The 102,135-nt window shown below is 47.3% G+C and overlaps 3 protein-coding genes and 1 long non-coding RNA gene across 11 annotated transcripts; 2 read left to right on the top strand and 2 right to left on the bottom strand.

Moving 5' to 3' along the window:
- Positions 1 to 6,374: 6,374 nt before the first annotated feature.
- LOC140417984 (uncharacterized) lies at positions 6,375 to 81,288 on the bottom strand. Its single transcript, XM_072501415.1, has 6 exons — positions 80,990 to 81,288; positions 78,679 to 79,881; positions 40,548 to 40,697; positions 32,387 to 32,497; positions 26,294 to 27,601; positions 6,375 to 7,273 (listed from the first exon to the last, which is right to left on the bottom strand). Exons 2-6 carry the CDS (start codon positions 79,516 to 79,518, stop codon positions 6,992 to 6,994), a joined length of 2,691 nt encoding a protein of 896 aa, XP_072357516.1. The 5' UTR covers positions 79,519 to 79,881; positions 80,990 to 81,288; the 3' UTR covers positions 6,375 to 6,991.
- Positions 15,173 to 17,918, top strand: LOC140422157 (uncharacterized). Its single transcript, XR_011947290.1, has 3 exons — positions 15,173 to 15,225; positions 15,562 to 15,787; positions 17,505 to 17,918. It is a non-coding gene; the product is annotated as an uncharacterized lncRNA (long non-coding RNA).
- Positions 51,180 to 86,664, top strand: LOC140422137 (uncharacterized). 6 transcript variants are annotated; one of them, XR_011947273.1, is made up of 3 exons: positions 51,180 to 52,159; positions 54,513 to 59,841; positions 60,071 to 60,439. XR_011947273.1 is itself a non-coding variant. In XM_072507136.1 (3 exons), the coding sequence occupies exons 1-3, from the start codon at positions 53,733 to 53,735 to the stop codon at positions 60,111 to 60,113; spliced, it is 420 nt and encodes a 139-aa protein (XP_072363237.1). In that variant the 5' UTR covers positions 52,909 to 53,732; the 3' UTR covers positions 60,114 to 60,439. The 6 variants fall into 6 exon arrangements, 1 of the variants encoding a protein (XP_072363237.1); XM_072507136.1 differs by lacking the exon at positions 51,180 to 52,159 and adding an exon at positions 52,909 to 53,986 and having other exon boundaries at positions 54,513 to 54,635; XR_011947275.1 differs by lacking the exon at positions 51,180 to 52,159 and adding an exon at positions 83,560 to 86,664 and having other exon boundaries at positions 52,922 to 59,841; positions 60,071 to 60,315.
- On the bottom strand, positions 63,447 to 74,495 carry LOC140422127 (uncharacterized). 3 transcript variants are annotated; one of them, XM_072507124.1, is made up of 3 exons: positions 74,438 to 74,495; positions 69,120 to 69,279; positions 63,447 to 66,804 (listed from the first exon to the last, which is right to left on the bottom strand). In XM_072507124.1, exon 3 carries the CDS (start codon positions 66,452 to 66,454, stop codon positions 65,354 to 65,356), a length of 1,101 nt encoding a protein of 366 aa, XP_072363225.1. In that variant the 5' UTR covers positions 66,455 to 66,804; positions 69,120 to 69,279; positions 74,438 to 74,495; the 3' UTR covers positions 63,447 to 65,353. The 3 variants fall into 3 exon arrangements, with proteins under 3 accessions (XP_072363225.1, XP_072363222.1, XP_072363223.1); XM_072507121.1 differs by lacking the exon at positions 74,438 to 74,495 and adding an exon at positions 74,132 to 74,408; XM_072507122.1 differs by lacking the exons at positions 69,120 to 69,279; positions 74,438 to 74,495 and adding an exon at positions 74,132 to 74,408.
- Positions 86,665 to 102,135: the final 15,471 nt, after the last annotated feature.

Raw genomic sequence — 102,135 nt, 5'->3', positions numbered from 1 at the left:
GACTGAAGGCGGATGTGGTTATGCTTCAGGAGACGCACCTGAAATTGGCGGATCAGGCCAGATTAAGGAAAGGATGGGTGGGACAGGTATTCCACTCAGGCTTAGATGCGAAAAATAGAGGGGTGGCAATACTGGTGGGGAAACGGGTATCGTTTGAGGCTAAGACCATAGTGGTGGATAGTGGGGGCAGGTGCGTGATGGTGAGTGCAGATTGCAAGGTGAGGCGGTGGTGCTGGTGAACGTATATGCCATGAACTGGGATGACGCGGGTTTTATGAAGCGTATGTTGGGACGTATCCCGGACCTGGAGATGGGAAACTTGTTAATGGGGGGGGGACTTCAACACGGTGCTGGACCCAGGGCTGGACCGGTCCAGATCCAGGACCGGAAGAAGGCCGGCAGCGGCCAAGGTGCTTAAGGGATTTATGGAGCAGATGGGAGGAACAGATCCGTGGAGATTTGCCAGACCAATGGGTAAAGAGTTTTCCTTCTTCTCCCACGTCCATAAAGTATACTCCCGGATAGACTTTTTTGTCCTGGGAAGGGCGCTGATCCCGAAAGTGGCAGCAACGGAATACTCGGCTATAGCCATTTCAGATCACGCCCCACATTGGGTGGATCTGGATCTAGGAGAGGAGAAGGAGCAGCGCCCACTTTGGAGACTAGACATGGGACTACTGGCAGATGAGGGGGTATGTGGAAGGGTGAGGGGATGTATTGAAAGATACCTAGAGGTCAATGATGATGGAGCGGTCCAGGTGGGAGTAGTATGGGAGGCGATGAAGGCGGTGGTTAGGGGGGAGCTGATTTCCATAAGAGCCCACAAGGGGAAACAAGAGGGTAAAGAAAGGGAGAGACTGATTGGGGAGATTCTGAGGGTGGATAGGCAATATGCGGAGGCCCCGGATGAAGGGCTATACAGGGAAAGACGGAGACTACAGACGGAGTTTGACCTGCTGACCACGGGTAAGGCGGAGACGCAGTGGAGGAAGGCACAGGGGATACAATACGAATATGGGGAAAAGGCGAGCCGATTGTTGGCCCAACAACTTAGGAAGAGGGGGGCGGCAAGAGAGATCGGAGGAGTTAGAGACGGGGCGGGAAGGATGGAGCAGAGAGCGGGGAGGGTGAACAAGGTGTTTAAGTCATTTTATGAGAGGCTGTACAAGTCCCAACCCCCAGAGGGGAAAGAGGGAATGATACACCTTTTGGACCAGCTGGAGTTCCCGAGGGTGGAGGAGCAGGAGGTAGCAGGTCTGGGGGCGCAGATTGAGGTGGAGGAGGTGATTAAAGGAATTGGGAACATGCAAGCAGGAAAGGCCCCGGGACCAGATGGGTTCCCGGTGAAATTTTACAGGAAATATGTGGACCTACTGGCCCCACTTCTGACGAGGACCTTCAATGAGGCTAAGGAAAGGGGGACACTACCCCCGACAATGTCGGAGGCGACGATATCGTTGATCCTGAAACGAGACAAAGACCCGCTGCAGTGCGGATCATACAGGCCCATCTCTCTCCTAAGTGTAGACGACAAGTTGCTGGCCAAAGTGATGGCGACAAGGATAGAGGACTGTGTCCCAGGGGTGGTACATGACGACCAGACAGGGTTTGTTAAAGGGAGGCAATTGAATGCCAATATACGAAGGTTGCTGGGGGTGATGATGCCCCCACCGGAGGGGGAGGCGGAGATAGTGGTGGCGATGGATGCAGAGAAGGCATTTGATAGAGTGGAGTGGGACTACTTATGGGAGGTGCTGAAGAGATTTGGGTTTGGAGAGGGGTTCATCAGATGGGTTCAGCTCCTGTACGGGGCCCCGGTGGCAAGCGTGGTTACAAATAGGCAACGGTCGGACTATTTCCGATTACATAGGGGCACAAGACAGGGGTGCCCCCTGTCCCCATTACTGTTCGCATTGGCAATCGAGCCATTGGCCATAGCGCTGAGGGACTCTAAGAAGTGGAGGGGGGTGCTCAGAGGAGGAGAGGAACATCGGGTGTCATTATATGCAGACGATTTGCTGCTATATGTGGCGGACCCAGTAGAGGGGATGCCAGAGGTAATGCAGATACTCAGGGAGTTTGGAGAGTTCTCGGGATATAAATTAAATATGGGAAAGAGCGAACTTTTTGTGATGCACCCCGGGGAACAGGGCAGGGGGATAGACGATCTGCCGCTGAGGAGAGTAGCAAGGGATTTTCGATACCTAGGGATTCAGGTGGCCAGGAACTGGGGAACCTTGCATAAACTTAACTTGACGCGACTGGTAGAGCAGATGGAGGAGGACTTTAAGAGGTGGGATATGGTGCCCCTGTCATTGGCGGGCAGGGTACAGGCGGTTAAAATGGTGGTCCTCCCGAGGTTTCTTTTTAAGTTTCAGTGCCTCCCCATCCTGATTACAAAGGCCTTTTTCAAAAAAGTAGACAGGAGCATTATGAGCTTTGTGTGGGCTGGAAAGACCCCGAGGGTAAAGAAGGGGTTCCTGCAGCGCAGTAGGGACAGAGGGGGACTAGCACTGCCGAGTCTGAGTGACTACTATTGGGCCGCCAATGTGTCTGTGATTTGTAAGTGGATGAGGGAAGAAGAAGGGGCGGCGTGGAAAAGGCTGGAGATGGCGTCCTGTAAGGGAACAAGTCTAAAAGCGCTGGCGACGGCACCGTTACCGTTCTCCCCGAAAAGATACACCACAAACCCAGTGGTGGTGGCGACTTTGAAGATCTGGGGGCAGTGGAGACGACATAGGGGAGTGACAGGTGCCTCGGTGTGGTCCCCGATAAGGAACAACCACAGGTTCGTCCCGGGGAGGATAGATGGGGGATTTCAATCTTGGCAGCGAGCAGGAATTAGGAAGCTGAAGGACTTGTTTGTGGACGGGACATTTGCGAGTTTGGGAGCATTGGTAGAAAAATACAAGTTGCCACCAGGGAATGCTTTCTGATATATGCAAGTGAGGGCATTTACGAGGCAACAGGTGAGGGAATTTCCACAGCTCCCGACGCAAGGGATCCAGGATAGAGTGATTTCGGGGGCATGGGTTGGTGAAGGTAAAGTGTCCGATTATATACAGGGAGATGAGAGACGAGGGGGAGACGATGGTAGAGGAGCTGAAGGGTAAATGGGAGGAGGAGCTGGGGGAAGAGATTGAGGAGGGGCTGTGGGCAGATGCCCTAAGTAGGGTAAATTCCTCGTCCTCGTGTGCCAGGCTTAGCCTGATCCAATTCAAGGTTCTACACAGAGCGCATATGAGGGGAGCAAGACTGAGCAGGTTTTTTGGAGTGGAGGATAGGTGCGGGAGGTGCTCGGGAAGCTCGGCGAACCACACCCACATGTTCTGGTCATGTCCGGCACTGCATGAGTTCTGGGTGGGTGTGGCAAGAGTGATCTCAAAGGTGGTGGGGGTCCGGGTCAAACCAGGCTGGGGGTTAGCTATATTTGGGGTTGCAGAAGAGCCGGGAGTGCAGGAGGCGAGAGAGGCCGACGTTTTGGTCTTTGCATCCCTAGTAGCCCGACAAAGGATTCTACTTATGTGGAAAGAAGCAAAGCCCCCGGGCGTGGAGGCCTGGATAAACAACATGGCAGGGTTCATAAAACTGGAGCGAATAAAATATGCACTAAGAGGATCGGCTCAGGGGTTCACCAGGCGGTGGCAACCGTTCCTTGACTATCTCGCGGAGCGATAACGGAAAACAGGAAAGACAGCAGCAGCAACCCAGGGGGGAGGGTTTATTCTGTGTTTTGTTTTTTGTTCTTTTTCTTTTTATGCTAGTTGTTTATATTTACTTCTTCTGTATTATTATTTTTTTCTTCATTTGTTGTTAGTTTAATATATTATTTAAATAACGGTCAATGTACATTTTGTTACTAAGTTGTAAAAATGGAAAAAATTTTGATCGAAAAACTTTATTAAAATATATATTTTTTAAAATAACACAAATGGATATGGAGATAGTGTGGGGAAAAAGACATTGAATCATAGAATCATAGAATTTACAATGCAGAAGGAGGCCATTCAGCCCATTGAGTCTGAACCGGCCCTTGGAAAGAGCACCCCCACCCTATCAGAGTAACCCCACCCAACCTTTTTGGACACTGAGGGCAATTTAGCATGGCCAATCCACCTAACCTGCACATCTTTGGACTGTGGGAGGAAACCGGAGGAAACCCACTCGGACTCGGGGAGAAAGTGCAAACTCCGCACAGACAGTGACCCAAGCCGGGAATCGAACCTGGTACCCTGGAACTGTGAAGCAACTGTGCTAACCACTGTGCTACCGTGAAGTGGATGATCAGCCATGATCGTATTGAATGGCAGCGCAGGCTCGATGGGCTGAATGGCCAACTCCTGCTCTGATGGTATAAAGATAGGTAGGAAAGTAAATTATGAAGAGGACATAAGGAGACTACAAAGGATAGAGGTAGGTTACGTGAGTGGGAAAAGATCTGCCAAATGGAGAATAATGTGAGAAAATGAGAAATTGTCCATGTTGCCAGAAGAATAAAAAAGTTTCTGATCTGAGTAGTAAGTGATTGTAGAGCTCTGAGACTCGGAGGGATCTGGGTGTCCAAGAGCATGAATCACAAAGGGAATTGAATACAAAAGTAGGGAGGTGGTGCTTCAGTTATACAGGACATTGGTGAGACCACATCTGGAGCACTGTGTACAGTATTGCTCTCATTTAAGGAATGATGTCAATGTGTTGGAAGTAGTTCAGAGAAGATTTACTGACTCATACCTGGAATTGGAGGCTGGTCTTATGAGGAATGATTGGACAGGCTGGGCTTGTGTCCGATGGAATTTAGGTGACTTGATTGAAACGTATCAGATCCTGAGGGGCCTTGACAGGGTGGATGTGGAAAGGATGTTTCCTCTTGTGTGAAAATCTAGAAATTGGAGTAACTTTAAAAGTAACAACTTGTCCATTTAAGGCAGAGGAGAACTTTATTCTCGCAGAGGGTTGGGAGTCTTTGGAACTCTCTTCCTCAAAAGGCAGTGGAAGCAGAGTCTTTGAATATTTTCAAGACACAATTGGATAGATTCTTGATAAGCAAGGGGGTGAAAGGTTATCGTGGGGTCGGCGGGAATGTGGATTTGAGGTTACAATCAGATCAGCCGGGAACTTATTGAATGGCGGAGCAGGCTCGAGGGGCCGAGTGGCCTACTCCTGCTCCTAATTCGTATGTTATCACATCCTTTATAATAGATTTTAGCATTTTCCCTCCTTCTGATGTCAGGCTAATGGGTCTGTGGTTCCCTGTTTTCTCTCTCCCTCATTAAATAGTGGGGTTATGTTTACCACCTTCCAATCTGCAGGAACCATTCCAGAATCTATAGAATTGTGAAAGATGATCACCAATGTATCCACTATCTCGACAGCCGCCTCTTTCAACACTCTGGGATGTAGAGCATCAGCTTTTGGGGATTTATTAACATTATCGGAGCTTTTCCAGTCGTTTTTATGTTTCTCGCCAGTTTGCTCTCATATTCTATTTTCTCTTTGAGTTTCTTGATCCTCCTTTGCTGAATTCTAGAACAAGTTCCCAATCCTCTGGGTTCCAGTTATTTTGGCAACTATATGAGTGATAAGATCTCGTATTTTATCTTCAAAAATGACCCCAAGATCTGGTTGATTGGAGGTGTCCAAAAATACAACTTTATTGCTAATTATCCCCCTTGATTCTCTTCTATAAAAATAAATCAAATTCAGATCAAGGAATACATCAAAACATAATAAAGATAGTTGAACAAAAACATAAGAAAATATTAGGAAATCAATAGATGGTTCAGAATTTCTTAAAGCATGAATACAGAACAAACTTTAATCATGAAACTTTATTCTTAAATAAATTCTTGTCAATGGTCTAACCCCGATTGGTTTCAAATTCTCAGCTGAGGCTTCCTGATTTATTTAAAAAACTCTCTGTCACATGGAACATGATTTGTCATCCAGGCAATGGTCATTACTTAAGATTCATTAATGTCTATCAAATTAATTAAATATCTACATGCTCCCGCCACGTGTACCAATCCTCTGAAGATAAGGTGTTCTGCAATAACCTTGCTTGTTGCTAAGCCTTTGCTACATTTTGTAAATGTTTCTGTTGCTCAGGCTGCGATACTTTTTCATTACTAGATGTATTTGAAGAACAATGTTTTATTCATTACGAGGGCTTTTATGCAACTTTTCTAGAAACCGTGTTAGATTCTGATACATATTAAGTTCCTGTGCAGCAATTCTCATATTTTTATCTGAAACAATGACTTTGCATTGTGAATATTCCATTTTCTGTCTGTATGTATACTGAATTTAAGAATTATACTGCATCGATTCTTCAAGATACCAATAAATCAGTGAAGCAATAAATCTGTAATCGATCAATGAGCCTCTTCCTTTGACCTAATGGAATCTTTAATTTTTCTTGTTAGCCACGGTTGCGTCACTATTCCTGTTGGATTTTTGTTTCTTAAAGGAATCTATATTTTATGTAAATATGTGATAATTCCTTAAATGCGATTGCCTATGTATCATTACACATTTTATTGTAAGTTCCCAATCAACTTGCCTCTCATAGCTTGACCGTTTCCTTCTGAGACAGAACCATGTAACCACAATGTAACCACCATAGCCTATCTTCATCTAAACCTGCATGCTTTGGGGTTCCAAATAGAAACAGGAACTATCTGTCATCTACCTTCCAAACACCCTTTCACTCTGTGATCCTTGTGAAATTTGAAGCCAAATATTTGCCACAAGGCTCAAGAGCATCAGCCCACTGGAGGCAAAGTCGTGAGACCGGCCAGTCCAGCAGAACGAAACCCTCCGACCCTCCCCATTGACCAACTGACAGAATGAACACAATGCTGTTCTGGGTGTAATTGAGAATAGCAACAATAACAGCAGAATCCAACCCCTGTAATCACTTGTGACCTTGTTGGTGTCTCAGCAGGTACAAGGGAACACAGAATCCCTTCCCACATTGAGTGCAGGTGAATGCTCACTCCCCGGGGTGAACTGGCTGATGTCTCCGCAGGGTGGATAAATGTCTGAATCCCTTCCCACACTGAGAGCAGGTGAACGGCTTCTCCTCCGTGTGAACTCGCCGGTGGGACGTCAGGCTGGCTGATTGATTGAATCTCTTCCCACACTGAGAGCAGCTGAATGGCCTCCCCCAGTGTGAATGCGCCGATGAGCTTCCAGTGCAGATGGGGCTTTGAATCCCTTCCCACAGTCCCGGCATTTCCACTGTTTCTCCATGTTTTGGGTCTCCTTGTGTCTCTCCAGGTTAGACAATTGAAGCCTTACTCATACAGAGACCACGTGTACAGTCCCTCCCCACTGTGAAGCTCTGTAACTGGTTGAAGCTCTTTCCACAGTCAGTGCTCTGGAACACTCTCACTCGGGTGTGTGTGCCCAAAGAATCAAGTGACTCTGTCAGATCAAGATGTGATGTTTGGGATTTCTGACCGTAATTCCTCCTTTTCTAATATCCTGGAAAAACAATTTACAAAATACATCTCTGTCAGTACAGGAGAGAAACTCCGAACAGACAGTTCTAGTTTCTCTGGAACATTCTTATATCTCATTCCCCAAAAGCTGTAAATCTCCGTCCCACACACTCTCCCTCCACTCACTGTATCTAATATTCACCCTCCCAATTCTCCTGAAGGTGCTGATTCAGGCTGATTGACAGATCCCTGCTCACTGCTTCCTGTCCTGGACACAGAGATCAGAACAAATAGGAGCTGCAGTCGGCCATTTAGCCCATTTACCTTGCTCAACCCTTTATTTATCGAATGAGGAATAGTTGAGGACTCTGGGTCTGTACTCATTGGAGTTTGGAAGGATCAGGGGGGATCTTATTGAAACGTACAGGATACTGCGAGGCCTGGATAGAGTGGACATGGAGAGGATGTTTCCACTTGGAGGAAAAACTAGAACCAGAGGACACAATCTCAGACTAAAGGGACGATCCTTTAAAACAAATGTGGGGAGGAATTTCTTCAGCCAGAGGTGGTGAATCTGTGGAACTCTTTGCCGCATTTGAGTTTTCCTCATTTGGGAAGGCCCACGTGCCTCGGACACCAACGACATGGCCGGTTGGGACAAGCCCCGCCATCAAGGTAGCGAATTTAATTGGACATTATCAATCAAAGCCAAATCACTGAGTGTCTTTAAGACAGAGATAGATAGGTTCTTGATTAATAAGGGGATCAGGGGTTATGGGGAGAAGGCAGGAGAATGGGGATGAGAAAATATCAGCCATGATTGAATGGCAGAGCAGACTTGATGGGCCGAGTGGCCTAATTCGGCTCCTCTGTCTTATTAGTGTCACAAGTAGGCTGACATTAACGCTGCAATGAAGTTACTGTGAAAATTAGGGCTGAACCTATCCAACCTTGGCTCCCTTATACAATTGAAATCCACACCACCCCCTCCCATAATCAGCTGGTGAGAATCCAAATCCTCGATTTGACCATCTTGAAGGCAGTGCTGGATAGATTCTTGATAAGCAAGGGAGTGAAAGGTTATCGGGGGGTCGGTAGGAATGAGGAGTTGAGGTTACAATCAGATCAGCTGTGAACTTATTGAGGGGAGCCTGCTCCACAGTTTGGTACTGGGATGCAGAATGTATTTAACCCATCACCCGACTCATTCCACTTCCCTTTCTCTTTCCTCTTTTTCCGAGGTCATGTTTGGCTGATCCCACATGCTATTTACACTTATGAACCTTTTGGTGTTTGCTGCTACACAAAATCGGGCTGCCCTAAAATTCTGCGCCTTCAGTGAACGTCTGAGCGCCCGGGACAAAACTGAGTAGAACCGACCCCTGTAAAATTCGGCCGGTTAAGAAAGCTTCAACCACTGTATTACGTTTAAAAAAATTTTTTAAAATAAATTTAGAGTACCCCATTTTATTTTTCCAATTAAGGGGCAATTTAGCGTGGCCAATCCACCTAACCTGAACATCTTTGGGTTGTGGGGGTGAAACCAAAGCAGGCACAGAATGTGCAAACTCCACACGGACAGTGACCCAGGGCCGGGATTCGAATCCGGGTCCTCAGCGCCGTAGTCCCAGTGCTAACCACTTGGCCACGTTACGCCCCATCACTGTATTAAGTTGATCTTTTCTCTACATCTTGCGACAACGTAACATTATATTCTGCAGTCTCTCCTTCCTTCCCTATTTACGGTATGCATTGTTTATACTGCATGCAAGAAACAATACTTTTCACTGTATCTTAATACATGTGACAATAATAAATCCAATCCAATCAAAAAAACTACATTTACATCATCATCAAAACATATACACAAGGGCAGGCAAAGAATTATACAGTCAATAGAAAAGACGATCTAGCCTGTGTCTATTCTGCACTGGTTGCCTGCTCACTTAAGGGATTTGTTTCTTCGGACCCTTTGATGTCCTCTCCTGGTCTTCAGAAGATGTCTATCCCCTGGAAGGTGTTATAGTCTCTTTTGCAGACAGAAGATTAGGAGCAGCAAGGGGTTCTTCAGCAATCTCGGTTTCTGCGGATTGACCAGAAGTCGCAGTCACATGATCGGGTAGTATGGATGGCGGTTCATCCTGAGGTAGTTCTAGCTCACACGGTACTGGCACATTGATGGGTGTCACTAACAACTGATCTGTGTCGTCTCCACACTCGCTCATCTTCAGTTTGCACAGTGTAGGAGACAGGGCCAGTTTCAGACAACACAGTTACAGGGACCCTCTTCTCGCTGGTGGAGCAGCTGCAGACCAAAACCTGCTCTCCTTGTCCAAAAAAGCATCTTTTGGGATTCCTTTCTCTTCTTCAGGTTTGTGACTGCTGATTGTGTTCCACTATCTCAGATGTCTCCAGGGGAAATGTTGATCAGATGTCATTCTCAGCTTCCTCTTCAGTCGTAGTAAAGCTGGGGAACTGAGTGGTCGTGTGTGTTGCGAGACGTTGCCAAGAAACTGTTTAGTCGGCAATTTAATGAAACTTGGTCCTTGAAGGTTTTCAGTGCATCTTCATGGACTGGACAAACCTTTCGGCTGAACCATTTGTGGATGGGTGGTAAGGTGCTGATTTTAAGCGTTGGATACCACTCATCATTAGATAGTTCTCAAACTCCTGAGCTGTGAATTGTGGACCATTATCACTCACAATTTGTTCTAGTGTCCCAAATCTGGCGGGAAAATCACATCGAGATTTTCGATGGTTTGTTCCGCAGTTGATTTCATTAGGACCACCTCAGGCCATTTGGAGTGTGTATCTATGACAACCATCAACATGTGCCCCTCGTATGGCCCTGCAAAGTCAATGTGTAACACCATGGTTGAAGTCTCCCTGCTGCTAATGAAGGAAAACCTTTTGTGGCCCAAAATAGTTAAGGGCCTGTGGGCCGTTAGCAATGTGAAGTGACGACCACAGAGATATTGGTGAAATCTTCTCGCACTAAAATAAATAATACTCAGTGCCTCCTTCTCCAACTGGACGTAATCTGATTCAGCACTTGTTAAGGTATGTGACAGAAGCTATTGGTCTTTCTTCCCCTGAAGGTGGTATGTGTGACACCACCATCCCAACACCGTACGGCGAGACATCATTGGTAAGTTGTGGTGGTAACTTTGGGTTGAAATGGACCAACGCTCCTGAATACTTCAGTGTTTCTTTAACTGACTGATGTGCTTTTTCACACTCTGCTGTCCATTGCTATGCCTGTTTTATGCACAACAAATTAGGTCATGGTTTAAGCAGGGTTTTGAATCAAATTTCTCATATTGGTTAATTAACCTGAGGAATGATCTTAACTGTGTTACATTCATTGATCATGGATCCTCCATGATAGCCTCCACATTCTTAGCTGCCTTCTCTTAGAATGGTGAGCAAATGTGGAGATTCAGCCTCAACATTCATTTGCAGGTAAGCCTGCGATAGGTAAATTTTACTGAGTTTCTGTCCTCCTGCTAGGCCGATGAACAAAACCTCAATCAACAGTAGCAGGTATTGATCCGCACATAAAAAAACGGATTGATGGTTGTTTTAAAATCTCTGTAAATGCGTATAGTCCTGTCCTGCTTCATTACAGGCACAATAGAGGCTGCACAGCCACGAGCGGTGATGAGTTGACTAGTAGTTAATTAATACACTAATCTTCAATTAATACATTTGGTTAATATAAGATCCGATGGTTCAAAAAAACAATTTGTGGAAAATAATAGTTTTTTTTCTTACTAATCTTGAATGGATTCAGCAATGAGCCTTATTCTTGACACAGAATTTGACAGAATATGATGTCATGCAGTTTATTAAAATTAGGAAATATTCTCTTCGTTTAAATAATATCTGGTGTCTCTGCTGTTTCTCAGAACATTTAGGTATTATTTTTAAAAATACATACATCTATGTTAGCTTCCTTGACCTTGTTCTTTATGACAGCGAATACGTTATTTAAGTGATTGATTACCGAAGCCTACATACAGTTTGCTAAATTACAACGGTGATTACACTTCATTGGCTGTGAAACATTTTAGGACGTCATGTGCAAAATTTTAAGTTGTCCAGGAATTAGATATATTACACTCAATTCCTTCATCAAGATGATTAATAAAATTTCACTCTTCAATTTCTGTGATACCCATATAATTGTCACCATTTTGAAAACTCTTGTGAAAATCCAAACACTGTGTCCTGAATGATTTGCTTAAAAACACAGCGAGTTGTTGTGATTTGGAATGTGCGCCTGAAAACAACGCAAGAAGCAGTTTCAACTGTTGTCTTTCAAAAGGGAACTGGACAGATTCTTGAACGGACAGGAAAATTGCAGGGTGATGGTTTTAATTGGATAGCTCAGCCAAAGCATGAGCCGGTTGGGCGGAATGGCCTCCTGTGCACTCCTGAGCTTCGTGTGCATTTAAACCGAGTAGTAATGAGCTGGAACCCATTTCCTATGAGGCCGGGAGAAGCCTGGATGACAGGATGGTTATAAATGGAACTTGGATCAGTACTTTAGGGAAATATACCTGCAGAGATATAGGGATAGAACGTGGAAATAGAACTGACTGGTTTACTCTACGCAGAGCCAGCATGGCCTGGTTCCGAGTGGCTCCATTCTCTACCCTCATAAACCTACATACTAAAGAGAGAAATTTCATCACCTCCAGTCTCTCCAATTGAAAGCAGAAGCGCATCTGAATCCAACCATTGTCATCACTTGTGAACTCGTGGTGTGTCAGCAGGTGGCGTGAGTGAGTCAATCCCTTCCCACACTCCGTGCAGGTGAACAGGCTCTCCCCGGTGTGAACTCGCCGATGTCTCAGAATGCCGGACGACATTTTAAATCTCTTTGCGCAGTGAGAGCAGCTAAATGGTTTGTTCTCGGTGTGAATACGCTGGTGGACCCTCAGAACTGCAGCATTTTTGAAGCCCTTCCCACATTCCGAGCATTTAAAGGGTCTTTCATTAGTGTGAGTGACCTGGTGTACAAGCAGGCTGGATGACTGAGTGAATCACTGCTTACACATGGAGCAGGTGAATGGCCCCTCCCCAGTGTGAACTCGCTGGTGTCCGCAGGGCCGATACATCACTGAATCTCTTCCCACACTCAGAGCAGACGGATGGCCTCCCCAGTGTGTACCCGCTGATGTGTAACTAAGTTGGAAGAATTCCTAAATCTCTGCCCACAACTTGAGCAGGTGAATGGCCTCTCACCGGTGTGAACTCGCTTGTGTATCTGTAGATAAGTTGACCGATTGAATTCTTTTCCACACTCAATGCAGGTGAAGAGCCTCTCCCCAGTATGAACTCGTCAGTGTGTCTGTAAGTTGGATGAATGACTGATCCCTTCCCACATTGAGGACAGGTGAACGGCCTTTCCCCAGTGTGACTGCGGCAAAGAATTTCCAACTTAGATGGGGCTGTGAATCCCTTCCCACATAGAGAGCAGGTGAACGGCCTCTCTCCGGTGTGAATGCGACGATGCGTTTCCAGCACAGATGGAGATCTGAAACCCTTCCCAGCCACCACATTTGCACACTTTCTTCATGATGTGGATGCATTTGTGACTCTGCAGGTTGGACAATCAGTTCAAATGTCATCCACACACAGAACACGTGTACGGTCTTTCCCCGCTGTGAAGAATGTGATAAATTTCTTCTGCTTTTTAATTAGTTAAAGCTCTTTCCACAGTCAGTGAACTGGAACACTCACTCGAGTGTGTGTGTCTTGGTGCTTTTCCAGTCACACTGATGATTAAAATCTTTTGAAGCAGACAGAACAGAAAACATTTCTCCTTCCCGCCTTCAAAGGCTGATGATATGCCGGTCGCAAGGAAACGAGTGAATCTTATCAGATCGAGACATGACATTTGAGATTTCTGTCTGTAATTCTTCCTCTTCTAATATCCTGGAAAAACAATGTACAAAAGTTATCACTTTCAGTACAGGATCGAGATTCAGACAGATATATGTCTATATTACTGGACTAAAAACTATAGAATCTACTGCGCAGAAGGAGGCCATTTGGCCCATCGAGTCTGCACCGGTCCTTACATAGAGCACCCTACTCAAGCCCACGTCTCTACCCTGTCCCCGTAACTGTCACCCAGTAACCCCCACTTAATCTTTTTAGACACTAAGGGCAATTTAGCATGGCCAATCCACCTAACCGACACGGCAGCATGGTACCACAGTTGTCAGCACAATTGCTTCACCACTCCAGAGTCCCAGGTTCGATTCCTGGCTTGGGTCACTGTCTGTGCAGAGTTTGCATGTTCTCCCCGTGTCTGCGTGGGTTTCCTCCGGGTGCTCCGGTTTCCTCACGCAGTCCAAAGATGTGCAGGTTAGGTGGATTGGCCATGATAAATTGCCCTTAGTGTCCAAAAAGAGTTGATGCGATTACTGGGTTACGGGGATAGGGTGGAGGAGTGGGCTTAGGTAGGGTCCCCTTTCCAAGGGCTGATGCAGACTCGATGGGCTGAATGGCCTCCTTCTGGACTGTAAATTCTATGATTCTGCATCTTTGGACTGTGGGAGGAAACCGGAGCACCCAGAGGAAACCCACGCAGGAACGGGGAGACTGTATGGACTCCGCACAGACAGCAACCCAAGCTGGGAATCGAACCTGGTACCCTGGAGCTGTGAAGTAACTATGCTAACCACTATGCTACCAGACTGCCTCTAAAAAATGTGTTCTGCCTCTAAAAATGTGCAGTAAGAAGTCTGACAACACCAGGTTAAAGTCCAACAGGTTTGTTTCAATGTCACTAGCTTTCGGAGCGCTGCTCCTTCCTCAGGTGAATGAAGAGGTATGTTCCAGAAACATATATATATAGACAGATTCAAAGGTGCCAGACAATGCTTGGAATACGAGCATTAGCAGGTGATTAAATCTTTACAGATCCAGAGATGGGGTAACCCCAGGTTAAAGAGGTGTGAATTGTCTCAAGCCACGACAGTTGGTAGGATTTCGCAGGCCAGATGGTGGGGGATGAATGTAATGCGACATGAATCCCAGGTCCCAGACTTCTTACTGTGCTCATCCCAGTCCAACGCCAGCATCTCCACATCTAAAAATGTGGTTAACATACAGACTCGATTCCCTTTCGTCCCCTTCAATTGCTGCAAATCACCAATTGAAGGTCAGAATAAGAAAATGAATGGAAAGGAGAGAAAATAAAGTCTTTTACTCACAGATGTTGGAGACAGAAGGAGGTTTCAGTCTGTGTGAAGGTCAATCTTTGTTCAAACAAAACCGCGCTCTGATTGGCTGGAGGACCAGAGTCCTTCCGGTTCTCCAATATTTTCCATTGGTTGCCGGCAGCCTGAAAACAATGGGCAACGATGTCACGTGGCGCTGGAAGAACTTTTGACTTTGGAACGCGGACAATTTGGCCAATGGGATTAGCACTATCCTGCACATGCGCAGCTGCCCCTCATGCAGTCCCGGGCTGTCCGCCCGTGCGGCGGATAGAGCGGTTTACCCATCGTGCGGCATTGTGGGAGGCCCGTCCGCCATTGCTCACCCGGAGCCCAGTCTCCTGGGATTGGAATGAATAGCGTCACTCTGACACAACGTACATATGGGTGGTCACTGGATTTGATTGTGACGCCCCCCTTAGTAAAACAGTTTCTTAACTTCAGGTGTAAAGATTTAGATACCTAGATGACATATTGGGAAGGGCAATGGGTGAATGTGAAACTGAACCCGAGAGTCACCACCTTTAGGGGAGGAGAATTGGGGAAAAGTAAGATAACATAGTGGGATGAATTAGTGTCACAATCAATAGCGAGTGTGTGGGTGACAGAGATTTATTGGTTAAGAGGGAGAAGGTTTCTGCTCTTGTTGCTGCTGTTCAGGACCAAACCTTATTCATTTGAAAGGTTGGGGCTCGTTTTTGCTGATGTTAGAGACCACTGTAACTGGGCTGTAGTTTAATGCTCTGGATTTAAGTCCAATGAACCAGATTTGCGTTGAACTCCCTGTATCATGTTCTTGATGTGGGATAGTTGGAACTTTGATTTGCTGGGTTAACAGTGTATCTTTAAGAACTGCTGTTTGTGATCTCTCCTTATTCATTCAGGGACTCCCAGGTCGGACAATCCCGCTGCCAGCAGGGGCGGCGCATATACAACTGGTGCAGCGGGACAGAGAATCCCACCCATGGTTTTCCTTTTAAGGTTTCAGAGGCAAATGATCAAAATATTATCAAGAAAAAGGCAACTTATTCATCTCATCTACAAGTCCCTGAATCTCACTGGAATATAGGTGGACACCAGATTGTTACATTCCAGTTAACTACATCCAAGGTGAGTTATTCCAATTCCTTTCTGTCCAGGACAATCAAACATTCCCATCTGATCCCAGGTATTAACATATTCTGTTTGTTTATTCTTTATTATCGATGTCAGGCAGGGGTTGTTCACCTTGGAGCAAAGGAGGTTGTGGGGAGATTTGATAGAGGGGGACAAGGTTATGATAGAGTTAGGTAAGGTGGATAAAGAAAAGCTATTCCCATTAGCTGATGGGACAAGGATGAGGGGGACACAGATTTCAGGTTTTGGGTAAGTGTTTCAGGGGGATGTGAGGGAGAATATTTTTAAAAAATTTTTTTTAAAAATAATTTTTATTAAAGGTTTTCATAAAATATCCAGAACAAAATGAGAAAGAAAAAAGAACCCAACAGGGTTAAGTACAAAACACAATCTAAAAAAAGCAACCCCCCAAACCCCTCCCCCCCCCCGTACCTGAATAATAAATTAACATTAACACCCCGACTTAAGACAACAGGTGTATACAATCCCTCAGACCCTTCCAGTGTAAATAACATAAACAAAAATAAAGTAACCCCCCCCCCCCCCCACCCCCCGAGCTGCTGCTGCCATTGACCAATGTCTAGCGTTCTGCCAGAAAGTCTAAGAACGGTCGCCACCGCCTAAAGAACCCTTGTACCGACCCTCAAGGCGAATTTCAACCTCTCCAATTTAATGAACCCTGCCATATCGCTGATCCAGGATTCCACGCTTGGGGGCCTCGTATCTTTCCACTGAAGGAGAATCCTTCGGCGGGCTACCAGGGACGCAAAGGCCAGAATTCCGGCCTCTTTCGCCTCCTGCACTCCCGGCTCCTCTGCCACCCCAAATATTGCGAGCCCCCAGCCCGGTTTGACCTGGGTCCTACCACCCTCGACACCGTCCTCGCTACGCCCTTCTAAAATTCCTCCAGCGCTGGGCATGCCCAGAACATATGGGTGTGATTTGCTGGGCTCCCTGAGCCCCTAACACACCTGTCCTCACCCCCAAAGAACCTGCTCATCCTTGTCCCGGTCATGTGTACCCTGTGCAGCACCTTAAACTGTATGAGGCTGAGCCTCGCGCATGAAGAGGAAGAGTTCACCCTCCCTAGGGCATCTGCCCACGTCCCCTCTTCGATCTCCTCTCCCAACTCCTCCTCCCACTTACCTTTCAACTCCACCACCGAGGCCTCCTCCTCCTCCTGCATCACCTGGTAAGTTTCCAAGATCTTCCCCACTCCCACCCACTCCCCCCGAGAGCACCCTGTGTGAGGGAGAATATTTTTACACAGCGAGTGGTAATGACCTGGAACTCTCTGCCCAAGGGGGTGGAGGAATTGGAGATAATGACCAATTTCAAAATGAAATTGATGGGCACTGGAAGGAAATAAACTTGCAGGGGAACGGGGACATCGAGGGGGAATGGGACTGACTGGATTGTTCTACAGTCAGCATGGACACCAGTTACTGAATAGACCTTGTTGAAGGTAACTTTGTGACATTGAACCTGAATCTGTGCAGCTGTTGATCAAAACAAACAACTTTTTCATCAAATATTTCTGACTCTTGACCAATGGGAAAAGTGTTACCAGCTTCCCCACAACAAATTGAAGCAATCAGCTTGAAGCCTCTTCTAACGATGAACTAAAACTTGTATCAAACAGGGTGTCCGGGAATAGCTGGTAATCTGACCCCTTCCTGACCTTAATACCAGTTTTTTTTAATTCTTAAAGCTACAGTACAGTATTCGACACTTAAAGAGACATGCCACTGAAGACATTTCATCACCGAGCTTACGTACAGTACAATTTATTAATTACATAAACGTGTTAATGAGGTGATGTCTAACTGATCCTGATGGCTGACTCCAGCTATTCTCCATGGAATCACCGCTCTTTTTAGTTACTACAATGTACTGACATCACCAAACCTAAACACGTAGAGCTTCCATACTCATCGATCCCCAAACAGGCTGAATGTGCCCCGGTGCCCAAAGTGGGGAGTCACAGGAACAGGGTACAGAGGAGCCAAAGAGAACCCAGTTGGGTCCAGAACATTGTGAACATCCTTTTACTCTGGTTGTCTTTGATCCTCAAGCCATTTTCTGCTTTTTTTAAACCATGTTCGGTTTCATTAATAAACTTGTATCAGGAAAAATATTTGATTTTTCTGGACTTTTCATGATTAGATTGATGCACTTTAAGGAAAGTGGGTGAGAGGGGTTGACAGGCTCTTCAACAGAAAGTGAGTCCCTCGAAGATAATTGGCAAAGTAGCCTGAGGGGGAGATGAGATTTTATTTTATTTTTTGACACAGCGAGTTGTTCTGATCTGCCTGAAAGCAGATTCAATTGTATCTTTCCAAAGAGTAAATACTTGAAAAGGAAGAATTTGCAGGGCTGTGGGGAAAGGGCAGAGCAGTTGGATGAATCAGAGAATCCTTTTAAAGAGATAGCAGGGGCACGATGGGCTGAATGGTCTCCTCCTGCAGCCTGTGAATCTGAGCCTGCTGCTTTTGTGCAGGTTAAAAGGGACAGATTTCATTGCAGCCTCTTTCCTGTATATGTATTTAAAGGGACAAGTTTCTCTTCAGCTCTGAGTGACTGATATAACAATTGGTTGGAGACCCATTTCCCAGTCAGTCCTCCAGCACCTTCCTGTCTCTCTATTAGTGCGATGCCCATGGCAGTTTCCCAATTGGTGCGCAGGCCCCGTTATTCTCAGCTAAATCGGGCAGGAGATACAGAAGTCTGAGAACACGCACGGACAGACTCTAAAACAGCTTCTTTCCCGCTGTTGCCAGATTCCTAAATGACCCTCTGACTGACCTCATTAACACTATACCCTGTATGCTTCATCCGATGCCAGTGCTTATGTAGTTACATTGTATACCTTGTGTTGCCCTATTATGTTTTTTGTTTCTTCCCGTTTCTTCCCATGTACTTAATGATCTGTTGAGCTGCTCGCAGAAAAATACGTTTCATTGTACCTCAGTACACGTGACAATAAACAAATCCAATCCAATCCAATTCAGCCCACAGCTCCGTCTCCTGCCTGTCATTGACATGGGCAATAGACACAGAGAAGTGCCCGAGGCTCAAATGGGAAGTTAAAACTTGTGTCTCCAAATCAACACTTCAACATTTGTCATGCTATTTATACTGGGGGGTTTATTATTAGATTTAGGCACTGGAGGCAAAGGGTGGGGGATTTAAAAGGTAACTTTCCCTTTCTAACTTTGTATTGTTTATCGTGTGAGCCGTGACTCAGTAAGCAGCTCTCTCACCTGTCAGAAGGTTGTGGGATCAAATCCCAGTCAGGGACCTGTGGACAAAAACCAGTTCCAACATTCCTCGTCCCAGCACCGAGGGAGTGCTGCACTGTCAGAACAGCCTTCTTTCAAATAAGATGTTAAACTGAGGCCCCGTCTGCCCCTCTCAGGTGGGTGTAAAGGTTCCTACAGCCACTATTTTGAAGAAGAGCAGGGGAGTTATCGCTGGTGTCCCGGTCAATATTTATCCTCAATCAAAATCACTAAAAACAGATCATCTGCTCATTATCACATTGCTGTGTGTGGGATCTTGCTGTGTGTAATTTGGCTGCTGTGTTTCCTACATTACAACAGTGACTACACTTCAAAAGTACTTCATTGGCTGTAAAGCACTTTGGGACATCCTGTGGTTGTGAAAGGTGCTATACAAATTAGTTTTAAATTGAAGGTTTATGTTACCTGATGTTATCTGGAACTCAATTGATTTCAGCCACTCCCAACTTACCATTTAATAAATTCACTTTGGTTCAGACCAGACTTTAACCAATTCAGACAAAGGCAGAATTCTCTGGATAGCAAATTTAAAAATAAGTTTATTAAATCAAAAAGGTTTACTGAATAACTTTAAGACATTGACTTTTACAACTTCAAGTGGGTGATCGGTCTGTAGAAGTGTAACCCTCTCTGGCTCCTTCTTTGACAGTAATTCTTGTGGAATTCAGCCTCGGGAGTCTGGCTCCTTCTTTGACAGTAATTTCCTTGGAACTCGGCCTCGTGAGTCTTCAGTACTTGGCCAGCAAGGAAGACCTTCAGAACCTCTACTTTTATCCCAAAAGTGACCAATACCTCACATCAGAGTTGGGTCTGTTGTAATATGATCATTGGTCAATTTGGACAATAGATTTATTTAATTGGATCCCCAATTGCTGACACCACCTCTCATTATCTTAGACAGGAATACAATAGAACTGTTTCAGACTATCCCTTTATCTGATTCTATACAATCCCGTATTCAGACAGATTCAAATGTTGAGGCTAATCAGAGCTTGAAGGTCTCTCTTGTCAGTACATTTATCCTCATTGCACTTTCTTTATACACAGCAATTAACCTTTGACATTTTTACAGCAAATGAGAATCAGGGCACGATCTAATGGCCACGATGCGCAAGGCACGATTCCAAGTGCGCCAGTTAGATCGCAGGAGAGTCTGAAATTGGGCACCAAGCGCCAATCGGTTCCCGATCTAACCGGCCTATTCCCATTGGCCGGACTAAGGATGATCTCCATCCCATTAACGGGAAGGACCCCCTATCTCAAGGCCTCCCTTGATTTAAGCGACTCCCCAGTTGGTCACATGGACGCCGATTAGTATTGGCCCTCACAGACAAGGACCAGGCGTCACGGTACCCGAGGGGTTCCCAGGCCATTGGAGGCCCCCCCCGAGTGGTCAGGGATAGGGCAGGGTGGTTCCCCGGTCCAGCCCCTGGAACGTGTGCACCTTGGCACTGCCAGACTGGCACTGCAAACCTGGGTATTTCACACTCTGCCCATTCATGAAGATCACTCATAAAGACTGAGTCTTGATTTTGTGCAACAACCATATCTTTCTTTCCATTTCAAATCCCCTGTGAAAATCCAAACACAGCATATCATGAAAGTATTAGATTTAAAACAGAACGAGTTGTTGGGATTCACTGCCTGACAAAGGTGCAGGAAGTAAATTCAACTATAACTTTAACAAGGGAACTGGACAGATTCTGTAGAAAAAGAAACTTGCCGGGCGATGGGATTAATTAGATAGTTCATTCAAAGAGCTAGCATGGGAACGGTGGACAGAATGGCCTCTTTCTGGGCTCTCTGAGATTCATTTGCATTTGAAGGAAGTGGGAAATACCTGGTAGCCACTTCCTGAGATGCGGGTAGAAGCAGAGATGTTGGACTGTTTCCAAAGGGAAATTGGAAGGGCCTTTGAGGGAAATAAACTGACAGGAATATGGGGATAGAACGGGGCATCTACAGAGATCGACAAGTTGTAATTCTTTGAATTCTCTACCCCAGAGGGCTGTGGGAGCTCAGTCATTGAGTGTGTTTAAAGCAGAGACTGACAGATTTCTAAATCCCAATAACACAAAGGGATATGGGGATAGTGTGGGGGAAAAGGCATTGCAGTGGATGATCAGCCATGATCGTATTGAATGGTGGAGCAGGCTCGACGGGCTGAATGGCAAACTCCTGCTCAGATGTTCCAATGATAAGCAGGAAAGTAAATTGTGATGAGGACATAAGGAGGTTAAAAAGGTATATTTTAAATGAGTGGAATAAGATCTGCCAAATGGAGAACGTGGGAAAATGTGTAATTGTGCATGTTGGCCTGAAGAATAAAAAAGCTTATGATCTAAATGGTGAGAGATTGCAGAGCTCTGAGATTCAGAGGGATCTGGGTGTCCAAGAGCATGAATCACAAAAGGTGAGTATACAGGTACAGCAAGTAATTAGGAAAACTAATAGAATGTTATTGTTTATTGTGAGGGGAATTGAATACAAAAGTAGGGAGGTTATGCTTCAGTTATACAGGACATTGGTGAGACCACATCTGGAGCACTGTGTACAGTATTGCTCTCATTTAAGGAATGATGTCAATGTGTTGGAAGCAGTTCAGAGAAGGTTTACTGGACTCATATCTGGAATTGGAGGCTGATCTTATGAGGAATGATTGGACACGCTCGGCTTGTGTCCGACGAAGTTTAGGTGACTTGATTGAAGTGTATAAGATCCTGAGGGGCCTTGACAGGGTGGATGTGGAAAGGATGTTTCCTCTCGTGGGAGGATCTAGAAATTGGAGTCATTTTAAAAGTAACAACTTGCCCATTTAAGGCAGAGGGTTTGGAGTCTTTGGAACTCTCTTTCTCAAAGAGCAAGTGGAAGCAGACTTTGAATATTTTGAAGGCAGGCTGGATAGATTCTTGAAAAGCAAGGGGGTGAAAGGTTATCGGGTGGGTAGGCGGGAATAAGACCATACTAAGACCAGACGGAATAGAAACAGGAGTAGGCCATTTGGCCTTTCCAGCCTGGTCCATCTTTCCATTGGATCACAGCTGATCTGACATTTCACACGTTCACTTTCCTGCCCTTTCCCTGTAATTCTCGGTTACCTCCATGATCAAGAATCTATCTCAGCCTTAAATATACACAAGGACTCTGTTCCCTCAACTCTCACTGTTCCAAAGACTCAGAAGAAGTTCCTCCTCATCTCAGTCTTAAATTGACATCTCTTTATTCTGAGACGATGCCCTCTGGTCCTGGATTCTCCCATGAGGGGAAACATCCTCTCAGCATTTACCTGGTGAAGCTCCTTCAGAATCCTGCATGTTTCAATGAGATCACCTCTCATTGTTCTAAATTTCAATGAGTAGAGTCCCAACCTGTTTACCTTTTGCTCCTCAGACACCTCCATACCTGGGATCATCCTCGTGAACCTTCTCTAAACCTCCTCCAATGAAATAATATATTTTGTGACATAAGGGGACCAAAACTGCTCTCAGTTCTCCAGACGTGGTCTCACCAGCACCTTGTACAGCTGCAGCAAGACTTCCCGACTCTTATACTCCAACCCCCTTGGAATCTGGGCCAACATTCCATTAGCCTTCCTGATTACCTGCTGCACCTGTCTGTGAGCTTTCTGTGTTTCGTGCACAAGTTCCCCCCAAGTCCCTTTGTGTTGCAGCTTTCTGCAGTTTTTCTCCATTTAAATAATACTGTTCTTTTGTTCTCCCTTCCAAAATGAACTTCACATTTTCCCACATTATGCTCCATGTGGCAACTTTTTGTCCACTTGCTTAACCTCTCAATCTCTTTGCAAACTGTTTGTACCCCCTCGCAACTTGCCTTTCCATCTATTTTTGTGTTGTCTGCAAATTTGGGCACAGTACGTTCACTTCCTTCCTCCAAGTCATTAATATAAATTGTACACAGTTGTGATCCCAGGACTGATCCCTGTGGAACCCCACTGGTTACAGGTCACCAACCTGAAAAAGAATCCCTTATCCCCACTCGCTGTTTCCTGCTCATTAGCCAATTCTCTATCCATGCCAACACCATGGGTTCTTATTTCATGACTTAACGTTTTGTGAGGTACCTTGTGAAAGGTGTTCTGGACGTTTAAATACAACACATCTACTGGTCCCCCTCTATCCACTCTGGTTGAAACTTCCTCGAAACACTCTGATAAATTAGTCAGACACGGTTTCCCTTTCACAAAGTCATGCTGACTCTGCTTGATTAGATAATGATTTTCTCAATGTGCTCCTATTACTTCCTAATAATTGATTCCAACATTTTTTTCAACAATAAATGTTAGTCTAATTGTCCTATAGTGTCTCATTTTTTTCCTCCCTCCCATTCTGAATCGGAGGGTTGTCACATTGGCAGTTTTCCAATCCTCTGGTACTTCTCCAGAATCCAAGGATTTTTGGAAAATTACAATCAATGCATCCACTATCTCTGTAGACATTTCTTTTAGGATCCTAGGATGCAGCCATCCAGGGGACTTATCTTATTCCCATCGGTTTGTCCAAAATGACTTCTCCAGTGATGGTGTTTAATTGTTCCCTCCGTATTCTTTAGTATTAATGGGATATTCGATTTATCTTACATCATAAAGACTGACGCAAAATATCTGTTTAACTCCTCTGCCATTTCTTTGTTCTCCATAACTGACACAGTGGCATGGAGGCACAGTGGTTAGCACTGTTGTTTCACAGCTCCAGGGACCCGGGTTCAATTCTCGGTTTGGGTCACTGTCTGTGAGGAGTCTGCACGTTCTCCCCGTGTCTGTGTGAGTTTCCTCCGGGTGCTTCGGTTTCCTCCCACAAGTCCCAAAAGACGTGCTTGTTAGGTGAATCAGACATTCTGAATTCTCCCTTTGTGTACCCGAACAGGTGCCAGAGTGTGGCGACTAGGGGCTTTTCACAGTAACTTCATTACAGTGTTAATGTAAGCCTACTTGTGAAAATAATAAAGATGATTATAATAAAGAATATAATTACGCTCTCCCAAGATTTCTTTTCTAAGGAGCCTCTTTGGAGTTAAGGTTTCAATCAGATCAGCCGGGAACTTATTGAATGGTGGAGCAGGCTCGAGGGGCTGAGTGGCCTACTCCTGCTCCTAATTCGTATGTTATCACATCCTTTATAATAGATTGTAGCATTTTCCCTCCTACTGATGTCAGGCTAATGGGTCTGTGGTTCCCTGTTTTCTCTCACCCTCCTTTAATATTGGGGTTACATTTACCACCTTCCAATCTGCAGGAACCATTCCAGAATCTATAGAATTTTGAAAGTTGATCATCAATGTATCCACTATCACTACGGCCACCTCTTTCAACACTCTGGGATGTAGAGCAGCAGCTTTTGGGGATTTATTAACTTTCAATCACCTTAATTTCTCCAGTGCTGCTTTTTCACTAATACTAATCTCTTGCAGTTCCTCGTGCTCACTAGTCTCTTGGTTCTCTCGTGTTTTTAGGACAATTTCTGTATCTTCCTCAGTGAATACAGACACACATTGTTTAGTTTCTCTGCCATTTCCTTATTCCCCATTATAAACTCTCCTGTCTCTGCCTGGAATGGACCCACATTGGTCTTTGCTAATCTTTTCCTTTTCACATTCCTATAGGAGCTTTTCCAGTTCTCCCCAGTTTGTTCTCATATTCTATTTTTTCTTTAGCAGTTTCTTGGTCCTTTGCTGAAGTTCCCAATCCTCAGGCTCACTACTATTTGGGCCACTTTATGAGTCTCCTCCATTGATCTAATGGAATCTTTAACTTTTCTTGTCAGCCACGATGTCTTCACTTTTGAGGTTTAATTTTTGCTTCTTAAAGGAATCTATATTTTATGTAAATAAAATGCGAGTGGTTGCCTGTCTATTGTCTATCGTCATACAAAGAACAAAGGACAGTACAGCACAGGAACAGGCCCTTCGGCCCACCAAGCCTGCTCGGATCATGATGTCTGACTAAACTAAAACCTTCTGTGCTTCCAGTGTCTGTATCCGTCTATTCCCATCCTATTCATGTATTCGTCAAGTTGCCTTTTAAACGTCACTATCGTACATGCTTCCACCACCTCCTCCCGCAGCGAGTTCAAGGCATTCAACACCCTCTGTGTAAAAAAAAACCTCCCTTGCACATCTCCTCTAAACTTTGCCCCTGGCACCTGAAACCTATGGCACCTGGTAATTGACTTTTCCAACCTGGCAAAAAGCTTCTGACGATCCACTCTGTCCATGCTACTCGTAATTTTGTAAACTTTTATCAGGTTGTCCCTCAACCTCCGTCGCTTGAGAGAAAACAATCCAAATTTACCCAACCTCTCCTCATAGCTAATACCCTCCAGGCCAGGAAACATCCTGGTAAACCTCCTCTGTACGCTCTCCAAAGCCTCCACATCCTTTTGGTAATGTGGTGACCAGAATTATAGGCAATATTCCACGTGTGGCCTAACTAAGGTTCTGTACAGCTGCAGCATGACTTGCCAATTTTTATACTCAATGCCCCGACCAATGAAGACAAGCATGCCGTCTGCCGCCTTAGCTCCTTATCCACCTGCGTTGCCACTTTCAGTGATACGCTGATTGTAATTTCCCAATCTACCACAGACAACTTGCCCCTCATACCATGACAGTTTCCTTCAGTGTGAAACACCCAGATAAATTAGACAGAAGAACCCTGTAACCACCATAGCCCATCTTCATGGCAACATGGCTGCTTTGGGAACTAAATATCTTTCAACATGCAAACACCTTTTCATTCTGTGCTCCTCATCAAACTTGGAACCAGGTAATCGCAACGAGGCTCAAAAATGGTCAGCCCACCGGAGGCAGAGGTGTTAGACCGGCCAGTCCAGCAGAAAGAAACCCTCCAATCATCACCATTCACCAGATGTCAGAATGAACAAAATGCAGTCCTGGATGTCAGTGAGAGCAGAAACAATCACAACGGAGCCAACATCTGTAATTTATTGTGAACTTGTTGGAGTCACAACAGGTGTGATGAATCACCAAACCCCTCCCCACATTGAGCGCAGATGAATGGTCTCTCCCCAGAATTAACTCGGTAGTGTCTCCGCAGTTGGCACCGATCATTGAATGTCTCCCCTGCTCAGAGCAGGTGAATGGCCTCTTCCAGGTGTGAACTCGCTCGTGTTCCCGCAGGGTGTATGGATAATCTGAATCCCTTCTCTCACTAAGAGCAGGTTAACGCCTTCTCCCCTGTGTGAACTCGCTGGTGTCTCCGCAGGGTGGATAACCAAGTGAATCTCTTCTCACACTGAGAGCAGATGAACGGTCTCTCCTCAGTGTGAACTCGCTCATGTGCCAGCAGGTTCGATGAAGTAGTGAATCCCTTCTCACATTGAGAGCAGGTGAACGGCCTCTCCCCAGTGTGAACTCGCTTATGTATCCACAGGTTGGATAACTGAGCGAATCTCTTCTCACACTGAGAGCAGATGAACGGTCTCTCCCCAGTGTGAACTCGCTGGTGTGCCAGCAGGCTGGATAAGTGAGTGAATCCCTTCTCACATTGAGAGCAGGTGAACGGCCTCTCCTCAGTGTGAACTTGCTGATGTCTCCGCAGGCTGGATAACTGAGTGAATCTCTTCCCACACTGAGAGCAGGTGAACGGCCTCTCCCCAGTGTGAACTCGCTGGTGTATCTGCAGGTACGACAAAGTAGTGAATCCCTTCTCACACTGAGAGCAGGTGAATGGCTTCTCCCCAGTGTGAACTCGCTGGTGTATCTGCAGTTCTGATGAAGTAGTGAATCCCTTCTCACACTGAGGGCAGGTGAATGGCCTCTCCTCAGTGTGAACTCGCTCATGTGCCAGCAGGCTCGATGAAGTAGTGAATCCCTTCTCACACTGAGAGCAGGTGAACGGCCTCTCCCCAGTGTGAACTCGCTGGTGTGTCAGAAGTCTCGATGAAGTAGTGAATCCCTTTTCACACTGAGAGCAGATGAACGGCCTCTCCCCTGTGTGAACTCGCTGGTGTCTCTGCAGGTCAGATAACCTAGCGAATCTCTTCTCACACTGAGAGCAGGTGAACGGCCTCTCCCCAGTGTGAACTCGCTGGTGTGTCCGCAGGTTCGATGATGTAGTGAATCCCTTCTCACACTGAGAGCAAGTGAACGGCCTCTCCCCACTGTGAATTCGCTGATGTATCCGCAGGCTCAATGATGTAGTGAATCTCTTCTCACACTGAGAGCAGGTGAACGGCCTCTCCCCCGTGTGAATTCGCTGGTGTGACTTCAGGCTGGATAACCGAGTGAATCCCTTTTCACACTGAGAGCAGGTGAACGGCCTCTCCCCAGTGTGAGCTCGCTGGTGTGACTGCAGGGCGGATAACTGAATGAATCCCTTCTCACACTGAGAGCAGGTGAACGGCCTCTCCCCAGTGTGACTGCGCCGATGAGCTTCCAGTGCAGATGGAACCCTGAATCCCTTCCCACAGTCCCCACATTTCCATCGTTTCTCCAGGGTGGGGGTGTCCTCGTGTCTCTCCAGGTTTGTCGATCAGTTGAAGCTTCGTCCACACACAGAACACGTGTACGGTCTCTCCCCGCTGTGAATGGTGTGATGCTTTTTCAGGCTGTGTAACTGGTTAAAGCTCTTTCCACAGTCACTGATCTGGAACACTCTCACTCGGGTGTGTGTCTCTCGGGGCTTTTCCAGTCACACTGATGTTTTGAAGCGGACAGAAAAGACAAACATTTCTCCTTCTAGATTCAAAGTCCGGTGATGTTCAGTTCCAAGGAATTGAGAGACTCAGTCAGATTGAGATGTGATGTTTGAGATTTCTGTCTGTAATTCCTCCTCTTCTAATATCCTGTAAAAACAATTTACAAAAGTTACTTTTCTCCTCATTTTGGAGAAGGTATCCTGAGGGTAACGACAGTCTGGCCGTGGGGTTAATCCTCCGGGTCCTCAGTCTTATTGAGGAATGTCCCCTTGGATCTATTGTGGTGGTGATTCTTTTGTATTTTTGTTATTACGGGAGGGTTTATGTGTTGTTGACTTTATCCTACTCTGGTACAGACGGGGCTTTTATCTGTGAAAGGAGCTGTTTGGGGAGACTTTGGTGCCTCTGGTGTAAAGTGAGTTGGAGGAGGGGGTAATGGCGCACGCCCGATTGTGGTGTGAAAATCTGTTCCTGTTCTCTCTGTCGCCTAACTAATGGCGGCAGTTAATCTGCAAATTTTCTCAGGGAATGTACGGGGCATCCATCACCCTATCAGAAGGAAAAAAGATTGTCTCCTTTCTTAAGGAGAAAGTCGACATAGCTTTATTACAGGAAACCCATCTGGATTATGAGGAACACTTTAAATTGAGGCGGGATTGGTTGGGGCAGTTTTTTTCACCTCTTTTTCATCGAGTAGCAGGGTTGTGGCAATGCTTATTATACACTATCCAAGCAGTCAGGCTAACTCTGCCGATTACAATGTGCATGTCAATTTCCTTTGTGCCGGTCCCCCCATCTCCTGTCCCTCCCCTCCGCCCCCTTCACTCGTCGTTGCTGGGTCCTTTCCTGGGCCCTTCACTGTACAATGGGAGTTCTGTTATTTACAAGTGGACGGTGCCCTCCCTTTCCCCCCATTGATGGGCCTCCCCCCTTCCGCCCCACGCACTCCCTGTCCTGTTTTAAACCTTCCCTTGGGGGTTCCTCTTCTTGTGTTTTTGTTCTGTGCTCTCTGGTCTCTGTGTCAGTTGGTTTCTGGCCTCTCCCTCCTTTTCCCAGTAGCAACCCCCCCTCCCCACATCCCTTTCCTGCCTGCTCCCTGTGATCCCGTTGGCTCCCGTACGCCCACCTCCCTCCCCAGTGTTTCATTGGCCGCTGGCTTCAAACAGGTCCTGGAACAAGTTGGTGAATGGTCTCCACACTTTGTGGGAACCATCCTCTGACCCTCAGACGGTGAGCTTGATCTTCTCCAGGTGGAGAAATTCCGATAAGTCTGCCAGCCAGTCTGCAGCCTTTAAATAGGCTGTGCAGAATTCGACAAGTCTGGGGCATACCCAGAACATGTGGGCATGGTTTGCTGGGCCCCGCTGGCACCATTCACATTTGTCCTCCATCTCCGGGAAGAACCTGCTCATTCAGGTTCGTGTCAGGTGTGCTCTGTGCACAACATTCAGCTGCATGAAGCTTAGCCTTGCGTAGGAGAAGGTGGAATTGGTCCCGTTCAGTGCTTCGCTCCAGAGTCCCCACCCTATTTCCCTCCCTCGCTCTTCCTCCCATTTTTCCTGGGTTTGGTCAAGTAAGGAGCGTATCCTTATTAAGAGTTGTCCGTACAGGTCCCTACAGTTTCCATTCCCCAGACTGTCTGCGTCCAGTAACCCCTCTTGCATTGTGCTTCTCAGGGTTCCTGGGTGTGCTGGTGTCTCCTTGTGGAGAAAGTTTTTGACCTGGAGCTCATCCCTGTTTGGTAGGTCCCGTCTCTCCGTCAGCTCCTCTAAGGTCGCTAGTCTATTTCCCGTGTAAAAGTCCCTGACCATCAGGTTCCCCCGTCCTGCCTCCATCTCTTGAAGGTGGTGTCGAGAATGGCTGGTGCAAATCTGGTTGCCGCAGATGGGGGCCATGATGGACACATCGGTCAGACTGAAATGCTGCCACATCTGGTTCCAGGTTCTCAGGGTAGCTACCACCACTGGACCGGTGCTGGCGGGGATGGGAGTGTTGCCGTGACGAGGGCCCGGAGGGTCATTCCTGTACATGAGGTCTCGTCCATCCTCACCCATTCCATGTTTGGATCCTTTACCCATCTCCTCACTCTTTCGGCCGTGGCTGCCCAGTGATAGTATTGCAAGTTCGGGAGGTGGAGGCCTCCCATGTTTCTTCTCCATTGTAGTACTGTTTTAGGGATTCCTGGATTGCCCTCCACAAAGAGGCCATAATCACCTTATCTATTGAATGGAAAAAGGCCTTGGGGATGTAGATCGGTAAGGATCGAAACAGGAAGAGGAACCTGGGCAGTACGTTCATCTTGATCGTCTGCATCCTCCCCGCCAGGGAAAGCAGGAATCTATCCCATCTCTGTGGGTCGTTTTTGACTTCCTCCGCCAGACTGGTCAGCTTCCACTTGTGGATCCGTGTCCACTCGTGGGAAACCTGGATCTCCAGGTCGCGGAATTTGTTTTGGGCTATTTTAACTGGGAGGCCCTCCACTCTGCCCCTCCCCCTCTCTGCCTCACCGGGAAATCTTTGTTTTTGCCCAGGTTGAGTTTGTAGCCCAAGAAGATTCCGAATTCTCTCCGGGAGAAGGGAGGGAGGGGGGTCCTTGGAGGTGTGCAGTCCCCGGTAGAAGGCCTCGAATGCTTGGTTGACCTTTTTTGGTTGGGCTACGGGACGGCTATGGTTGGGCAGCACGGTAGCACAATGGTCAACAATTCTGCTTCACAGCGCCAGGGTCCCAGGTTCGATTCCCGGTTTGGGTCACTGTCTGTGTGGAGTCTGCACGTTCTCCCCTTGTCTGCAAGGGTTTCCTCCGGGAGCTCCGGTTTCCTCACACAAGTCCCGAAAGCCATACTGTTAGGTGAATTGGATATTCTGAATTCTCCCTCAGTGTACCCGAACAGGCGCCGGAGTGTGGCGACTAGGGGATTTTCACAATAACTTAATTGCAGTGTTAATGTAAGCCTACATGTGACAATAATAAAGATTATTATTATACCAGTCTGCCTCTGTTATCCTTTACCTGGGCTATTTCCCTCGTGGCTGCCTTCTTTCTCAGCTGGTGAACCAGCAGGCGGCTAGCCCTCTCCGTGCTCATAAAAGGTCCCCCGTGTCTGGCGGAGTTGGTCACTGCCTTCCTGGTGGATAGCAGGTGAAAATTCTTTTGCAGCTTCTTCCTCTCCAGCAGAAGCTCTATGGTCAGGGCCTCGGAGTATCGTCTGTCAACCTCCAGAATGGAGTCGATCAGTTGCTGCCTAACCGCTCTCTCTTCCCTGTCTCTCCAAGCCTTTTGGTGATTATTTCTCCCCTAATCACAGCCTTCAGTGCCTCCCAGAACGTGGAAGGTGAGATTTCCCCGTTCTGGTTGTTAGTGATGTACTTGCCGATGGCCGGTGAAGTTTTCTGGCAGAAGACCTTGTCGGCCAAGAGCGTCGTGTCCAACCTCCATGTGGGGCATTGGGTTTGTCCCGTCTCCAACCTCACATCCATGTAATGTGGAGCGTGGTCTGAGATTACAATCATGGATTATTCCACTCTGACTATTTCTGGAGGCACCGATTTCCCCACAACAAAGAAGCCGATGTGAGTGTAGACCTTGTGTACTGGTGAGAAGAACGGGAATTCCTTCTCATCCTGGTGTAAGAATCACCAGGGATCCACTGCCCCCGTCTGCTCCATGAACCGCCAGGGATCCACTGCCCCCATCTGCTCCATGAACTGCCAGGGATCCACTGCCCCGTCTGCTCCATGAACGTTCCCAGTTCCCTCGCCGTGCCTGTCATTTTCCGTGTTCTGGGATTGATCTGTCAGTCAATGGATACTGTAAACAGTTGTGAAGTTCCCCCTCTCATGATCAGACCGCATCCCCCCTTGTCTATCTCCCGCCCACCCCACCAGATCTCCCCCCCCTTCTATCTTCCCCCCACCCCACCCCACCCCACCGTATCCCGCTCCTCTATCTGCCCCCCCCTCCCAGATGATCTCTTCCCAGTGGGAGATGTGCCGCGGTCCCGCTCTCTCCCATACTTCCTGGTATTAGCTTTCCCGCTGGTGTGTGGCCCCCCCACCCAGGATCGATCGGACTCCCTCCTACTCTCGCTCTGCTTGTGTCCCTGCTGTCTCCTCCTCACCTCTCCTGCGCTCTGCTGCCCTCGCCCCCTCCCTCCTATGAGCTGGCTCCCCTGTTCATTGTGAGGTGACGCAGTCGGAGCGACCTGTGAGCCCTGTCGATCTCTGGCGGTTTGGGGAAGCTGTCCCTCCCAATCAGGTTGCCCAGCATTTGGGCCACGTAGTCGATTGGGTCCCTGCCCTCGATCCCCTCTGGCAGGCCCACTATCCGACTGTTCTGCCTCCTTGACCGATTCTACTGGTCCACAACCTTTTCCAGCTCTCGAACTGTGCCCCCCTGCGCTTCCAATTTCCTCCACATGCCATTGAGCACCTTCTGCATGGCGGCTAGCACCTCCGCCAGCTTGACCGCCACCCTTATCTCAGCCTTAATGTCACCCTTCATTGCGTTTAGTTCCTTGGTCCGGAGCATCCTCCATCCATCGCCTGGTCGGGGGGAGGGGGTGCTTGTTTTCTGGGTCGCCGGTCTCCCTCTCTCGGGAAGACTGGAGACCACTCACCTCGTGGGGACTCCGACCCGCTTGCTCGCCGCTTCTGTCCCTGGTTCGCATCTGCTGTTCCTTAATCCACCTGCTGACCTGTTCTGAACATCGTCGCTCTTCCTTCCACAGCTGTATATAAGATTTCCCAATGTTATTATGGCGGCACATGATTTAAGTGCAAAAGTATTGCATTTTCTAATCCGATTTAAACCTTGATAAAATCTGGGCTTGAATAAAAGACGCCTTTTTGTATTTCTTTCAGTTCCTGTGTGAATACTGTACTCTCCGCAGATTGACGGGCAGCAGTTTACATGTATTCAACAAGGTTGAAGTTTCTTTATAAAAATCAACTCTGAATCTCCAGAAATGATTTACACAGAGGGTAGTGGGTGTCTGGAACTCGCTGCCGGAGGAGGTGGTGGAAGCAGGGACGATAGTGACGTTTAAGGGGCATCTTGACAAATAGATGAATAGGATGGGAATAGAGGGATACGGACCTCGGAAGTGTCAACAATTTTAGATGGGCAGAATGGTCGGCGCAGGCTTGGAGGGCCGAAGGGCCTGTTCCTGTGCTGTACTTTTCTTTGTTCTTTGTCGCAGTTTCTGTGACCCTGCAGCCTTTCGAGCTGTTGCTTCCTAGCATTTTGTTGTCCGCACTATTGCTGAGGGTGAGGGGATGGGTGAGTCTGATTTTGCAGCTAAATTCGGCCGACAGTGCCTATTATTCTGTTGTATGGAAGAGAGCCACCTGATGTGCGACTACTCAGCACATCCCCGTCACAAGTTCCCTCTCTTTTGAATGTTGACTTGAAACTGTGATCTTATGTTTTGGCGATAAGGCTTGCCACCTTATCTGCCCACACAAACGATTAAACCAACCTATCCACCCCCATAAAGAACAATTTCAGCAAAAAGACCATTAGGCATGGAGATAAAAATAAAAACCACAGCAAAATGTTCATCTTAACCAGCTGTACCCGATTATGGATAGATTTAGTGACTTCTCTGGTGAGAAGGTGAATTTTACTGAGTCAGAGGTCATGCTGGTGGGGGGAGGGTGGTGTTGAAGTGTAAGCCCCCTCCTCTTGCTAAGTTTCCAATCAGGTGCTCCCCTCTTGGGATTTAAATGTCTGGGAATGTCAATGACCCCTCTTTCAGACAGCTATATGGGGCCACCTTTCCACAGCTGATGGTGACTATTAGGTGGGACCTTGCCCGGTGGTCGGCTCTTCCGATTTCATGGCGAGGGAGGATCGCCTTAATTAAAATGAATGTGCTGCTCAGACTGTTGTACCCTCTGCAAATGCTGCTGATACTGCTGTCAACCAGAGTCATTAAGGAAATTAATGGAATGATTAGAACATTTATCTACAACAAAAAGAAACCTCACCTCAAGTTTGTTAAGGAGCTAAGGGAGGTTGTGTCTCCCGAATATCAGGCTTTATCAATTGGCCTCTCATCTTAGGTTCACACGGAATTTGGTTAGGATAGGCTCAACATCCATCAGGCTTGATATGGAAGCAGGCCAATCAGTTCTCCCTCGATCCAAAACTGGCATAGACTGATTACGGAATGTATCCCATTGCAATTTTTAATGTCTACTTCATTCTAAGTCTGATGCATGTTAAATTATGAGACCCCTATCTCAAATACATGTGCTCCAATCTGGCTGACTTGCTCCTCCAGGACTTTCCATCAGTGAATTCAATTCAACTGAGCCCAGAGTAAGGCACAGTGGTTAGCACTGCTGCCGCACAGAGCCAGGGTCACAGGTTCGATTCCTTGAGTGGCTGTCTGTGTGGAGATGCGCGTTCTCCCCGTGTGTGCGTGGTTTCCTCCCACAGTCCAAAAATGTGCAGGTTAAGTGGATTGGTCATGCTAAATTGCCTCTTAGTGTCCAAAGGTGTTAGGTTAGGTGGGTTGACGATAATCAATACACCGGATTATGGGGATAGGGTGGGGAGTCTGCCTCTGTGAGTGATTTTTCTGAGGGTCAGTGCAGACTTATGATTTCTAGCCGGACAAATAAATGTGTCAAGCTCTGGGAGCAAAGAATGTCAATCTCTTTCAGAGAGACGTGGGCCTAGCTTTCCAGGGTCTGCACCCTCCCTGGATTCACTTCCTTTCCCTTCAGTTGCTGCAAGTGACCAATTGAAGGTCAGCATGAGAAAAGAAATGGAAAGGGGGAGAAAGGAAAGTGTTTTACTCACAGATGTTGGAGACAGGCGGAGATTTCATCGAACTTCCGCTTTGTAACGTCACGAGAACCCTGTGAATCAGCCAATAAGAATCACTGTGACGTTTTGGGGTCTCAGTGCGCAGGCCCGGCACGCGGACACGGGAGCCCCACCCCCACCAGTTTTCCCCTGTACCTCCTCGAGACAAAGGTTTCCAAGAAACCGGCTGACGGCTCCAGCCAGAACGAGAAGCAGCTCGGTGAGCTCAACCTGGCCCGGGCCTGCGCATGTCCCAAGGAAGAGGGGAAGTTGCACAGGTGCAGGGGAGAGCCCGCCTCCTGACCTTCCTTCTGAGGTTTAGACCATTGGAAAGAGTTGTGGAACCGGAAGGACTCTCGTCTTCCAGCCAATCAGCGCGCGGGCTTTGTGTGAATGATTGAGCTTCACACAGACTGAAACCTCCTCCTGTCTCCTGCAAACTCCTTTTACAGGATGTTTAAAGAGGAGGATTTACAGACAGAAATCTCAAACCAGACATCATGTCAGCATCTGCCAAAGACATTCAGATTCACAGAGCCTGAATGTCATTGGTCTTTGAGTCTCGAGGGAGAAATGTTTGTTTTGACTACTTCAAAAGATTTTAATCATCAGTGTGACTGAAAGAGCACTGAGACACACACCGAAGTGAGAGTGTTCCAGTTAACTGACTGTGGAAATAACTTAACAGCCTGAAAAAAACATCACACCATTCATAGCAGGGAGAGACCATACGTGTTCTGTGTGTGTGAGTCAAGCCGTCAACTGATTGCCAGACCTGGCGAGTCACGTAAACACCTGCCGAATGGAGAAACCATGGAAATGTGGGGACTGTGGGAAGGGATACAAAGCCCCATCCGAGCTGGAAAGTCATCGACGCAGCCACACTGGGGAGAGGCCATTCACCTGCCCAGAGTGTGGGAAGGGATTTGCTCGGTTACTTAACCTTGTTACACCAGCGAACTCACACCCGGGAGAGGCCATTCACCTGCTTTGAGTGTGGGAAAGGATTCACTAAGTCATCCAACCTGAAGTTACACCAGAGAGTTCGCACTGGAGAGAGGCCATACACCTGCTCTCAGTGTGCGAAGGGATTCATTGAGTCATCCACTCCACAGAACCATCAGCAAATTCACACCAGGGAAAAGCCGTTCTCCTGCTCTGAGTGTGGGAAGGGATTCACTCCGCCATTCCACCTACAGACACATCAGCGAATTCACAATGTGGAGCGGCCTTTTACTTGCTCTGCGTGTGGGAAGGGATTAGCTCAGTTATCCAACCTGCTGTCACACCAGTGGGTTCACAGTGGGGAGAGTCCTTTCACATGTTCCATGTGTGGGAAAGGATTCATTGATTCATCCACTCTGCAGAGACACCAGAGAGTTTACACCGGGGAGAGGCCGTTCACCTGCTCTGAGTTTGGGAAGGGATTCGCTCAGTCTTACCACCTGCAGGCTCACCAGCGAATTCACACCGGGGAGCGGCCTTTTACCTGCCCCGCGTGTGGGAAGGGATTCACTCAGTCATCCCATCTGCAGACACACCAGTGAGTTCACAGTGGAGCGAGGCCGTTCACCTGTTCTGTGTGTGGGATGGGATTTATTTGTTCATCTGAGCTGCTGAGACACCGGGGCAGTCACACTGATTAGAGACATTTTCGATGCTCTGACTGTGGTGTTAATTGTATCTGTTGGGTTTCAGTATCCACAGTATTGATTGGATGGTTACTTGAGCAAATATAAAGAGCCATTCTTCTTGCCCGGTGGGCACTGCGGGGGTTGGGCTGCATCATTGACTCACAAGATAACATTTTAGTTTCAAGTTTTATAACTTTACTTTGGTAATTTGATTTTTGTTTCACTGCCCAGTCAATGTTATTGTTTGTTTTAAAGGCGCAGAAAGAGACGCTGACTGACATCAGGTGGTGTCAGGTGGTGTATAAATGGAACATTTCACTCTGAACAAATCCACACCAAATAGAGATTGAGTCCACCCTAAGGCTGGATTATTAATGGAGGTTCGAGGTGAAGAAAAATATGCCACCACTTATAAAGGGGGAAATCAGGAATCAAAACCTCCATTCTGTTTACTGACCAGTAGAGAGAGGAGAAATCAGGGCTGTTTAAATTAATTCCCCTCCTTTCTGTAACAAGAAACACTGACTGACATGGAGTGGAGTGGGGTCAGGAGGTATCTACCTGTAATGTTTCACTCTGTGAATAAATGCATACCAAGTACAGATTGGCTCCAGTTTCTTCCTTCACCATAAAGCTCTCAGGATTATAACATGGGAACACAGAACGCTTGCCGGATGGTGAAGGTTGAAAAATAGTAGTTCAGACAGAATCCCACAATCGGAGAGCATGGGTCGGAGAGCATGGGCCGGAGAGTGGAGCTGAGTCCACAAAGATCAGCCATGATCTCATTGAATGGCGGAGCAGGCTCGGGGGGCCAGGTGGCCTACTCCTGTTCCTAGTTCTTATGTTCTAATCCCAGTGGTTTTTGTGAGAAATAACTGAAGCAAGTGGAAATTGTCAGGGTCTGATTGCTCGCCGATGTTCTCGGAATCTGAGCCATACGACCAGTGGAAGAATGAAGTGGAGATGTGGACATTGGTTACGTCCCCACCAAGGAGGAAACAAGGTCTGGCCTCGGCATTCTCACTTCCTAATAAAAGGCAAATCAGAAGCAAAGTATTCTGGGAGCTGGGCTCCCGTCAGTTGGATCCTGATTAAAGTTTGGATTTTCCATTAGGGTTTCATTGATGAGGTTTACAAGAAAGATGATCTATTGGATGTCTATGATCATGACTGATTATCAAGTTCAATACCCTGAGCCTTCCCTCCATATCCACTGATCCCTTTAGCCCCAAGAGCTGTATCTAATTCCTTTTTGAAATTACACAACGTTTGGGCCTCAACTATTTTCTGTGATCGTGAATTGCAAAGATTCACCACTCTCTGGGTGAAGAAATTACCCCTCACCTCAGTCCTAAAAGGTCTTATCCTCCCCTTATCCTCCAATTATGACCCATAGTTCTGGACTCGCCCACCATCGGGAACGTTCTTTCTGAATCTACCCTGTCTAATCCTGTTAGAATTTTGTAAGTTTCGATGAGATCCCCTCTCACTCTTCTAAACTCCAATGAATAGAATTGGCCTGGTAAACCTTCCCCTCCAGAGCAATAACATCCTTCCTCAGATAAGGAAACCAAAACTGCACACAATACTCCAGGTGTGGCCTCACCAGTGCCCTATACAATTGCAGTAAACCATTTCTATTCCTATACTCAAATCCTGTTGCTATGACGGCCAACGTACATTTGCCTTCTTTACTGCCTGCTTGCTGTACCTGCGCGCTTACTTTCAATAACTGATGTATGAGGTCACCAAGGTCTTGCTGAGCATTCACCTCTTTCAATTAACATCCATTCAAATAATAATCTGCCCTTCCCATTTTTGCTACTAAAGCAGATAATCTCACATTTATCTACATTATACTGCACATATCATGCACATGCCCACTTACTCAGTCTGTCCAAATCCCACTGAAGCATCTCTGCATCTTCCTCACAGCTCACCCTCCCATCCAACTTTGTACCATCTTCAAATTTGGAGATAATACATTTAGTTCCCTCGTCCAAATCATTAATATATAATGTGGACAGTTGGGGTCCTTGCACACATCCCTGCGGTACCCCATTGTCACTGCCTGCCAATCGGAAAAAGACCCATTTATTCCAACTTTTTGCTTCCTGTTTTCTATCCATCTCAAAACACTACCCGTAATCCCCTGTGCTTTAACTTTACACAGTAATCTGCCATGTGACACCTTGTCAAAGGCCTTCTGAAAGGTCAGCATGATGTGATCCAGTGATGAGTGTGTTGACACAGACTCATTCAACTGTGCTGTGTTAGACGGTGGCTGCACCTCAACAGTATGTGGATCAGATTGTTGGAAATGTTAACCAGATTCACCTCATGGTGAAGATCGACACAAGGTTCAGGAGTATAAAATTCTTCTTGTTTCAGTTTTGTGATATCAACACATTGAAGTCATTAAAAAGAGTGGGGGTTCCATGCAGCATAGCTGGAGTCAGTCACTTTATCGGGACTGTAGTCTCTGGTGAGATATCCTTTATGTGGGGTAAACCTTCCAAAAAAATGCACAAATACAACTGGATAGGGAGCAAAACAAAGCAATTGGTTTACAATTCAGTGGATGTGTAGTTCACTCAATCAGGACATTATTGTATCCCCTGAACAATACCTGATGTTTCTAATCAGAGTGTTTGAGAAGGATTAATGGCATCGGGTGATACGAATCAGAGAGAAACAGCATTAAATACACATTGGTCATTCCTCCATTGTCCAATGAAATTCACTCATCTTCCAGCTCTCTGCTGAGTTCCACGTCCAGTTTAAGATGAAAAATGTCACTTTTCACCTGGTTTCTGAGAGTTTGCTACTTCCAGTCAATCCAGTCAAAGGTCCGAGTGCAACTGAACATTCCTCGTTGTTCTGCACAGGTGAATCTCAGTCTTCAAAACAGACTCTGCTGATTTCAGATTTGAACTTTATTGTCCCTTTTCTCTCAGAGGGTTGTGCAACTTTGGTCCTCTCTGCCTCAGAAGGTAGAGGCAGGTTCATTAAATATTTTTTAGGAGGTAGCTAGATATTTATTAGGCATGAGAATCAAAGGTCATTGGGTAGTACCAGGTCAGCCATGATCTCAATGAAAAGTGGAACAGGCTCGAGGGGCTGAATGGCCTATTTCTGCTCCTATCTCACACGTCCTCATCTTTCAACTCGACAAAAAACATCTTCGTTAATTCCATAGTTAACTTGTCTCTCCCTCTCTTCGTTACCTGTTGTCGTACAGTCATATAGACAGACTGGGATTGTTTCTGCTGGAGTTTAGGAGAGTGAGGGGTTGATCTGATTGAAGTAAATAAGATCCTGAACGGTATTGACAAAGTGGACGTGGAAAGGATGTTTCCTCTTGTGTGTCTGTCCTGAAATAGGGGGCATTGTTTTAAAATTAGGGGGTCACCCTTTTAGGACTTGGCCAAGAATTTTTGTCCCTCAGAGGGATGTGTGACTTTGGAACGCTCTGCCGCTGAAGACGGGTCACTGAATATTTTTAACAAGAGGTAGTTAGATTCTTGTTAGGTAAGAGAATCAAATGTTACAGGGGAAATGTGGAGCTTGAAGTACAATCGGATCAGTCATAATTTTATCAAATGGCGGAGCAGGCTTGAGGGGCCGAATGGCCGGCTGCTGTTCCTAATTCATAGTCTCAGATTAAAGTTCATTTTCCAGCCTTAAACATTTAAAATTGGCTTTTAAAAAAAAAAATTTAGAGTACCCAATTCATTTTTTCCAATTAAGGGGCAATTTAGCGTGGCCAATCCACCTAACCTGCACATCTTTGGGTTGTGGGATTAAAACCCACACAGACATGGGGAGAATGTGCAAACTCCACACGGACAGTGACCCAGAGCTGGGATCGAACCTGGGACCTCGGCGCCACAGTCCCAGTGCTAACCACTTAGCCACATGCCGCCCTTAAATTCTCTTTTTGAGATAAGTTCAAAATGGCTGCGTTTTGAACCAAGAACTGGTTCTTTATTTGGCCAAGATCTTCCTTGGGCCACTTTAAGAACATCATCCAGATGCTGTTTCTGCTCAAGCAGAAAGGTTTGATATTCTCGTTTGGTCTGAGCTTTAAACAATTCTCAATCTGTCAGTTTCTCCTGATCCCATTTAGATTGGATTCCATTGAATTATTTCTGAGCAACATCAACAGCCTCTTCGTTTTGGATCTTGCATTTTCTTTCTGATACTTTGAATCTTCCACACATTTCACCAATCAGTTTACACCAATCGTTCTGAGGTTGTGACTGGTCTTTTGATCTCAGTCCAGTGGATTGGATTTTTTTCAGCTGTATCCTGTATCTCACTAACAGGACCATTTAGTTCAGTGTTAATGGTCATTAACCCTTTCTGCTCATTCTGAGATCTGGATGGTAGGATGCTATTAAAATGAATGTCTTGTTTTTTTGCACAAGTAAAATCAAACAGCCAAGTACTTTGTAAACCATGTCTGGGCAGCAACTAAGAGAGCAGAAGGAACAGGAAAGATTAGGGAACAGGCTGTTCTTTGACTATTAAATGTCTCAATTGCAGAGCGCTGTGAGCCAGGAAGCAGGCTGGTCACAGATGAGGTGTTGAAGAAACAAGTAAGAGAGAGAGTGAGGGGAAGCCGTCCCCAGGGAAACAGCTCAGCTACAGATGAAGTGCTGAAGACAAAAGGCCAGTTTGTGCAAAAGATCATTTTCTTTGCTAAACCGATGACCATTCCCAAGTCCTGGTCACTTAGGCCGTACCGTGTGGTAGTTACTGGCTAGATTTGACCAATGGATTTATGGTTGTTGTTTGGTAAAAGGAGGGGTCTCGGTAGAGTTGAGGATTATGTGGGAAATAGATGCCTTTGTGTTCCCCGTCTTTGAGAGACTAAGTGCTTACTGTTAATGTGCCGAAGTATAAGATTGTTCTTTGTAATGTTTCATTATCTTTCATCTACTTTACTGAAGACTTTTATTGTTGTTTAATGAAAGAGGGTTGAGTTCTCACTGTTTCCACAGACCTTTCTCACTAGTATCCAAAAAGACAAGCCACCACACAAACCAGTGTTTCAGGTGAAATGAAAATGAAATGAAAATCACTTATTGTCACAAGGAGGCTTCAATGAAGTTACTGTGAAAATCCCCTAGCCGCCACTTGTTCGGGGAGGCTGGTACTGGAATTGAACCTTGCTGCTGGCCTGCTTGGTCTGCTTTAAAAGCCAGTGATTTAGCCCAGTGTGCTAAACCAGCCCCTAGTTGGAACACTCTCCCACTTCCACGGGGTTTCGGATCAGCTTTCAGTCCTTTCTGTGCCGGTGTTTGATTTGGAAATTCTGAAAAACCTTCCGCCGCCTCTTTAGTGTCCGTTACTAGAATTGTTCCATCGATATAGTTTCTTCCATCAATTTGTTCCTTAACTGGATCACAGGTAACTGAGGGATTTCACGAGAAACATCTTTACCCAGCGAGTGGTGAGAATGTGGAACTCACTACCACAGCGAGTGGTTGAGGTGAACAACGTGAATACATTGAAGGGGAAGCTAGATACATACATGCGGGAGAAAGGAATAGAAGGAGATGCTGATGGGGGAGATGAAGAGGGCTGGGTGGAGGCTCATGTGGAGCATTAATATTGACAGAGACCAATCAAGATGACTGGCCTGACCCTGTGCTGTAGACTCAATGTAACAGAGGCAAATGTATTTATTTTAGATCCAACTGTAGTGGGGGGAAACCACTATTTACTATCCAGGGTAAAATAAATGTCCTTCATCAGCTTTTTAGGGTAATCTCAGTGGAAATATGCTCTCCCGGGCTGTTACAATCCTGGTCGGGACTGTTAATATTTAAAGAGAAATCCAAACACTCAGTAATTAACTAAAAGAACCGAACCACAGGACTACATTCCTCTTAGCAAAACAAACTTTAATGGAAATTAAACAAAATGAATAAAGTTCATGCTACTAACCTAACACTATGATTGGTAATTATTTAAGTTCTAATCCCATTCTACATTCAGTTCCACCCAAGGGTTCCCTTACACACCAGTCGACGAGGACCCAGGTTCGATCCCGGCCCTGGGTCGCTGTCTGTGTGGAAATTGCACATTCTCCCCGTGTCTGCGTGGGTCTCACCCCCACAAGCCAAAGTTGTGCAGTGTAAGTGGGTTAGCGATGCTAAATTGCCCCTTAACTGAAAAAAAAAATTGTGTACTCTGAATTTATTTATTTTCAAAATCTGTATGAATATTGGCCTCGGGGGCATTATACAGCAGACAAATCCAGGAGGCAAATGTAGGACCGATTGCAAATCTCCCCCAAATCTCAAATAGTTCCATTCCAGCCTATCAAATGTTTTTCAGCATCCAAAGACACAATGACCTCAGGCTCCAGAGCAGTGGAGGGGGAGAGGACAATGTTTAAGAGGCGTTGAGCATTGGCCGACAACTGCCACCCCTTCACAAAGCCTGTCCAATCTTCAGGCACGATAACTGGGAGACACGGCTCCAGCTGGAACGACGCCCTCAGCCAACAGCTTAACATCGGTGTTCAGAAGTGAAATGGGTCGGTACGACCCACCTTCTACTGGGTCCTTGTCCCCCTTGAGGAGCAAAGAAATTGAGGCTCGAGTGAGGGTCAAGGGTAGTGACCCCCTGCACAGCGAGTGGTTAAACATGTCCATTAACAAAGGTATGAGCTGCTCCGAGAACATTTCTAAAATTCAGCTGGGAAGCTGTCCGGACCTGGGGCTTTGCCAGATTGCAGCTGCCCAATACACATCAATATTCCTGCCCGGCACAGGGGGGGGAATCCAATTCCCATCTCCTGCCTCCCTCTCCGGTCGAGAAATGTAAACCATCCAAAAAAAACATCATACCTGATGTGTTTGGAGGCTCCGACTCATACAGCTCACGGTGATATGAACCGAAATCTGCATTAACCTGGAGAGGAGCTGATCCAGGTTATCTTCCTTATTCCGAAGGTGATCAGCCTTCTCCCCATGTTTGTGCAAGGTGTCCCTGGAACACCGTAACTGACCCACAGCCTTATCCATAGATATCAGTTCAAATTGGAGCTGTAATTTCTTCCTGTACGTCAGTCGCTCCGGTGTTGGGACAAGTAAATATTGGCGGACAACTTCCAAAATGGAGTCCACCAGTCTTTGTCGCTCCAATCTCTGTTTTCATGGTGTGAGCTTTATAGGAGATCATTTCCCCCATGATTACATCTTTAGGGCCTCCCAGAGTGTGGAAGGAGATATTGACTCTGATTTGTTGAGCTTTGGCCGCAGACAACCACTCACAACATTTGTCATCAGACCTCAGCGTGGTGTCGAGTCTCCAAGGTGGGCGTTGGGAAGGGCCAAAATCAACAAAATGAGGGGCGTGGTCAGAGATGACAATTGCCGAATATTCGGCTGCCGCCACTGAAGGGAGGAGGGACTTAGCAACAATAAAACATCAATTTGGGAATAACAAGACTCCACTAAAATTACATTTAAGCTCCTATTCACAAACTTAACCCCCTGTCAGAATGAACATGGTTCAGTCCTGGATGTGATTAACAGCAGCAATAACGGCAGAATCCAACCCCTGTCATCACTCGTGAACTCGCTGGTGTCTCCGCAGGTGTGTTGACTGAGTGAATCCCTTCCCCCGCACCGTGCAGGTGAACGGCCTCTCTCCAGTGTGAACTCGCTGATGTCTCCGCAGGCTGGATGAATGTCTGAATCCCTTCCCACACTGAGAGCAGGTGAATGGCTTCTCTCCAGTGTGAATTCGCTGGTGTATCCGCAGTGTGGATAACTGAATAAATCCCATCCCACACTGAGAGCAAATGAATAGCTTCTCCCCAGTGTGAACTCGCTGATGTTTCCACAGGGTGGATGAATGTCCAAATTCGTTCCCACACTGAAGGCAGGTGAATGGCTTCTCCCCAGTGTGAACCCGCTGGTGTGTCTGTAGGTGGGATAACTGAGTGAATCCCCTCCCACACGGAGAGCAGATGAACGGCTTCTCCCCAGTATGAACTCGCAGGTGTGTCTGTAGGTGGGATAACTGAGTGAATCCCTTCTCACACTGAGAGCAGGTGAATGGCCTCTCCCCAGTGTGACTGCGTCGATGAGATTCCAGCTCTGATGGGAAACTGTATCCCTTCCCGCAATCTCCACATTTCCACGGTTTCTCCATGTTTTGGGTCTCCTCATGTCTCTCCAGGTCCAACAGTCAGTTGAAACCTCGTCCACACACACAACACGTGTACAGTCTCTCCCCGCTGTAAATGGTGCAATGTGTTTTCAGGCTGTGTAACTGGTTAAAGCTCTTTCCACAGTCAGTGCTCTGGAACACTCTCACTCGGGTGTGTGTGTCTCGGTGCTTTTCCAGTCACACTGATGTTTAAAATCTTTTGGAGTCAACAGGTCGGGCAAACATTTCTCCTTCCAGATTTAATGGTCGATGAACCGAGTGACTGTCAGATCTAGACGTGATGTTTGAGATTTCTGTCTGTAAATCCTATCCTTTTAACATCCTGTAAAAGGAGTTTACAAAAGACATCATTGTCAGTACAGGATAGAAATTCAGAACAGATTATTTTAATTTCTTTGGAACATTCTTTCCTCTCTCGTTCCCCAAAAGCTGTAAATCTCCATCCCACACACTCTCCCTCCATTCTCACTCTGCTGTATCTAATATTCACCCTCCCAATTCTGCTGAAGATGCTGATTCAGGCTGATTGACAAATCCATGCTCACTGCTTCCTGTCCTGGACACAGAGGTCATAAGAAATAGGAGCTGCAGTTGGCCATTTGGCCCATCGAGCCTGCTCAACCATTCAATGAGATCCATCCCAACAGAACCCGCCTGCGAGTGATCAACGAGGCAAAGGCTAAAACATCCCCCGCTATTGCCTGCAACTCCGGTACGTCCGACACCCCGAACATGTCCCCCAGGGGACTGGGCTCTAAATCCACCCACAAGATCACCGACATGGTGCTGAAGAACAACCTCCAAAATTTCTCCCAACTTCGGGCAGGACTAGAAGATGAGAACATGATTGGCTGATCCCCTCCCGACACCGCTCACAAATATCCTCCACCCCCTCAAACAACTAGGTCAGGTGGCTCTGTGTACTACCTTTAGCTGCATTAACTCCAGCCTCGCACACGAGGTTGAGGCGTTCACCCTCCGCAGCCCCTCACACCACAGCCCCTCCTCCAGCTCCACCCCCACTTCCTCACATAAATCGCCGAGACGACCCTCCTGCCGAACTCCATCACTGACACCATCCCCTCCATCAAAGAGGAAGGCGGTGTCACCGGAAAGGTTGGAAAATCCTTTTTTGCGAAGTCCTGCACCTGCATCTACCTGAAAACCCCTCCCCTTGTGAGACCCTAAACTTCTCCGCCAACTCCCTAAACTCGCAAACTGCCCCTATAGAAATAAGTCCTTCATTTCCATCACCCCCTCGCTCCTCCCATCCCCAAAACGATGCAGCCATCCTCCCCAGCTCAAATCTGTGGTTCCCTCGGATTGGCATCAACTTTGACCTCAACCCCCCCAACCTAAAGTGCTGCACAAATTGTCTCTATATTTTCAGCAAGGCCACCACTACAGGACTCCCTGAGAACTATCCTGGGGAAACGGGAGCAGCACCATCGCCAGCACCTGCAACCCCCACCCCTTACAATAGCCAGTCTCCATCCTCTCCCACAAAGCCTCCATCTCTCTGCTCCAAACATGCACCTTCTTCACGTTTGCCGCCAAATAATAGTCTAACAGGTTCGGAAGTGCCAAGCCTCTGACTGTCGCCCTTTCTGAATCACTGTCTTCCTAATCCTTGTAACCTACCCCCCACACAAATGACAAAACCAACCTATCCACCCCATAAAGAACGATTTCGGCAAAAAGACCGATAAAAATAAAAACCACAGCACAATGTTCATCTTAACCAGTTGCACCCGGGTAGTGGATAGATTTAATGCCTTCTCTGCTTCTAAGATCAATTTTACTGAGTCCAAGGTGGGGAGGGGTTGAGGGCCCCCTCCTCTTGCTAACTTCCCCTTCAGATGTTTCCCCCTTGGGAGTTAAATATCTGGGAATGTCAATGACCCCCTCTTTCAAACAGCTATATGGGCCACCTTTCCACAGCTGATGGTGACTATTAGGTGGGTCCTTGCCCGGTGGTCGGCTCTTCCAATTTCATGGCGAGGGAGGATCGCCTTCATTAAAATGAATGTGGTGCCCAGACTGTTGTACCCTCTGCAGATGCTGCCTATACTGCTGTCAACCAGAGTCGTTAGGGGAATTAATGGGATGATTAGTACATTTATCTGGAACAAAAATAAACCTCGCCTCAAGTTTATTAAGCTCCAATCAACAGGAGCTAAGGGAGGGTTGGGTCTCCGGAATATCGGGCTATATCAATTGGCCTCTCATCTAAGGTTCATAAGGGATTGGGTGAGAATGGACCCAACATCCCTCTGGCTCGATATAGAAGCAGACCAGTCACTTCTCCCTCTATCCAAAACTGGCATAGGCGGATTACAGAATGCACCCCCATGGAATGTTTAATGTCTGTAGTTCATTAAAAGTCTGATATATTTGGTAAATTATGTGACCCCTATCTCAGATATATAAGTTCCAATTTGACTGACTTGCTCTTCCAGGGATTTCCATCAGTGAATTAAATTCAACTTAGGTCGGGAGTCGGGCACAGTGAGGCACGGTGGTTAGCACTGCTGCCGCACAGAGCCAGGGACCCAGGTTAGATTCCTTGAGTGGCTATCTGTGTGGAGTTTGCACGATCTCCATGTCTGCTCCGGTTTCCTCCCACAGTCCAAAGATGTGCAGGTTCAGTGAATTCATCATGCTAAATTGCCCCTTCGTGTCCAAAGGTGTTAGGTTAGGTGGGTTGACCATGATCAATGCATGAGGTTACGGGGATAGGGTGGGAAGTGTGCCTCCGTGGAGTGCTTTTTCTGAGGGTCAGTGCAGATTGAAGGACAGAATTGCCTCCTTCCGCACTGTAGAGATTCTAAGTCATCTATGTTATGTTATTCATTTGAATTCGACTATGCTGTTAGTCCATTTGTAATATTTTGGGGGGTGTGTCCTGCATTATTATCCTTCCATTTTTATATAATCTTACCCTCTTTCTCCACTCACTATGCTAACCTGTTAACTGGTTGTTCAATGGATCAGGCAGTTCATCTCGAGGCTCTGGTCGCTCAAATATCCTGTTACGAATTAATTCTGCAATGTGTTGCTTGTATTTATGCTGGCTGTATCAGTTCTGCACTGTACCCATTTTCCACAAAATTTCTATTATTCTGTTGCATTCATTGTTTAAAAAACATATCAAAAGAAATATTAAAAATATTAACTCATTCATGAATACTCCACTGATCCCTTTTGAAGAGAAATCCAGAAACTAACACTCTTGAGGTAAGAGATGACTGTAAATATATACCATAGCTACAGCACAATAATACACTACTGAAATAATAATAAATATACTTCATTATAGAACTATAAATAATATATCTAATCTGTACCATTTAACAACACTGGACATATCTCTGTCCGATATTAATTTACTGACCTCTTAAATGTCAGCCATCTCCTGGGGAAACCAGCCCTTTAATTGTGAACCTTCAGGAAACAGACCATTCTTTTAACCAAATAAATAAACGTGTCAAGCTGAGGGAGCAAAGGATGTGAATGTCTTTGAGAGAGAGAGAGAGAGACCTGGGCCAAGCTTTGCAGAGTCTGCACCCTCCCTGGATTCACTTCCTTTCCCTTCAGTTGCTGCAAGTGACCAATTGAAGGTCAGAATGAGAAAAGAAATGGAAAGGGGGAGAAAAGAAAGTGTTTTACTCACAGATGTTGGAGACAGGAGGAGGTTTTACCTTCACATCCGCTGTGACATCACAATAGAGCCCTGCCTGAATCAGCCAATTGGAATTACTCTATTCCGAAGTGTCGTCACTGGGTTCCAGTGCGCGATCGCGGGAGGCCCGCCCCCACCCGTTCAACCCCCTCCCTCGACACCTCGAGACCAGGTTTCCAGGCAACCGGCTGACGGCTGCGACCAGAGCTGGAGGCGGCTCGGTGATCTCCCCCCTGCCTGAGATTGCGCATGTTTGAAGGAGAGTGGCAGCTGCGCGTGTGCAGGCGAGCTCAACTCCTGAGAGGCATTGACCAATGGGAAGAGTTGCACGACCGGAAGGAGTCTGGTCCTCCAGCCAATCAGAGCGCGGGGTTTGTGTGACTGAGCTTCACTCCGGCGGAAACTTCCTCCTGGGCCTTCATCAAACAAACCTCCAGACGCCGCTGGTTCTCCAGCATTCTGCACCTTTCATCAGCAGTGACGCAAATGATCACCCCCCCGGGATGAGCTTTACATGAGCTTGACGGAGTTGTCAAATATAATTTTCAGGGTCACAGGATAAAGCAACATAGTTCCCTTCAAACTTCATCAAAGTCTCGATGCTTCGTTTGTGTTGCTGTTGAAAAATCCTGGAATAAGGAAATCCTCACTCCCTCATGGAGGCAGGTCCCACCTCGCCTTACCCGTCTTCAGGACCTTCTGGTGATCTTTCAAGTTGTGGAAGTGAATGATTACAGGCACAAAGAACAAAGAAATGTACAGCACAGGAACAGGCCCTTCGGCTCTCCAAGCCCGTGCCGACCATGCTGCCCGACTAAACTACAACCTTCTACACTTCCTGGGTCCGTATCTCTCTATTCCCATCCTATTCATAGAACATAGAACATAGAAAATACAGCACAGAACAGGCCCTTCGGCCCACGGATGAAAACTATTCCTCGGCCTCAAAGACAGGATCCGATGCCCTTTCTAATTTGAAACACCCAGGCTTCACATCCAGCTTGAGAAAACGTGGCAGCCGGTCCTCGAAGAACCTAACGGGAGCCTCACCCTCCACACCTTCTGGCAGGCCGACAACTCGGATGTTCTTTCTCTGACCTTCAGTTTTCCAAATCCTCCAGGACCTCCCTCACGTCACTCGGCCGGTTTTCCCAGGATTTAATTCTTGCCTTCACCGAGGAGGCAACTTGCTCAACATTCAGGATTCTCTCCTCGAGATCGTTGATCTTTTCCTTGATGTTTTGCAGCTCGGCCTCATGAGCTCACAGATATTGAGTCAGCACACTCAGCCTCTGGTCAGTAACACGGAGAATGTCGCTGACATAGATCGGCCAATGATTCCATAGAATAGATGAGCAGGCTCGATGGGCCAAATGGCCAACTGCAGATCCTATTTGTTACGGTCTCTGTGACCAGGACAGGAAGCAGTGAGCAGGGATATGTCAATCAGCCTGAATCAACACCTTTAGGAGAATTGGGAGGGTGAATATTAGATACAGCAGAGTGAGAATGGAGGGAGAGTGTGTGGGACGGAGATTTACAGCATTTGGGGAATAAGAGAGAAAAGAATGTTCTCTAGAAACTAGAATTGTCTGTTCTGAATTTCTATCCAGTGCTGACAGTGATGTCTTTTGGAAATTGTTTTTCCAGGATATTAGAAGAGGAGGAATTACAGACAAAAATCTGAAACGTCATCTCTTAATCTGACTGAGTCTCTCAATTCCTTGGAACTGAATATCACCGGACTTTGAATCAAGAAGGAGAAATGTTTGTCTGTTCTTTCGGCTTCAAAAGATTTCAACCAGTGTGACTGGAAAAGCACCGAGACACACACACCCGAGTGAGAGTGTTCCAGAGTATTGACTATGGAAAGAGCTTTAACCAGTTACACAGCCTGAAAAGACATTGCATCATTTACAGCGGGGAGAGACAGTACACGTGTTCTGTATGTGGACGAGGCTTCAACTGATTGTCAAACCTGGAGAAACACAAAGAGACCTCAAACATGGAGAAACCGTGGAAATGTGGGGACTGTGGGAAGGGATTCAGGGCTCCATCTCAGCTGGAGGCTCATCGACGCATTCACACTGGGGAGAGGCCATTCACCTGTTCTCAGCGTGAGAAGGGATTCACTTTGTTATCCAGCCTGAAGTCACACCAGTGAATTCACAGTAGGAAGAGGCCATTCACTTGCTCTCATTGTGAGAAGGGATTCACTCAGTTATCCAACCTGCGGATACACCAGTATGTTCACACTGGGGAGAGGCCATTCACTTGCTCTCAGTGTGAGAAGGGATTCACTCAGTTATCCAACCTGCGGATACACCAGTATGTTCACACTGGGGAGAGGCCGTTCACCTGCTCTCAGTGTGAGAAAGGATTCACTGATTCATCGAACCTGCGCAGGCATCAGCGGGTTCACACTGGGGAGAGGCCGTTTACCTGCTCTCAGTGTGAGAAGGGATTCACTACTTCATCGAGCCTGCGGACACACGAGCGAGTTCACACTAGGGAGAGACCGTTCACCTGCTCTCAGTGTGAGAAGGAATTCACTTGGTTATCCACCCTGCGGAACCACCAGCGAGTTCACACTGGGGAGAAGACGTTAACGTGCTCTTAGTGAGAGAAAGGATTCCGAGATCCACCCTGCAGGAATACTAGCGAGTTCACACCTGGAAGAGGCCATTCAACTGCTCTGAGCAGGGGAGACATTCAATGAACCGTCCCAACTACGGATTCACTAGCGAGTTAATTCTGGGGAGAGACCATTCATCTGCTCTCAATGTGGGGAGGGGTTTGTGATTCATCACGCCTATTGTGACTCCAACAAGTTCACAATGAATTACAGATGTTGGCTTCGTTGTTATTGTTTCTGCTCTCACTTACATCCAGGACTGCATTTTGTTCATTCTGACATCTGGTGACTGGTGATGATTGGAGGGTTTCTTTCTGCTGGACTGGCCGGTCTAACACCTCTGCCTCCGGTGGGCTGACCATTTTTGAGGCTAGTTGCGATTACCTGGTTCCTTGTTTGATGAGGAGCACAAAATGAAAAGGTGTTTGCACGTTGGAAGTTATTTAGTTCCCAAAGCAGCCACGTTGCCATGAAGATGGGCTGTGGTGGTTACAGGGTTCTTTTGTCTAATTTTTCTGGATGTTTCTCGCAGAAGGAAACTATCATGGTATGAGGAGCAAGTTGACTGTGGTAGTTTGGGAAATTACAATAAACATATAACTGAAAGTGGCAACGCAGGTGGATCAGGTAGCTAAGAAGGCATATGGCATGCTTGTCTTCATTGGTTGGGGCATTGAGTATAAGTCATGCCCATCTCCGAGAGAACCCCGTCATGGTCCCTCTCAAGGCAAACTTTATTTTCTCAAGACTGAGAAACCCAGCCATGTCACCAAATCAGGTCTCCATACTCGGGGGTTTCGAGTCCCTCCACATCCGGCTATCAGGGAGGCAAAGGCCAAAACCTCGGCCTCTTTCGCTTCCTGAACTCCCGGATCGTCTGACACACCAAAGATCGCTATCTCTGGACTCGGCACCACCTGCGTGTTTAGGATCTTGGACATTGCCTTCGCGATTCCCTGCCAGAATCCTTTGAGAACCGGACATGCCCAGAACATATGGATATGGTTCGCTGGGCTTCCCGCACATCTATCCTTAACCCCAAAGAACTTGCTAACTCTTGCTGCCGTCATGTGTGCCTGATGGACCACCTTAAACTGAATTAAGCTAAGCCTGGCACATGATGAAGAGGAATTGACCCTATTTAGGGCTTCCGCCCATAGGCCTGCATCCAGCTCCCGCCTAGCTCCTCCTCCCACTTGCCCTTAAGCTCCACCACTGGGGCTTCCTCCGCCTCCTGTAGTTCTTGGTAGATGTCCGACACCTTCCCCTCTCCTATCCAGGTGCCAGAGACCACCCTATCCTTTATCCTACGTGGGGGTAGCAACGGAAATGCCACCACCTGTTTTTTAGAAAGGCGCAGACCTGAAGGTATCTGAAGGCATTTCCAGAGGGCAGATTAAATTTCTCCTCCAGCTCTGAACTAAAGAGGTTTGTGTGCACACAGATATTGACATGAAGGGTTTTTTATATTCACAGACCCTGAAGCAGATTATTGCAAGTCGCACTGAGGTGATTTCAGGTGGTGCTATTCCCATGTGTTTGCTGTCCTTGTCCTTCATGACAGTCAAGGTTATGGGTTTAGAAGTTGATGTCGAAGGAGCTCTGTTGAGTTCATAATCATAGAATTTACAGTGCAGAAGGAGGCCATTCAGCCCATCGAGTCTGCACCGACCCTTGGAAAGAGCACCCCACTTAAGACCACGCCTCCACCCTATCCCCTTAACCCAGTAACCCCACCAAACCTTTTTGGACACTAAGGGCGATTTATCTTGGCCAATCCACCTAACCTGCACATCTTTGGACTGTGGGAGGAAACCGGAGCACCCAGAGGAAATCCATGCAGACCTGGGGAGAATGTGCAGACTCTGCACAGACAATGACCCAAGCCAGGAATTCAACCTGGGACCCTGGAGCTGTGAAGCAACTGTGCTGTCCCAACCACTGTGCTACCGAGTTGCCCCACCACTGTGCTACCGTGAACCATCTTGTAGATGGTACACACACTGCCACCATTGTGCTCTGGAGGTCAAGGGAGTCGCTGTTTCAGGTGATGGATGGGGCACTGAGCAAGCAGATGCTTTGTCCTGTGTAAAACATGATGTGGAGATGCCGGCGTTGGACTGGGCGGGGGGGGGGGGGGGGGGGGGGGGGGGCGGGGGTGAGGAAGCATAGTAAGAAGTCTCACAACACCAGGATAAAGTCAATAGGTTTATTTGAAATCACAAACATTCAGAGGACTGCTCCTTCTACAGGTCTCACTTCACCTGATGAAGGAGCAGTGCTCCAAAACCTTTTTGATTTCAAATAAACCTGTTGGACTTTAACCTGGTGTTGTGAGACGTCTTACTGTATAAAACAGACTCCATAATTTGAATAAGACTGGCTGATAAATAATAATTGTTGTCGGAAAGGACTGTGACTGAGAAAATATAACCAATTCAGTCCACTTGAAAAAAGATCTGCTCTTCAAATTATATTGGAAGAAATCCCATTTGAAGTTTGTGGTTGAATTTATTGCCTCAGCAGCTCACTCAGGTACCGGACTGGCAAAGGCATTGATTGGACAATAGTGGAAACAATGATCTGAAATGTTCTGTGAGTGAAACATTTTCTCCTTAATCCAGAATGGACTATGTCAGAGTTAAAGGCAATACCAGGCTAAATTACATTGAATATACAGCACAGAAACAGGCTTTTCAGCCCAACCAATCTCTGCCAGTATTTTTACTTCACTTCATCCTCCTCCCATGCTTTCCCATCTGACTCTATCAGTGAGTCCGTCTGTTTATTTCTCCCTCATGTGTTCATCCAGCTTCCTCTTCAATATATCGATGTTATTCACCTCCACCACTCACTGTGGTAGTGAGTTCCACATTCTCACTACTCTCTGGAAAGAAGTTTCTCCTGAATTCAATTTTGCTCTTACCCCTACAAGTGTGAAACCCCCCCTCCCCATTTCATCCCAGTACAAGGAGTTTGGAGACTGGAGTCCGGATAAGCAATGGCGGCCATCAGAGCCAGAATCCCCCGCGGTAACGGAACCACTCTATTCACCGAGCGGGTTGCCCGGACTGCGCATGTCCCTGGGAGCGATGGGAAGCTGCGCATGTGCAGAGAGAACCCAGCCTCTGACCTTTCTGCTGAGGTGTTGACCAATGGGAACAGTTGGAGGACCGGAAGGACTCTGTCTCTGAAGGAAAAGGAAGTGAATCCAGGGAGGGTGCAGACTCTGGAAAGGTTGGCCCAGGCCTCTCGGTGAGTGCACGGATTGTGCGAAAATTGGAGGGGTGGTAAATAGTGAGAAGGATAGTCTTTGGTTACAGGAATAATAAGCTTTAATATTGACAAAAGTAACCCTGCAGCGTCCATCCAATTCAGTTAGAAATTATTGATCATCTCTGCTTGAGAACCTTCATAGGCAGAAAGTTCCAGATCATGATCAATCACTACCTCCTGTATCTGAACCAACTGATACAATCCTATACATTAAACACAATTTTCGTCCTGTTACATATTTCCGTTAGGCTGGCAGTCTGCATGAAGATTTCCAGGGCTCTCTGTCCACGATTGTAAGCAGTGAGCATGGATCTGTCAATCAGCTTGAATCAGCACCTTCAGGAGAATTGGGAGCAGAGTGAGAATGGAGGGAGAGTGTGTGGGACGGAGACTTACAGCTTTTGGAGAATGAGAGAGGAAAGAATATTCCATAGAAACTAGAAAAGTCTGTTCTGAATTCCGATCCTGGACTGACAATGATGTATTTTGTAAACTCCTTTTACAGGATATCAGAAGAGGAAGAATTACAGACAGAAATCTCAAACCAAACCTCACGTCCCGATTTGACAGATTCACTCAATTCACGGGGACTTGAATATCATCAGCCTTTGAATCGAGAAGGAAAAAGGTTTGTCTGTTCTTCCTGCTTCAGATGGTTTTAACCATCAGTGTGACGGGAAAATCACCGAGACACACAGACCTGAATGAGAGTGTTCCAGAGCACTGACTGGAAAGAGCTTTAACCAGTTACACAAACTGAAAATAAACAGCACGGAGAGACCGTACACGAGTTCTGTGTGAGCCTTCAATTGACTGTCCAACCTGGAGAGACACAAGGACACCAGCACCATGGAGAAACCATGGAAATGTGGGGACTGTGGGAAAAGATTCAGATTCCCATCTATACTGGAAACTCATCAACGCATTCACACTGGGGAGAGGCCGTTCACCTGCTCTCAGTGTGGGAAGGGATTCATTACGTTATCCAACCTGAAGAAGCACCAGCCAGTCCATGTCGGGGAGAAGCCATTCACCTGCTCCACATGTAGGAAGGGGTTCAGTACTTCATCCGAACTGCGTACACACCAACAAGTTCACACTGAGGAGAGACCATTCACCCACAGTGAGTGTGGGAAGGGATTTACTCAGGTATCCAATCTGCTGGGCCACACTGTCACTCACAGCAATGAGAGACCCTTTAAATGCTCTGACTGTGGGAGCAGCTTCAAAAGGTCTCACAAACTGATGAACCATCAGTGCATTCACACCAGGGAGAGACCGTTCAGCTGCTCTCACTGCACAAAGAGGTTTCGAAACTCATCCCATCTGCTGATACACCAGATCCTGCACACCGGAGAGAGGCCGTTCACCTGCTCTCAGTGTAGAAAGGGATTCACTCAAATAAGCAACCTGCGGAGACACGAGCAAATTCACACTGGGAAGAGGCCGTTCACCTGCTCTGATTGTGGGAAGGGATTCACTCGGTTATCCCACCTACAGACACACCAGCAAATTCACACTGGGGAGAGGCCGTTCACCTGCTCTGACTGTGGGACAGGATTCACCCGGTTATCCCACCTGCAGGCACACCAGCGAATTCACACCGGGGAGAGGCCGTTCACCTGCTCTGACTGTGGGAAGAGATTCACTCAGTTACCCAATCTGCAAGCACACCAGCGAGTTCACACTGGGGAGAGGCCATTCATCTGCACAGTGTGTGAGAAGGGATTCACTTGGTCAACACTTCTGCTGAGACACCAGCGAGTTCACAAGTGATGACAAGGGTTGGATTCTGCTGTTATTGCTGCTGTTAATCACATCCAGGACTGAACCATGTTCATTCTGACACTTGGTGAAGTGGGAGGGTCAGAGAGTTTCTTTCTGCTGGACTGGCCGGCCTCACGACTTTGCCTCCAGTGGGCTGATGCTCTTTGAGCCTGGGAGAGCACATTTCCACTGAAATGATCCACAAAAGCTGATGAAGGACATTTATTTTATCCTGAATAGTAAACAGTGTTTTCCCCCATTACAGGTAGATCTAAAATAAATACAGAAAGAACTGGAAAAACGCAGCAGGTCTGGCAGCATCTGTGAGAGAGAAACAGAGTTAATGTTTCACGTCCAATGTAACTCTACCTCAGAACTAAAGAAAGGGAGAAATGTGATGGGTTTGATGCTGGTGAGAAAGGGGGGAGGGTCAGATAGAACAAAAGAGAAAATCAGGGATTGGTGAGATTAAATAACAAAAATGTCCTGGAACGACTTCCAGTGGAGGCCCTGAGTTTATCGGCCGCACACAAGGTGACTTCTGCTTGTAAGCTTGGATTTCTGGCCCTTTCTGCCCGGTTAATGGGCACTTAGTTTGTAAAAAGTGCAGAATAAGTGGAGGGAGTTGGTTTCTCCTCCAAAGTGGAATATCAGCAGGTTACAACACCCGGCAAAAGTCGAGTATAGCCGTGTGGTGCAGCAACTGAGAGTATGACGGAGTTGGAGGGTGTTTCGGCAGCATCAGAAAGAGATGCAAGAGGACAGGTCCAGGGCGATTGAGGAAACAGTAGCCCCTCTTCATGGGACTTTGGAGCGGGTGGAGGAACGCCTGGAGTCACAAGGTGCGATTATCTGAGAGGTGGAAAGGACGGTGTTGGATCCCGGTGATCAGATCGTGTTGCTGGAGGCCGAGATGGTGATGCTGGAAGAGGCCTGCAAGGTGCTGAGGGCGAAGGTGGACGACCAGGAGAATCAGTCCAGGCGACAGAATCTGTGAATTGTAGGCCTGAAGAAGGGGTGGAGGGAACGAGTGCCATGGGCTATGTATTGAAAATGTTCACGAAGCTGGTTGAGGAGGGGGTCTTCGATAAGGCCCCGAAGGTGGATCGGGCCCCCCAATCATTACAACAGAGGCCGAGAGCTGGGGAGCCGCCGTAGGCAGTGATCGGCCTGCTGCACAAGTTCCAGGAGAAGGAGAGGATTCTGAGGTGGGTGAAGTCGACGTGAGGCTATAGCTGGGAGGGGAATCTGATCCGGATCTACCAGGACATTGGGGCCGACCTGGCCAAATGGCAGGTGGGTTGGGTTTTAACGGCCCAGGCTGCGCTCTTTCGGCCAAGGTCTGGTTCGGGGTGTTGTATCCGGACAAACTCTGGGTGACTTTCACAAGGGCAAAGGACATTATTTTACGATTTCAGAAGAAGCGGATGACTATGTCAAGGAGCATGGGTTGGGGAGGAGTAATGGTGGGATCTGTTCTGTCTCGATGTGTATATATAAGTTTTGTAAATGTTATGTTCTTTCATAGAATTTACAGTGCAGAAGGAGGCCATTCGGCCCGTCGAGTCTGCACCGGCTCTTGTAAAGAGCACCCCACCCAAGGTCAACACCTCCACCCTATCCCCACATCCCAGTAACCCCACCCAACACTAAGGGCAATTTTGGACACTAAGGGCAATCTATCGTGGCCAATCCACCTAACCTGCACATCTTTGGGCTGTGGGAGGAAACCGGAGCACCCGGAGGAAACCCACGCACACACGGGGAGGATGTGCAGACTCCGCACAGACAGTGACCCAAGCCGGAATCGAACCTGGGACCCTGGAGCTGTGAAGCAATTGTGCTATCCACAATGCAACCGTGCTGCCCAAGTTTTTTGCATGTTATGACTCGGGCTCGTATGGGTGGGTTCTTCCCGGAGGTTGAGGACAGATGTGAGAGGTACAGGAGGGGGCCTGTCAATCATGTTCACATCTTTTGGGTGTGCCCGCAGTTCGGGGATTCTGGCCATTGATTTCCGAGACCCTGCCGGAATTGTGGGGGTGACGATGGCGCCGTGATCTTTAGTGGGGCTTTCATGTGTTTCGCATCTGCCAGAGCTGCTGGAGGGGAAGGGGGTCTTCACCACTCTGATTGCCCGGCGGCGAATCTCACTGGGTTGGAGGTCGGTCGCCCCACCGAAGGTATCGGCATGGTTGGGGGATTTGACGGAATTTCTGCAGTTGGAGAAGACTTAAGTACGTTCTCCGAGGGTGAAGAGGGTTCTACTTAAGACGGAGGGTCTTTCTGTCTCTATTTAAGGATCTGTTTGTCGCCGTGCGTGGGGGGGTGTCAGTTGGGAAAGGGATGTTGGGATGTTGGGGTAGTTTAGGGGGGAAAATGATAAATTGTTTGAAAGCCAATGGTATTTGATTGTTGTTTATTTGTATAATTGATTATGTTTCGAATAAAATACATATATTTAAAACGCGAACTAAAAGCCTAATGATCTTGTCCATTGTTGGTAGAAAAAAAACATCTGGTTTACTAATTCCCTTTCGGGAAGGAAATCTGCCTCCTTACCTGGTCTGGACTACATGTGACTCCAGATCCACAGCAATGTGGTTGACTCTGAAATGGCCCAGCACAAAGCTGTAAGAATCCTCAAGGATGTTTATTCCATAGAATGGAATTCTACAGTCCCAGAAGGGGACCATTCGGCCCATCGAGTCTGCACCAACCGTACCAAGAGCAGCTACCTCAGTCTGTTCCCCCGCCATATACCCATAAACCCACTTAACCTGTATATCTTTGGACAGTGGGAGGACTCCAGAGCGATGGAGGAAACCCACGCAAACACGGGGAGAATGTGCAAACTCCACACAGATAGTAACCCAAGGCTGGAATTGAATCCGGGTCCCTGGCACTGCGAGGCAGGAGTGATATTATGAATGAAACCGGACTATTTGTGTGCCAAACATCAAACACAGCTAGCAATAGTCAGAGTTAAATGATGCAACAACCAATGGATCAGATCTGAGCTCTGCAGTCCTGCAAGTAACTTTGAGCCACACAAATGCCAGGCAATGACCACCTCCCTTATGAGAGAATCTATCCACCACCTCCTGACATTCAATGCCATTACCATTGTTGAATTCCCCACTATCAACATCTTAGGGGTTACCATTGACCAGAAACTGAACTGGACTAGCCATATAAATACTGTGGCTACAAGAGTGGGTCAGAGGCTGGGAATCCTGCTGTGAATCATTCACCTCCTAACTCCTGAAAGCCTGTCCATTATCTAGAGGTCCGGAGTGTGATGGATCACTCTCCACTTGCCTGGATGAGTGCATCTCCAAAATTAAAGAAGCTCGGCATCTTGCAGGACAATGCAGCTTGGTTCATTTGCACCCCGCCCACAATCATTCACTCCCTCCACCACCAAGGCACAGCAGCAGCAGTGTGTGTACCATCTACAAGATGCATAGCAGGAATTCACCGATGCTCCTCAGGCACTACCTTCCAAACCCCTGAACTACTATATAGAAGGACAAGGACAGCAGACAGACAGGAACACCACCACCTGGATGTTCCTCTCCAAGCCACACACCATCCTGATTTGTAAATATATCACTGTTCCTTCAGTCGCTAATAGCAGTGGATGTATCAACACCACATGGACTGCAGTGGTTCAAGAAGGCAGCTCACCACTACCTTCTCTAAGGCGACTAGGGATGGTCAATAAATGCTGGGTTTAGCCAGCAAAGCCCACATCCTGTAACTATATGTATTTTTTTATTTAAAAATTCGATTGGGCCAATAATGGACTTGGGAGAAATAATACTGAGTAAGAACTGTCCACAAGTTGGACAGGGGTAAAGAGGGAGCTGGAGGATATTTTACATCCACGTTTGATCTGTTGCTTAAAGCATCTGTCCTTATGTACCAGTAACTTAGAACTCACGGCATTCCTTCAGGAGAAAATATCGAGTAGATGTTACCGCAGGCGGGGCCAGAACAGAACTGGAAGACAACGGAGTGAAATTGAGTGAGGGGTTGGAGAGAGAGTTCTCGTCCCCCTCAAGGTGTGGACTGTAAGAATCCTGGGGGACTCCGTGCTTCGGGTTTTCTTGTTAATTAGTGAACATTAAATTAAATTCTATGACTGGCTGTGGATTTATTTTGAATTTGATTGTTACACTTCTGTTTTTATTCCTTTTGTGATCATGCTCTGGGTAAGGATGGTCGACAGGTGACAGGATGGGAAATTGTGGTTTGGGTCTTCACTGACAAAATGTTTTATTGATCCGAAAGGTGTAAAAGGGACCAAACTCCAGCAGAAATCGAGCAGAGCTGAGAACAGACGACTTGCTGTGTGGGAACAGGGAGATAAACAGCTCCCAGAGGACAGAGAAAACAAGAGTGCCTGGAATCCTAGACAACACCCTGGTGTCAAGGCCACCATGTTTTCACCGCTTGGCATGGGAATGCTGACTCCCTGTACCGGGGACCGAGTGTGGGGAAGACAATTGTTTGAGAGTTTGACGTGACTTGGGCAGGTACAGATGGTTCAATGACAGGTTTTGTAATTGGTCCATTCAAATGTTAGCTCGGCAATGATTGGGTTAAATCTGTCTCCATAGACTTTGTGATGTAATAAAGTATAAGAAGGGATTCCCCGAGCACAGAGATTTGTTGACGTTTTACATATTCCACTGACTGGGACCATGGCATCTGGGGCAGAGCAGGGAGCATTTACCTGGAGATGGTGCTTCTACCCAGAGTGTAATGGTAATACTGCTGCACTTTGATATTACTGCTCAGACACAGGAACAGGAGCAGGACATTCGGCCCCTCGAGCCCACTCCGCCATTCAATAAGATCAGGGCTGATCTGATTGTGGTCTTAACTCCACTTTCCTTCCTCCACCCGTTCACTCCCTCGTCAATCAAGAATCTATCAAATTCAATCCGAAACATTCACTGACCCTGCCTCCAGCACCCTCTGGGGATGGAGATTCACAGACTCACGGCCCTCAGGAGAAAAACAATATTCTCATCCGCGTCTTAAATGGAAGACCCCTAATTTTTAAGCAGTGTCCCCTAATTCTAGTCTCTGCCACAAGGGGGAAACATTCTCTCAGCAATCTCTGTCAATTCCACTCATGATCTTATTGAAACACATGAGATCCTCTCTCATTCTTCTAAACTGCAATGGATACAGTCCCAACCTGTCAAACCTTTCCTCAGAGGATAACCCCCTCATTCCAGGAATCCGGGGAGTCAACCTCCTCTAAACTGCTTCTGATGCAATTATCTCATTTCTGAAATAAGGAGACCCAAACTGTACACAGTGCTCTAAATATGGTCTCACCAAGGTCCTGTACAACTGCAACAAAACATCCCGACTTTTATATTCCAGTCTCTTTGCCATACACAACATTCCATTGTGCTTCCCAAGTGATTTCAACTCACTCGATAAAGCCTGATTAAACTGTTCAAGGACTCGATCGAGCCACTTGCTGTACCTGCAAACTAACTTATTGTGATTCCTGTACACGGACGCCCAGATCCCTCTGTACCTCATCATTCTGCAATATCTCACCATTTAAATAATATTGTTTTATTTAATCCTTCCTGCCAAAGTAGACAATACACATTTTCCCACATTATCCTCCATCTGTCGAGTTTTGTCCATTCACTTAATGTCCTTTGCAGTCTCCTTATGTCCACTTCACAAATTACTTTCTGAACTATCTTTGTGTCATCAGAAAATTTAGTCGCCATCCATTCAATCCCATCACCCAACTCATTAATACAGTTGTAAATAGTTGAGGGCCCAGCACTGATCCTTCTGACACTCCACTTGTCACATCTTACCAACCCAGAAATTACCCATTTAAACCTACTCTCTGCTTCCTGTGAGCTAACCAATCCTCTATCCCTGCTGATATGTTAACCCCCTACACCATGAGCTCCTATTATGTGTAATAACCTTTGATGTGGCCCCTTGGAAAATACCTTCTGGAAATCTAGATAAACCACATCTCCAGGTTTCCCTTTATTGACATTCCTTGTTCCCTCCTCAAAGAGCCTAGATAAATTAGCTCATCCCTGAATCTCATTTTTAAACATTGTGTGTCAAAAGAAAAGGTCTCCTCCACCCCTCTGTCTCCTTTGCTAATTACCTTCAAGGGGCTCACTCTCTGTTAAAGAGCCTGCCAACCCCTCTCACCCACTTTCCCCAAAGTGAATGAATTTAATCAGAAAAAGACAAAAATATATATATATTTTTAATGAAACAAGTTTATTATTGAAACAGAACATGGGTTAAAAAAAAATCAGAAAATGACTTGAGGATCAAAGACAACCAGAGTAAAAGAATAACCAGAATAAAAACATGTTCACAATGTTTCAGACCCAAATGTTTCTCTTCAGCTCCCCTGTACCCTGCCCCTGTGACTCCCCACATTGGACACAGGGGCACTGAAACGAAAGAGAAAGTGCTGGAAAATCTCAGCAGGTCTGGCAGCATCTGTAGGGAGAGAAAAGAGCTAACGCTTCGAGTCCGATGACTCATTGTTAAAGCTAACAGACTAACAGAGAAAGTGGGAAATATTTATACTGTGGAGTGAGAATGAAAGATGAGTCATAGCCACAGAAACCCAGGGAAACCGGGTGCTGATGGTCACAGATACCAAGGGGAAAGAGTGTTAATGGCAGTCCCCAGAGAGAACAAAAGATGTGAAAGGTCAAACAGCAGAGAAACTAACATCTCTGTAGATGTGGGGGGAGGGAAAGGGTGTGACGTGAACCCACCACCCACCATTTTAATTGTCATATTAGTGAAGTAATCAGTGGGGGTGTTGCCCTCTATCCTCTCCGGCAGACCCACAATACGGACATATTGCCTAAGTGACCAGTTTGCTAAATTGCTCATCTTAGTCATTTTTGTTAACCTCGATTACTGATGTCAGGCTGGTTTCTATCAGTATGATCCGATCAATGTGGTCGGAGAGGCTGTTACGATCTGATCAGTATGGTCGGAGAGGCTGTTACAATCCGATCAGTATGGTCGGAGAGGCTGTTACGATCTGATCGGTATGGTCGGAGAGGCTGTTACGATCCGATCGGTATGGTTGGAGAGGCTGTTACGATCCGATCGGTATGGTCGGAGAGGCTGTTACGATCCGATCAGTATGGTCGGAGAGGCTGTTACGATCCGATCGGTATGGTCGGAGAGGCTGTTACGATCTGATCGGTATGGTCGGAGAAGCTGTTACGATCCGATCAGTGTGGTCGGAGAGACTATTATGATCCGATCAGTGTGGTCGGAGAAGCTGTTACGATCTGATCAGTGTGGTCGGAGAGGCTGTTCCCAGCTTTTCTCGGTGGCACCACGTGTTTCCAGGATTTTACTCAGATTTTCCCATTTTGCAGAGCTATGAGCCGGGGCCTCCTCGACCGATTTCTTTAATTCCACCGCCAAGCTTTGGTGATGTTTCTCTAACTCGGCTGCCACATTGCGGCTGATATCGTCGCCATCGGTAACATAGTCGGCAGGGGAAAGGAGAGCCCACCCTTGCCACCTTGTTATTTGCCGAGCCCTGTGACACTTCAAAATCTCCCCCCCCCCATCTCCCCCGTCTCCCCCCCCCCCCCCCCCCCCCGTCTCCCCCCGTCTCCCCCCGTCTCCCTCCCCCCGGGTTGCGCAGTTCTTTGGTTCCTCAGCTATCTTGTTTTTTAAAATTCTTAACTTACTCCTTGTTTCGGGCCTCGAACAGGTTTTGGAACACACCGTGGGGCAGCACGGTAGCACAGTGGTTAGCACAATTGCTTCACAGCTCCAGGATCCCAGGTTCGATTCCCGTCTTGGGTCACTGTCTGTGCGGAGTCTGCACGTTCTCCCCGTGTGTCCCACAGTCCAAAGATGTGCAGGTTAGGTGGATTGGCCATGGTAAATTGCCGTTAGTGTCCAAAATTGCCCTTAGTGTTGGATGGGGTTACTGGGTTATGGGGATTAGGTGGAGGTGTGGACCTTGGGTAGGGTGCTCTTTCAAATAGCCGGTGCAGTCTCAATGGGCCGAATGGCCTCCTTCTGCACTGTAAATTCTATGAACTACCCCCAAGTATCCAGGAAGCCTTCCTCTGACCCTCGGATGTCGTACTTAATCTTCTCCAGGTGGAGAAATTCCAAGAGGTCAGCGAGCCAGTCTGCAGCTGTGGGTGGTGCTGCCGATCGCCAGCCGAGCAGGGTTCTCCGGTGTGCGATTAGGGAAGCGAAAGCAAGGGCGTTGGCCCCCTTCCCCATGTGTAACTCTGGCTGCTCCGATACCCCAAAAATTGCCACTATTGGGCATGGCTTCACCCTCACCCCCACAACCTTGGACATTGCCTCGGAGAAGGCTGTCCAGAACCCAGCAAGCTTGGGGCAAGCCCAAAACATGTGGGTGTGGTTGGCCGGGCCCCTCTGGCACCGCTCACATTTGTCCTCCACCTCCGGGAAGAACCTGCTCATTCGGGTTCTGGTCAGGTACGCTCTGTGCACCACTTTGAGCTGCATTAGGCTTAGCCTTGCACAGGAGGAGGTGGAGTTTGCCCTACTCAGTACTTCTTTCCAGAGTCCCCACCCTACCTCTGTCCCCAGTTCGTCCTCCCATTTTTGTCTGGTCTCGTCCAGTGGTGTTCGAGCTCTGTCCAGTGGCTGTCAATTTATTTTCCCACATAGCCCCCCCTTCTCGCTGTTTGTGCCAATCAGATCCTCTAGTAGTGTGCTTTCTGGGATCCCGGGGTACCCGACTGTCCTTTTGCGGAGGAAGTGTTTTATTTGGAGGTGTCTCAATTCCTGTCCTTTTGAGAGTTTCCACTTCCTCGTCAGTTCGTCCAGTGTCGCCAGTCTGCGTCCTACGTAGAAGTCCCAGACCGTCAGTGTGTTACTGTCCCGCCTCCATCTTTTGAAGGTGGTATCTAGCATAGCTGGGGGGAGGGGGGAATCTGTGATTGCCGTAGATGGGGCCATGGGGGCCATTTTAGTTATCCCAAAGTGCTGTGTCGACTGGGTCCACGTTCTCAGCATGGCTGCTACCACTGGGCTTGTTGTGCATCTTGCTGAGGGGGACAGGAGTGCTGCTGTGGCCAGGGCCCAGAGGGTCGTTCCTTTACAGGATGCCTCCTCCATTTGTACCCAATCTGTGTTGGGTTCTTGTACCCATCCCCTCACTCTTTCTGCAGTTCCTGCCCGGTGGTAGTATTGTAGATTTGGTAAAGCCAGGCTCCCTTTGATTTTTCTTCTTTGCAGTGTCGGTTTGGGAATTCTCGGGTTCTTACCGCCGACAAATGCCATGATTAGACTATCTACGTTTTGGAAAAAGGCCTTGAGGATGAAGATTGGAATGGATCTCAACAGGAAGAGGAACCTTGGCAGTACGTTCATCTTAATCGTCTGCACTCTCCCCGCCAGGGAGAGTGGGAGTGAGCCCCACCGTTGAAGGTCTTTTCTAACTTCCTCCACCAGGCTGGTCAGGTTCCACTTGTGGATCTGTGTCCAGTTTCTGGCTATCTGGATCCCCAGGTAACGGAATCTGTTCTGAGCCGTTTACTAGTGGACTCGCTGGTGTCTCAGCAGGTGGGATGACCGAGAGAATCTCTGCCCACACACGGTGCAGGTGAACGGCTTCTCGCCAGTGTGAACTCGCTGGTGTCTCCGCAATGTGGATGATGTTTGAAACCTCTTTGTGCAGTGAGAGCAGCTGAACGGTCTCTCCTCAGTGTGAGTGCGCTGGTGTTCCATCAGTACCTGAGAGCTTTTAAACCCATTCCCACAGTCAGAGCATTTAAAGGGTCTCTCATTGGAGTGAGTGACATTGTGGCTCAGCAGATTGGATGAATGAGTGAATCCCTTCCCACACACTGAGCAGGTGAACGGTTTCTCCCCAGTGTGAACTCGCTGGTGTGTCCGCAATGTGGATGATGTTTTAAAGCTCTTTGTGCAGTGAGAGCAGCTGAACGGTCTCTCCTCAGTATGAATGCGCTGGTGGGACATTAGTTCCTGAGAGCTTTTGAACCTATTCCCACAGTCAGAGCATTTAAAGGGTCTCTCAATGGAGTGAGTGACATTGTGGCTCAGCAGGCTGGATGACTGAGTGAATCCCTTCCCACACACAGAGCAGACGAATGGCCTCTCCCCAGTGTGAACTCGCTGGTGTGTCTGCAGGTTGGATAATTGAGTAAATCTCTTCCCACACTGAGAGCAGATGAACGACCTCTCCCCAGAGTGAACTCTCTGGTGTCTCCGCAATGTGGATGATGTTTTAAAGCTCTCTGTGCAGTGAGAGCAGCTGAACGGTCTCTCCTCAGTGTGAATGCGCTGGTGGAACATTAGTTCCTGAGACCTTTTGAACCTATTCCCACAGTCAGAGCATTTAAAAGGTCTCTCATTGGAGTGAGTGACATTGTGTCTCTGCAGGCTGGATGACTGAGTGAATCCCTTTCCACACACAGAGCAGGTGAACGGCTTCTCCCCAGTGTGAAGTCGCTGGTGTGTCTGCAGGTTGGATATTTGAGTGAATCCCTTCCCACACTGAGAGCAGCTGAATGGTCTCTTCCCTGTGTGACTGTGTTGATGAGTTTCCAACTGAGATGGATATTTAAATCCCTTCCCACAGTCTCCACATTTCCACACTTTCTCCATGTTTATCATCTCATTGTATTTCTCCAGTTCGGATATTCAGTTAGAGCCTTGATCACACACAGAACACGTTTACGGTCTCTCCTCACTGTGAATGGTGTGATGTTTTTTCAGGGTGTGAAACTGGTTATAGCTCTTTCCACAGTCAGTGCTCTGGAACACTCTCACTCGTATGTGTGTGTCTTGGTGTTTTTCCAGTCACACTGATGTTGAAAATCTATTGAAGTCGACACAACAAACATTTCTCCTTCTAGATTCAAAGGCTGATGAGATTCAGGTCCCGATGAATCGACTGATTGTCAGACTTGACATGATGTTCGTTTTGAGATTTTTTTTCCTGTAAATCCTCACTTTCTAATATCCTGTAAAAGGGGGTTACAAAAATCATCACAGTCAGTACAGGATAGAAATTCAGAACAGACAATTCTAACAATTCTAGTTCTCTACGGAACATTCTTTCCTCTCTCATTCCCAAAGAGCTGTAAATCTCCATCCTGCACACTCTCCCTCCATTCTCACTCTGCTGTATCAATTCTGCTGTATGCAGAACTGGTTTAGCTCAGTGGGCTAGACAGCTGGTTTGTAATGCAGAACAAGGCCAGCAGCGCAGGTTCAATTCCCATTCCGGCTGAGAATTCTGAATTCTCCCTACCTGAACGGGTGCCAGAATATGGCGACTACGGGCTTTTCACAGTAACTTCATACATGTGACAATAAAAGATTATTATTAATATTCACCCTCCCAATGCTCGTGAAGGTGCTGATTCAGGCTGAGTAACAGATCCACGCTCACTGCTTCCTGTCCTGGATGCAGAGATCTGAAAATCTTCATGCAGGCTGCCAGATATATGTGTACATTACTGGCTTAAAAATGTGTTTAATGTATAGGTTTGTTCCAGTTGGTTGAGAAACATGCATTTGTGACTGATCATGATCTTGATACTTGCTGCCTATAAGGGTAGACAAGCAGAGATGATCAATATTCCAAATGAAATTGGATGGTCGCTGCAGGTTACAGAATGGGACCCACTCGAGACTGACAGAATTGCTCAACAGAGTCGGCATCAACTCGAAATGTCCATTGGACTCCTGATCTTCTGTAATAAATCTAATCGGAAATATATAACGTAGCTACAGTACTATAATAATATTTTATTGTCACAAGTATGAAGTTACTTGTGACAATAAAAGCCCCTGGTTGCCACATTCCGGCGCCTGTTCGGGTAAGCTTGTACGGGAATTGAACCCGCACTGCTGGCCTTGTTCTGCACCACAAACTAGCTGTCTAGCCCACTGAGCTAAACTAGCTCCAGTACTATGCTACAAGACTGGAATAATCAATGTACTTTATTCCAAGGCCACCAATAATGTATCAAATCTGTGCAATGTAACAACACAGATATATCGCTGTCCTCATTGAATCAGAGTTTCACAGCAGAGCAAGAGGCCCTTCAGCCCATCCTGTCTGTACTGGTTATCAGGCACCTATCTATTCTCATCCCATTTTCCAGCACTTGGTCCGTAGCCTTGTGTGCTTTGACCTGTCAAATACTCATCTAAATGCTTCTTCAATGTTGTGAGGTTTCCCGCCTTGACCACAATTCAGGCAGTGAGTTCCATATTCCACCATCCTCTGGTGAAAATGTTTTTCCTCAAATACCCTCTAAACCTCCTGCCACTCATCTTAAATTTATGCCCGCTGTTTATCGACATGTCTACTAAGGGGAAAGGTTTCTTCCAATCTACTCTTGCGATGTCTTTCATAAATTTGTAGATCTCAATCACTTACCCCTCAGCTCTAAGGGGAACAACTCCTAACCAGCCTTTCTTCATAGCTGAAACGTCCAGGCAACATCCTGGTGAATCTTCTCGGCACCCTTTCTAGTCTAATCACATCCTTCCTCTAGTGTAGCGACCAGAACTGCACACAGTACTCCAGCTGTAGCCTAATGAGCATTTTATACGGCTCCATCATAACCACCCTGCTCCTATATTCTATACCTCAGCTGATAAAAAGCAAGTATCCCATACCTCTTATTATCCACCTTATCTCCGTGTCTTTCTGACTTCAGGGATCTATGGACATGCACACCAAGGTCCCTCTGGTCTTCTATGCTTCCTAGGATCCTACCATTCATAGTATATTCCCTTGCCTAGTTAGTCCTCCCAACATGCATTACCTTACACTTTGCAGGATTAAAATCATTTGCCACTGTTCTGACCATCTAACGAGATCATCTATAGCGTCCTGTAATATAAGGCTTTCCTCCTATTTACCACTCCACAATGTTTTGTCATCTGAATACATTCTTGCCTCCTACATTCACATCTACATTATTAATGTACACGACAAACAGCAAAGGGCCCAGCAGCAATCCTATCGGAACACACTGGACATGGGGTTCCAGTCACAAAGACAACCTTCAACCATCACCCTCTGCCTCCTGCCACAAAGCCAATTTGGGATCCAATTTGCCAAAATGCCCTGGATCCTTTGGGCTCCTACCTTCCTGGCAAGTCTCCCATGACAGACTGAAGCCTCACTGAAGTCCATGTAGACCACATCAACTGCACAACCGTCAGCACCTATTCACCGCCTCGAAAACTACAAATCAAATTTGAAAGACACGATCTCCCCCTGACAAAACCTTGCTGACCATCCTTGATTAATCCTTACCTTCCCAAGTGGAGATGAATTCTGGCCCTCAGAATTGTTTTCAATAGTTTCCCCACCACTGAAGTTAGACTCACTGGTCTGTAATTTCATGTTTTTTCCCTACTTCCCTTTGTGAATAATGGCACCACATTATCTGTCCCCCAGTCCTCTGGCACTGCTCCTGTGACCAAAGAAGATTTGAAAATTATTGTCAGAGCCTCTGCAATCTACTCTTTTGCCTCCCACAGCAGCCTGGGAAACATCTCATCTGGGCCTGAGGATTTAAACAAGCCACCAATTGAAGGTCAGAATAAGAAATGGAAAGGGGGAAGAAAAGAAAATGTTTTACTCACAGATATTGGTGGAACTTGGGTGAATTTATACCGGGGTTGGTAAATCCTTTAACGGATTACTGAGCTCTAATATGTATTTACGCTTCCTCTCCCTCATCGGACATATTTCTTCTCCCCCTGTTATTATCCCTGGTGCAGTTGCATAGCTCGTCCCGTCATCACCTCATAGGGTGATAATCCAGTTGTTCGATTTGGGCTCGCTCTTAACTGCATTAGGACAGTAGGCAGCACATCTACCCCTTGCTGCTGTTTCTACTCTTGAGCCTTTGTCAGGGCAGTTTTTAGAGTCCTATTCATCCGCTCTACCATTCCTGAGCTTTGGAGATGGTAAGGGATGTGGAATTTGTGTTTGATCCCCATCCACTCACATATTTTCTTCATTACTGTTCCAGTAAAGTGTGTTCCTTGGTCCGAATCTAGTTGCAAGGGTACCCCCCAGCGAGGAATCACGTCCTTGACTAATATTCGTGCCACGGTTGTGGCCGTGCAGTCTCGGGTTGGGAATGCCTCCACCCATCTGGTAAATTAGTCAATTATTACTGGCAGTATCGTTCTTCTGGCTCAGGGGCTGTGATCCAGTAAAGTCAATTTGGAGATTCTCCCAGGGTCCCTTTGGTCTCGGCTGATGTGCCACCCGGATCTTTATGGAGCGCCCCGGGTTGTACTGCGCACATGGGATGCATCTCTGACAGTGATTAACTAGATCTCTCCCCATTCCTGGCCACCACCATTCCTTAATAATAATATAATAATCACTTATTGTCACAAGTATGCTTCAATGAAGTTACTGTGAAAAGCCCCTAGTCGCCACATTCCGGCGCCTGTTCGGATGACTGGTACGGGAATTGAACCCGCGCTGCTGGCATTGTTCTGCATTACAAGCCAGTTTAGCCCACTGTGCTAAACCAGCCCCTTTCCGATTAAGTGTATCATGGCCTCTCTTCCTGAGTGGTCCATTCCATGGTGTAATTCAAGGAGGGTCTGCCTTATGCAGGCAGGGGCAATTACCCTTCCATCCTTCCTCCAGATCTTTTTCTTCCCTTGATATGTCTTTGTGTAATTGTTCATCACTGATGTCTTCTACCTGGGCATTCATGACGGCAATGTTGTGTTCCAGGGCAATTTGGGCCGCCTTGTCTGCTGCTTTGTTACCTTTTTTTTTGGGTGTCTCTACCTTCTAGTGGGCCTTAACGTTTATCACTGCTACCTGTCTCGATAACCTTGTGACTTCCAATAAGGCTTCTACATGCTGTTGTTGTTTTATCCTATCTCCTCCAGAAGTGACAAAGCCCCTCCTGTCCTATGCCGTTATATAGTTGTGCACGACCCCGAAGGCATACCTATTATCTGTGGATATGTTCACCATCTTCCCCTTGGCCATGATCAGGGCCTGAGTGAAAGCCACCAATTCAGCCACCTGTGCTGACAGTGCTTCTTCCAGCCTTCCCGAGAGGACTGTTACTAATTTGTCATCTCCTACTGCCCATCCGGTTCGTGGGGACCGTTGACATATTTTCTAGATCCATCTACATCCAGGTGAGTTCTGGGGTTTCTCGAGGGTCTTCCACTATCGCTACACTTACCCCTGGTTCGATTCCGGCTTGGGTCACTGTCTGTGCGGAGTCTGCACATCCTCCCCGTGTGTGCGTGGGTTTCCTCCGGGTGCTCCGGTTTCCTCCCACAGTCCAAAGATGTGCAGGTTAGGTGGATTGGCCATGCTAAATTGCCCTTAGTGTCCAAAATTGCCCTTAGTGTTGGGTGGGGTTACTGGGTTATGGGGATAGGGCGGCGGTGTTGGCCTTGGGTCGGGTGCTCTTTCCAAGAGCCGGTGCAGACTCGACGGGCGAATGGCCTCCTTCTGCACTGTAAATTCTATGATTCAATGATTCCTCACCTGTCTCAGAGTATACATGGGACTCTCCTGTGTATGTGATTCCTTCTGCAGGTTTTACCCCCGTGTCCTTTATGATGACACTGATCTATCATTAGGAATTAAGATTCCCATTGGGCCTGTCGTAGGTTTGAGACTGACCTGAGTTTACTGTTGTTCAACATTTCTACAATGGTATGCCTGGTGTGTACGATGATATCTCCGTTCATTACTGTAGGTTCGCTGACCCTGACCACCCATGCTGCGCAGTCCAGAGCTGCCACGCAGCGAGCCAAGCCCGCCAGTGCGGGCGGCTGTCTTGTTGAGTAATATGCCACTGGTCTTCGCCTGTCCCCGTGGATTTCGGTCACTACTGCGGCATGGAACTCACCTTCGTTCCTGCAATGTATGTGGATCGGCTTTCTCGGGTCTGGCAGACCGAGGCCGGGGGCTGAAGTCAATGCTTGTTTTAACTTCCCGTGTGCTTCTTCCTGTTCCAGTCCCCAGCCTATGGACTGGGTGCCAGGATTTCCCCCTTTTACCAGTCTTTGGATAGGCTCCGCTATGGCGGCAAAGTCAGGTATAAAATTCTGACTATAATTAAACAGCCCTAAAACCTTACGAACTCCGCGGACAGAGATATCTTCTTGATTGCCGCTCGGCTTCCTGGGGCATGGTTCGAGTTCCCTGGGATATCTGTTGCCCCAGATAAATGACGGTCTTGCGTCCTATCTGAGCCTTTTTGGGGTTTACTTTAAATCCTCCTGTTTCTAATGCCTGTAGGACCTCCGTCAACGCTGCAGCGTATCCTGGTTCGTCCTCTGAGGCGGTCAACAGATCATCCACACACTGCAGAATTGTGCTGCGATACAGGCTTAAATCCACCCTTTCCAGCAGGGAGTTCATAACACGGTGGAATATGGCTGGGCTGTTGTGGAATCCCTGCGGCAGCCTCGTTCATGTGCATTGTTTATCCCCCACGTGAAGGCAAATTTATTCTGGGACTCTGGATCCAATGGTACGGACCTGAATCCATTAGCTATATCCGAAACTGTGAGTATCTTGTGTTCTAGGTTCAAATCGGTCAAAATGGTAGCTGGGCTCGAGACTATGGGGTGTAATTTAGGAGTCACCTTGTTCAATTCTGTGTAATCGATGGTCAGACGGAATGTTTTATCAGGTTTAATTACTGGCCATACTGGTACGTAGTACTCTCGGTCAGCCTAATTATTCCCTTCTCTTCTAAATCCCGAACAACTTCTTGTACTGCCTGTTATGTCTCGGGCTTCATGGGAAATTGCTTTTGTGGTTTTTGTTCAGGTCCTTGGAGGACGATGGGTTCCATAGGGATCTCCCCCATCTCCTGTTTCATTTTGGCCCATACCCCATCCATCAATCTGCACACAGTGCCGAAAGGCCCCGGCTCCTCGTCCCAATCTCCTTTTAGGATGCTTGCACTCCTCACTTTGGCCATGTGGTGGCAATGTTGGTTGAATCGGACCTTGGATCGTCATTTCGTGGCCAGTGAACCTTGGGGTTCGCTGCGTCTATCAGTATATTCAGTTGTTTTAGTCGGTCCATTCCCAGGACTCATCCCTCATTATTAGGGCATACAAAAATCTGGACTGGTCACAGTCGGTCGGCTATGTCTAATATAACTGTTTTGCTCTTATAGACTCGGGTCCTTGAACCCCCCAATCCAATTATATATATATATATTCTTTTGTAAGTGGCAAGGGTTCCGAAACCCTTCAAAACAGCCAGCTTCTCAGCGGAGTGAGGCTTTGGGCGGGATTCTGCGGGAATCGGCGGGGCGGGCAACTCCAGCGCTGAGGAGTGGCGTGAATCACTCCTCCCGCCCAAAGGTGCTGATCAGGGGCTAGGCCCGCGCCGGAGTGGTTTGCGCCGCGCTGGCAAGGGGCTTGGTGCCACGTCAACCGGTGCCGCAGGGCCTCCGCCGGCCGGCGCGTGTTGGCGCATGCGCGGGAGCGCCAGCGTGTGCTGGCGTCATCCCAGCGCATGTGCAGGGGGCGTTCATCTCCCGTCGGCCATCGCGGAGGTCCACAGCGGCCGACGCCATGGCACAGGCCCGCCCGCAGATCGGTCAGCCCCGATCGCGGGCCAGGCCACCGTGGGTGCACCTCCAGGGGCCAGATTCTCCAACCCGGCGGGGGGCGGGCAGAGAATCCCGCCCCTTGTATCTCTGGTTTGTGGCAGTAGCATCCCGCTGAAAGGGTGCACACTTGACTCCTGTTACTTCTTCCCCGTCCCGTTTTGGTGGGGCGGAGCCATTGGGTGGCGGCTTTATCAGTTTTACCAGTTGATGGACCAAGATGATCCCGGCCTTTTCGGTCGTGTCCCGTTTTTGTCCATCCCACCACTTTCTCTGCGCTGTGAGCGACACTGTGGGGTCCCATCCTTCTTTACACATTTTCTTCACTAACTCTTTGCCTACATTTCAGGGACCCCGGGGGGCCCCAGTTCGGTGGTCCTCGACCACTCGCTTCCATGACTTGTTAACTAATATCACCACGAATCCGGTCCCGCTCAGGCGACTCGTTCTCGGAGGCCTTCCCACTCGTCCGCCTCGAGAGGTGGGGGTCCTGACTTGTAACTATGTTGTTATGATGATTACACCGGACGGGTAACACATGGCACTCTGTGCGTCTCAGATTCCCAACTAACTCTGGCCGTCACGCGGGGCTCAATCGCACCCTTCATTCAGGCTCAGTCTGGGCCCTCGAGCAGCTTCCCATCACAACGCCTTTAATAGAAAGACGGACACATTTTAAATTGTGTCTCTTACTCACTCGGTCTGACTGCCTGATCCGCTGAATATCACTTCGCCGTCCGGCCGCCTCGCCAAATGACTCTAATTTCTGGCTGTCAGAACTTTGACGACTTGCCCAGTTCACTGGCTCGGGCGGCATTCCAGCTTGTTACAGAGCTCTGGGAGAAGAGTCCCAGACCCTGCAGTCTGTGGAAACATCTTCTCGTTCGAGCCAGGGCTTACACTGGTTTAACATACAGTTTCAAAAAGCGGAATTAGTTTGTGTACTCATTTACATGGAGCCTATTAACACATTTAGATCACATTTCTCCAATCAATTCCTTACACATTAGGTTACATTGTTCCAATCAGCTCTTCACATTCGTGATTATATGTTAGTCATGGTGTCTGTTAGTGACGCACAAAGAGGGCCTCTTCCTCTTTTGGTTGCTATTTTGAGTTTGGTCACCCGCTCCTGTCGTTGTGGAGCAATGGGTCAGTTACATACACAGGATGCACCTGGTCAGGGGACACTTATTTTCCCCAAAGTTTGTGTTCAGCAGAATTCGGTGTTCGTACAATAGTATCCCGGCGTGCACAGCCAAGTCCAAAAATTCATTCCAATAGTACTATTGTTAGTTAGGGCGAGGGGTATTTTGTTCCGGTTTTAGCGGGCTATTTTGAGTAAGAGAGCCTATTTTGGGGTTTGTAGGAGGAGATGCACCTGATGTGCGACTGCTCAGCACAGCTCCGTCTCCGGAAGTCTACGAAGGCTTTTGTGGATATTGCAGAGTTAGCTTCAACTAACTCTTTGTGGTTGCCGACTTCAACTACGGGTTGCACAGCGGTTAGCACTGCTGCCACACATCTGCAGGGTCCTGGGTTCAATTCCAGCCTCGGATGACTTTGTGGAGTCTGCATGTTCTCCCCGTGTCTGCCTGGGTTTCCTCCCACAGTCCAAAGATGTGCAGTTTCAGTGGTTTGGCCATGCTAAATTGCCCCTTAGTGTCCAAAAGGTTATGTAGGGTCCCCGGTTAGGGTGGAGGTGCGGCCTTAAGTAGGGTGCTCTTTTCAAGGGCCGGTGCAGACTCGATGGGCCGAATGTCTTCCTTCTGCATTGGAGGGATTCTATTCTACAAACTTGAATCCTCTGGTACATAAGCTCCCAGTTACCAGGAACCATCCCTCCCCCCTGGGCTTGTGAGGAGGTGGTTATGTGGATGTTTGAAGAAATTTGCAACCGGCGCAGGGATTTTCCCTTCTTTCCAGCCCCACAGCAATGTCATCCCAGAACCTCCTGGGCTTTCCATGAGGAAATTCAATTCAACTTATTCATTTTAATTCTGCTGTGTTATTAGTCTGTTTTGCCCCTACCTCCCTCCCTCCACCCGCCCCCCCCCCCCCCCCCCCATTTTGTATCTGCTGACACTTAATTTTCCCTGAAGAGGCCAATAAACGGCTGCCACCTCCGGGCAAACCCTAACATTGATCCTCTCAGGACGAACTTGATTTTCTCAAGCCTGAGGAACCTGGCCATGTCACTAACCCATACCACACCAATAAGATCCATCTCTGGGCTACCGGGGAGGCAGAGGCCAAAACATTAGCCTCTCTCAACCGCTGGGCTCCCGGGTCTTCCGACACACCAAAAACCGCCACCTCTGGACTCGAAACCACCCATACCTTCAATGTCGTGGATATGACTTCGGCAAATCCTTGCTAGAATCCCTAAGCTTCTGACATGCCCAAAACATGTGGACATGATTTGCGGGCCCTCCCACACACCGCCCACACCTATTCTCCATCCCTTCAAAGAACCTGCTCATACAGGCCACATATCATTGAAGACAAATAGACAATTCCAGTGATGCTGAATGCCACATTAATCAACTGCAAACTCGTCACGGGAACGAGTGCCAATCTCCTCAGCCTCTCCGATTTGAACCACCTGAGAGTTCAACCAACAGTTTTTGTTTGACTGGAACAACTGATTGGCTATGCGCAGAATGCGATTGAAATGCGAGGGGTATGTGACCTAGAAGCATGGGTGCATAATCAAAGTCACATTGTGCAATTCGCCATTGTGGACACAAAGTGAGAGTCCATATTGGGAGTGAAAGTGTGCGAAGCCCTGAACCTCGTTGAGCGACTGTACGTTCCAGACAGCGTGAAGACAAAGGATTATTGTAACTGGCTACGAGATATGATGCCGCAGTCATCCGATGAGGACAGTGATGAAACAGATGATGAGCCAGAAGAGGAAGACTATGAAGGTCTATCAACTTTATTTGCAACTGGTTGATCAACTGGATGAGTACCATTTGGACATGCAGCATTTGTGCAGTAGATTGGAGCAATTGTGCAAACATTTGGCCACCACAGTGTATGGTGAAGGTGAAGGAAGGGATTTAACTGAGCATATGGGAGCATCTCTTTTCCATAGTAACTGTGTTAAAGACCAAAATAAGCCAGAACTTTATTGCAAAATGGATTATATGAATGAGGAAATTGATGCAGATAAACTGTTTTACTGGAAACACAATTTTTGAAAGATTTTTCACCAATGTCTTTGGAATCCCAAAAGCTTTGTTTATTTCCTACTTTGGGCAGCTCGCCATTGAATGACCCAGAACCTGAAGATGACCTAATTGGCATTTGAGCTGCTTCCTTCCAACAATGAGTCTGAAAGTCCCACTGATTGTGAAAGATTCTCTACGGACGTGGGACAGTTAATAAACTTCTCGTGGTCTGAATGTTGCAATAAGATATGGTTGATATAATAATTGATATGGTTAATCTCTACAGATATGAGGAAACAATAATTGTAGTTGGGTTGACAAAAAGGGACTTATTGATGTCACTCAGAACATTGTGTACAACAGGTTTCTGCTGGATGCGTAGCCAGAGTGGCTCCTTCAACAATGAACCTGTTGATTCAATCTGTTCTCTGATGGATGTCCATTGGACGCCATCTTGGAAATATTGGGGCCAAAGAATCACATTAAAAATAAAATGTTTATCTTAATTAAAAAAACAAAAAACTTTATTTGCAACTAGTGACAAAGTGATCACGGGTGGCATGCAATGTGTGCAGGATAACGGTGAGACTGACAGTTCTAAGCTGGACTGTACAGAGGCTGACAATGAGAGTGCAACACTGAACAAATAAGTCGAGAGCACACCTATTGTGAACAGCCAACAAAAAAATGCAGACATCTTGGAGAAGTTGACTCCAGATGAGAAGCACAAAGAGGTCAAAGATACGTCAAATAATCTAAAGGGAACTGATCGTAAAAAGATTAAAGATTGTGGGAGAATCTAGAAATTGGAGTCACTTTAAAAGTAAGAACTTGCACATTTAAGGCAGAGGAGAAATTTTTCTCTCAGAGGGTCGTGAATCTTTGGAACTTTCTTCCTCAAAGGGCAGTGGAAGCAGAGTCTGTGAATATTTTGAAGACGGAGTTGAATAGATTCTTGATAGCAAGGGGATGAAAGGTTATCGGGGGGAATGTGGAGTTGAGGTTACAATCAGATCAGCCGGGAACCTATTGAATGGTGGAGCAGGCTCGAGGGGCCGAATGGCCTACTCCTGCTCCTAATTTGTATGTTATTACATCCTTTATAATAGATTGTAGCATTTTCCCTCCTACTGATGTCAGGCTAATGGGTGTGTGGTTCCCCGTTTTCTCTCTCCCTCCTTAAATATTGGGGTTACATTTACCACCTTCCAATCTGCAGGAACCATTCCAGAATCTATAGAATTTTGAAAGATGACCACCAATGTATCCACTATCTCTACAGCCACCTCTTTCAGCACTCTGGGATGTAGAGCAGCAGCTTTTGGAGATTTATTAACTTTCAACCACATAAATTTCTCCAGTACTACTTTTTCACAAATACTAATCTCTTTCAGTTCCTCGTGCTCACTAGTCCGTTGGTTCTCTCGTGTTCTGGGGACAAATTCTGTATCTTCCTCCATGAAGACAGACACACATTGTTTAGTTTCTCTGCCATTTCCTTATTCCCCATTATAAACTCTCCTGTCTCTGTCTGGAATGGACCCACATTGGTCTTTGCTAATCTTTTCCTTTTCACATACGTATCGGAGCTTTTCCAGTTGGTTTTTATGTTTATCGTCAGTTTGCTCTAATATTCTATTTTCTCTTTATCAGTTTCTTGGTCCTTTGCTGAATTCTAAAACAAGTTCTCAATCCTCAGGCGTACAGCTATTTTGGCCACTTTATGAGTCTCTTCTTTGATCAAATGGAATCTTTAACATTTCTTGTTAGACACGGTTGCATCACTTTTCCTGTTGGATTTTTGCTCCTTAAAGGAATCTATGTTTGTTGTTTTTGTGTGAAATAAGAGTCGTCAAGTCCCAGGGGACCAGAGGCTGCTTTCCCCTTTGAGAAAGTGAGCTGACTGGTGGTGATAGAATCTGAGGGTCACCACACCTCAGGCGAGGGGCAGTGTTGAAAAGGTGGGGCCTTCATGGATAACCTCAGCCGGTACGGGAGCTGAACCCATGATGTTGAAGTCGCTGTACACCACACACCAGCCATCCAGCCAACTGAGTTAACTCTCCCTGGTGTGAACTTGCTGGTGTCTCCGCAGGCTGGATAATGTAGTGAATCCCTTCCCACATCGAGAGCAGGTGAACGGCCTCTCCCCAGTGTGAACTCGTTGGTGTGTCTGCAGGCTAGATAACTCAGTGAATTTGTTTCCACACTGAGAGCAGGTGAACGGCCTCTCCCCAGTGTGAACTCGCTGGTGTCTCTGCAGGCTGGATAATTGACTGAATCCCTTCCCACATTGAGAGCAGGTGAACGGCTTCTCCCCAGTGTGAACTCGCTGGTGTGTCTGCAGGCTGGATAATTGACTGAATCCCTTCCCACATTGAGAGCAGGTGAATGGCTTCTCCCCAGTGTGAACCCGCTGGTGTGTCTGTAGGTGGGATAACTGAGTGAATTCCTTCTCACATTGAGAGCAGGTGAATGGCCTCACCCCAGAGTGAACTAGCTTGTGTGCATTCAGATAGGATGAATGAGTGAATCCCTTCCCACACTGAGAGCAGCTAAACGGCCTCTCCCTTGTGTGAACCCGGTGGTGTGTCCGCAGGGTGGATGAATCACTGAATCTCTTCTCACACTGAGAGCAGCTGAATGGCCTCTCCCCAGTGTGAATGCGCTGGTGTGACCGCAGGCCGGATGGATCACTGAAATCCTTCCCACACTGAGAGCAGGTGAATGGCTTCTCCCCAGTGTGAACACGCTGGTGTGTATTTAGGTGGGATAACTGAGTGAATCCCTTCTCACATACAGAGCAGGTGAACGGCCTCTCCCCAGTGTGAATACGTCGATGAATCTCCAGTTGAGATGGGGCACTGAATCCCTTCCCACAATCCCCACATATCCACGGTTTCTCCATGTTTTGTGTCTCCTCGAATCTCTGCAGGTCAGAAAATCAGTTGCAGCCTCGTCCACACACAGAACACGTGTGCGGTCTTTCCCCGCTGTGAATGGTGCAATGTTTTTTCAGACTGTGTAACTGGTTAATGCTCTTTCCACAGTCAGTACTCTGGAACCCTCTCACTCGGATGTGTGTGTCTCGGTGCTTTTCCAGTCACAATTATGTTTAAAATCTTTTGATGCTGACAGGTTGGGCAAACATTTTTCCTTCCCCTTCTCGATTCAAAGGCCGATGATATTCAGGTCCCAAGGAATCTGGTGACTGTCAGATCGAGAGGTTATGTTTGAGATTTCTGTCTGTAATTCCTCCTCTTTTCATATCCTGTAAAAGGAGTTTACAGAAGACATCACTGTCAGTACAGGGTAGAAATTCAGAACAGAGATTTCTAGTTTCTAGAGAACATTTTTTTCTCTCACGTTTCCCAATACCTAGTCTCTAATACCTATTTTGCCATACCTAGGGAGTGGACTCAGAGGGTGGAGTGCCGGAGCAGTAAGTACAAAACACTTACCTCGGGAATTCAAGGCCTAGTCTCCAGGGAGAGGATTTGAAGAGGCGGAGCATCAGAGTAGTAAATATAAAGACCTTTCCTAGTTTCCAGGGTGAGAACTGAGAGGTCTGGATTTTTGGAGCTGAGTAAAAAACCTTTCCCTGGGGATTCGTGGTCTGCTCGTGGAGCGGACTTAGAACATACAACATACAGTGCAGAAGGACACCATTCGGCCCATCGGGTCTGCACCAACCCTCTTAAGCCCTCACTTCCACCCTATCCCTGTAACCCAATAACTCCTCCTAACCTTTTTGGTCACTAAGGGCAATTTATCATGGCCAATCCACCTAACCTGCACGTTTTTGGACTGTGGAAGGAAACCGGAGCACCCGGAGGAAACCCACGCACACACGAGGAGAACGTGCAGACTCTGCACAGACAGTGACCCAGCAGGGAATCGAACCTGGGACCCTGGCTCTGTGAAACAACAGTGCTATCCATGGGATGGCCGGCAATCTCGAAAGTCCGTTGCAGCTCGCATTTTACAAGCCGGTCTCAACCGTTGGGCGTTCCTCTCGCAATCAGAAATGCCGCGAACGAGTGCCGCGATCCTCCCAAAACCTGCCCACTACCCACCCGCGGGTTGCGACACTGAGTTTGTAAACCCCTTGAGTGTTGGAGGCGTGAGTACAAAGACCTTGCCTCAGAGATTCGCAGCCTAACTCTCCAGGAGTGCACCCGGAGGGACGGAGTATCGGAGCTGTGAATATAAAAACCTTACCTCGGGAATTCACGGCCTAGTCTCCAGGGGGCGGACTCGGAGGGACTGAGTACTAGAGCTGTGAGTGTAAAAACTTTACCTCAGGGATTTGCGGCCCAGTCTCCAGGGAGTGGACTCGGAGAGGCAGAGTATCGGAACTGTGAGTATAATAACATTACCTTGGGGATTCGCAGCCTGGTCTCCTGGTAGTGTACCCGGACATGTGAAGTTTCGGAGCTGTGAGCATGAATTTGCACTGGTTGGAGATTTTAAATCTGGGGCATAGTCTAAAAATTAGGGCTAAACTGTTCAGGAGCGATATTTGGAACAACATTTTCACACAAAGGATGGTAGAGGTTCGGATTTCTTTTCCACAAACAGCATTTGATGTTGGATCAGTTGTTAATTTTAAATGAGATCTATAGATTTTTGTTGAACAAAGATTTGATGGGATATGGACCAACGGCAGGTATGTGGAGTTAGGCACATTCTCCCCAAGTCTGCATGGGTCGAACACCCACAACCTAAAGATGTGCAGGATAGGTGAATTGGCCACGCTAAATTGTCCCTTATTGCAAAAAAAATTATTGGATACTCTGAATTTATAGAAAACAAGGAAAGAAAAAGGTATAATGGAGTTAGGTCACAGATCAGCCATGATCTCCTTGAATGGTGGGGCATGTGCAAGGGACTGAATGGCCTACTCCTGTTCCTATAAGACCATAAGAGAACCATAAATAATATATCTAATCTGTAGCATATAACACTAGGCATATCTCTGTCCTACATTAGTTAGATGTCCACTTAAATGTCAGCCATCGCCTGGGGAAACCAGCCCTTTAATTGTGAACATTGGGAAGGAGACCATCCTTTTAGCCAGACAAATAAATGTGTCAAGCTGAGGGAGCAAAGGATGTCAATGTCTTTAAGAGAGAGACCTGGGCCAAGCTTTGCAGAGTCTGCACCCTCCCTGGATTCACTTCCTTTCCCTTCAGTTGCTGCAAGTGACCAATTGAAGGTGAGAATGAGAAAATAAATGGAAAGGGGAGAAAATAAAGTGTTTTACTCACAGATGTTGGAGACAGGAGGAGGTTTTAGTTTGTGTGAATATTCAGTCACACAAAGCCCGCGCTCTGATTGGCTGGAGCAACAGAGTCCTTCCGGTCCTGCACCTCTTCCCATTAGTCACCAAATCAGCAGGAAGGTCAGGGGGTGGGCTCTCCTCCGCACATGCGCATCTTCCCCTCTCTCTTGGACATGCGCAGTCCCGGGTCTGGGGGAGATCACCGAGTGGCTTCTCGCTCTGGCCGGAGCCGTCAGCCGGTTGCCTGGAAACCTTGTCTGGAGGAGGTTCTGTTGTCGGGTTTTTCTCCCTCAACCGACAGTAAATTAATATCAGAGAAATGTCCAGTGTTGTTAAATGGTGCAGATTAGATATATTATTGATGGTTATGTAATGAAGTACATTTATTATAATTTATAGCTGTGTAATATTGTGCTGTAGCTACGTTATATATTTCCAGTCATCTCCTCCCTCAGAGGGTTGTTCGTCTCTGGAATTCTCTTCCACAGGGACCAGTGGAGTCTGGGGGTCACTGAATATATTCACCACTGAGTTGGACAGATTTCTGATTGACCAGGGAGTCGAGGGTTATGGGGAACAGGCAGGAAAATGGAGAGAAAGCTGAGATGAGGAGGGATTTCCTCACTCGAGGATGAAACTTTGGAATTCTCTCCCCTAGAGACCGTGGAGCCTCAGTCATCAAGTATTTTCAAAATGAGGAGATGCCGGCGTTGGACTGGGGTGAGCACAGTAAGAGGGCAGCACGGTAGCATTGTGGATAGCACAATTGCTTCACAGCTCCAGGGTCCCAGGTTCGATTCCAGCTTGGGTCACTGTCTGTGCGGAGTCTGCACATCCTTCCCGTGTATGCGTGGGTTTCCTCCGGGTGCTCCGGTTTCCTCCCACAGTCCAAAGATGTGCGGGTTAGGTGGACTGGCCATGCTAAATTGCCCTTCGTGTCCAAAATTGCCCTTAGTGTTGGGTGGGGTTACTGGGTTATGGGGATAGGGTGGAGGTGTTGACCTTGGGTAGGGTGCTCTTTCCAAGAGCCGGTGCAGACTCGATGGGCCGAATGGCCTCCTTCTGCACTGTAAATTCTATGGTAAGTCTTACAACACCAGGTTAAAGTCCAACAGGTTTGTTTCGAATCACTAGCTTTCGGAGCAGTGCTCCTTCCTCAGGTGAATCATCTGCGGAAGGAGCTGTTCTCTGAAAGCTAGTGTTTGAAACAAACCTGTTGGACCTTAACCTGGTGTTGTAAGTATTTTCAAGACAGAGATTGATAGGTTTCTTGATATTGAAGATATCAAGGCATATGGGGGAATAGTGTGGGAAAATAGTGCTGAGGTAGATCGGTCAATTAGCTCATTAAATGGTTCAGCAGATTTGATGGGCTGAATGGCTGACTGCAGCCCCGATTTGTTATGATCTCTGTGCCCAGGACAGGAAGCAGTGAGCATGGATCTGTCAATCAACCTGAATCAGCACCTTCAGGAAAATTGGGAAGGTGAATATTAGATACAGCAGTGTGAGAACAGAGTGAGAATAGAGGGGGAATGTGCGGGATGGAGATTTACAGCTTTGGGAAATAAGAGACAGAAGAATTTTCCATAAAAAACTCAAATTGTCTGTTCTGAATGTCTATCCTGTACTGACAGTGATGTCTTTTGTAAATTGTTTTTGCAGGATATTTGGCAAGGAGGAATTAGACACAGAAAACTCAAATATCAAGTCTTGATCTGACAGAGTCACTCGATTTAGCAGGCCCTGAATATCATTGGCTTTGAATCTCAAAGGAGAAATGTTTGCCTGAACTGCCAGCTGAAAAGATTTTAAATATCAGTGTGACTGAAATAGCACCAAGGAACACGCAGCCGAGTGAGCGTGTTCCAGAGTACTGACTGTGGAAAGAGCTTTGAACAGTTACACAGCCTGAAAAAACATCGCACCATTTACACCGGAGAGAGACCATACATTTGTTCCGTGTGTGGATGAGCTTTCAACTGATCGTTAAACCCAGAGAGACACGAGACCCAAAACATGGAGAAACCGTGGACCTGTGGGGACTGTCGGAAGGGATTCAGAACCCCATCAGAGCTGGAAGCACATCGACGCAGTCACACTGGGGAGAGGCCATTCACCTGCTCTCAGTGTGGGAAGGAATTCACTCGGTTATCCAGCCTGCGGACACACCAGCGGGTTCACACTGGGGAGAGGCCATTCACCTGCTATCAGTGTGAGAAGGAATTCACTCGGTTATCCAGCCTACGGACACACCAGCGGGTTCACACTGGGGAAAATCCATTCACCTGCGCTCAGTGTGAGAAGGGATTTACTCAGTTATCCCATCTGCAGACACACCAGCGAGTTCACACTGGGGAGAGGCCGTTTACCTGCTCTGTCTGTGGGAAGGGATTCACTCAGTTACCCCATCTGCAGACACACCAGCGAGTTCACACAGGGGAGAGGCCATTCACCTGCTCTGTGTGTGGAAAGGGATTCACTCAGTCATCCCACCTGCTGACCCACAAAGTCACTCACACCAATGAGAGACCCTTTAAATGCTCTGACTGCGGGAGAGATTTCCAAAGCTCTCATGTACTGATGATCCACCAGCGCATTCACACTGAGGAGAGACCGTTCAGCTGCTCTCACTGCACAAAGATGTTTCAAACATCATCCGCACTGTGGCAACATCAGCAAATTCACATTGGAGAAAGGCCATTCAACTGCTCTGACTGTGGGAAGGGATTCACTCGGTTATCCACCCTGCTGACACACCAGCGGGTTCACACTGTGAAGAGACCGTTCCCTGATCCATGTGTGGGAAGAGATTCACTTGGACATCCAGTCTGATGAAATATAATGTCACTCACACCAATGAGAGACCCTTTAAATGCTCTGACTGTCGGAGAGGGTTCAGGAGTGCTGGAGTTCTGATGATCCACCAAAGCATTCACACTGAGGAGAGACCATTCCGCTGCTCTCACTGCACAGAGGTTTAAAACATCGGCCAATCTGCATTTACACCAGCGACTTCACAAGTGATGACAAGAGTTGGATGCTGCTGTTATTGCTGCTGTTAATCACATCCAGGACTGAACCATGTTCATTCTGACACTTGGTGAAATGGGAGGGTCGGAGGTTTCTTTCTACTGGACTGGTCGGTCTCACGACTTTGCTTTCAGTGGGCTGATGCTCTTTGAGCCTGGGAGAGCACATTTCCACTGAAATGATCCACAGAAGCTGATGAAGGACATATATTTTATCCCGGACAGTAAATAGTATTTACCCCCCACTACAGTTAAATAAATACAGAATTAACCGGAAAAACACAGCAGACCTGGCAGCATCTGTGGAGAGAGAACAGAGTTAACATTCCACGTCCAATGTAACTCTACTTCAGAACTAAAGAGGGGGAGAAATGTGATGGGTCTGATACTGTTGAGAAAGGGGAAGGGTCAGGTAGAACAAAAGAGAAAGTCAGGGATTGGTTAGAGGGCGGGTGAGATTAAAAGACTAAAATGTCCTGGAACAAAAGGCAAAGGTAGAGGCAATGGATTGGATTGGATTTGTTTATTGTCACATGTACCAAGGTGCAGTGAAAAGTATTGTTCTGCAGACAGCTCAGACAGATCATTCAGTACATGGTTGTAGTAAAGAAAAAAAACATTGGTCCAGAGTAAGTGTTAATGGCAGAATAAAGGACAGCTCTGTCTGGAAGCAAAAAAAACCCCATGAAAACAAGATGTAGACTGACACTCAGCAAAAAAAAAAAAAATCAAAATTGAGGAGAGAGTTCAGGGTGTGAAGTTGTTGAACTCAATGTTGAGTCCAGAAGGCTGTAAAGTGCCTCATGGGAAGATGAGGGGCTGTTCGTCCAGCTTGTGTTGGGCTTCTCCGGAACATTGCAGCAGGCCGAGGACAGAAATGTGAGCCTGAGAGCAAGGTGGTGAATTCTAATGGCACCAAGCGGAAGGTCAGGGTCATGCTTGTGGACTGAGCGGAGGTGTTCCACAAAGAGGGCAGGGAACAGGCTACAGATGAATTAAAGAGTTTGGGTCCAGAACATTGTGAACATCCTTTTACTCTGGTTGTCTTTGATCCTCAAGTCATTTTCTGTATTTTTAACCATGTTCTGTTTCATTAATAAACTTTTGTCAGAAATGTTAATAATTGGGGAAAACTAAGATTTGGAAAATGAAATGGGGATAAAATAAAACGGGGAGTTGATAATGGCAACTATCTGAAGAGGTTTTGAGATGCAAATTTGCACATCAGTGAGAAAAGCAAGTGTTTACCCATGTGACTAGAGGATAACAATGGGGTTTAGAAGAGGTAACTTCAAAGTGGAGAGATAAGGAAAGTGATATGTATATGCTAAAAGCTGACTCCACAGGGTGGATAACATCAAAGGGAAAGAATGATATATCAATAACATAATGCTTGTGACAAGGACAGAGGCAAACAAACCATCACAGCCACACCCAGCTGCAGAAAATGTCTCCCGAAGAGAAGTAGCAGATTTTGCCTTTGCTGAAACTGAGTACGGTTTCCCCAAACTTGGCAAATAACCAGCACATGGTAACTATCTGCTGGATTTGGCTCAGAGTTATATAATGGATGTTGGTTGGGAACAAGGAGGCATCTCAGAGTTCAGGAGACATAGGTAGTTGGGAACCAAGTGGTAACTGCCTGTAACACAGTGTGTGTATAGCCATCAGTGTACTTAACTGTTGTAGTGTATTATTGTCTTCCTGTTTTTTATTTTAAATAAATGTTCTTTATTAATGGTTCACACAACGACTGGAATATTCCACCCTGGTTCACATTTTTCTCACAATATACCAAATTAAAAATATACGCTGTGAAGAACCAGTGTTCCAAGTTACTCTTCTGGATTTTGGGATACCCTCATATTAACATCAGGTGGATTCTTAACAAATTGGGGGCTTGCCTGGGATTTTGGAAAGCATAATCCCTTGGGTGTAAAGGAATTTGTGAGTTGTAAATATAACAAGAGTGGGGAAAGTTTGGAACAAAGTAAGCAATACATGGTTTAAACTAAGGTGACTGCAGCATGATTCTTCCTGTGGCTAAGGCTTTCCTTAAGGCGGAGATGTAACTCTGCATGATCACTTCTGGTGACAGCCATGAGCTGACCGGTCGCACGCAAGGTGACTCTGGTGTGAAATCCTTGAATATGACCTTTTGACCCCATCAATTGGGCACCAAAATTATTCACGACCCCACTCCCACCCCTCACACACACCGCCTAACCCCCGTAAACCGCATCAACGAGAAATAGAAAAGACAGCCAACCACCCAGCGGAAAAGCCAGCAAGGACAAGGGGAGGATACCGCAGCTTCAGAGCAAGGGGGGGGGGGGGGGGGGTACCGCAGCTTCAGAGCCGGCAGCCACACGAGGTGGCACGGAACCGAGAAGGACCAACTCCACAGAGTTCTCAGCGCAGTCCCAAGCTGATGGACAAACTTATCGGCTTCATCACCTCCAAGCCCCATAGCCACAGGGAGGAGCTGCAGACCTCTTGGCAGCCGTCGAGATAGCAGTGGAGGCGGCAACGGCCCCCATGAGGGAGGCTATGTCCAAAATGGAGCGGCGGCTTGAGGCCCAAAGATCGATGGCGAGAGCCCTCGAGAAGGCTGCCATGAAGCAAGGGAATGGGATCGTGGTAAGATTAATCAGGGCCCAGAAGGGCTTAGAAAAAATAGACGACCGGGAGAACAGGTCTCAATGCCAAAACCTAAGAATTGTGGGGTACCAGAAGGTATGGAGGGGCGGAACCCCACGGATTATATATCGGCAAAGCTCGGGAAACCGGTTGGTGAGGAGGGCTTCGCCAAACACCCGAAGGTGGACCACGCCCACAGGTCGCTTCAGCAGTGGCCCAGAGTCAGGAGACCTCCGCAGCCGATAATTGTAAAGTTCCACAAGTATCAGGACAAAGAATGGATCCTGAGGTGGGCGAAATGTGCGAGAGGGTGAAGTGGGAAGGACATTTCATCTGCTTGTATCAAGACATTGGGGCAGACCCGGCCAAGTTCCAGGCCGAATTTAACAGCCCTAAAACCACCCTATACAAAAGCAAGGTGCGGTTTGGCATGTTTTACCCTGCCAAGTTATGGGTCACATGCCAGGGGAAAGAGTACTATTTCGACATGCTGGAGGAGGCCAACAAATACATCCAGAAGAATGGTCTGGACAGGCAGTGCGAGTGCACATGGGCTAGAATGCGAGAGCTGAGAGGCAGGAACGAATGTGGACAGAGATGACAGGGGCAAGGGAGCGGGGAAGAGGCAGACGGGGTTAAATAGGGAACCTGTCCAAGAGAGGAGCCACTACACCAGCGAATAAGCTGGTGCATGGAAGTACAATGAAGCAGGAGGCTGCGGCGCATCTCCTGGGAGGGAAGGCACGCCTGGCAGGCGGGAGAGGCAAGACAAATTCAGGGAAAACAAAGGGGCAAAGAAGGCAGTGCCGGGGTTGTGGGGGGAGGGAGGGAATGGTAGGGGGAAGCACAAGGGTAAGAGGAGACGGGGGAGGGGGTAGAGAGCTGGCTGCAACAGGCAACACGTGGAGATGGCGAAAAAGAGGAAGCAGTTTGCGGCCAGTTTGAACGGCCTGAGAGCGAGGGCAGGCCCGATCGGACAGGGCCGGGCCCACATGGTGAGTACAGTTAACCCCACAGGAGGGGGCAGCACACCAGCACCTCCAACCCGGTTGTTAAATAGACCGTGAGGGTATCAACGGGCTGTTGAATAGATCCGGATGCCTCGCCCATCTCAAGAGTCTGAGGATGGGCGTAGCCTTCCAACAGGAAACAAACCTGGGAGAGAGGGACCGACAGCGGGTAAGGAAGGGCTGGACAGCACAAACGTTACACTCATGTTTCGACACTCGGACAAGGGGGCATGGTCATAGTCTCATTTACAGCAACAAGCACAGTGACGGATCCAGGAGGTGGTACATAATGGTCAGCGGGACCCTGGAAGGGGCCCCTGTTGTTTCGGTAAACGAATGCCCCGAACTGGAATGACACAGAGTTCATCAAGAAAACAATGGCCGAAATCCCGGACTTGGACACACACCAACTAATCATGGGGGCCACTTTAACAGGACCTGACATTGGACAGATGAGACCCCAGGACAGGTAACATGTCAGGCATGACATGAAAATTGAACACCTTTATGGAGCAGATGGAGAGGGAGAGGATGGGTTGGGGGTAGACCCGTGGAGGTTCCACCAGCTGAGAAAAAAATAATTCTCCTCCCACATGCATAAGGCGTACTCACGGATAGACTTTTTTGTGGTAGGGAAGCGAGTACTCCCAGGAGTAACAAAGGCGGAATACTCCGTGATTGTAATCTCCGACCACTCGATGCATTACATCGACATGTGATTGGAGAAGGAATGGGTCCAACACCCTGCCATGGAGGCTGGACACAGCCCTCCCCGCCAATAAGAAATTCAATACTAAAATATCCCAAACCCTCAGCCATTATGTTTCCTGCAACCAGAACAGGGAGATCTCACCCTCCACATTCTGGGAGGCACTGAAGGTGGTGATCAGGGGGAAACCATAGCTTATAGGACCCTTAGGGACAGGAAGGAAAGGGAAGTCGAGCAGCGGCTGATCGACTCCATACTGGAGGTGGATCGACAGAACTCCACAGCCCCAACCGTGGAACTGCTGGCAGAAAGGAATAAGCTGCAGATGGAATTTGACCAGCTCTCCACACGGAAGGCAGCCCACCAGCTCTACCAGGCACGGTGGGCCCAGCTCTCCACACGGAAGGCAGCCCACCAGCTCTACCAGGCACGGTGGGCCCAGCTCTCCACACGGAAGGCAGCCCACCAGCTCTACCAGGCACGGTGGGCCCAGCTCTCCACACAGAAGGCAGCCCACCAGCTCTACCAGGCACGGTGGGCCCAGCTCTCCACACGGAAGGCAGCCCACCAGCTCTACCAGGCACGGTGGGCCCAGCTCTCCACACGGAAGGCAGCCCACCAGCTCTACCAGGCATGGTGGGCCCAGCTCTCCACACGGAAGGCAGCCCACCAGCTCTACCAGGCACGGTGGGCCCAGCTCTCCACACGGAAGGCAGCCCACCAGCTCTACCAGGCACAGTGGGCCCAGCTCTCCACACGGAAGGCAGCCCACCAGCTCCACCAGGCACGGTGGGCCCAGCTCTCCACACGGAAGGCAGCCCACCAGCTCCACCAGGCACGGTGGGCCTTTTACGAACATGGAGACAAAGCCAGCCGCAAGCTGACATACCAGTTGAGAAAACAGGCGGCCAGGAAAGAGATAGCTCAACTTAGGGACAGTAACGGTCGGACGGTAGCGAACGCAAACAAGGTTAATAAATAAATCCTTTAAAATCTTTTACCGAGGGCTATACACCTCCAAGACCCTAGAAGGGGTCTCCGGGATGGAACAATTCCTTGACAGACTGGATATGCTGGTGGTGGGGGAGGACGGGAAATGGGTGCTGGAAGCACTGCTAGTGCTGTGCAAAATCGTGGAATGTATCAACACCATGCAATCAGGGAAAGCAGCAGGACCGGATGGGTTCCCGGCAGACTTTAAAAAACATCCTCAGCAGCACTGGCCCCACACTTGCGGGAGATGTTCAATAACTCATTGTCAAAGGGGGCCCTGCCACCCATGCTAGCCCAGCCGCGATCTCTTTAATCCCCAAGAAGGACAAAGACCTAATAGAGTGTGGACCATACAGACCCATCTCTCGCTTAAATACTGATGTGAAAATCTTTGCGAAAGCACTGGCGAGGCGACTGGAGAGCTGCCTGCGGAAGATCAGACCGGGTTTGTTCAGGGCAGACAACTTGCAACAAACATCAGACACCTGCTGAACGTTATAATGACCCCATCAGTGGAGAGGACACCAGAGGTGATCGTCTCCCTAGATGCTGAGAAAGCTTTTGATCGAGTAGACTGGAGGTATCTCCTGGAGGTGCTTGAACAGTTTGGGTTTGGGGCAGGGTTCACCCTGTGAGTGAAGCTGCTGTGCAGCACTCCTATGGCGAGTGTTTAGACAAATGCAACCAGCTCTGAGTACTTCCGGCTGCACAGGGGAATGAGGTGGGGGTGCCCGCTATCCCCACTCCTGTTCATGCTGCCAATTGAGCCACTGACTCTCGCCCTTAGGTCGGCACCTCCGGCCCAATGGTCCACAGCTCAGCTGGTGGACTTTTTAACAGCTCATTTCCAAAAACAGAGGTTTGAAATCTCTGAAGATCTAGTAAGGGCCATTGACCCAATTAAGACGGAAGTGGAGAGAGTTGAGCAGTGACTAGAGGCTCAGGGTGCATCTCTACAGAAAATGGAGGAGTCTGTCGCCGACCACGAGGACTGGCTGGGTGGAAGCAGAGCTCTCCTTGGTGGCTGATAGCTTCAGAAAAGTACGTGACAAGGTTGACAAGTTGGAGAATCGAGAGCTTCGGCAAAATATCCGAATAGAGCGTCTGCCAGAGGGGTTAGAGGGCTAGTTATCTTTGGAGTATGTCGCACAGATGCTGCAGAAGCTGGTCGGTGAGAACGTTTTCAGTCACCCCTGATTGGGCCACGGAACTGGCCAAATGGCGAGTCAGATTGAACAGGGTCAAGGCGGTCCTGCATAAGGAATGTGTGAGATTTGGAATGTTGTATCCGGCTCTTTTATGGATCACCTTTCGGAACCAGAAACACTTTTGAGACACTCCAGAGGAGGCAGGCAAGTTTCTGAGGTACCAGGTGACTGGGGATCTGTAAATATGTTAAAATGTGCTTGTTCTGTGCTGTTGATGATATTGTTGATAGTTCAGTTGTTGTGCATTTCTGTACATTTGTTATGTTCTCTTTATCATTCTCCTTCCAGTTTTCTTTTTATTGAGGTGTGTTTGATGTTCTGGGTTTGGGAGATGTGGGATAGTGATTATCTTTGATTCGGTTTGGGTAATATTTTATTTCATTTGATTTATTGTCACATGTACCGAAGTTCAGTGCAAAGTATTTTTCTGCGGCCAAGAGAACATACACAGTCCGTATTTGTATATATGGGGGTTCCTGCTCTGTTGTAATGCTGTAGTGTTATATGTACTGTTACTGTATTACGGCTTGTTCAATATTGTTTTGTTTTTGTCTTTTCCTGTTTTTGTATTTTCTGGATATATCTTCAATGAATTATCTTTTTTAAAAAATAATAGCAGGGTGAGTAAATGCGTTGTGATTTAAAATGATGCTGGTGAAGTAAAAAAAGACAGAGCTATCATACTTAAATGTGGTCAGGTACACGGGAGTCTGGTCCCCACACTTTTAGGAGAAAACACAGCAGTAGTTATTCCAGGATTTTATACTGAATTGTGGGACACAAGCTCATCACATGATTTGGTCTTAGCATTATGTGAGAGGTCAAAGGGTGAACATTTACTATTCATGAACTATCCTCCTTCCTCAGAATTAAAATAATCAGTTCTGTTCTCTAAATTCAAAGAAAAACAATCATTAAAGTATTCAGCCTTTCACGGTGCTGAGGACCCAGGTTCGATCCCGGCTCTGGGTCAATGTCCGTGTGGAGTTTGCACATTCTCCCCGTGTCTGCGTGGGTCTCACCCTCACAACCCAAAGATGTGTAGGGTAGGTGGATTGGCCACACTAAATTACCTCTTAACTGGAAAACAAGAATTTGGTACTCTAAATTTTAAAAATAGATTAGTGAATGAAAATCGCTTATTGTGGCAAGTAGGCTTCAAATGAAGTTACTGTGAAAAGCCCCTCGTCGTCACATTCCGGCGCCTGTTCGGGGAGGCTGGTACGGGAATTGAACCCGCGCTGCTGGCCTGCTTTAAAAGCCAGCTCTTTAGCCCTGTGCTAAACCAGCCTCAGTTAGTGTCGTCTAATGTGTTTTTTCCCCCAATTACGGGACAATTTAGTGTGGTCAGTCCACTTACCATGCACATCTTTGGGTTGTGGGGGGGGGGGGGGGGTGAGACCCATGCAGACACGGGGAGAATGTGCATAACTTGTGATGTTTAAAAGGAGTCACTTTATTTCCCATAATGCGAGAGATATTCCCACAAATAATTGATACCTTAGAGGGCTGGTCAAGTGGCTAGGCGCAATACAAGGGACTCTGGGAAATAATATTAATAGCTGACCATCATCCTGTTTTAAACCCCAGATACCAGCCAGGTCCAGCCAAATTGAGCTGGTTGACGTACATAAGGGGGAAGAAACTGTTAATAATGTCATTGGAGGGACTTCCAGTGGTGGCCATGAGCTGAGCGCTCACACAAAATCTTTGACTACGAACCTTTAGTCCCAGCAACGGGCACCAAAAGTAACTGTAATCCCACAGCCTGACCCCCGTCAACCGCACTGACAAGAAGAATGGGAAAAAGTCAGCCGCCCAGTCGAAAAGCCAACAAGGACAAGGGGAGGGTAACCTCAGCCTGGGAGCCGGCAGCCACATGAGGTGGGGCTGACCCCACAGAGCTCCCAGTGCAGACCCAGGCACTGATGGACCAGCTTATGGGCTTCATCATCATCTTGGAGCTCCAGGGACATAGGGAGGAGTTGAGAAGAGACCTCCAGCTGTCAAAACAGCAGCAGAAGCTGCTACGGCCCCCATGAGGGAAGCAATGGCCAAGACGGAGCTTGAGGTCCGGAAGACAATGCAAGAGACCTTAAGAAAGGTGCCATGGATCAAGGGACCGGGTCGTGGCACTTGAGGCCAAGGTGGCGAGCCTGATCAGGGCCCAAGAGGAGCTAAAAGGAAATGTCGATGGCCAGAACAGATCCCGTCAACAGAACTTGAGAATTCTGGGGCCGCCGGAAGGAACGGAGGGGAGGAACCCAATGCAGTGCGTAGCGGTGATGCTCGGGAAGCTGGTCAGCGAGGAGGGCGTCACCAAGCCCCGGAAGTAGACCTCGCCTACAGGCCACCTCCCCAAAGTTGGGGAGCCACCGCAGGTGATAACCGTGAGGCTGCACAAGTCCCAGGACAAGGAGCGGAGGTGGGCGAAAGGCGTGAGAGGGGGCAAGTGGGAAGCACATTCCATGTGCTTGTACCAAAACATTGTGCCGACCTGGCCAAGAGTCGGGCCGAATTTAACACCGCCATATCCGCCCTGTACAAAAATGAGGTGCAGTTTGGCATGCTCTACCCTGCCAAGCTATGGGTTACATATCATGGGAAGGAACATTATTTTGATGCCCCGGAGAAAGGCAACACATTTGTCCAGAAGAACGGACTGGGCAAACAGCGATAGAATGCAATGGCCAGAACACGGGCTGCAAAGGATGAGAGGGGCAGGGGCAAACACAAGCAAAGGTGCGGAGAAAGTGGGATAAGCAGACGGGGGTTAAATAGGGGAACCTGGCTAAGGGGGTTGCCACTACACTAGCGAGTAAGCTGGTGTATGGGAGCATAGTGAAGGAAGAGGCTGCCGCATGCCTCCCAGGAGGGAGGGAGCGTCTGGCAGGAGGAAGGGAAAACAGAGAAATTCAGGGAAATAAGGGCAAAAAGAGCAGTGGTCCAGGGTTGCATTGAAGAGGGAGAGTCAAGGGGGAGGGGGACCAGGAGCGGGGAGCACAAGGGCGGGGGAACAGGGAGAAACAGAAGGGGGAATGGAGGCGGGTAAAGGGCTGGTTACAACAGACAACACGTGGAGATGGTGAAAAAGAGGACGTAGTCAACGGCCATCTTGAATGGCCTGTGAGCAAGGGCAGGCTCAAACGGACAAGGCCGGGACCACAAGGTGCGTGTGGTTGACCCCATAGCAGCGTGCTGGGGGGCGGGGGGTGGGGGGGAGAGGGGGCAGACAGCACAGAGTCTCACTCGATGTTGATGACCTGCTCCTCTACATGTCGAACCCCCTAGCCAGCATTCAAAAGCTAACTGGACTCCTCAGGGAGTTTGGCGTCTTCTCAGGTTACAAACTCAACCTGGGAAAGAGCAAAACCTTCCTGGTAAACCCTCAAGGGGGAGGAACAGAGCTGGAGGAATTGCTACTTAATAAAGTGGCCCAAACCAAGTTCAGGTACCTGGGGATCCAAGTGACCCACAACTGAAAGAGGCTCCTCAAATGGAACCTCTCCAGCATGGAGGAGGTGAAGAGGGACCTGTAAAGATGGGGCTCACTCCCTCTTTCCCTGGTGGGAAGGGTACAGACAATCAAAATGAATGTACTGCCTAGGTTCCACTTTGTGTTCAGGTCACTCCCAATCTTCATCCCAAATGCTTCTTCACCAGGTCGATAAGTTAATCATGATCTTAATTTGGGGAAGGGGGGAGGGGGGGGGAAAGAGATCCTAGGGTGCGTCAGAGTATTTTACAATGGGGGCGGCATGTGGGAGGCCTGGCCCTACCAATCTCCTATTTTACCACTGGGCGGCAAACGAGGAGAGGTGAGGGGGCTAAGTGAACTGGAGGCTGGGTCCGAATGGAGGAGGCCTACTGCATGGGGACGTCTCTCCAAGCGCTGGCCACCGTACCACTCTCTTTCATCCCACCCCCCACCCCCGCCACACCCACTTCAGGTGCCCAGTGGTAGTGGCCACCCTAAGGACATGGAACCTGTTCAGGCGGCACTTCGAACTGGTCGAGGTGTCCATAGAGACCCCCAGCTGCAACAACCACAGGTTCACACTGGCGAAGGTAGACGCCACATTTGGGTCATGGAAGGCAGACAGAGGGACACTGACAGGAGAGGACATGGACAACAGACTGGTAACCATGGGGAACTCACAGAGAGGCTCCAACTCCCTTAAGGGAATGAGCTCAGGTACCTGCAGCTGCCTGACTTTCTCTGTAAGGAGGCAAAAACATTCCCGCAAAGACTCAGACATACATTTCTGGACACAATGGTAGGGCTGGACGGGTTAGGGGGTGACAAGTGTGGCGACATCTGCTGATGACTTATGGAAAAGGTCAGGACCCCACTGGATGAGACCATGCGGAAATGGATGGAGGAAATCAGCATGGAGATAGGGGGAGGACTCTGGATCGAGGCGTTGTACAGGGTCAACTCCACCTCCTGCGTGTGAGTTGGCGAGGTGGACAGAGAATGTCGACTGGATGGATGGGAGCTTGTGAATAGCAGAGAAGGAACAGGGAGGGGGCCACCCACAGGAGGGATACAAACCCCTCCCACACAGGCTAAACCAGGAAAATGGAGGGAGTCGCCCTCAATAACTAAATAATGTAATGTGACACTGGGACCTCAATCACGGATATGGTGACAGCACGGGGCTCGTGTTTTGTTGTTTTTATTATTAACTATTATTACCGTTGTTCTTGTATTGTACTTTGTCTGTGGAGCTCTGTCTTTGTATTACATTCAGGGGCATCAAGGGGCTGGTTTAGCACATAGGGGCTGGTTTAGCACATAGGGGCTGGTTTAGCACAATGGGCTAAATCGCTGGCTTTGAAAGCAGACCAAGGCAGGCCAGCAGCACAGTTTAATTCCCGTACCAGCCTCCCCGAACAGGCGCCAGAATGTGGCGACTAGGGGCTTTTCACAGTAACTTCATTTGAAACCTACTTGTGATAATAAGCGATTTTATTGTATTTATTTTTTATATAACGCACAAGGGCTTTGCATCCTGAAGTGCATTGACACAATTAAAGCCATATCTCAAGAAATCATCTTTATACAGCTTTGTTCCCAATTTCAGTTTCTTCTTAATGAGGCCCTGAGGCTCTGTATTTATCTCACACCAGCACTGCTTTGTCCTGCCGTGGACTCTCCTGCGAAGCTCTCTCCAGTAGATTCAGTTGTGAGATCCTGGTCTGTTTGTGTTCTGCCCTCTCTTCCTTATTACAAAATAATCCATCTTCAGTTCTTCACACAGTCCTGTTGCTTGCTTGCTGGCAGCTACAAAATGGAGGAATCTCTGCTCCACGATTTCACACCCAAAGCATGGACGTACAGGGCACATGGCGTCAGTGTACGTACCGGACGCGTGACCTTCTCACCGCCCTCTGGCGGAAAGACTCCATCGTTCATATTTAAAGGCCAGTCACGGTCGACATTCTTTTATTTTTTTAAACTTTATTTCCAATACCTGATTTTTCCAAGTTTATGACTTTATAATTACTGAAAATTAAAACATTTTCAGTTGAACATGTGCATCCTTACATTTACACACAAACTTTGTTTTAAATATATTCCCATTTATTCAGATATTTAAACAAGTACAGAAAAAAGTACAATCTTGTTTTTACTTTACAAATTATGACTTTAGACAAGATGAAGTAACTTGTCAAACACACACAATGTCACAATATTTCTCACTGTTTCCACTGCATTGCACTATCCAAACATCCAAGTCATCTCCTTCTCCATTCTCACCAAAAGCACTTACTCCCTGGTTTCCAGAGAGTGGTGACACAAAGCAATGACTGTGTAAGTTTCTGTGTAAGTGATGACTGTTAATATGTGTCGGCTGTATTGACTGGCCTCGTTTGATCGGTATTCCTCGCCAACAAATCTGGCCTGACTTCGCTCTCACTGTCCAGTAGCTGCATCCGCCCCAGTCACAGACTGCTGACCACTGCCCGATCAGGACTTCACAGTGTGGGAGTGCAAGCAGACATTGTGCCAGCTGTTGAACAGCTTGACCACAGAGCCGCAGGTCGTGTACTATCGATCGGTGGAGGGTGACGAACTGAGCAGCGCACAGAAGACAAGCACCAGAGCGGAGCTCCAAGCTGGGGCCACCACTGTTACCATTGTGCACCCATGTGGATGTCTGTCAGCCCCTGTCCCCATCCCCTGCGTGCGGTGACCAGCACATAGCCCAGCCTCGAACCCCATGCCCCCAACACTGCAACCAATTGGAGACTGCCCGCAGCAGCATTCCTATAAGCTGGTCACGGCTGTTGGGGTCATCTTCCTATGATCGGGAATGCCACAACCGATCACTCCACGACCCTCCCGACACCTTCCCATGACCCACCCATGGGTCGCGTTGGTCGCTGAAGGAAACCAACTGGTTCTGATAGGTAAAAAGGTTAATTAATGATCCTTTGATTGTAGATTTTTAAAAACTCAGTTCAAAAGTCATTTTAAAATGGATTCCATCATGACACTGCAAAACTGTACAAATTTAACATCAGTTTACAAAGCACACAGCTTGCAGAAATAAGTAAAGCGAAGGCACAGCATTTGAAACAGTTTGCAAACGAACTAAGCAAATGCCACATTTCTACTGAAGGTCAGGTTGACATTAGAGTTCATATGAGCCTTCCATTGTTGGAAAGAAGGAATTACAGGATAAAGCGCATACCAGTCCATGATAAGAACAGATTTTGCATACCAATGCCCACTAAAGAATTCACAGATGCAACATGGCTGTTAATTCTAAGTTAATGTTGCATATTGAAGGTTGACAACCCAATTATCGAACCAAATGTATTGAAGACTCATCCAAACCAATCAGCATGTTACAGGGGCAGGAATAGATTGACTTAGGCTGATAACAAATTCCTTAAAGGTAATAGTTTTAGGCTATTATTTCATTCTAGAATCATCTTATACTTTTGCCAAGCTATTTACTATCTTTATTTCGTATTTTCATATTTTCATTCTACTTCTAATCTGCACAGCTGTTTGCTTCGAGCAAAGAAACCATTACTGTATTTTGAATTCCAAGTCGTTTGTAAATTACTAAGTATAATCATCACAAGTAAAGCTTTCAGCAGGGGCCTGAATTGAGAACATTTTGATTTTGTAACCACAAGAAGATTATTCTCTTTATAATCAATAGATATCAATACAATTTCATTTTGCATCCGAGAAGTCTAGTGCAAATTTCTGCCTCGTTAATTGTATAGGAGAATACAGTAACACAAAGGCACTCTTCATCAGTCGGGACCCTGAGTTTGAAAAACCCTGCCATAACTTAATGGTACAAGAAATAAGGGGACACAGATTTCAGGTTTTGCAGAAGAGTTATATCTCTATCACAGCATTGTCTTGATGGGCTGAATAGCCTCCTTCACAGCCCCATGATTGTGATGTAAAGAGAAAATTTTCAGCTGTACCACTCTCTCTAACCCCCCCAAATCACTCTTCTCTGGTGCCATTCTCATAAATCTCCTCTGCATTCTCTCTGAGAACTTTATTTTTCTTAAAGTGTGGGGCCCACAAATAGGGTTCCATTCTAGAGGGATAGAATTGAAAAGCAGGGAGATTATGTTCAACTTGTTTAGAACCAGGGTTAGACTACACTGGGAGGACTGTCAACATTTGTGATCTCCATTTCGAAAAAGGAACGAGAGGCACTGGAGAAAGTTCAACAAAAATTCATAAGAATAATACCAGAACTGAGAGCATTTCACCCTCAGGAAAGATTGAGGCTGCTTTTCTCTAGAAAAGAGAAGACTAAAGGGTGACGTGATGGAAATCTTTCAGATGATGAAGGAGGTCAATAATCCAATAGGGATTTGATGAGAAACCTCTTTACCCAGTGAGTGGTGAGAATGTGGAACTCACTACCACAGCGAGTGGTTGAGGTGAGCAGCATGAATACATTGAAGGGGAAGCTAGATACATACATGGGGAGAAAGGAATAGAAGGATATGCTGATGGGGGAGATGAAGAGGGGTGGGTGGAGGCTCTTGTGGAACATAAATACTGACAGAGACCAATTGTGCTGATGCGCTCCAAGGCTCAAAGAACATCAGACTAATGAAGATTTTGACCAATGGATGAGCGAGTTATTGACACAAAAAGAAGCCATTTTGAACTTGCTGTCTCCAAAAGATAATCCAAAATGTTGGAGTCTGGGAAATGAACTGAAAAATGAAGCTCCGCCTAGAACTGAGCCAGAAGAATAGAGTTTAAATGTGGGATTGACCGGGACATTCCCTTTGGATTGAAACAATGGGGAAACTACACACATAGAAGAAAATAAAGTTCAAAACTTGAACTCTGAACAGACTATTCGAAACTGAACTTGAAAACGCACATCTGAGCAGCAATGAGGACTCTCCTCTCGCAGAAGGAACTTTGGACGATAATTATTGTAAGAAGAAAACTTTCAGAAAATATAGCGAGCAATAATGTTTTCCACCTTAAGTGAACTGTGATTCCTGGACATGGAATTCAGCAGTGTGCTGTTAGCAAGATGGACTTGTGAATGTGAAGGGGACAATGGAGGGATTATTATGTCTTTAACAGATTATCAGATATTTAAACACAGGAAAACATAGGAACAGGAGTAGGCCATTCAGCCCCTCGAGCCTGCTCCACCATTCAATAAGATCATGGCTGTTGTTAAAATATACAGAAGGGTGTAAGTTGTAATATTCTAAATGGGGTATTACGAGGGTGATACATTTTCATTTCTTCCTGGCGAAGATGTTGTGAAGATCTAGTTTCATGATTCATGTTTAAGAAATATAACTTTTAGTTTGGGAATTGGATTTTTTAAAATTTAAGATAAATGGAAAACCTGGGTTGAGAATCTTACAGAAACACCCTCAGGGAATTCGCAATCACCCATGTTGACTTAAGAAGTCAAAGCTGGAAGGGTAAGATCTGTAAAAGGGCAGCTGAGCTCTTTTTGCTGGCGACCTGGAGACACCGGGTCTGACAATTACTGCCCTGTCTTTGTCACAGAGGTGAATTCGTCATGCAGACCTCCGGGTCGAAAGGTATGGTTTTTGAAGCTGAACGCTTTAAACATCTGTTGGACATCCCCAAGAGTCTGTGTTGCCATGGGGATAAGTGATTCAGGGTGGAGCCTTGGTTTGAATTCTGGGTGTTTCTCATGGAAAGCTGGCAATCTGCAGTTCGCTTGGAAGTAGTCAGCTGTGGGACCAGGAGCTGTGAGACCAGAAGTCAAGAGGGCCGTGAGGAACCAGGGGTGTTGCTAATGTTTAAGTCTTTTAGTAAGAAGATAGTGAAGCCCACGTTGGACTGAGAGGTCCACAATTTTGAGGTATTAAAGGAAAGTTGGAGGGTTGTTCATCCGAAAGCTAATGGAAGGACCTCCATAAAATCTTGGCTAGCAGGGGCACGATGGGAATTCCAGATATTATTGACATCACTGTCTATATTGCAGCCACATATTTATTTATCTGCGATCACATAATCTCACCTCACAGAAAGAGGCAGTTCGGTCCATCGTGCCTCTGTTGGCTCTTTGAAAGAACTACTTAATTAGTCCAATGATCCTGTCCTTTCCCCATGAACCCTGCAAACTAATCCCCTTCCAGTATTTATCCAACTCCCTTTGCTGAATCTGCTTCCACCAGCCTTTCAGACAGTGCATTCCGTATCACAACACCTCATTGTGTAAAGATTTATCTTTCTCATTTCCCCTCTGGCTTTTATGTCAATCACCTTAAATCTGTGTCCTCTGGTTAACAATCCCTTTGTCAGTGGAAACAGTTTCCCTGTATTTATTTGAGGTAAACCAGTCATGATCTTGTCCAAATTCATTTAAAAGAAAGGTCCTGAACAGTCCCATTGTTCTGCCCATGGAACAATTTACATAAAAGCTTACATTCAATAAAATTAACCCAGTGACAGCAATGAGCAATTGTCTGCTTAAAACAAGTCTGATTCCAGATTGGGTAATGCTCATTCACGTGTTTAAAGTGGGTTTCCAGAACGGTCTTGAGCTAAGTTGGATTCTAGTCCTGGAGATACTGAATGTCCCTGGGGCAATTTTGCAAAATGACTGTTGGCTCAGGAATCGGAGGAAGATTCACAGATCCACATTGAATGGTCGCAAATTCAGGAGATGAAAATCACTTGTGTCTTTCATCAGCATACTATCTTTAAAAAATAAATACGGATAAATATTTACTATTTCAGAGTCCTGTCTTGCCTTTCTTTCAAATTGAAGCATTTTAGAGGGTCAATTTGGAACTGAGTAATTGGCACCTGTAACCAAATTAAACTGAGCCTAAATATTAATTATATACCCCTTAAAATCTGACAGAGAAAGATTCACGAGGATGATACCAGAACTGAGTTACAGGATAGATTGAACAGGCTGGGGATATTTTCTCTGGGAAAGAGAAGGTTGAAGACTGACCTGATAGTGATTTTAATGGGTGTGATGGGGTTGACATCATCAAGTCATGACTGATCACAGGATATAAATTCCAAACTGACAGTTCCAGTTGTCACAGAAAATGCTGTCGGCCACACACTCCTTTCTCCCTATTGATTTTAAGACTAATTAATCCCACTATTCGTCCCCAGTTCTCATCCCCTGAAG

Source organism: Scyliorhinus torazame, chromosome 5 (assembly GCF_047496885.1).
Source record: "Scyliorhinus torazame isolate Kashiwa2021f chromosome 5, sScyTor2.1, whole genome shotgun sequence".
NCBI classification, from domain to species: Eukaryota; Metazoa; Chordata; class Chondrichthyes; order Carcharhiniformes; family Scyliorhinidae; genus Scyliorhinus; species Scyliorhinus torazame.
Note: the sequence above shows the minus strand (reverse complement) of the source record. Positions and strands in the feature narration are given on the sequence as shown.

What these genes read in the sequence shown, in the direction of transcription:
- LOC140422137 (XM_072507136.1), top strand. Translation starts at nt 53,733, where the DNA reads ATGGCGGCCATCAGAGCCAGAATCCCCCGCGGTAACGGAACCACTCTA. An exon ending in AGGTTGGCCCAGGCCTCTCG is followed by an intron (nt 53,987 to 54,512) that starts GTGAGTGCACGG and finishes CTCCTTTTACAG; the next exon opens with GATATCAGAAGAGGAAGAAT. An exon ending in TTGAATCGAGAAGGAAAAAG is followed by an intron (nt 54,636 to 60,070) that starts GTTTGTCTGTTC and finishes TTGATCCGAAAG; the next exon opens with GTGTAAAAGGGACCAAACTC.
- LOC140422127 (XM_072507124.1), bottom strand. Translation starts at nt 66,454, where the DNA reads ATGATAAACATGGAGAAAGTGTGGAAATGTGGAGACTGTGGGAAGGGA.
- LOC140417984 (XM_072501415.1), bottom strand. Translation starts at nt 79,518, where the DNA reads ATGGAGAAACCGTGGATATGTGGGGATTGTGGGAAGGGATTCAGTGCC. An exon ending in GACACCAGCAAGTTCACACC is followed by an intron (nt 40,698 to 78,678) that starts AGGGAGAGTTAA and finishes CTGCTCTCTTAG; the next exon opens with TTGCTGCCCAGACATGGTTT. An exon ending in ACACTGAACTAAATGGTCCT is followed by an intron (nt 32,498 to 40,547) that starts GTTAGTGAGATA and finishes TCTTATATACAG; the next exon opens with CTGTGGAAGGAAGAGCGACG.